Raw genomic sequence first — 144,179 nt, 5'->3', positions numbered from 1 at the left:
TCGCAGACCCAGACCAAAGCCTAATTATTTCTACCATGTTTGTTTTGCTGCAGAATGGTAACATTTACAAGGACATGGGTTTTTCCTCTATCCTATAATTTGGATTGTTTAGTTTTCCTTTTTGGACTTCTTTGATGCTGCTGAAGAAAGAAGTCCACAAAAATCTGGAGAAAGGAAGAGAGTGGGCTGCAGGGGGCAGAGTAGGTGGAAATGTTGTTTGCTTCTCTGTCTCCTCGGCCCCCCACCACCACTTCCCCTAGCTGGACTAAGCTATCTCCTTCCTATTTCTGCTTTTCTGCCTCTTACAGCTGGGCTGAAATATGTCAGCAGTATCACTGACTTACTATGAAACCTTGAGCGGGTCTCTTTCCCTCTCCAGGCCTTGCTTCCTATGTAAACAGTGAAGGTATACAACCAGACAATCTCTAAATTTAGTAACTTTCTTTAGCCCACTGGACTGTCGCTCATTCCTCTGTGACAGCCATGTGACTTGGGTCAACTTATTTGACCCATCTGATAGACCGTCAAGATGAGTCACAGCCTTCTCTTTTCTATCTCTGATGAATAAAAATAAGTTGCTTCTTTATACCCAAGGCATGAAAATAGTAACCAATCCATGTTCCCTCAGAAGTCCCTGAGTTCCAAAGATGAGACCATTACTGTATTAAATTCTCCAAAGAGTTTCCAAGGCTTTAAATCATCTATCACATCCCTGACACACCCACCACACCCATTACCACACCCACTAGCCCCAATGCAACCTTAAAACCTTCTTGGGTTAATTTCTGCCTCTCCTCTCCCCTTTATTTCTTGCTGGAGGTTTCTATGAGAAATGTAATTCCACTTCTAGGTATGTACTCTAGAAAAGCATTTCCAAATGTCCACAATAAGACATACAGAAGGATATTCACTGGGGCCTTATTTACCATAATGAATAATCAGGAAAAAAATGTCCATCAACTAAAATAATAATAAAACTCTGAGAAATCCATTTAACAGAATACTGTGCAGCACTTCAAAAGAATGAGGCAGATCCAAAAGTACTAATATGGGTAGACTGATAAGACATATTGTTGAGTAAAAGAAGCATGCCAAAGAATGGTATGCATAGTATAACTTTTATGGAAAACAAATAAACTGTACATATTCTAAGTGTGTGTGTGTGTGTGTGTGTGTGTGTGTATATATATGTACCTATACATACACATACATACACACACATATACATAGCAGACATCTGGAAGGATGTGTAACAAACTGGTAACATTGTTTACCTCCAAGGAAGGGATGGTCAAGGGGACTTTGTGTGAAATATTTTAATATTTTTACTCAAAGGTTATAATCATAAATTACTTAAGAAATTTAAATTAATTTGAAATAATACAGCCCCTAAGTATATAACAATAGCACAAGAAATGGGGGGAAGGAAAAGTTCTTACTCTATACATGAACTGGTATAACATAATTTGAAGATGACTGTTCAAAAATGTGATAAAGATGAATATTAAATAACATAAAGATAAAATTTTATTAGAAAAAAGAAATTTAACAAATAAGAGTGAAGAGAAAACAGAACCATAAAAAAATAATGCACATGCAGGTTAGCAAAGAGAAGGGAAAGGAAGAAAGAACTGATGGAACAAATATAAAATGACTAGCCAGATGGTAGATTTAAATATAACCATATCAATAGTAGAAATGTAAGTAATCTACACACCCCAATTAAAAGGCAGAGACTGTCAGACTGGATAAAAAACAAGACAACACATTATGCTGTCTACAGGAAACTCACCTTCAATATAAAGACATAAAAAAGTAAAAGGTTAAAATGATGCAAAAAGACAGACCATGCACACACTAATCAGAGAGCTGAGTGCCCTTATGAATACTAGACAAAGTAGACTTCAGGACAGGAATATTACCAGAGATAAAGAGAGTCGTTACATAATGATAAAGGGGACAATTCACCACCAAGACATAAGAATCCTAAATGTATATACACCTAAGATTGGAGCTTCAAAATGGCATGAAGCAAAAACTGCTAGAACTCAGAAGAGAAACAGACAATTCCATGATTATAGTCAGCCACATCAACAACCCTCTTAGTAATAAAAGAACACAAAAGAAATTAGTAAGGACACAGAAGACCTGAACAACACTGTAAACCAACTTGACCTAATTGATATTTATAGAGAATTCTAGTCAACAAACAGCAGAATACACATTCTTTTCAAGTACAGCTGACCACTGAAAAGCACGGGTTTGAACTGCACAGATCCACTCATAGGCAGATTTTTTTTCAAAAGTAAATACTAGAGTACTACACAATCCCTGATTCGTTGAATCCATGGATGTGGAACCTTGGATACAGAAGAACCTTGGATACGAAGGGCTGGCGATAAGTGAGTCATATGTAAATATGAAATAGTCACCAAGAGTATACTGGGTCATAAGTCAAATCTCGACAAAGTTTAAAAAACTGAAATTGTACAAAGTATGTTCTCAATACTTTGAATTAATACTTTGAATTCACAACATAATTAAATTAGAAATCAAAATAGAAAGATATTTGGAAAATTTCCCACACTTCTAAATCACTCAAAGTCAAATGATAAACAAGACCAAAAGACAACCCTCAGAATGGGAGAAAATATTTGCAAATGAAGCAACCGACAAAAGATTAATCTCCAAAATTTACAAGCAGCTCATGCAGCTCAATAACAAAAAAACAAACAACCCAATCCAAAAATGGGCAGAAGACCTAAATAGACATTTCTCCAAAGAAGATATACAGACTGCCAACAAACACATGAAAGAATGCTCAACATCATTAATCATTAGAGAAATGCAAATCAAAACTACAATGAGATATCATCTCACACCAGTCAGAATGGCCATCATCAAAAAATCTAGAAACAATAAGTGCTGGAGAGGGTGTGGAGAAAAGGGAACCCTCTTGCACTGCTGGTGGGAATGTGAATTGGTTCAGCCACTATGGAGAACAGTATGGAGGTTCCTTAAAAAACTACAAATAGAACTACCATATGACCCAGCAATCCCACTACTGGGCATATACCCTGAGAAAACCGAAATTCAAAAAGAGTCATGTACCAAAATGTTCATTGCAGCTCTATTTACAATAGCCCGGAGATGGAAACAACCTAAGTGTCCATCATCGGATGAATGGATAAAGAAGATGTGGCACATATATACAATGGAATATTACTCAGCCATAAAAAGAAACGAAATTGACCTATTTGTAATGAGGTGGATAGACCTAGAGTCTGTCATACACAGTGAAGTAAGTCAGAAAGAAAAAGACAAATACCGTATGCTAACACATATATATGGAATTTAAGAAAAAAAAATGTCATGAAGAACCTAGGGGTAAGGCAGGAATAAAGACGCAGACCTCCTAGAGAACGGACTTGAGGTTATGGGGAGGGGGAAGGGTGAGCTGTGACGGGGCGAGAGAGAGTCATGGACATATACACACTAACAAACGTAGTAAGGTAGATAGCCAGTGGGAAGCAGCCGCATGGCACAGGGATATTGGCTCGGTGCTTTGTGACAGCCTGGAGGGGTGGGATAGGGAGGGTGGGAGGGAGGGAGACGCAAGAGGGAAGAGATATGGGAACATATGTATATGTATAACTGATTCACTTTGTTATAAAGCAGAAACTAACACACCATTGTAAAGCAATTATACCCCAATAAAGATGTTAAAAAAAAAAAAGTCAAATGATAAATTATAAAAACTTGAATTGAAAATGAAAACACATGAAAAGTTGTGGGATATAGATAAATCAGTGTTTACACGGAAATTCAAAGCATTAAAAATTTATAGGGATAGTACCCCGGTAAACATGGTAAACATTCCTAAGACCCACTAGACTTTCTATAAGAAGTGTGACTAGCACAACCCAACAAAATGACATGGTACAAGAAGGGCAAGGATTCTGGCCTGTCCCAGGAAAGCAGTGTTACCACAGGAAGTAGAGTGGCTATGGTGAGCAGGCTAAGTGGATTTTCCGGCAAAGGCTAAAACTACAAAGAAAATTGTGCTAAGGCTTGAATGCTTAAGCCCTATTATACATCTAAAAGAATGCCAGCTATTGATAGATGCATGCATTATGAACTGGGAAGAGACAACAAGAGAAGAGGCCAAATCATCCCGTTCTGGGCTTCACCTTTTGTTTTATTATAAGGGAAATAAAATCTTGAGGTTATGTTAACTTCAAAAAAATAAGTTTACATTAAGAAGAAAAGAATGGTCTCAAATCAATGCTCTAACGAGAATTCACCTTAAGAAACTAGAAAAAGAAAGGCAATATAAACTCAGAGCAAAGAGAAGGACATAAAAACCTGAGCAGAAATCTATGAAATAAAGCCAGAAAAACAAAGAAAGAAAATCAATGAAACCAAAAGTTGTTTCTTTGGAAAAAAAATAGGCAATTGATAAACCTCTACTCAGACTGATCAAGAAAGTGAAGGCACAAATTACCAACACCAAAAATGAAAAAGGGGAAATCACCAGATCTACTAACATTAGAAGAATAAGAAAATATTATGAACTAAGCCACTAAATTCACCAACTTGGATGAAATGGACAAATTCCCTGAAAAAAAAAACACAGCCCTGACCTACTGTAGTAGACTGTGAGAACTCTAGTATTTATCTGCCTAAGGAACTCCAGGTAGAGAAATCAAAATGAGTAAGGAGAAAAAAGAACCCTCCTACACTGTTGTCAGGAATGTAAATTGGTGCGGGCACTATGGAAAACAGTACTGAGGTTCCTTTAAAAACTAAAAATAGAGTCGCCATGTGATCCAGCAATCCGAATCCTGGGCATATATCGAGAGAAAACTCTAATTGGAAATGATGCATGCACCCAAATTTTCATAACAGCACTATTTACAATAGCCAAGACCTGGAAGCAGCCTAAATGTCCACTGACAGATGAATGGATAAAGAAGAGGTGTGTGTGTGTGTGTGTGTGTGTGTGTGTGTGTGTGTGTGTGTATGTATGTAATATATATATATGTATATATATATATAAAATACAATATTAGCCATAAAAAAAGAATGAAATAATGCCACTTGAAGCAACATGGATGGACCTAGAGATTATCATACTAAGTGAAGTCAGACAGAGGAAGACAAATATTATATGATATCACTTATATGTGGAATCTAAAAAAATGATACAAATGAACTTACAAAACAGAAATAGACTCATGTAGAAAACAAACTTATGGTTAACAAAGGGGAAAGGCGGGGAAGGATAAATTAGGACTTTGGTATTAACAGATACACACTACTATATATAAAATACTGATATATAAACAACAAGGACCTACTGTACAGCACGGGGAATGACATTCAATATCTTGTGATAACCTATAGTGCAAAAGAATCTGAAAAAGAATGTGTGGGCATTATATATATATATATATATATATATATATATATATATATATACACACACACACACAAAATCTGAATCACTTTGCTGTACACCTGAAACTAACACAACAATGTAAATCAACTATACTTCAATTAAAAAAACAATGAGTAGGGACGTGGAAGCACTGAACAAAACAAGTGTTTCTACTGGAGTAGAAAAACAGAGTTTAGAATAGCAGAAGCTAAAGAAGTAGAAATCAGCAAGTAGAGGATTGGTTAAGATCAGAGATTAGTTAAGAAGCCATGGCATAATTCGGTGAATGATGATGAGGGTCTGAACTACCAAGGTAGTAGTAAGAATGAAGAGAAGATTAAAATTTGAGAAATAGGTAACCAATAAAATAAGCAGAATTGGTGACTGACTGACTATGGGAAGGATGAAGGAGGAGGAGGAACACAGAAGGGCTCTTATGCATTGGGCTTGGGGACCAGGTGCTACTAATTCATACTGGGACTAGGCAAGCAATGGTGGTTGATGGCAGAGGAAGATCATGGTCTACATTTATGGAAATCAAGTTTGGGAATGTTTACCAAGCATCCGGATTTATAAATGTGACGCAAACGGGAGAAGTCAGCAGTGAAATAACTTACTGCATGGGTGGATATCTTGCCTAAGAGACTTACAGAAAGAGAAGAGATGTGAATCAAGGGTAGAACCCTTGATGAGAAAATAAAGTTCAAGAAAAGCTTTATGATTGGGAATAAGGCAGTTCTAAGCAAGTGCAATCATGCACAAACATGTTAAGTAACGTCTTACAATATCAAAAAGTTGCAACAAACCTACATATCATAGAAAAACAGAATGGTTAAAAAGGAAGACACTAAAAATGATATTTAAGAAGAGCATACAATAATTCAGACATTGCATACGTGTTTTCCTACCTTTTAAAAACTATTATGGGGCTTCCCTGGTGGTGCAGTGGTTGAGAGTCTGCCTGCCGATGCAGGGGACATGGATTCCTGACCCGGTCCAGGAAGATCCCACATGCCGTGGAGTGGCTGGGCGCGTGAGCCATGGCCGCTGAGCCTGTGCATCCGGAGCCTGGGCTCCACAACGGGAGAGGCCACAACAGTGAGAGGCCCGCGTACCGCCAAAAAAAAAAAAAAAAAAATATATATATATATATATATATATATATATATATATAATGTATTTATATTATTTAAACACTGAAAACATGCACAGCAAAGCTGGGAAAAAATACATCATTACGAAAATTGAAATCATATCAGGTATCTTTTCCAACCACAATGAGACAAGATATCAATTACTGGAAAAAATCTAAAAAATACAAATACATGGAGGCTAAACAATATTTTATGTATTTATATTATTTAAACACTGAAAACATGCACAGCAAAGCTGGGAAAAAATACATCATTACGAAAATTGAAATCATATCAGGTACCTTTTCCAACCACAATGAGACAAGATATCAATTACTAGAAAAAATCTGTAAAAATTACAAATACATGGAGGCTAAACAATACCCTACTTAATTACCAAGAAATCACTGAAGAAATCAAAGAGGAAATAAAATATACCTAGAAAAAAATGACAATGAAAACACGATGACCCAAAACCCATGGGATTCAGCAAAAGCAGTTCTAAGAGGGAACTTTATAGCAATAAAATCCTACCTTAAGAAACAAGAAACATCTCAAATAAACAACCTAAGCTTACAGATAAAGCAATTAGAGAAAGAAGAACAAAAAAACCCCAAAGTCAGCAGAAGGAAAGATATCATAGAGATCAGAACAGAAATAAATGAAAAAGAAATGAAGGAAATGATAGCAAAGACCAATAAAACTAAAAGCTGGTTCTTTGAGAAGATAAATAAAATTGATGAACGGTTAGCCAGACTCAACGAGAACAAAAGGGGCAAGGCTCAAATCAATAGAATTAGAAATGAAAAAGGAGAAGTAACAACTGACACTGCAGAAATACAAAGGATCATGAGAGATTACTACAAGCAACTCTATGCCAATAAAATGGACAACCTGGAAAAAATGGACAAATTCTTAGAAATGCACAACTGTCTAAGACTGAACCAGGAAGGAACAGAAAATATTAACAGACCAATCAAAAGCGCTGAGATTGAAACAGTGATTGAAAATCTTCCAACACACAAAAGCCCAGGACCAGATGGCTTCACAGGCGAATTCTACCCAACATTTAGAGAAGAGCTAACACCTATCTTTCTCAAACTCTTCCAAAATATAGCAGAGGGAGGAACACTCACAAACCCATTCTATGAGGCCACCATCACCCTGATACCAAAACCAGACAAAGATGTCACAAAGAAAGAAAACTACAGGACAATATCACTGATGAACATAGATGTAAAAATCCTCAACAAAATGCTGGTAAACAGAATCCAACAGCACATTAAAAGGATCATACACCATAATCAAGCAGGTTTTATCCAAGGAATTCAAGGATTCTTCAATATAGGCAAATCAATCAATGTGATACTCCATATTAACAAATTGAAAGATCATCTCAATAGATGCAGAGAAAGCTTTTGACAAAATTCAACACCCATTTATGATAGAAACCCTCCAGAAAGTAGGCATAGAGGGAACCTTCCTTAACAAAATAAAGGCCATATACGACAAACCCACAGCCAACATCGTCCTCAATGGTGAAAAACTGAAACCATTTCCTCTAAGATCAGGAACAAGACAAGGTTGCCCACTCTCACCACTCTTATTCAACATAGTTTTGGAAGTTTTAGCCACAGCAATCAGAGAAGAAAAGGAAATAAAAGGAATCCAAATCGGAAAAGGAGAAGTAAAGCTGTCACTGTTTGCAGCTGACATGATACTATACATAGAGAATCCTAAAGATGCTACCAGAAAACTACTAGAGCTAATCAATGAATTTGGTAAAGTAGCAGGATACAAAATTAATGCACAGAAATCTCTTGCATTCCTATACACTAATGATGAAAAATCTGAATGTGAAATTAAGAAAACACTCCCATTTACCATTGCAACAAAAAGAATAAAATATATAGGAATGAACCTACTTAAGGAGACAAAATACCTGTATGCAGAGAGTTATAAGACACTGATGAAAGAAATTGAAGATGATACAAAGAGATGGAGAGATATACCCTGCTCTTGGATTGGAAGAATCAACATTGTGAAAATGTCTACATTACCCAAAGCAATCTACAGATTCATTGCAATCCCTATCAAACTACCACTGGCATTTTTCACAGAACTAGAACAAAAAATTTTGCAATTTGTATGGAAACACAAAAGACCCCGATAAGCCAAAGCAATCTTGAGAAAGAAAAATGGAGCTGGAGAAATCAGGCCCCCAGACTTCAGACTATACTACAAAGCTACAGTAATCAAGACAGTATGGTTCTAGCACAAAAACAGAAATGTCGATCAATGGAACAGGATAGAAAGCCCAGAGATAAACTCACACACATATGGTCACTTTATCTTTGATAAAGGAGGCAAGAATATACAGTGGAGAAAAGACAGCCTCTTCAATAAGTGGTGCTGGAAAAACTGGATAGCTACATGTAAAAGCATGAAATTAGAACACTCCCTAACACCATACAAAAAAATAAACTCAAAATCGCTGAAAGAACTAAATGTAAGGTGAGACACTATCAAACGCTTAGAGTAAAAGATAGGCAGAAATCTCTATGACATAAATCACAGCAAGATCCTTTTTGACCCACCTCCTAGAGAAGTGGAAATAAAAAGAAAAATTAACAAATGGGACCTCATGGAACTTCAAATCTTTTGCACAGCAAAGGAAACCATAAACAAGACGAAAAGACAACCCTCTGAATGGGAGAAAATATTTGCAAGTGAAGCAACTGACAAAGGATTAATCTGCAAAATTTACAAGCAGCTCATGCAGCTCAATATCAAAAAAACAAACAATCCAGTCCAAAAATGGGCAGAAGACATAAATAGACATTTCTCCGAGGAAGATATACAGATCACCAACAAACACATGAAAGAATGCTCAACATCACTGATCACTAGAGAAATGCAAATCAAAACTACAATGAGGGGCTTCCCTGGTGGCACAGTGGTTGAGAGTCCGCCTGCGGATGCAGGGGACACGGGTTCGTGCCCCGGTCCGGGAGGATCCCACATGCCGCGGAGCGGCTGGGCCTGTGAGCCATGGCTGCTGAGAATGCGCGTCCAGAGCCTGTGCTCCGCAACGGGAGAGGACACAACAGTGAGAGGCCCGCGTACCGCAAAAAAAAAAAAAAAAAAAAAAAAAACTACAATGAGATATCATCTCACACCGGTCAGAATGGCCATCATCAACAAAATCTACAAACAATAAATGCTGGAGACAGTTTGGAGAAAAGGGAACAATCTTGCATGCTTGGTGGGAATGTAAATTGATACAGCCACTATGGAGAACAGTATGGAGGTTCCTTAAACACTAAAAATAGAACTACCATACGACCCAGCCATCCCACTACTGGGCATATACCCTGAGAAAACCATAATTCAAAAAGAGTCATGTTCCACAATGTTCACTGCAGCTCTATTTACAATAGCCAATACATGGAAGCAACCTAAGTGTCCATCAACAGATGAATGGATAAAGAAGATATGGCTCATATATACAATGGAATATTACTCAGCCATAAAAAGAAACGAAATTGAGTTATTTGTAGTGAGGTGGATGGACCTAGAGTCTGTCATACAGAGTGAAGTACGTCAGAAAGAGAAAAACCAATACCGCATGCTAACACATATATATGGAATCTAAAAAACAAACAAAAAAATGGTCATGAAGAACCTAGGGGCAAGACGGGAATAAAGACGCAGACCAACTAGAGAATGGACTTGAGGATACAGAGAGGAGCAAGGGTAAGCTGGGACAAAGTGAGAGAGTGGCATGGACATATATACACTACAAAACTTAAAACAGATAGCTGGTGGGACGCAGCCGCATAGCACAGGCAGATCAGCTCGGTGGTTTGTGACCACCTAGAGGGGTGGGATAGGGAGGGTGGGAGGGAGGGAGACGCAAGAGGAAAGAGATATGGGTACGTATGTATATGTATAACTGATTCACTTTGTTGTAAAGCAGAAACTAAAACTCCATTGTAAAGCAATCATACTCCAGTAAAGATGTTACAAAAATACATCAAAATATTAGTATTAGATGTTTTGAGTTTAGGGGTCCATGGGGTACTGCCATCTACTATTCTGTATCTTGCAAATTCGCTATAAAACATTTATGCACGAGTAAGACAACCTGTCCCCCCAGAAAGAAGAACCATGATATTTCCTTCCATCTCTAGTGACCACCCCCACGCCACGCCAGAGTTCTTGTGTAACACAGGACCTGGCGCTGAGGGCCCGCAATGGCTGTGTCAGTACCTGTTGTGAAGGCAGCTGGGAGCCTCTGTGCCCTCGGCCCCACCACGTCACCTGGAGGCCTCAGCCCAGCCCAGGGAGGTGAGATCCCTGCATCCGTCTGTACAGGGTCCTGCGTGTGCCCCTCCGGCGTGGTCTCATCTCCGCAGTCATGCTGCCCTTCTCTGTCACGGGCCTTTCCCTCGGGGCCTCACCAGCCCTGCCTCCTGGCCTGGCTGGCAGGGCCTTCCCGGCAGCTCCTCAGAAAACAACTCCCAGTGGGAGGCAAGCACCCCGCACGGTGTGGATACTGGTCCTGCCGGGAGCGTGCCAGCTGCGACCTTGCCAGCCCAGGTGGCAACCGCAGCAGAGCCTCTGGGCCAGCCTTGGGCCCTGGTGCTGAACAAAGGCTCACGGTTCCTTCCACTCCTCTCGGCCACCTCACTAGGTCGGTGTACCGTCCTGTTCCTGGCCTGTGGCAGGGTGACATCTGGGCTGGGAGCCCAAGGACTTGCCCAGAGCCCACCAGACAGCAGTCGGCGTTACAGTGATGGTGACGAAGATGTTCTCTTTAAGTTCAGGCAGAGAGGGCAGGTCCCGTGCTCAGGGCCTCCGGGGCCTTTCAGGGTCTTGGGAGGCCGCAGCCTGGATGGTGTAGCCCCAGTGGGCTGAGGTGAAGCGATAGCGAGTGGAACGCCGCAGGCAGAAGTGGTGGAAGGGCCCCTCAGTCAGCCAGTAAGCCCCGTCACAACCTCATCCGTGAGGGGAATCCTGAGCTGTGACTTCTGGATTCAGGATTCCGAGGAGAAACTGTTGCCGCCTCTCAAAGCCGGCCATGCGCCCAGGTCTTGGCCCCTGTCCCGGATGTGGCCCCGCCCCAGATATGGCCCCACCCCCAGGGGTAGTCCCGCCGGATGTAGTCCCCCTCCAGGCCTCGGCCGGGCCCGCAAAGCACGCTGGGTGGGGCTCTCCCTGCGGAGGTTCTGCGCAAGGCTCGCTAGTTAGTTCGTCTAAAGGGTTATTGACTTACCGTTAACTAGATGCGATACACCAGGCCACTAGTGAGGGTGATAGAGAAGGTCCTGGTACTTTGGGGACCTAGAGAGTAGCCCAAAATTACAAATAGAGCTGTGATGGTGAAAGTGAGGTCACCATTCGTGTCTTGGGAGGGTCAAGGAAGGCCTCCCAGAAAGACCCCCGCTTTACATAGCAGTAAGGAAGAGGGAAAGGAGGGTGCTATGCAACCGTTTTTGAAGATCTGATGATGAAAAGTTCCCATCTGAAGGCTTATGGTTCCTTCAAAAGTGGGCCAAACAGCAAATCTGTTGAGGGGGAGGGAGGGGCAGGAGCTTGAGGAAAGTGAAGGAGGTTTGATATCATTTTGAGTATGATGAGAAGGAGCTGACTCAAGGACCAACACTGTAAGCTCCACAAGGGGAGGGAGTTTTGTTTTTCTTGCTCATGTGTCCCAAATGCTTGAAACAATGACTAGGATACTTCAGCCAAAGACTCCTCTGGTTTCAGCTGGATGTGGACCGTGCACAGTTGATGTAGTTTCTTGTAAGTGACCTCCTTGCCCTTAGCCTCGTGTCCTGGGACAAAGCCACTGAACAAGCAACTCATCCTTTTTCTCCAGGTGACTATTTGTCGAAGTCTATTTTACATCTGGGGCAAAAACTAGGGAGGGGTCTTGTTCACTAGAGTGTCAGCTGAATCTGGAAGGGGGTGACTGGCTTCGAAGATCCTTAATCCTACCTCCCCTCCTTGATGTATTTAAACTTTGGATCTCCTTAAGGTCCTCTCATCCTTTGGGGCTAAATTCTTTTTCTGGCTTTTCCTTGGGGCCTGAAGCTTAGGAACACAGGGCTTCTGCTGACCTAGGCTGCTTCAGAGCTGGGGAATTCCTTGGCCTTGACTATCTCCCTGGACTGTTTAATCTTTGAAAGAATACCTAAATTCACCTCCATCATCATATTCCTAAAGTGGAAACTCAACTTAGAGAAGATACTGTCCTTTGGTGAGCTCCTTCCCTCTAGAATTTTTCCCGAAGGACTGGGGCTAGGCTTTAAGGTGGGGGCAGGGTCTGGGGCTGAGGAAGCAATGGGGGATTGGTTAAGTGTATTTGGACTGGGGGAGGGGGACGCTAGAGATTGAATAAGAGAAAGGGAGACTAGTGTGGGACTGCTATCAAAGAACATAAGGGTAGCCAGCAGGGACTCACTGTGCGAAGAGGGGGACCTCTGAAGAGCTAGCTACATTTATGCTGCAGAGTCTCCCAAGATTTTGGAATTCGGAGACTCCTATGGGCTATGCAGTTACCATGGTTGGCCTTCACATCTCTAGAAGGGTTGGAGGGCTGTGGAGTAGTGCTCAACAGCAAGTGATGCTAAAGAAGGTGCAGAAGAACTGAGTTGGTAGTATGCCCTCCGTTGTTTTAGAATGATCCCTTCTTCTTTGTCCTCCCAAATCTGGAAATCCACACTCTTTGTGACATATCTTCAGGAGCTTCTGGACAGCAGAGCTAAGGAAAGAGTGTCTACTTGATTCCACATGCCTGATTGCAGGGTCTCCCCAGAGACAGAACTCGCTGGATGAAAGGAGAAAGCTCCTCCTGCTGGAAATCACAGTATGAGAAGGTAGGGAAAAGCAAGTCCTTAACAGACAGCTGCCCCCAGGAGGAAGTTGAAATGGACAAGGTTTTTGAGCAGTCAACGCCTACGTTTTTTGCAATAGAAGTCAGTCAAAGGGGGTTTTCTGAAGATGAGCTCTCTGGAACAGTGTTCAGTAGGATTTAAATCAAGCCAAATTGAGTCAGTATTAAAGGAGAGTCTGGCAGTGGTGGGGTAGAGACTGTTGGTGATGATGGGGTGACAGGCAAATGAATCAGTGGGATTCATGGAGTGAATGGGATGTTGTGAGTGATAAGAGGTTGAGTTCCTGACAACAAGGATAGGATCATGCAAGAGGAGGGATCTGGTTGGGGAAGAGAGTCTAGTATCTGAGTGTGTTCTAGGGGAAAGGAGGAAGGGTAGATGATGGGGGCAGAAGATGGTCCCTTAAGATTGTAGCTCCGGAGGCAGAAAGGGATCTGCAGTGTTGAGATTGAATAAGGGGACCTGGGGGGCAGAGTGGAGGCAGAGAGGACCTTCGTGGAAAAGATGAGAAAGCTGGTAATGGGGCGAAATAAGGATAAATGAAATGTTAGGAGAGATCAAGGCAAGGAGGACTCCCAGGGAGAGGGGAGAAAGCCATCATGGGAGTGGAAAAAAAGATGAGCGAGAATGTGGGAGCCAATGACAGAGCCTCTGGTGGCAGAGAGGCCAGTATAGAGATGAAAGGAGTGATGAGGGAGGGGGACCAATTATGAAGAACAGGGCAGAGAAGAAAACAGAGCAAGGCACGAGAAGAAAACAGATTATGCAGGAGCAGAGTCAGATACAAAATTGGGAGCAGCAGGGGAAGATGAGACTCTGTAGGGTCCTGGAAGGAAAGGCTGATAAATAGGCCAGAAGTGAAAGGGCTCAGACAGAGGGGCTGATAATTGATCTGCTGGAAGGTCTGGTGAAAGGGTGGAGGCCAGAGTTAAAGAAGGCTCAACAGAACAGAAGGGGACACAGAGGAAGCAGCATCTTTCACAGGATTCCCCAAAGCAGAAGGTCAGCCACCACAGTGTTGCTTTCCCAACCCTCCCTGCACAGATCTTGACCCAGCAGTTACCAAAACCGCAAGAGGCTGCAAGCTGCTGCCAGGAACAGAGTAGAAACAAGAGGGTCTGGCAAGAGTAAGGGCACCTGAAGCATGCTGCCCCTTCCCATGCCCCACATCTGAGACTTCATTATACTCCTTTATACCTCACCCCAAGGCTTGCTTTCTCATTCTGGTTTCTGCGGGTTCCTCCTTCAGGGGAAATGCCAGGCTGCACTGGGGCCCTAAAATTATATAGCCCATGCTAGGAAGTGGGAAACAGGAAAAAAGGAAAGAGATTAATGACTTCCAGAAAAGGTCCCATGCCACCACAGCTTCTTTCCGGCAAGTTCAACAAGCCACTAAAACAAGAGAAAAAGTGAAAGTTAATTTGACCTGAAAAAATGAAAATCTGCCACGCCATTCATCAAAATGGGAAAACAGACACAGATCACAGATAAAGCCAGGTGCAAAGTTAGCAGAAAATTATAGTTTTCCCAAGGAAACACTACAGCTATAAAGTGTCCGAATGACACTCAGTAGCATAACTATTACTTCATTACTGAGAAATCCTGTTTTCTAAAATCACAGTTTATCAGAAACTTTGCTTTTGAAGTAAGAACAAAACATCCCACTCTTGCCTGAAGGATCTAATTCACACTGACACAGAGCACCTGCCTTAATTTTCAACCCTGGTGCAGATTCAGATAAGGGGGTTTGGGATATTAACATTTCACATCTATCTTAATTTGTAGTTTCTAAGGAAAGGAAACCTAGTGTCCGCTTTGCCATCCAGACAAGATGTTGGCCCTTTATGCACAGCCCTGCTTTACTTTAACATATCAAAATTCTATTTCATATAAATTTCACCTAATGCCACCCTTCTCCAAAATCGTATCATAACTTTTCTCTTTCTTGGTGACACACCCCATGGTTCCTCCAATGTGTGACCTCCTTCGTTGCAATGAGCCAATAACCCTGACTTTGTCAGACTACAGATTTGCTCTGGGTGTCCTGATTAGCACATTTGGAGATTCTCTTGATAGTCGGTCAAATCCCCCCCCTACGAAGGATTGGCCTCCAAGATAGTAATAATGTGCATATCTGAGATTCCTTGAGTCTCAAGACGTTCAAGATTTGTTTGTCTTTGATTGCATGGTTTTACATTGAATTTAGATTCTGGTTGTCTTCTTTGGTCCTTCAATATCAGTTTATTTGTCTCCTGGAATTTTTGGTTTCCCATCAGACTCGTCTTCCCTGGTGAAATTTGGCTTTTAACACCCTGTCCTGCCTTCGGTTTATCTATTGTCTTCTATTTGTCTATGAGAACTTTCCCCAGTGTTTTCTGGGTATGAGAACTTGGCTTTGGCAAAGAGCTCGCCACACTTTCTGAGAGCCAGGTGGCTGCTGATTTCTCAGGTCAGTAAGTAGAGGCAGCTTAACCTTGGGGTTGAGGACTCACAACACAAGTGATGTTTTACCTTTGATCAACAGTCAAGCAATCTCTCATGGACTTGTCTGCTAACAAGCTTGTGCTACCTCCTGGCATAACTTCACTGAGGATAAATTAAAATTATAGTGGCCACTTGGGGAGCTTTGACATGAACAAGGATGTTCATTCGAGAAATGCCTGAGGCATAAAGGGAAAAGAAACTCTCAAGAGGAGATTGTATAACTGGTCTGCCTAAAAAAGAGAGAACACTGTGATTAGTGTAGATTTCCCTCTATTCCCATTCTTTAGGAATTAATAAGGACTGGCTTTTAATTGTATGGCTTCATAATATTGTCAGGGACTTGAGTTACTGTTTAAAGCAGCTATAATGACTTTCTCTTTTGTGTCTCTGTATATGTGAAAAAGGTTTTCCTGCATCTAAACTTTCTCCCTTCTCCTTACAGAAAAAAGACAAACTCTTACAGTGATAATTTCATATTTGTCTAAAGCTACCTCTCTCTCACTTTTTGTTTTGTTTTGTTTTGTTATTGTTCTATCCTTCTCTTTTCCCCTCACTTGGGACATTTTTTAAAGATTAATTACTCAGAGGACTTCCCTGGTGGCGCAATGGTTAAGAATTCACCTGCCAATGCAGGGAACGTGTGTTCGAGCCCTGGTCCAGGAAGATCCCACCCACATGCCACAGAGTAACTAAGCCCATGCACCACAACTGAGCCTGTGCTCTAGAGGACTCGAGCCACAGCTACTGAGCCCGTGTGCCACAGTTACTGAGCCTGCACTCTAAAGCCCTCGAGCCACAACTACTGAGCTTGTATGACACAACTACTGAAGCCCACATGCCTAAAGCCCGTGCTCTGCAACAAGAGAAGCCACCGCAATGAGAAGCCTGCTCACCACAACAAAGAGGATCCCCCTCATGCCGCAACTAGAGAAAGCCCACACGCAGCAATCAAGACCGAACGCAGCCAAAAAATAAATAAAATTACAAAAAGACATCTATCCTATGATTTCACTTAAAAACAATTTTATATTTTGTAATCTTAAAATATTTGTTTCAACAATGATCCTTTTCTTGCCCCATAAAATCAATATACAAAATTTAGAAATTTTAAGTCTTGAAGTTTTAATACTAGTCATGTGCACTAGAATATTGTCTTAGCATTAATTTTATATAGTAAAACCAGGGCAGTATAGACATAGGGTTGTCTTTCATCAATATGATTAACTCATTCCAATTTGTCCAAATTTAACAGAAATATTACAGGATACTTTAAAATATATACCTTATAAACTTGTATTCATGAGACAAAATTTAAAAAATGTTAAAATGTAAAAAGCCCTTATATTGAAAGTAAGATCTCTCATAGCTATAGTAATGAAGGCTATTCTTTAAATACATTTGTCTACATTTTATAATGCAAAATAAACAGTTTATTGGCATTTTTCTTGTCTCTTAGATATTTTTACTATTTAGTATGCAAAACAGTGACAGTTTTTTTCTGAGCAATTAATCTTTTTTAAATTAATTAATTAATTTTTGGCCTAGTTGCTCCACGGCATGTGGGATCTTCCCACACCAGGACTCGAACCCATGTCCCCTGCATTGGCAGGCAAATTCTTAACACTGCACCACCAGGGAATTCCTGGATAGATGTCTTTTAAAGGGTTTTGATTTTATAAAATTCTTAAATACTACAAATCATGAGGACTTAATGTTTTAGCTAAAATTGTAATTTCTAAATACTTAGTTAAAATGTTAAGACTAGAAAATGTTGAATTACTTGCTATATAATATGTGGATACCTGAACAGTTTCTAAGCTAAAATATATATATATATATATGTGTGTGTGTGTGTGTTTGTGTGTGTGTATATATATACATATATATATACACACACACACATACATATAGTTTTAATTTACCCATATTCATATACAGTATATAAGGGCCATAAATTAATAGAGTATGTAAGCACCTTTGGCTGATGTGTTTATTCTGTTTCCTGAAAATGTAAAAGGTAATCTAAAACGTGTACCCATAAAAATTTAGTTAAGCAGTTCTTGGTTTCTTGCCTTTTAGTTTTCCCTGTGTCTGGAGAAAACAAAAATTGGTTACCTTGGCTAAATGTGGTAATCAATAAAAATTATAAAGACTATACTTATATAATAATTACAGAAAATGTGAATATGTATGTAAGATAATGAATATAGTTTGTTAAGGAATTATTCGTTTATTAAATGATAATTCAGTGTAATATATACACTTGTTTTAATATGCAGAGATAAAGTATATATTAAAAACTAAAATTTCATTATATATGCATTATGTATTTATGTATATCTACATATACATACAAAGGCATATTAATTTAATTCTATAAATGACAAAAAGGAAAATTCAAAGATATATTCCATGTTAATAGATTTATTCATAGAAAAAGGCTTATAAATCTTTTACTGCAAATTGTAATATGCACAAAAAGAGTAATATTAGGGTTTTCTTTCCATAAAATGACCAAGTTATTTTGTGCCTAGATAAGAGTTTTCTTTTTTTTATTATTATTTATTTAATTTATTTTTGGCTGCATCAGGTCTTAGTTGCTGCCCTCGGGATCTTCGTTGAGGCACGCGGGATCTTTTAGTTGCAGCATGCCAGATCTTTTGTTGTGGCACACGGGCTTCTCTCTAGTTGTGGCGTGTGCGTTTTCTCTTCTCTACTTGTGGTGCGTGGGCTCCAGAGCATGTGGGCTCTGTAGTTTGCAGCATGCAGTCTCTCTAGTTGAGGTGGCAAGCTCAGTAGCTGTAGCACGCGGGCTTAGTTGCCCCATGGCATGTGGGATCTTAGTTCTCTGCCCAGGGATCGAACCCACGTCCCCTGCATTTTAAGGCAGATTCTTTACCACTGGACCACCAGGGAAGTCCCAAGAGTTTTCGTTTGAATTACCAAAATATCCTGTTAACTTTCTGTCCTTCTCTTGAATAACACAAATTTCTTCTTTTTTTAAGTTACTAGGTAAGATATCAGAGGAAGACTGTGGTCAAACTTCAATGAGAAAGACCTTACCAGGTACTGTAAACAAGTAACACAGCAGTAATTCCAGGCCTCCAAAGTCAACAGACACTGGAAGGCTGTCCTGGGACCTCAAACAGAGGAATCGGAGGAATCATTCCAAAGTAGAAAACTGCAGGAAGGGTCACCCTCCCCCAAAACCCACCAGACAAGACCACCAGAGCCACAAATTGCTATGCTTTAATCTGCATGTGTTTTTGCTCTTTTTCTTTACTCTTTCCTCTCTGCCAAGTTAAGGTTTAAATTATTGACACTTCTTATCTATGAACTATGATAACTCAAAGGTCTTTATCCTTAATACTATTTTATTTTTCACCTTAGTCACTCCTCGGTGTGAGTCCAATACGAGGCAGCATGCAATTACCCCGTCTGTTGGGTGCGTATGTACTTTCCTTTGGGTGCCACCCAACTTCCTTTGCTATCAATTTCATGGAATTAATCAGCTGATTTCATTCTTTGGTTGGTAAGACTCAACCAAAATTGATCTGGGGATAAAAATAGTGTTATAGTAGGCCAAACAACCAGAATTCTAAAACCCCCTATCACATCATACATAGAAAGGAAGGTTTCAGTCCTAAACAAAATAATGCTCAGAAACCGTTTGTGAAAATTCAGCTATTCCAAACAAATTTTCACTAAAGCCAGTGATGGAGATGAAAGGAGTGACAAGGGGGTGCTTTGAGAAAACAGAACACAGGGAATTCCCTGGCAGTTCAGTGGTTAGGACTCCATGCCTTCACTGCCAGGGGCCCAGATTCAATCCCTGGTCGGGGAATTAAGACCCAGAAGACCTGTGCAGTGCAGCCAAAAAGAAAAAAAAGAAAAGAAAAGAGAACACAATGAGAGGAAAGGAGAGAGTTAAGAGTTCAGTGAGGGTAGATGGGCCCCAAAGGATACTCAGGTAAAAAGACAACAGAAGTAAATATGCCTCTGCAGAGTCCCCAGAGAAGATGGAAGCCAGTGCTATGGAGCCTGTAAATGGTCTGGAACATGGGCCTCTGTGGAATCCAGTAAGAAGGTAGAAGCCACAGGTACAAGGGCTGAGAGAGGGCCTGGTTATAGGTCCTCTGAGGGTCACTGAGAGGTTGAAGGCAGAGACTGAACTGAACCCCTCAGAGGAATGGTGGGAGGGATGGGACTATGAGGTGGCAGCATCTTCCATAGACTCCCCAAACAGCAGAATGTCAGCTTCCATGACCACTCCTCCCCACTCACAGTGGGGATCTTGATGAAACAGTGGCCACAGACTTCCTGCAACAGGGAGCTTGGCCATGTGTCTGCAGAAGACAAGAGGAATAAGCTAAAATCAAGAGGGCTGGGATGGGGGCCTCACAGAGCTAGAAACACATTACATCCCCCCACATCCCAGACTTCACAATGCTTCTTTTATTCCTCATGCCAAGGCTTTCTTTCACATTCCCTTCCCTACAGGTTTTCCCTCCAACGTCAACCCTAGGCTGCACTGGGCCCTGGAACTGCATAAGTCATCCTAGGAAGAGGGATACAGGAGAGAGGGGGAGAGATTAATCTCCTGTTCATTAGGAAAGCTTGTTCTGTGCTACAGTGGATTCTTTTCAGTCAGCCTCTCCACTGTGAGAATCCAAAAATCTGGGTTACTTGTGGTGAAGAGAGGAGCAAAGTGTTATTTTAGGAGGCTGAGTGGAATGATCCTTTGGGGGAGACGTTTGGGAGACTAGGACTCTGAAAGCACCAAATTTAGTATACAGAATTGTCCATGACAATAATAGTAAGCCTTTCACGGACATTAACTCATGTGATCCTCATGTGTACCTACTAATACGAACTCATGGTTAATTTTTTTTTTAACTTTTTCTGTTCACTGAGAGGACCTAAAAGCAATGGTATCCCAGTAGCAATGTTAACTGAGAATCTATCCCTCATTCTTGGAAGATAGTTGTGCTGCCAGTTCCAGCAAAGCCTCATCATCTGGGTGGGAAAGGACTGAGTGCCCTGGGCTAGGACTGTTTCAGGGAAGGAAATAGTTCAGTGCTTAATTCAGCAGTTAGAAACTTTAAAGTTGTTTGCCAGGAGTGAGGTGTGCCTGTAGCACTCTTAATCAACCTCACAGTATCTTTTGTAAAGACTACATTGCTGGGGGACGAGGGGAAGATGGCGGAAGAGTAAGACTCGGAGATCACCTTCCTCCCCACAGATACACCAGAAATACATCTACACGTGGAACAACTCCTACTGAATGCTGGCAGAAGACCTCAGACCTCCCAAAAGGAAAGAAAGTCCCCACGTACCTGGGTAGAGCAAAAGAAATAAGAATAAACAGAGACAAGAGGATAGGGATGAGACCTGCACCAGTGGGAAGGAGCTGTGAAGGAGGAATGGTTTCCACACACTAGGAAGCCCCTTCGTGGGCGGAGACTGCGGGTGGCGGAGGGGGAAAGCTTTGGAGCCACGGAGGAGAGCACAGCAACAGGGGTGCGGAGGGCAAAGCAGAGAGATTCCCGCACAGAGGACGGGTGCCGACCGGCACTCACCAGCCCGAGAGGCTTGTCTGCTCACCCGCCGGGGCGGGCGGGGCTGGGAGCTGAGGCTCGGGCTTTAGTCGGAGCACAGGGAGAGGATTCGGGTTGGCAGCGTGAACACAGCCTGAAGGGGGTTACTGCACCACGGCTAGGCGGCAGGGAGTCGGGGGAAAAGTCTGGACCTGCCGAAGAGGCAAGAGACTTATTCTTCCCTCTTATTTTCCTGGTGCGCGAGGAGAGGGGATAAAGAGCGCTGCTTAAAGGAGCTCCAGAGACGGGCGCAAGCTGCGGCTATAATTGTGGACCACGGGGACAGGCATGAGATGCTAAGGCTGCTGCTGCCACCACCAAAAAGCCTGTGTGCGAGCACAGGTCACTATCCACACCACCCTTCCGGGGTGCCCGTGCAGCCCGCCACTGCCAGGGTCCCAGGATCCAGGGACAACTTCCCCGGGAGAACGCACGGTGCGCCTCAGGCTGGTACAACATCACGCCAGCCTCTGCCACCGCAGGCTCGCCCTGAACTCCGTACCCCTCCCTCCCCCCGGCCTGAGTGAGCCAGAGTCCCCAAAGCAGCTGCTCCTTTAACCCAGACCTGTCTGAGCGAAGAACAGACGCCCTCCAGCGACCTACACACAAAGGCGGGGTCAAATCCAAAGCTGAGTCCCAGGAGCTGTGAGAACAAAAAAGAAAAAGGGAAATCTCTCCCAGCAGCCTCAGAAGTAGCGGATTAAAGCTCCACAATCCACTTAATGTACCCTGCATCTGTGGAATGCATGGATAGACAACAAATCATCCCAAATTGAGGAGGTGGCCTTTGAGAGCAAGATATAATATTTTTTCCCCTTTTCCTCTTTTTCTGAGTGTGTATGTGTATGCTTCTGTGTGAGATTTTGTCTGATTAGCTTTGCTTCCACCATTTGTCCTAGGGTTCTATCCATCCATTTTTTGTCTTTTTCTTCTTTTTTGAAAAAAAATATTTTTTTCATAAAAATTATTTTTAATTTTAATAACTTTATTTTAGTTTGTCTTAGTTTCTATTATTTTACTTTATCTTTCTTTCTTTCCTTCCTTCCCTCCTTCCTTCCTCCCTGCTTCCCTCCATCCTTCCCTCCCTTCCTTCCTTCTTTCTTTCTTTCTTTCTTTCTTTCTTTCTTTTCTTTCTTTCTTTCTTTCTTTCTTTCTTTCTTTCTTTCTTTCTTTCTTTCTTTCTTTCTTTCTTTCTTTCTTTCTTTCTTTCTACCTTTTCTCCCTTTTATTCTGAGCCCTGTGGATGAAAGGCTCTTGGTGCTGCAGCCAGGAGTCAGTGCTGTGCCTCTACAGTGGGAGAGCCAACGTCAGGACACTGGTCCACAAGAGACCTCACAGCTCCACATAATATCAAACTGCAAAAAATTCCCAGAGACCTCCAACTCAAGAGCAGCACCCAGTTTCACTCAACGACCAGCAAGCTACAGTGCTGGACACCCTATGCCAAACAACTAGCAAGACAGGAACACAATCCCACCCATTAGCAGAGAGGCTGCCTAAAATCATAATAAGTGCACTGAAACCCCAAAACACACCACCAGACGTGGATCTGCCCACCAGAAAGACAAGATTCAGCCTCATCCACCAGAACACAGGCACTAATCCCCTCCACCAGGAAGCCTACACAACCCACTGAACCAACCTTAGCCACTGGGGACAGACACTAAAAACAACGGGAACTACGAACCTGCAGCCTGCAAAAAGGAGACCCCAAACACAGTAAGATAAGCAAAATGAGAAGACAGAAAAACACACAGAAGATGAAGGAGCAAGATAAAAAGCCACCAGACCTAACAAATGAAGAGGAAATAGGCAGTCTACCTGAAAAAGAATTCAGAATAATGATAGTAAAGATGATCCAAAATCTTGGAAAGACAATACAGAAAATAAAAGAAACATTTAACAAGGACCTAGAAGAACTAAAGATGAAACAAACAGTGATGAACAACACAATTAATGAAATGAAGAATACTCTAGATGGGATCAATAGCAGAATAACAGAGGCAGAAGAATGGGTAAGTGACCTGGAAGATAAAATAGTGGAAATAACTACTGCAGAGCAGAATGAAGAAAAAGAATGAAAAGAATTGAGGACAGTCTCAGACTTCTGGGACAGTATTAAGTAAACCAATAATCGAATTATAGGGGTTCCAGAAGAAGAAGAGAAAAAGAAAGGGACTGAGAAAATATTTAAACAGAGTATAGTTGAAAACTTCCCTAATATGGGAAAGGAAATAGTTAATCATGTCCAAGAAACACAGAGAGTCCCATACAGGATAAATCCAAGGAGAAATACGCCAAGACACATATTAATCAAACTGTCCAAAATTAAATACAAAGAAAACATATTAAAAGCAGCAAGGGAAAAACAACGAATAACACACAAGGGAATTCCCATAAGGTTAACAGCTAATCTTTCAGCAGAAACTCTGCAAGGCAGTAGGTACTGGCAGGACATATTTAAAGTGATGAACGAGAAAAACCTGCAAGCAAGATTACTCTACCCAGCAAGGATCTCATTCAGATTTGATAGAGAAATTAAAACCTTTACAGACAAGCAAAAGCTGAGAGAGTTCAGCACCACCAAACAAGCTTTGCAACAAATGATAAAGGAACTTCCGTAGGCAAGAGACACAAGAGAAGGAAAAGACGTACAATAACAAACCCTAAACAATTAAGAAAATGGGAATAGGAACATACATATCGATAATTACCTTAAATGAAAATATACTAAATACTCCCACCAAAAGACACAGATTGGCTGAATGGATACAAAAACAAGACCTTTATATATGCTGTCTACAAGAGACCCACTTCAGACCTAGAGAAACATACAGACTGAAAGTAAGGGGATGGAAAAAGATATTCCATGCAAATGGAAACCAAAGGAAAGCTGGAGTAGCAAAGCTCATATCAGACAACATAGACTTTAAAATAAAGACTATTAGAGGACACAAACAAGGACACTACATAATGATCAAGGGATCGATCCAAGAAGATATAACAATTGTAAATATTTATGCACCCAACATAGGAGCACCTCAATACATAAGGCAATTACTAACAGCCATAAATCTATAGGATGCAGTAAAAGCAGTTCTAAGACGGAAGTTTATAGCAATAAAATCCAACCTTAAGAAACAAGAAACATCTAGAATAAACAACCTAACCTTGAACCTAAAGCAATTAGAGAAAGAAGAACAAAAAAAAACCCAGAGTTAGCAGAAGGAAAGAAATCATAAAAATCAGATTAGAAATAAATGAAAAAGAAATGAAGGAAATGATAGCAAAGATCAATAAAATTAAAAGCTGGGTTCTTTGAGAAGATAAACAATATTGATAAACCATTAGCCAGATTCATCCAGAAAAAAAGGGAGAAGAATCAAATCAATAGAATTAGAAATGAAAAAGGAGAAGTAACAACTGACACTGCAGAAACACAAAAGATCATGAGAGATTACTACAAGCAACTGTATGCCAATAAAATGGACAATATGGAAGACATGGACAAATTCTTAGAAATGCACAACCTGCCAAGACTGAATCAGGAAGAAATAGAAAATATGAACAGACCAATCACAAGCACTGAAATTGAAACTGTGATTAAAATGCTTCCAACACACAAAAGCCCAGGACCAGATGCCTTCCAGGCGAATTCTATCAAACATTAGGGAAGAGCTAACACCTATCCTTCTCAAACTCTTCCAAGATATAGCAGAGGGAGGAACACTCCCAAACTGATTCTACGAGGCCAGCATCACCTTGATACCAAAACCAGACAAGGATGTCATAAAAAAGAAAACTACATGCCAATATCACTGATGAACATAGATGCAAATATCTTAAACAAAATACTAGCAAACAGAATCCAACAGCACATTAAAAGGATGATGCACCATGATCAAGTGGGGTTTACTCCAGGAGTGCAAGGATTCTTCAGTATATGCAAATCAATCAACGTGATACACAATAATAACAAATTGAAGGAGAAAAACCATATGATCATCTCAATAGATGCAGAGAAACCTTTCGACAAAACTCAACACCCATTTATGATAAAGTCCCTGCAGAAAGCAGGCATAGAGGGAACTTTCCTTAACATAATAAAGGCCATATATGACAAACCCACAGCAAACATCATCCTCAATGGTGAAAAACTGAAACCATTTCCACTAAGATCAGGAAGAAGACACTCTCACCACTCTTATTCAACACAGTATTGGAAGTTTTAGCCACAGCAATCAGAGAAGAAATGGAAATAAAAGGAATCCAAACTGCAAAAGAGGAAGTAAAGCTGTCACTGTTTGCAGATGTCATGATACTATACATAGAGGATCCTAAAGATGCTACCAGAAAACTACTAGAGCTAATCAATGAATTTGGTAAAGTAGCAGGATACAACATTAATCCAAAGAAATCTCTGGCATACCTATACACTAATGAAAAATCTAAAAGTGATATCAAGAAAACACTCACATTTACCACTGCAAAAAAAAGATGAAAATATCTAGGAATAAACCTACCTAAGGAGACAAAAGACCTGTTTCCAGAAAATTATAAGACACTGATGAAAGAAATTAAAGATGATACAAATAGATGGAGAGATATACCATGTTATTGTATTGGAAAAATCAACATTGTGAAAATGACTCTACTACCCCAAGCAATCAACAGATTCAATGCAATCCCTATCAAACTACCACTGGCATTTTTCACAGAACTAGAGCCAAAAATTTCACAATTTGTATGGAAACACAAAAGACCCTGAATAGCCAAAGCAATCTTGATAACGAAAAACAGAGCTGGAGGAATCAGGCTCCCTGACTTCAGACTATACTTCAAAGCTACAGTAATGTAGACAGTATGGTACTATCACAAAAACAGAAAGATAGATCAATGGAACAGGATAGAAAGCCCACAGATAAACCCATGCACATATGGTCACCTTATCTTTTTTTTTTTTTTAACATCTTTATTGGGGTATAATTGCTTTACAATGGTGTGTTAGTTTCTGCTTTACAACAAAGTGAATCAGTCATACATAAACATAAGTTCCCATATGTCTTCCCTCTTGCGTCTCCCTCCCTCCCACCCTCCCTATCCCACCCCTCCAGGATGTAACAAAGCACCGAGCCAATATCCCTGTGCCATGCGGCTGCTTCCCACTAGCTATCTACCTTACTACGTTTGTTAGTGTATATATGTCCATGACTCTCTCTCGCCCTGTCACAGCTCACACTTCCCCCTCCCCATAACCTCAAGTCCGTTCTCTAGGAGGTCTGTGTCTTTATTCCTGCCTTACCCCTTGGTTCTTCATGACATTTTTTTTCTTAAATTCCATATATATGTGTTAGCATACGGTATTTGTCTTTCTATTTCTGACTTACTTCACTCTGTATGATAGACTCTAGGTCTATCCACCTCATTACAAATAGCTCAATTTCGTTTCCTTTTATGGCTGAGTAATATTCCATTGTACATATGTGCCACATCTTCTTTACCCATTCATCCGATGATGGGCACTCAGGTTGTTTCCATCTCCAGGATATTGTAAATAGAGCTGCAATGAACATTTTGGTACATGAATCTTTTTGAATTTTGGTTTTCTCAGGGTATATGCCCAGTAGTGGGACTGCTGGGTCATATGGTAGTTCTATTTGTAGTTTTTTAAGGAACCTCCATACTGTTCTCCATAGTGGCTGAACCAATTCACATTCCCACCAGCAGTGCAAGAGTGTTCCCTTTTCTCCACACCCTCTCCAGCATTCATTGTTTCTAGATTTTTTGATGATGGCCATTCTGACTGGTGTGAGATGATATCTCATGGTAGTTTTGATTTGCATTTCTCTAATGATTAATGATGTTGAGCATTCTTTCATGTGTTTGTTGGCAGTCTGTATATCTTCTTTGGAGAAATGTCTATTTAGGTCTTCTGCCCATTTTTGGATTGGGTTTTTTTTTTTTTTTATTGAGCTGCATGAGCTGCTTATAAATTTTGGAGATTAATCCTTTGTCGGTTGCTTCATTTGCAAATATTTTCTCCCATTCTGAGGGTTGTCTTTTGGTCTTGTTTATGGTTTCCTTTGCTGTACAAAAGCTTTGAAGTTTCATTAGGTCCCATTTGTTTATTTTTGTTTTTATTTCCATTACTCTAGGAGGTGGGTCAGAAAGGATCTTGCTGTGATTTATGTCATAGAGTGTTCTGCTTATGTTTTCCTCTAAGAGTTTGATAGTTTCTGGCCTTACATTTAGGTTTTAATCCATTTTGAGCTTATATTTGTGTATGGTGTTAGGGAGTGATCTAATCTCATACTTTTACATGTACCTGTCCAGTTTTCCGAGCACCACTTACTGAAGAGGCTATCCTTTCTCCACGGTACATTCCTGCCACCTTTATCAAAGATAAGGTGTCCATATATGTGTGAGTTTATCTCTGGGCTTTCTATCCTGTTCCATTGATCTATCTTTCTGCTTTTGTGCCAGTACCATACTGTCTTGATAATTGTAGCTTTGTAGTATAGTCTGAAGTCAGGGAGCCTGATTCCTCCAGTTCCTTTTATCGTTCTCAAGATTGTTTTGGCTGTTCGGGGTCTTTTGTGTTTCCATACAAATTGCAAAATTTTTTGTTCTGGTTCTGTGAAAAATGCCAGTGGTAGTTTGATAGGGATTGCATTGAATCTATACATTGCTTTGGGTAGTAGAGTCATTTTCACAATGTTGATTCTTCCAATCCAAGAACATGGTATATCTCTCCATCTATTTGTATCATCTTTAATTTCTTTCATCAGTGTCTTATAATTTTCTGGAAACAGGCCTTTTGTCTCCTTACGTAGGTTTATTCCTAGATATTTTATTCTTTTTGTTGCAATGGTAAATGGGAGTGTTTTCTTGATTTCACTTTCAGATTTTTCATCATTAGTATATAGGAATGCCAGAGATTTCTGTGCATTAATTTTGTATCCTGCCACTTTACCAAATTCATCGATTAGCTCTACTAGTTTTCTGGTAGCATCTTTACAATTCTCTATGTATAGTATCATGTCATCTGCAAACAGTGACAGCTTTACTTCTTCTTTTCTGATTTGGATTCCTTTTATTTCCTTTTCTTCTCTGATTGCTGTGGCTAAAACTTCCAAAACTATGTTGAATAAGAGTGGTGAGAGTGGGCAACCTTGTCTTGTTCCTGATCTTAGTGGAAATGCTTTCAGTTTTTCACCATTGAGGATGATGTTGGCTGTGGGCTTGTCATATATGGCCTTTATTATGTTGAGGAAAGTTCCCTCTATGCCTACTTTCTGGAGGGTTTTTATCATAAATGGGTGTTGAATTTTGTCAAAAGATTTCTCTGCATCTATTGAGATGATCATATGGTTTTTCTCCTTCAATTTGTTAATATGGTTTATCACATTGATAGATTTGCGTATATTGAAGAATCCTTGCATTCCTGGAATAAACCCCACTTGATCATGGTGTATGATCCTTTTAGTGTGCTGTTGGATTCTGTTTACTAGTATTTTGTTGAGGATTTTTGCATCTATGTTCATCAGTGATATTGGCATGCAGTTTTCTTTCTTTGTGACATCCTTGTCTGGTTTTGGTATCAAAGTGATAGTGGCCTCGTAGAAGGAATTTGGGAGTGTTCCTCCCTCTACTATATTTTTGAAGAGTTTGAGAAGGATAGGTGTTAGCTCTTCTCCAAATGTTTGATAGAATTCGCCTGTGAAGCCATCTGGTCCTGGGCTTTTGTTTGTTGGAAGATTTTTAATCACAGTTTCAATTTCAGTGCTTGTGATTGGTCTGTTCATATTTTCTATTTCTTCCTGATTCAGTCTTGGCAGGTTGTGCATTTCTAAGAATTTGTCCATTTCTTCCAGATTGTCCATTTTATTGGCATAGAGTTGCTTGTAGTAATCTCTCATGATCTCTTTTATTTCTGCAGTGTCAGTTGTTACCTCTCCTTTTTCATTTCTAATTCTATTGATTTGAGTCTTCTCCCTTTTTTTCTTGATGAGTCTGGCTAGTGGTTTATCTATTTTGTTTATCTTCTCAAAGAACCAGCTTTTAGTTTTATTGATCTTTGTTATTGTTTCCTTCATTTCTATTTCATTTATTTCTGATCTGATTTTTATGATTTCTTTCCTTCTGCTAGCTTTCGGGTTTTTTTGTTCTTCTTTCTCTAATTGCTTGAGGTGCAAGGTTAGGTTGTTTATTCAAGATGTTTCCTGCTTCTTAAGGTGGGCTTTTATTGCTATAAACTTCCCCCTTAAAACTGCTTTTGCCGCATCCCATAGGTTTTGGGTCGTTGTGTCTCCATTGTCATTTGTTTCTAGGTATTTTTTGATTTCCTCTTTGATTTCTTCAGTGATCACTTCATTATTAAGTAGTGTATTGTTTAGCCTCCATGTGTTTGTATTTTTTACAGATCTTTTCCTGTAATTGATATCTAGTCTCATGGCGTTGTGGTCAGAAAAGATACTTGATACAATTTCAATTTTCTTAAATTTACCAAGGGTTGATTTGTGACCCAAGATATGATCTATCCTGGAGAATTTTCCATGAGCACTTGAGAAAAATGTCTATTCTGTTGTTTTTGGATGGAGTGTCCTATAAATATCAATTAAGTCCATCTTGTTTAATGTATCATTTAAAGCTTGTGTTTTCCTATTTATTTTCATTTTGGATGATCTGTCCATGGGTGAAAGTGAGGTGTTTAAGCCCCTACTATGAATGTGTTACTGTCGATTTCCCCTTTTATGGCTGTTAGTATTTGCCTTATGTATTGAGGTGCTCCTATTTGGGGTGCATATTTACAATTGTTATATCTTCTTCTTGGATCGATCCCTTGATCATTATGTAGCGTCCTTGTCTCTTTTAATAGTCCTTATTTTAAAGTCTATTTTGTCTGATATGAGAATTGCTACTCCAGCTTTCTTTTGGTTTCCATTTGCATGGAATATCTTTTTCCATCCCCTTACTTTCAGTCTGTATGTGTCTCTAGGTCTGAAGTGGGTCTCTTCTAGACAGCATATATAAGGGTCTTGTTTTTGTATCCATTCAGCTAATCTGTGTCTTTTGGTGGGAGCATTTAGTCCATTTACATTTAAGGTAATTATCGATATGTATGTTCCTATTCCCATTTTGTAAATTGTTTTGGGTTCGTTATTATAGGTCTTTTCCTTCTCTTGTGTTTCTTGCCTAGAGAAGATCCTTTAGCATTTGTTGTAAAGCTCGTTTGGTGGTGCTGAACTCTCTCAGCTTTTGCTTGTCTGTAAAGGTTTTAATTTCTCCATCAAATCTGAATGAGATCCTTGCTGGGTAGAGTAGTCTTGGCTGCAGGTTTTTCTCCTTCATCACTTTCAGTATGTCCTGCCACTCCCTTCTGGCTTGTAGGGTTTCTGCTGAGAGATCAGCTGTTAACCTTATGGGGATTCCCTTGTGTGTTATTTGTTGGTTTTCCCTTGCTGCTTTTAATATGCTTTCTTTGTATTTAATTTTTGACAGTTCGATTAATATGTGTCTTTGCATATTTCTCCTTGGATTTATCCTGTATGGGACTGTCTGTGCTTCCTGGACTTGATTAACTATTTCCTTTCCCATATTAGGGAAGTTTTCAACTATAAACTCTTCAAATATTTTCTAAGTCCCTTTCTTTTCCTCTTCTTCTTCTGGAACCCCTATAATTCGAATGTTGGTGTGTTTAATGTTGTCCCAGAGGTCTCTCAGACTGTCCTCATTGCTTTTCATTCTTTTTTCTTTATTCTGCTCTGCAGTAGTTATTTCCACTATTTTATCTTCCAGGTCACTTATCCGTTCTTCTGCCTCAGTTATTCTGCTATTGATCCCATCTAGAGTACTTTTAATTTCCTTTATTGTGTTGTTCATCGTTGCCTGTTTCATCTTTATTTCTTCTAGGTCCTTGTTAACTGTTTCTTGCATTTTGTCCATTCTATTTCCAAGGTTTCAGATCATCCTTACTATCATTATTCTGAATTCTTTTTCAGGTAGACTGCCTATTTCCTCTTCATTTGTTAGGTCTGGTGCATTTTTATCTTGCTCCTTTATCTGCTGTGTGTTTTTCTGTCTTCTCATTTTGCTTATCTTACTGTGTTTGGGGTCTCCTTTTTGCAGACTGCAGGTTCGTAGTTCCTGCTGTTTTTGATGTCTGTCTCCAGTGGCTAAGGTTGGTTCAGTGGGTTGTGTAGGTTTCCTGGTGGAGGGGACTAGTGCCTGTGTTGTAGTGGAAGAGGCTGGATCTTGTCTCTCTAGTGGGCAGGTTCACGTCTGGTGGTGTGTTTTGCAGTGTCTGTGGCCTTATTATAATTTTAGGCAGCCTCTCTGCTAATGGGTGGGGTTGTGTTCCTGTTTTGATAGTTGTTTGGCATAGGTTGTCCAGCACCGTGGCTTGCTGGTCGTTGAGTGAAGCTGGGTTCTGGTGTTAAGATGGAGGTCTCTGGGAGATTTTTGCCGTTTGATATTATGTGGAGCTGGGAGGTCTCTTGTTGACCAGTGTCCTGAAGTTGGCTCTCCTACCTCAGAGGCAGAGCCCTGACTCCTGGCTGGAGCACCAAGAGCCTTTCATCCACACGGCTCAGAATAAAAGGGAGAAAAAGTAGAGGGAATTAGTAGAAGTATGAGGAAAGAAAGAAGGAAAGGAGGGAAGGAAGGAAGGAAGGAAGGTAGAAAGAAAGAAGCAAAGAAGGAAAGAAGGCAAGAAGGAAAGAAAGGAGGGAGGGAAGGAGGGAGGAAGGAAGGAGGGAAAGATGGAAAAAAGACAGAAAGAAAGAAGATACAGTAAAAAGAAAATAAAATATAATAAAGTTATTGAATTAAAAAATTCTTATGTAGAAAAAAAAGGGACAGATAGAACCTTAGGATAAATGTTGGAAGCAAAGCTATACAGACAAAATCTTACACAGAAGCATACACATACACCCTCACTAAAAGAGGTAAAGGGGGAAACATCATAAATTTTGCTGTCAGTTACCACCTCCTTAATTTCGGATGATTTGTTGTCTAAAGGAGGGAAGGAAGGAAAGAAAGGAAGAAAGAAAGAACGAAGGTAAAGTATAATAACATTATTAAAATTAAAATTGATTATTAAGAAAAAAAATTTTTTAAAAAAACCATGGACGGATAGAACCCTAGGACAAATGGTGGAAGCAAGACTATACAGACAAGATCTCACACAGAAGCATACACATACACATTCACAAAAAGTTGAATAGGGAAAAAAAATCATAGATCTTGCTCCTAAAGTCCACTTCCTTAATTTGGGATGATTGGTTGTCTATTCAGGTATTCCACAGATGCAGGGTATATCAAGTTGATTGTGGAGCTTTAATCCGCTGCTTCTGAGGCTGCTGGGAGAGATTTCCCTTTCTCTTCTTTGTTCTCACAGCTCACAGGGGCTCAGCTTTGGATTTGGCCCTGCCTCTGCGTGTAGGTCGCTGGAGGGTGTCTGTTTTTTGCTCAGACAGGACGGGGTTAAAGGAGCCGCTGATTCGGGGGCTCTGGCGCACTCAGGCCGGCTGGGAGGGAGGGGCACGGAGTGCGGGGCGGGCCTGCGGCGGCAAAGTCCTGCGTGACTTTGCACCAGCCTGAGGCCCGCCGTGCGTTCTCCCGGGGAAGTTGTCCCTGGATCCCGGGAACCTGGCAGTGGCGGGCTGCACAGGCTCCACGGGTCCGTGTTTTTAGCCGCGGCTCGCGCCTGTCTCTGGAGTTCCTTTAAGCAGCGTTCTTAAACCCCTCTCCTCACGCACCAGGAAACAAAGAGGGAAGAAAAAGTCTCTTGCCTCTTCAGCAGGTGCAGACTTTTCCCCGGATTCCCTCCCGGCTAGCCGTGGTACACTAACTCCTTCAGGCTATGTTCAAGCTGCCAACCCCAGTCCTCTCCCTGAGCTCCGTCCGAAACCGAAACCCGAGCCTCAGAGCCTCAGCTCCCAGCCCTGCCCGCCCCGGCGGGTGAGCAGACAAGCCTCTCGGGCTGGTGAGTGTCGGTCGACACCGATCCTCTGTGCGGGAATCTCCATGCTTTGTCCTCCGCACCCGTTGCTGTGCACTCCTCCACGGCTTCGAAGCTCCCCCCTCCGCCTCCCGCAGTCTCTGCCTGCGAAGGGGCTTCCTAGTGTGTGGAAACTTTTCCTCCTTCACAGCTCCCTCCCACTGGTGCAGGTGCTGTCCCTATTCTTTTGTCTCTGTTTTTTCTTTTCTTTTGCCCTACCCAGGTACATGCGGACTTTCTTTCCTTTTGGGAGGTCTGAGGTCTTCTGCCAGCCTTCAGTAGGTGTTCTGTAGGAGTTGTTCCACGTGTAGATGTATTTCTGGTGTATCTGTGGGGAGGAAGGTGATCTCCGCGTCTTACTCTTCCACCATCTTCAAGGTCCCCCCGGTCATCTTATCTTTGATAAAGGAGGCAGGAAAGTACAGAGGAGAAAGGACAGCCTCTTCAATAAGTGGTGCTGGGAAACTGGACAGGTACATGTAAAAGTATGAGATTAGATCACTCCCTAACACCATACACAAAAATAAGCTCAAAACCGATTAAAGACCTAAATATAAGGCCAGAAACTATCAAACTCTTAGAGGAAAACATAGGCAGAACACTCTATGACATAAATCACAGCAAGATCCTTTTTGACCCACCTCCTAGAGAAATGGAAATAAAAACAAAAATAAACAAATGGGACCTAATGAAACTTCAAAGCTTTTGCACAGCAAAGGAAACCATAAACAAGACCAAAAGACAACCCTCAGAATGGGAGAACATATTTGTAAATGAAGCAACTGACAAAAGGTTAATCTCCAAAATTTTTCAGCAGCTCATGCAGCTCAAGAACAAAAAAGCAAAAAACCCAATCCAAAAATGGGCAGAAGACCTAAATAGACATTTCTCCAAAGAAGATATACAGACTGCCAACAAACACATGAAAGAATGCTCAACATCATTAATCATTAGAGAAATGCAAATCAAAACTACAATGAGAAATCATCTCACACCAGTCAGAATGGCCATCATCAAAAAGTCTAGAAACAATAAATGCTGGAGAGGGTGTGGAGAAAAGGGAACACTCTTGCATTGCTGGTTGGAATGTGAGTTGTCACAGCCACTATGGAGAACAGTATGGAGGTTCCTTAAGATCTACAAATAGAACTACCATATGACCCAGCAGTCCCACTACTGGGCATATACCCTGAGATTATCAAAATTCAAAAAGAGTCATGTACGAAAATGTTCATTGCAGCTCTATTTACAATAGCCCAGAGACGGAAACAACCTAAGTGTCCATCATCAGATGAATGGATAAAGAAGATGTGGCACATATATACAATGGAATATTACTCAGGCATAAAAATAAACGAGGGCTTCCCTGGTGGCGCAGTGGTTGAGGGTCCGCCTGCCGATGCAGGGGACACGGGTTCATGCCCCAGTCTGGGAAGATCCCACATACCGCAGAGCGGCTGGGCCCGTGAGCCATGGCCGCCCCTGCACATCCGGAGCCTGTGCTCCGCAACGGGAGAGGCCACAGCAGTGAGAGGCCCGCGTACCGCAAAAAATCAAAACAAAACAAAAACAAACAAACAAACAAAAAATAAACGAAATTGAGCTATTTTTAATGAGGTGGATAGACCTAGAGTCTCTCATACAGAGTGAAGTAAGTCAGAAAGAGAAAAACAAATACCGTATGCTAACACATATACATGGAATTTAAGAAATAAAAAAAAATGTCATGAAGAACCTAGGGGTAAGTCAGGAATAAAGGAACAGACCTACAAGAGAATGGACTTGAGGATATGGGGAGGGTGAAGGGTAAGCTGTGACAAAGCGAGAGAGTGGCATGAACATATATACACTACCAATCGTAAAATAGATCGCTAGTGGATAGCAGCCGCATAGCATAGGGAGATCAGCTCGGTACTTTGTGACACCTAGAGGGGTGGGATGGGGAGGGTGGAGGGCGGGAGATGCAAGAGGGAAGAGATATGGGAACATATGTATATGTATAACTGATTCACTTTGTTATAAAGCAGAAATTAACACACCATTATAAAGCAATTATACTCCAATAAAGATGTAAAAAAATAAAGTATTTAAAAAACATAAAGGGGGAAGGAGTGTAGCCCAGGGTCAAAAAAAAAATAAAACTACATTGCTCACTAACGCTTTTATGTGAAAGTGAACTCTCCTGCGTGAACGTGAAGGTGGAGTCATGTCCTGTGTCTAGGTTGATGTGAGGTGGGAAGCTGGAGATGAGAGCACAGGAAACCCTGAGAATGCAAATATCTAGGAGTTAGCAAAAATTTCTGGAAGAACTCCAGATTTTCAAAGCCTATATAATTGGTAGGATTGAAGCGCAGGTGACCAAGGGGGTAATGGACAACCCAGCTACTATCTGTGTTATAGGAGGAATAATAGAAAATAACACCACAGTGTATCTATGATATGATAAAATGATGGAATTGGAAAAATACTATGGTTCAGAGAAGGATGGAGGGATCTAGAAGACCCAGGAAAGACTGGAGGGATCTACCAGGCTGGATGCTGTGAAGAGGAATTGTGAGTTCATCTTCCTCTTTAAGGGCCCTCTCCCACCCTCAAGAACACTGTCACTGTTCCATAGCTCCATGAAGGGGTCATATTCTCAGTGCTTAGTTGTTTGAGCCTGAGGTGCACTTCAGATAAACTCTGCTTTCAGATGCATCTCAGTGTGTCTTGGGGCACTAGTTGCATTTCATACTTTCTGTATAGTATGGGGTTCATTTTTCCATTCCTGTACTATTTACAGAGAAAACAAAAACTTACTAACATTTAGGAAAAATAGACACATCAATTTGGCAAAGGAACCCTAAGGTCAGCCACCAGTAGAGAATAACCTTTTCCTCCTCCTCTTCCTACTTTTCTAAATCAATTATGTTGGCTTAGAGAGCCACCTAAGACGGAAACTCTCAGGGAGGGTTAGAATGTGGGGAACAGGGGAGGGCTTGAAGCTCACAGACCATCTATCTGTGTGTGATAGAGGGCTCCATGGTAAAACCCTGAACACAGTGAGTCACTGGCCAGGGATTGGATTGTTAATAGAGTTCAGGATTCTTATAGGAGGACCGAGTCCCTCAACTCTTATTCACCAGTCATGGTTCCACCTCAGGTATCTCTGGGCCATGGCTTCCCTTTGTGTTAGGGCTGATGTGGGGAACAATGCTCTGAGCCTTTGAAAGCCGTGAATCAGATGCTGAGCCCAAGCTCTGTTAGCAGGGGAAAGTCCTATGTGAAGGCATACACATGGGCCTGCAGTTCTGGAAATTAGTGCCCTTTATCTGCAGAGGATAAGGACTGAAAAAAATCAATTGAGCATGACATACGGAAAATCCTTCTTGAAATTTTCAAAGAAGGAAAAATAGAACATATTTTTATCCACTTTAACGTGACTAACAGGGATGGATCACAGAGCTCTATTAATTTAATATGGAAAATCAGATTATTCTATGAATAAATGAATGTCTATGGCTTGCCCAGAGAGAAAAAAGTGAAACTTCAATCCTAGCCTCTCACTCTAGTCTTTCAAGATCAGTGCAGAGTCAAAAAGAGGAACAAAGGTATAGAATTAAAAGGTAAGGCTTTGTCTAGTCAACCCTGGGCTACTCAAAGTTTAACCTTAATCTCACCTTTCCATGAGGGCCCAGTCCACAATCTCTGAGGATGTGCTCAGTTGTTTGAGCCTGAGTTGCACTTCAGAGCACGTCTCTACTAGGAAACAGAGCTCTCAGAGAGGAGGCTCACAAGAAGGATTCATATTCCCTGTTCTGCCCACCCACCCAAATGAAAGAATGATGGAGCTGGGCCATGGGTCTTGGCCACTGGTGGTGGTGTGATATATATTGGAACCACTGGTTGGTTTTGGAGACAGAACTCCTGGATCCTGATTTTGGACAAGCTATTTCACTTCCCCAAGTTTCAAGTTCCTCCTCAGAGGTAATACCTGGCCTCCATACCTCAGAGCATTGCTGTGAGGATCACATGAGTTCTGTGAACTAAGCACCGAACTATTTCCTTCCCTGAAACAGTCCTAGGCCAGGGCACTCAGTCCTTTCCCACCCAGATGATGAGGCTTTGCTGGAACTGGCAGCACAAGTATCTTCCAAGAATGAGGGATAGATTCTCAGTTAACATTGCTACTGGGATATCATTGCTTTTAGGTTCTCTCAGTGAACAGAAAAAGTTAAAAAAAATTAACCATGAGTTCATATTGGTATGTACAATTCAAATTTAACACCAGTTTTTTTGTTGTTTTTTTTTTAAACCTGTTTATTGGAGTATAATTGCTTTACATTGTTGTGTTAGTTGCTGCTGTATAGCAAAGTGAATCAGCTATACGTTTACATATATCCCCATATCCCCTCCGTCTTGCGTTTCCCTCCCACCCTCCCTATCCCACCTCTCTAGGTGGACACAAAACACTGAACTGATCTCCCTGTGTTATGTGGCTGCTTCCCACTAGCTATCTATTTTACATTTGGTAGTGTATATATGTCCATGCCACTCTCTCACTTCGTCCCAGCTTACCTTTTGCCCTCCCCGTGTCCTCAAGTCCATTCTCTACATCTGCGTCTTTATTCCTGTCCTGCCCCTAGGTTCTTCAGAACCTTTTTTTTCTTTTTTTAGATTCCATTTATATGTGTTAGCATACAGTATTTGTTCTTCTCTTTCTGACTTACTTCACTCTGTATGCCAGACTTCTTTTCATGGCTGAGTAATATTCCATATAACACTGGGTTTTTACTTTATATCTCATTTATCTAGCAATGAAAATTTTGGATCTTAGTAACATTATTGCTCTTATCCATTCTATCCACACACACACACACACACACACACACACACACACATATATGATGTAATCTTAAAATTATAATACAAATAGTATTCCTAATAATAAAACTACTGAGTGAAGTTTCAAGTTGTTTGCAATTCTTTTTTCCTTAGAATACACCCCACCAAGAAGATATATCAGAAGAGCATGTTCCAAAATCACTTGAAATAATTCTTTTCTCTGTGTCATTATAGAACCCATTTTATAAAGACTTAAGGTTGTTTGAATTCATTCTCAATTTTAGGATTAGCTTTATTTTCCCTGTATTGTTTTACAAAAACTGTAAAACATTTGCATGGGTCAAAGTTGAAAATAAGTAAATTATACTCAGAGAAGTCTCACTCCCAACTCTTTCATTTGATTCATAACTAGCTTTTACTTATTCTCTCAAGATGTAGAAGGAATGTGAGGAGAAAGGAAGAACAGGAACTTTGTAGAAAGAGACTATGGTTTAAATCCATTTACTGTTTGTATTTGGGCATTTCCTACTTGTTGAGACTTGATTTCTTCAGGTGAAAATGAGAGTAATAATACCCATCTCCTAGAAATATCCTACAGATTAAATTAGATAACATATGTGAATTGCCCGGTCCATAATAAGTACTCAAAATATAACAGCTATTTAGTATATTCTATCTGAAGAGCTTAAAGTAACTTAGAAATCTTAGACCACCTTGTCACCCAATTTTGGTGCCCTTTTAAAAATCCTTTTACATAATGTAGAAATAATAATAATATATGATAATACTTTCGGACAGAACTCCGAAGATATAAACAAAAACCTATATCTGAAGAGATATAAAAGTAACTGTGTTATTTAGTAGAACCCAAAATACCAGATTTGTTTGGTTGGCAGTAGTGAGGTAGACTACCAAGAAAGATATGAAAAGGAAGGAAGCTCAAAAGAGACTATGTTATGGACTGAATGTTTGTGTTCCCCCAAAATTCCTGTGTTGAAACTCTAGCCCACAATGTGATAGTGTTAGGAGGTGGAACCTTTAGGAGGTGATTAGGATTAGATGAGGTTATAAGGGTGGCACCCTTGTGAATGGCATTAGGGCCCTCATAAGAGTCCCTAGAAAGATTGCTTCCTGTCTCTCTTTTCTGTCATGTGAAGACACAGCAAGAAGATGGCTATCTATGAACCAGGAAACAGGTTCTCACCAGACACCAAATCTGCTGGCACCTTGATCTTGGACTTCACAGCCTGTGAAATAAATGTTTGTTGTTTAAGCCACCCGGGCTAAGGCATTTTTGTTATAGCAGCCCAAACAGACTAAGACAGTCTGTTTGAAATAAGTATATAGAAGCAGAAAAAAACATCTGCTATATAACTAAATGAAAGTGGGAAAAATTCCTTAGCAAATGAGATCTATTTACAATAGCCAGGACATGGAAGCAACCTAAGTGTCCATTGACAGATGAATGGATAAGGAAGATGTGGCACATATATACAATGGAATATTACTCAGCCATAAAAAGAAATGAAACTGAGTTATTTGTAGTGAGGTGGATGGACGTACATACATACAGAGTGAAGTAAGTCAGAAAGAGAAAAACAAATACCGTATGCTAACACATATATATGGAATCTAAAAAAAAAATGGTTCTGATGAACCTAGGGGCAGGACAGGAATAAAGACACAGACGCAGAGAATGGACTTGAGGACACAGGGAGGGGGAAGAGTAAGCTGGGACGAAGTGAGAGAGTAGGATTGACATGTATACACTATCAAATGTAAAGCAGATAGCTAGTGGGAAGCAGCTGCATAGCACAGAGAGGTCAGCTTGGTGCTTTATGACCACCTAGAGGGGTGGGATAGGGAGGGTGGGAGGGAGATACAAGAGGGAGGAGATATGGGGATATATGTATACATATAGCTGATTCACTTTGTGATACAGCAGAAACCAACACACCATTGTAAAGCAATTATACTCTAATAAAGGTGATAAGAAAATTTAAAACAAAATAATTACCTTTGTGTAAAGTTTTAGAGGGGTTGAAAGTCAAATATGTAATGGAAAAATATGTACCATGCAAACGGTACACATAAGAAAACTGAGCCAGCAAATTCATACTGTAAAAAATTGACTTCATGACAAGGATTATAACCAGAGAAAAGAAGAGCACATAACAAAAAAATGGCCAGTTCATTTGGGAATATATAACAATTAAAACATTATAAATGTATATGCTCCTAATAACAAGGTTTCGAAAACATGAAGCAAAAACTGACAGTGAACTACAGTGACAGAACTACAGTGAAAACAGACAAATCCATAATCATAGCTGGAGATTTTAACACCTATCTCTCAGTAAGTGATAGAACAACCAGAGAAGATAGTAAGGGTATAAAAGACCTGATAGAATTATCAACCACCTTGAACCAGTTGACATTTAAAGAACACCACACAGTATATGTATAGCTGATTCACTTTGTTATAAAGCAGAAACTAACACACCATTGTATAAAGATGTTAAAAAAAATAAAAAATAAAATAAAAGTACTTGTACTTGGGGAAAAAAATAGTAATGATAAAAATAAAGAACACCACACATAAGAATGGCAGAAACACATTCTTTCCAAGTGTACCTGGAAGCCTAACAGGCCGACCATATGCTTGAAAATAAAAAATGTTTCAATAAATTTAAAAGGATTGACATCTTACAGAGTCCATTCTCTGATCACAAAATTATTAAATTAGAAGTCAGTAACTCTAAGATATTTAGAAATTTAACTACTCAGTTCTAAAGAAACCATGGATAAAAGAAGAAATCACAAGGACGATTAGAAAATACATTGACTTATGCTCATAATGATATATCAAATTTTGTGGGATGTAGCTAAGGAGGTTCTTGGAGGGAAATTTATGGTTTTAAATATTCAGATTAGAAAAGAAAAAAGGTTTACAATCAATCTAAGGTTCTACTTTAAGAATCTAGAAGAAGATGAGCAAATTAAACCCAAAGTAAATAGATGGTAGGTAATTATAAAGGTAAGAACAGATATAAATGAAACAGAAAACAGACAATAGCTTAAATTAACAAGGCAAAAATTTGGTTTTCTGAAAAAAATTAAAAATATTGATAAATCCCTAGCAAGACTGACTAAGAAAATTGCCAGTATCTACAATAAATGACCTTATGGATGTTACATGAATAATGACAGAATATTATGAACTAATTTATGACAATATATCCAATAACTTAAATGAAATAGAACAAATTCTTGAAAAACGAAACTTACCCAAACTGGCATAAGACGAAATAAAAAATAAGAGTAGTTCTATATCTTTTGAAGACATTGAGTTTGATATCATAATCTTTTCCTCAAATAGAACTCCAGAAACAAATAATTAGCTGGTGAATTCTATCAAACGTTTATTAAATAAACAATACCAACCCTACCAAACCTCCTCAAGAAAACAGATGAACAGACAACTCCCATCTTGTTTTTATGAGGTCAGGAGAATCCTGAAACCAAAACCTGACAGAGACGTACCCATCCCACCCCCCAAAAAAAAATCAGTAACCAATAACCCTCATTAACATAGATGTAAGTTTTTTCACAAAATATCTGTAATCCAAATCCAACAATATATGAAAAGGACAATGCATTTTGACCAAATGAGGATTATCTCAGAAATGTAACTTTTAGCATTCAATTATCAATCAATGTAACACGTCATATCAACAGAATAAAGGAGAAAAGGAATCATCTCAATAGGTGCAGAAAGAACATCTTACAAAATTCAACATCCATATATATATGAACTCTCAGCAAACCAGAAGTAGAGGGAAAACCCCTCAACCTGATAAAGGCATCTATAAAAATCCTAATGTTAACATCATACTTAATGATGACATAGTTGTTGCTTTCCCCCAACACTGGGAACACACAAGGATGTGCACGCTACTTTATTTCTAAAATAAAAAAAAGAACTGTAAATAAGTATTTAACTCTAGTTTGTTGGTTTGCTTTTCATTGTGGCACAGGTTAGCAGTTCCAAAACCATTTTTTGTATTGAAGACTTGAAGAAAAGAATAAATACATTGAGAATAATGGGAAGAAGGAGCTACAAATACAGAAAGTGAGAAGCATGCATTACATACAGCCTGTAGTTTTTGACTGGAAGTGCATGTATCAGTTTTAAAACATGGTTTTTAACACTGACAAAAATAAATATCCGTGTCTATGTTTTAACAGAGATAGAAATAGAGATATACAAGCACACATGTGTTTTCCACTAAAAGGAACTAAGACCCCTTGGAGAAATGAAAGATTGCAGGGCTGGGACAGGAAAAGTACAGGGGGAACCTGGAACATCTGATTCAATCAGCTAGGCAAGCAAGTGCTCAGGGAGTGACTGGGTCAGGCCAAATTACACAGGAGTTATGATGAAGGGGCTCAGGCTAGACAAACCTGGAACAATTTGAATGTGAAAATAACTTCAGATATTATAGTTACAGTCAGTGTTTATAACTAAACAATATATCATATTGCATTGAATAATAAAAGTATGTATGAGGCCATACTGACATAAATAAACCAGTGAACAGATAAATAAAAGGGGAGGAAAAGAAAGGCCTTTTTAACCATAATATGCAAAGAAAAGGGGTAGGTGAGAAGGAGAGAGAGAGAGAGGGAGAGAGAGAAAGAAAAAGGAAGGAAGGAAGGAAGGAGGGAATGAAGGAGGGAAAGAAGGAAGGAAGGAAAGGAAAGAAGGAAAGAAAATAGAATTAAGAAATCAATTGATAATAAATTAGTAGGTGAGGGGACAAGGGGAAGATGGCAGAAGAGTAAGACGCGGAGATCACCTTCCTCCCCACAGATACACCAGAAATACATCTACACGTGGAACAACTCCTACAGAACACCTACTGAACGCTGGCAGAACACCTCAGACCTCCCAAAAGGCAAGAAACTCCCCACGTACCAGGGTAGGGCAAAAGAAAAAAGAATAAACAGAGACAAAAGGATAGGGACGGGACCTGCACCAGTGGGAGGGAGCTGTGAAGGAGGAAAGGTTTCCACACACTAGGAAGCCCTTCACGGGCGGAGACTGCAGGTGGCAGAGGGGGAAAGATTCGGAGCAACGGAGGAGAGCACATCAACAGGGATGCGGAGGGCAAAGTGGAGAGATTCCCGCACAGAGGATCGGTGCCGACCGGCACTCACCAGCCGGAGAGGCTTGTCTGCTCCCCCGCCGGGGCGGGTGGGGCTGGGAGCTGAGGCTCGGGCTTCCGGGCTTCCGGTCAGAGCACAGGGAGAGGACTGGGGTTTGCGGCGTGAACACAGCCTGCAGGGGGTTAGTGCACCATGGTTAGCCGGGGTGGAGTCCAGGGAAAAGTCTGGACCTGCCGAAGAGGCAAGAGACTTTTTCTTCCCTCTTTGCTCCTGGTGCGCAAGGAGAGGGGATTAAGAGCACTGCTTAAAGGAGCTCTAGAGACGGGTGTGAGCTGTGGCTAAAAGCGCGGACCCCAGAGACAGGCATAAGATGCTAAGGCTGCTGCTGCCGCAACTAAGAAGCCTGTGTGCGAGCACAGGTCACTATCCACAGCCCCCTTCCAGGGACCCTGTTCAGCCTGCCACTGCCAGGGTCCCGGGATCCAGGGACAACTTCCCCGGGAGAACTCACAGAGTGCCTCAGGCTGGTGCAGCGTCACGCCGGCCTCTGCCGCTGCAGGCTCGCCCAGCACTCCATAGCCCTCCCTCCCCCCTGCCTGAGTGAGCCAGAGTCCCCGAAGCAGCTGCTCCTTTAACCCCGTCCTATCTGAGCGAAGAACAGACGTCCTCTGGCGACCTACATGCAGAGGCGGAGCCAACTCCAAAGCTGAGACCTGGGAACTGAGAGACAAAGAGAAAGGGAAATCTCTCCCAGCAGTCTAAGATGCAGTGGATTAAAGCTCCACAATCAACTTGATGTACCCTGCATCTGTGGAATACATGAATAGACAAGAAATCCCAAATTGAGGTGGTGGACTTTGAGAGCAAGATTTAATATTTTTCCCTTTTTCCTCTTTTTGTGAGTGTGTATGTGTATGCTTCTGTGCGAGATTTTGTCTGTATAGCTTTGCTTTCACCATTTGTCCTAGGGTTCTATCCATCCGTTTTTTCTGTTTGTTTTAGTGTTTTAAAATTTTTTTCTTAATAATTATTTCTCATTTTAACAACATTATTTTATCTTACATTATTTTATTTTACTTTACCTACTTTCTTTCTTTCTTTCCTTCCCTCCTTTAGACAACGAATCACCCGAAATTGAGGAGGTGGACTTTGAGAGCAAGATTTATGATATTTCCCCCTTTTCCTCTTTTTGTGAGTGTGTATGCATATGCTGCTGTGTGAGAATTTGTCTTTATAGCTTGGCTTCCACCATTTATCCTAGGGTTATATCCGTACATTAAAAAAAATTTTTTTTTCTTAATAATTATTTTTTATTTAAATAATTGTATTTTACCTTACTTTATTTTACTTTATCTTCTTTCTTTCTTTTTTTCCTTCCTTCCTTCCTTCCTTCCTCCCTCCCTCTCTCCTTTCTTTCTTTCTTCCTTTCTACTTCTACTAATTCTTTCTACTTTTTCTCCCTTTTATTCTGAGCTGTTTGGATGAACGCCTCTTGACACTGCAGCCAGGAGTCACTGCTGTGCCTCTGAGGTGGGAGAGCCAACTTCAGGACACTAGTCCACAAGAGACCTCCCAGCTCCACATAATATCAAATGGCAAAAGTCTCCCAGAGATCTCAATCTCAACAGCAGCACCCAGCTTCACTCAACGACCAGCAAGCTAGAGTGATGGACACCCTATGACAGAAAACTAGCAAGACAGGAACACAAAACCACCCATTATCAGAGAGGCTGCCTAAAATCATAAAAAGTCCACAGACACACCAAAACACACCACCAGATGTGGATCTGCCCACCAGAAAGACAAGATCCAGCCTCACCCAACAGAACACAGGCACAGTACCCTCCACCAGGAAGCCTACACAACTCACTAAATGAACGTTAGCCACTGGGGACAGACACCAAAAACAACGGGAACAAGGAACCTGCATCCTGCAAAAAGGAGACCCCTAACACAGTAAGATAAGCAAAATGAGAAGACAGAAAAACACACAGCAGATGAAGGAGCAAGATAAAAACCCAGCAGACCAACAAATGAAGAGGAAATAGGCAGTCTAACTGAAAAAGAATTCAGAATAATGATAGTCAAGATTATCCAAAATCTTGGAAATAAAATAGACAAAATGCAAGAAACTTTTAACAAGGACCTAGAAGAACTAAAGATGAAACAAGCAATGATGAACAACACAATAAATGAAATGAAAAATACTCTAGATGGGATCAATAGCAGAATAACAGAGGGAGAAGAACAGATAAGTGATCCGGAAGATAAAATAGTTGAAATAACTACTGCAGAGCAGAATAAAGAAAAAAGAATGAAAAGAAATGAGGACAGTCTGAGAGACCTCTGGGACAACATTAAAAGCACCACCATTCGAATTACAGGGGTCCCAGAAGTAGAAGACAAAAAGAAAGGGACTGAGAAAATATTTGAAGAGATTATAGTTGAAAACTTAAAGGAAATAGTTAATCAAGTCCAGGAAGCACAGAGAGTCCCATAAAGGAAAAATGCAAGGAGAAACACTCAAGACACATATTAATCAAACTGTCAAAAATTAAATACAAAGAAAACATATTAAAAGCAGCAAGGGAAAGACAACAAATAATACACAAGGGAATCCCCATAAGGTTAACAGCTGATTTTTTAGCAGAAATTCTGCAAGGCAGAAGGGAGTGGCAGGACATATTTAACGTGATGAAGGAGAAAAACCTGCAAGCAAGATTACTCTACCCAGCAAGGATCTCATTCAGATTTGATGGAGAAATTAAAACCTTTACAGACAAGCAAAAGCTGAGACAGTGCAGCACCACCAAACCAGCTTTACAACAAATGCTAAAGGAACTTCTCTAGGCAAGAAACACAAAACAAGGAAAAGACCTACAATAACGAGCCCAAAATAATTAAGAAAATGGGAATAGGAACATACATATTGATAATTACCGTAAATATAAATGGACTAAATGCTACCAACAAAAGACACAGATTGGCTGGATGGATAGAAAAACAAGGCCTATATATATGCTGTCTACAAGACACCCACTTCAGTCCTAGAGACACATACAGACTGAAAGTAAGGGGATGCAAAAAGATATTTCATGCAAATGGAAACCAAAAGAAAGCTGGAATAGCAATTCTCATATCAGACAAAATAGACTTTAAAATAAAGACTATTAGAAGAGACAAAGAAGGACTCTACATAATGATCAAGGGGTCGATCCAAGAAGAAGATATAACAATTGTAAATATTTATGCACCCAACATAGGAGCACCTCAATACATAAGGCAGATACTAATAGCCATAAAAGGGGAAATTGACAGTAACACATACATAGTAGGGGACTTTAACACCCCACTTTCACCAATGGACAGATCATCCAAAATAAGAATAAATAAGAAAACACAAGCTTTAAATGATACATTAAACAAGATGGACTTAATATGTATAGGACATTCCATCAAAAAACAACAGATTACAAATTTTTCTCAAGTGCTCATGGAACATTCTCCAGGATAGATCATATCTTGAGTCACAAATCAAACCTCGGTAAATTTAAGAAAACTGAAAGTGTATCAAGTATCTTTTCCGAACACAACGCTATGAGACTAGATATCAATTACAGGAAAAGATCTGTAAAAAATACAAACACATGGAGGCTAAACAATACACTACTTAATAGTGAAGTGACCACTGAAGAAATCAAAAAATATCTAGAAACAAATGACAATGGAGACACGACGACCCAAAACCTATGGGACCCAGCAAAAGCAGTTCTAAGAGGGAAGTTTATAGCAATACAATCCTACCTTAAGAAACAACAAACATCTCGAAGAAACAACCTAACCTTGCACCTCAAGCAATTACAGAAAGAAGAACAAAAAACCCCCAAAGTTAGCAGAAGGAAAGAAATCATAAAAATCAGATCAGAAATAAATGAAAAAGAAGTGAAGGAAACAACAGCAAAGATCAATAAAACTAGAGCTTGGTTCTTTAAGAAGATAAACAAACCTGATAAACCATTAGCCAGACTCATCAGGAAAAATAGGGAGAAGACTCAAATCAATAGAATTAGAAATGAAAAAGGAGAAGTAACAACTGACACTTCAGAAATACAAAAGATCATGAGAGATTACGACAAGCAACTCTATGCCAATGAAATGGAAAACCTGGAAGAAATGGACAAATTCCTAGAAATGCACAACCTGCCAAGACTGAATCAGGAAGAAATAGAAAATATGAACAGACCAATCACAAGCACTGAAATTGAAACTGTGATTAAAAATCTTCCGACAACCAAAAAGCCCAGGACCAGATGTCTTCACAGGCGAATTCTATCAAGCATTTAGAGAAGAGCTAACACTTATCCTTCTCAAATTCTTCCAAATATAGCAGAGGGAGGAACACTCTCAAACTCATTCTTTGAGGCCACCATGACCTTCATACCAATACCAGACAAGGATGCCACAAAAAACAAAACAAAAGGCCAATATTACTGATGAACACAGATGCAAAAATCCTCAACAAAATACTAGCAAACAGAATGCAACAGCACATTAAAAGGATCATACACCATGATCAAGTGGGGTTTATTCCAGGAATGCAAGGATTCTTCAATATACGCAAATCTATCAACACGATACACCATATTAACAATTTGAAGGAGAAAAACCATATGGTCATCTCAACAGATGCAGAGAAATCTTTTGACAAAATTCAACACGCATTTATGATAAAAACCCTGCAGAAAGTAGGCAAAGAGGGAACATTCCTCAACATAATAAAGGCCATATATGACAAACCCACAGCCAACATCGTCCTCAATGGTGAAAAACTGAAAGCATGTCCAATAAAATCAGGAACAAGACAAGGTTGCCCACTCTAACCACTATTATTCAACATAGTTCTGGAAGTTTTAGCCACAGCAATCAGAGAAGAAAAGGAAATAAAAGGAATCCAAATCAGAAAAAAAGAAGTAATGCTGTAACTGTTTGCAGATGACATAATACTGTACAGAGAGAATCCTAAAGTTGCTACCAGAAAACTACTAGATCTAATCAATGAACTTGGTAAAGTAGTAGGTTAAAAAATTAATGCACAGAAATCTCTGGCATTCCTATACAGAAATGACAAAAAATCTGCAAGTGAAATCAAGAAAACACTCACATTTACCATTGCAAAAAAAAGAACAAATTATCTAGGAATAAACCTACCTAAGGAGACAAAAGACCTGTATGCAGAAAATTATAAGACACTGATGAAAGAAATTAAAGATGATACAAATAGATGGAGAGATATACCATGTTCTTGGATTGGAAGAATCAACATTGTGAAAATGATTGTGCTACCCAAAGCAATCTAAAGATTCAATGCAATCCCTAACAAAATACCACTGGCATTTTTCACAGAACTAGAACGAACAATTTCACAATTTGTATGGAAACACAAAAGACCCCGAAAAGTCAAAGCAATGTTGAGAATGAAAAACGGAGTTGGAGGAATCAGGCTCCCTGACTTCAGACTATAATACAAAGCTACAGTAATCAAGACAGTATGGTACTGGCACAAAAACAGAAAGATAGATCAATGGAACAGGATAAAAAGCCCAGAAATAAACCCACGCACATATGGTCACCTTATCTTTGAAAAAGGAAGCAGGAATGTACAATGCAGAAAGAACAGCCTCTTCAATAATTGTTGCTGGGAAAACTGGAAATGTACATGTAAAAGTGTGAGATCAGATCATTACCTAACACCATACAAAAAAAAATCTCAAAACGGATTAAAGACCTAAATATAAGGCCAGAAACTACCAAACTGTTAGAGGAAAACATAGGCAGAACACTCTATCACATAAATCACAGCAAATCCTTTTTGACCCATCACCTAGAGAAATGGAAATAAAAACGAAAATAAACAAATGGGACCTAATGAAACTTCAAAGCTTTTGCACAGCAAAGGAAACCATAAACAAGACCAAAAGACAACCCTCAGAATGGGAGAAAATACTTGCAAATGAAGCAACTGACCAAGGATTAATCTCCAAAATTTATAAGCAGCTCATTCAGCTCAATAACAAAAAAACAAACAACCCAATCTAAAAATGGGCAGAAGACCTAAATAGACATTTCTCCAAAGAAGATATACAGACTGCCAACAAACACATGAAAGAATGCTCAACATCATTAATCATTAGAGAAATGCAAATCAAAACTACAATGAGATATCATCTCACACCAGTCAGAATGGCCATCATCAAAAAACCTAGAAACAGTAAATGCTGGAGAGGGTGTGGAGAAAAGGGAACACTCTTGCACTGCTGGTGGGAATGTGAATTGGTACAGCCACTATGGAGAACAGAATGTAGGTTCCTTAAAAAACAACAAATAGAATTGCCATATGACCCAGCAATCCCACTACTCAGGGCATATACCTATGTGTCCAACATCAGATGAATGGATAAAGAAGATGTGGCACATATATACAGTGGAATATTACTCAGCCATAAAAAGAAATGAAATTGAGCTAGGTGGATAGACCTAGAGTCTGTCATACAATGTGAAGTAAGTCAGAAAGAGAAAGAAAAATACCGTATGCTCACACATATATATGGAATTTAAGAAAAAATAATGTCATGAAGAACATAGGGGTAAGACAGGAATAAAGACACAGACCTACTAGAGAACGGACTTGAGGATATGGGGAGGGGGAAAGGTAAACTGTGACAAAGCGTGGACATATATACACTATCAAACATAAGGTAGATAGCTAGTGGGAAGCAGCCACAAAGCACAGGGAGATCAGCTCAGTGCTTTGTGACCACCTGGAGGGGGTGGGATAGTGAGGGTGGGAGGGACGGAGATGCAAGAGGGAAGAGATATGGGAACATATGTATGTGTATAACTCATTCCCTTTGTTATAAAGCAGAAACTAACACACCATTGTAAAGCAATTATACTCCAATAAAGATATTAAAATATCTACAAACAATAAATGCTGGAGAGGGTGTGGAGAAAAGGGTACACTCTTGCAGTTTTGGTGGGAATGTAAACTGATACAGCCACTACAGAGAACAGTATGGAGGTTCCTTAAAAATCTACAAATAGAACTAACACATGACCCAGCAATCCCTCTACTGGTCATTTCCCTTGTGCAAACCATAATTCAAAAAGAGTCATGTACCAAAATGTTCATTGGAGCTCTATTTACAATAGCCAGGACATGGAAACAACCTATGCGTCCATCAACAGATGAATGGATAAAGAACATGGTATATCTCTCCATCTATTTGTATCATCTTTAATTTCTATCATCAGTGTCTTATAATTTTCTGCATACAGGTCATTTGTCTCTTAGGTAGGTTTATTCCTAGATATTTTTTTCTTTTTGTTTCAATGATAAATGAGAGTGTTTTCTTGATTCCACTTTCAGATTCTTCATCATTTCTGTATAGGAATGCCAGAGATTTCTGTGCATTAATTTTGTATCCTGCTACTTTACCAAATTCATTGATTAGCTCTAGTAGTTTTCTGGTAGCATCTTTAGGATTCTCTATGTATAGTATCATGTCACCTGCAAACAGTGACAGTTTTACTTCTCCTTTTCCGATTTGGATTCCTTTTATTTCCTTTTCTTCTCTGATTGCTGTGGCTAAAACTTCCAAAACTATGTTGAATAAGAGTGGTGAGAGTGGGCAACCTTGTCTTGTTCCTGGTCTTAGTGGAAATGGTTTCAGTTTTTCCCCATTGAGGATGATGTTGGCTGTGGGTTTGTCATATATGGCCTTTATTATGTTGAGGAAAGTTCCCTCTATGCCTACTTTCTGGAGGGTTTTTATCAAGAATGGGTGTTGAATTTTGTCGAAAGTTTTCTCTGCATCTATTGAGATGATCATATGGTTCCTCCTTCAATTTGTTAATATGGTGTATCATGTTGATTGATTTGCATATACTGAAGAATCCTTGCATTCCTGGAATAAACCCCACTTGATCATGGTGTATGATCCATTTAATGTGTTGTTGGATTCTGTTTGCTAGTATTTTGTTGAGAATTTTTGCATCTATGTTCATCAGTGATATTGTTCTGTAGCTTTCTTTCTTTGTGACATCCTTGTCTGGTTTTGGTATCAGGGTTATGTTGGCCTCGTAGAATGAGTTTGGGAGTGTTCCTCCCTCTGCTATATTTGGAAGAGTTTGAGAAGGATAGGTGTTAGCTCTTCTCTAAATGTTTTATAGAATTCACCTGTGAAGACATCTGGTCCTGGGCTTTTGTTTGTTGGAAGATTTTTAATCACAATTTCAATTTCAGTGCTTTTGATTGGTCTGTTCATATTTTCTATGTCTTCCTGATTCAGTCTTGGCAGGTTGTGCATTTCTAAGAATTCGTCCATTTCTTCCAGGTTGTCCATTTTATTCGCATAGATTTGCTTGTAGTAATCTCTCATGATTCTTTGTATTTCTGCAGTGTCCGTTGTTACTTCTCCTTTTTCATTTCTAATTCTATTGATTTGAGTCTTCTCCCTTTTTCTCTTGTTGAGTCTGGCTAATGGTTTATCAAGTTTGTTTATCTTCTCAGAGAACCAGCTTTTAGTTTTATTGATCTTTGCTATCGTTTGCTTCATTTCTTTTTCATTTATTTCTGATCTGATTTTTATGATCTCTTTCCTTCTGCTAACTTGGGGTTTTCTTGTTCTTCTTTCTCTAATTGCTTTAGGTGCAATGTTAGGCTGTTTATTCGAGATGTTTCCTGTTTCTTAAGGTAGGATTGTATTGCTATAAACTTCCCTCATAGAACTGCTTTGGCTGCATCACATAGATTTTGGGTCGTCATGTCTCCATTGTCATGTGTTTCTATGTATTTTTTGATTTCCTCTTTGATTTCTTCAGTGATCACTTCGTTATTAAGTAGTGTATTGTTTAGCCTCCATGTGCATGTATTTTTTTTTTACAGATCTTTTCCTGTAATTGATATCTAGTCTCATAGTGTTGTTGTCGGAAGAGATACTTGATATAATTTCAATTTTCTTAGATTTACCAAGGGTTGATTTGTGACCCAAGATATGATCTATCCTGGAGAATGTTCCATGAGCACTTGAGAAAAATGTGTATCTGTTGTTTTTGGATGGAATGTCCTATAAATATCAATTAAGTCCATCTTGTTTAATGTATCATTTAAAGTTTGTGTTTCCTTATTTATTTTCATTTTGGATGATCTGTCCATGGGTGAAAATGGGGTGTTAAAGTCCCCTACTATGAATGTGTTACTGTCGATTTCCCCTTTTATGGCTGTTTGTATCTGCCTTATGTATGGAGGTGCTCCTATGTTTGGTGCATAAATATTTACAATTGTTATATCTTCTTCTTGGATCGATCCCTTGATCATTATGTAGTGTCCTTCTTTGTCTCTTCTAATAGTCTCTATTTTTAAGTCTATTTTGTCTGATATGAGATTTGCTACTACTTTTGGTTTGCATTTGCATGAAATATCTTTTTCCATCCCCTTAATTTCAGTCTGCATGTGTCTCTAGGTCTGAAGTGGGTCTCTTGTAGACAGCAAATACATGGTCTTGTTTCTGTATCCATCCAGCCAATCTGTGTCTTTTGGTGGGAGCATTTAGTCCATTTACATTTAAGGTAATTATCGATATGTATGTTCCTATTCCTATTGTCTTAATTGTTTTGGGTTCGTTATTGTAGGTATTTTCCTTGTCTTGTGTTTCTTGCCTAGAGTAGTTCCTTTAGCAGTTGTTGCAGAGCTGATTTTGTGGTGCTGAACTCTCTCAGCATTTGCTTGTCTGTAAAGATTTTAATTTCTCTATCAAATCTGAATGAGATCCTTGCTGGCTAGAGTATTCTTGGTTGCAGGTTTTTCTCCTTCATCGCGTTAAATATGTCCTGCCAGTCCCTTCTGGCTTGCAGAGTTTCTGCTGAAAGATCAGCTGTTAACCTTACGGGGATTTCCTTGTGTGTTTTTCGTTGTTTTTCCCTTGCTGCTTTTAATATGTTTTATTTGTATTTAATTTTTGACAGTTTGATTAGTATGTGTCTTGGCGTATTTCTCCTTGGATTTATCCTGTATGGGACTGTCTGTGCTTCCTGGACTTGATTAACTATTTCCTTTCCCATATTAGGGAAGTTTTCAACTATAATCTCTTCAAATATTTTCTCAGTACCTTTGTTTTCCTCTTCTTCTTCTTGAACCCCTATAATTCGAATGTTGGTGCGTTTAACGTTGTCCCAGAGGTCTCTGAGACTGTCCTCCATTCTTTTCATTCTTTTTTTTTTTCTGCTGTGCAGTAGTTATTTCCACTATTTTATATTCCAGGTCACTTATCCATTCTTCTGTCTCAGTTATTCTGCTATTGATCCCATCTAGAGTACTTTTAATTTCATTTATTGTGTTGTTCATCGTTGTTTGCTTCATCTTTAGTTCTTCTACGTCCTTGTTAAATGTTTCTTGCATTTTGTCTATTCTATTCCAAGGTTTTGTGTCATCTTTACTATGATTATTCTGAATTCTTTTTCAGGTAGACTGCCTATTTCCTCTTCATTTGTTAGGTCTGATGGGCTTTTATCTTGCTCCTTCATCTGCTGTGTGTTTTTCTGCCTTCTCATTTTTCTTATCTTACTGTGTTTGGGGTCTCCTTTTTGCAGGCTGCAGGTTCGTAGTTCCCTTTGCTTTTGGTGTCTGTCTCCAGTGGGTAAGGTTGGTTCAGTGGGCTGTGTAGGCTTCCTGATGGAGGGGATTAGTGACTGTGTGCTGGCAGATGAGGCTGGATCTTGTCTTTCTGGTGGGTAGTTCCACGTCTGGTGGTGTGTTTTAGGGTGTCTGTGGAATTATGATGATTTTAGGCAGCCTCTCTGGTAATGGGTGGGGTTGTGTTCCTGTCTTGCTAGTTGTTTGGCGTAGGATGTCCAGCACTGTAGCTTGCTGGTCATTGAGTGAAGCTGGGTGCTGGTGTTTAGATGTAGATCTCTGGGAGATTTTTGCCATTTGATATTATGTGGAGCTGGGAGGTCTCTTGTGGACCAGTGTCCTGAAGTTGGCTCCCCCACCTCAGAGGCACAGCACTGACTCCTGGTTTCAGCACCAAGATCCTTTCATCCACACAGCTTGTAATAAAAGGCAGAAAATGTAGAAAGAAAGCATTAGTAGAAGAAGAAAGAAAGAAAGAAAGAAAGGAGAGAGGGAGGGAGGGAGGAAGGAAGGGAAAAAAAGAAAGAAAGAAGATAAAGTAAAATAAAATAAAGAAAGATAAAATATAATAAAGTTATTAAAATAAAAAAATAATGACTAAGAGAAAAAAAAATGGACAGATAGAACCCTAGGACAAATGGTGGAAGCAAAGCTATACAGACAAAATCTCACACAAAAGCATACAAATACACACTCACAAAAAGAGGAAAAGGGAAAAAATCATAAATCTTGCTCTCAAAGTCCACCTCGTCAATGTGGGATGATTCTAGGAGGGAAGGAAGGAAAGAAAGAACGAAGATAAAGTAAAATAAAATAAAGTTAATAAAATAAAAAGTAATTATTAAGAAAAAAATTCAAAAAAAAAAAAAACCGGATGGATAGAACCCTCGGACAAATGGTGGAAGCAAAGCTATGCAGACAAAATCTCACACAGAAGCATACACATACACACTCACAAAAAAGAGGAAAAGGGGAAAAAATCATAAATCTTGCTCTCAACGTCCACCTCCTCAATTTGGGATGATTCATTTTCTATTCATGTATTCCACAGATGCAGGGTACATCAAGTTGATTGTGGAGCTTTAATCCGCTACTTGTGAGGCTGCTGGGAGAGATTTCCCTTTCTCTTCTTTGTTCTCACAGCTCACAGAGGCTCAGCTTTGGATTTGGCCCCGCCTCTGCTTGTTGGTCACCGGAGGGCATCTGTTCTTCACTCAGACAGGATGGGGTTAAAGGAGCTGCTGATTCGGGGGCTCTGGCTCACTCAGGCCTGGGGGAGGGAGGGGTACAGATGCAGGGTGAGCCTGCGGCGGCAGAGGCTGACGTGACATTGCACCAGCCTGAGGCACTCTGTGAGTTTCCCGGGGGAGTTGTCCCTGGATCCCGGGACCCTGGCAGTGGCCGGCTGCACAGGCTCCCCGGAAGAGGGGTGTGGATAGTGACCTGTGCTCGCACACAGGCTTCTTAGTTGCGGCAGCAGCAGCCTTAGCGTCTCATGCCTGTCTCTGGTGTCCACGCTTTTGGCTTCAGCTCGCGCCCATCTCTGGAGCTCCTTTAAGCAGCGTTCTTAATCCCCTCTCCTCGCGCACCAGGAAACAAAGAGGGAAGAAACAGTCTCTTGCCTCTTTGGCAGGTCCAGACTTTTCCCCGGACGCCCTCCCAAACAGCCGTGGTGCACTAACCCCCTGCAGGCTGTGTTCACGCCACCAACCCCAGTCCTCTCCCTGCGCTCCAACCGAAGCCCGAGCCTCAGCTCCCAGCCCCGCCCGCCCCGGCGGGGGAGCTGACAAGCCTCTCAGGCTGGTGAGTGCCTGTGGGCACCGATCCTCTGTGCGGGAATCTCTCCGCTTTGCCCCCCCCCACCCCTCTTGCTGTGCTCTCCTCCACGGCTCTGAAGCTACCCCCCTCCGCCACCCACAGTCTCTGCCCGCGAAGGGGCTTCCTAGTGTGTGGAAACCTTTCCTCCTTCACAGCTCCCTACCGCTGGTGCAGGTCCCATCCCTATCCTTTTGTCTCTGTTTATTCTTTTTTCTTTTGCCCTACCCAGGTACGTGGGGGGTTTCTTGCCTTTTGGGAGGTCTGAGGTCTTCTGCCAGCGTTCAGTAGGTGTTCTGTAGGAGTTGTTCCATGTGTAGATGTCTAGTTTCTTTTTTAACAAAATATTGGTAAACATCTTTCCAGTATAAAGTTTCCCCCAAATTCAGAGATTCAAACAATGGATCATTTCCTTCACAACAGTGGCTCAGGCATTTTTGAGTCACAGGCCTTTTTATAAGTCTGCTGAAAGCCTTGTGTCTTCTGCCCGGACAAATACACAGAGACACAGGATGGTGTAAAATTTCCCTGGGTTCACAGGCCATCTAAAGCCCATATGGTTCCCCTTAGGCTAGGAAGCCCTGTTTCATACAATGAGCCTCATGATTCCTTCTGCTAGGAATGTCTATTACACCATACGATATAAGAAGCAAAGTGTGACAAAAAGTGAACCTCTGAGAATCTGATTGAAGACATATGTAATAAAAGATTTAAAGACTTTTAAGTTTTAAAAATCTTAATGGAATACTTGCTGTCTTCACACATAAGTCATAACAATAAGCTAACTAATCATATACATGGTACTTACTTGCCCAACCACTTCTGAATTTGAGCTAAAATCAGGGCTCGATGATGAATAACTTCTAAGTTTCCCCTTGGCATCTTAAAATAAATAAATCAAATCAATAACATTTTTAATTAAATAGAAAAAAATTAAATACCCAGGATATACAACTTTACCTAACTCTTCTTAGAGAACTAATACAACACTGTCAAATGAGCATACTTTTGGCAAAATTTAGTTGTGTTCAAAATTTATTTTGACTTTTAAGAGAAGTTTCCCTCTTAGCCTTACTGGGCAGAGCCTGTATTAACATTCCTTTGTATAAAGCTAACAGAGAACTTAGCAAGGAAAGGCTTATAATAAATTAATACAAATGGTAAGAGAGCCTAAAATATAATCCACAAGAATTCTGTTTGGTATTTACTGCCAAATGACTATCAGAAATATAGCCTGAAAAATCAGCTTACCTGTAATATAAGCTTTGTGTCCTGGGGCACAACAGTGACAATGCATGAACCCCTCTCCACCTTCCGCAGAGATTCCCCATTAGACACAGGACAAGCCACTCTCCATTAACTGCAGCTGAAACTGCACATTATCCAAAGTAGAAGGAAGCAATTAACAACTAAGCCACACTGCTCTCTCACTCAGCCTCAAGACCATTAGCCCCTCTGATAAACAACCTTATCCCAGAATCTTGTGCTCTCTCACAGAGCCCTCATGCACATGCCCATACACAACTTCTCAACTGATATGGAAAACACAGGGAGGATTGGGTAGCTTCTCTCTGTCTTCTTGTACGGATAAAGCTATGATCGTATCAGTGAAAGATTCCCTGTTTCCAAGTTATCAATAGAAGCAAAGCAAATAAGTGGGCTATTTTTATTTTCATAAGAAAATTGTGTGCATGCACACACATACACACTGGGTGGGGTGGGCATGGAACACAGAAAAAAGTGCAGCCGATTTCCTACAAACCATGAGATGGAGTCCTTCAGATATACAATAGAGGGTTGCCACAGTGAGAAAAGAAAGATTACAAAGAAGATTGAGCATATTGCCAGTTTGGTGCCTACATGGTAATTCAAAGTAAAATATTAGTTATATTAAAAAATTTCCTGAAAATTTTTGTTTACCTTAGGATGTGCTGCTTAAGGAAGGACCTCCTTCTCTGTGCTAACTGGTGTGGAGTGATTCAACTGAGATATTATGTTGAGATTAGGGGCTAAGTAAATGAACTTGAAAAGTTTTCTCCAGTCTAGGACTCCATGATAAACAGCAACAAATTGTATGCAACAATCTTAAGTCATCAAGACTTCAAAGGACAAATGATATTACAGCAGGGACTATTTTCTATTTCATACACTGAAAACTTACTTTTCAATGAAGCATCTCTCAGGCAAAAACAGTGTTAAGTATGGGAATGAGTCGTTAACAATAAAAACTCACCATATACTGCAAATGATGTGATATTTGAAGCAACCTACAAAAGGTCGGGGAGGCAAAGGGGAGAGTTAGCTATATTACCTGGAGCCAAGACTGAGAAAGATCCAGTGTCAGAACAAGCCTTGATACCTCAGTGTCACTGATGAAAAAGCGACATCTGTCAGTCAGGCCAAGGACACATTCCTTCAAAGAAATAAAATATGAAATTACAAACAATTCTAACCAAACTAGTTAAACCAAACTCTTCTATTACATGGCTCCATTGCCCTATGATTTCACATCTAGGTCCTTGCAATGGGGACTTAAGATGCCTAAGATGTGGTTGGTCTAGTGCAAAGTGGACTATGGCGCATCCAGTGCATCAGCAAGCCCTGCCATTTCTATCTCCTACGCATGTCTCAAACATATCACCTTTCGGCCCTCACTGCCTCCACTCACAGCCACTTCAACTCTCGTCCCTTTCAACCTACTCAACCTACTCTCTACTGGGCAGCCAGAATAACCTTTCAAACCATGAAGCACATCACACTACTCCCTGATTAAAATCATCAGTTTCCCAATCTATGTTAAATGAGCAAAGCCACACTCCTTCCCATGGCCTATCACTAAGGTCTAGCCATGGCTTCCATTAGGTTCCTGGAATAAGCTGAGCTCTTTCTAAGCTCACAGTAGGTACAGTTCCTCCTCCCTGGAACACTCTCCCTTTCTCAGAGATAGAGCTTTCTTTTTCTTCACACTCAGCACATACACCACCACCTCCTAGAGGCTTTCCCAGACCACCAAAAGTTGGTCTCCCCATCCTCACAGCTACCATCCTCTAACTAGCCTCAAACACTTCTCTATTCTCTACCATTACACCCTGCTCATTTACTTCATTCTCCTATCAGAAGGGACAGCCATACCCGTATTGATAGATTAAAAATTCCAGAAGGGCAGGAATTAGTCAGCTGTTTGGTTTTGTAACCACTGTGTCCTACCACCTGCCACAATTATAGGCATTCTAATATTTGATGAATGATAACCTACTGAATACTAGTTTCAAGATTACATTTCTGTTGTCCCCAAAAGTTACTTATAAAACTAACTTTGAATGTTGTGTACAACTGGAGATAAATGTCTGCCAGTTGCATTTTTCTATTTTTGAATTTATACTTCCAAGGAAAGGAATCAACTAACTACTACATGCCAGGCAATCTCTTAATCCCATTTCAGAGATTGAGAGGCTGAGACTCAGGAAACTTCTCATTGTTGACAGTGAGTAACTTCTCATTGTTGCCTTGAGATTTAGTGGACACTCAGGTCCACCTCCAAAGCACACACTCTTTCTACTTAATGCTATCACTTTCTGGGTCACTGCTCTAAGTGGTAAGTTTTTCTGCCTTGTGTTTACTTACCTCTCCTCCAATCATGGCCAATTCGGTCTGTGCGCACAGATAAAGAAATCGAACAAGAAATTCACCAGGGTTCTTCCATGGTTCAACAGCCAGAGAGGGTGATTCTGCAGGATTGGCAGATGAGGTTTACCAAGAGCTGATCTTCTCTTTGTAAAAAACAAAAAAAAACAAAAAACTGTTACACTAATACTTGCTAAAATGCTTAACATGCAATTTAAATCATTTTCCAAATGTGTTTCAGAAACTCATTAAAGTACTCCAGTTCATTACAAGAGAAAATACAGGGAGAACACACCTGCTAATTCCACTCTATAGATTAGGGATAGTTTTTCAGGGTAGTTAAAAGACCTAATAACCACCGCAGCACTGATAAGATACAAGTATATGTGCTCAAGAATTAAATATCTACGTAAGCCATAAACATGCTTTCCTAACATTTTGATACTCATCCCAAAGGTACTTAATTATCTGACCACCAGCCACCTGCAGTGCTACTGACTTGGTCTTGGAGTTGCAGCACAGACGGATTATGACCCCATCCACTGTCACAGATGAACTGACAAGAGTAAAAAAAAAAAAAAAAAAAGGGAAATGAGGAAGGCTTGAACAGACTATTTTTCTCAAAAGTACTGACATTTCATTGATTTTGCAAAACAGAAAAAGATATAATTTTCCTTTGGTGCTGCACTGCCTATTTCAATATAACATAAATATAATAAATGCACACCCATATGTATATACACACTAATAGATAAACTATTGCAAGTGCAAGCCCAAGTAAAGCAATTACCTGTCACATGACATTATTTTCCACAATGTCAATAAACTAGGTGTCTACATTGTGAGGTCATCACTCCTATTCTGGCAGAAACTTTATATAACTTATTGCAACTTATTTCAATTTACTGCATTAAATAAAGCAGTGAATCTGTAGGAAAGTGAGCACACTTAATACCTCTATTGCTATTATATTCATTCATAGAAATCTGTGGGTCTCCCTTAATGGGAAGAGGGGAATCTGTTATTGCCATTTTAGTTTTTCCTGAGTCAACGAACCAAGAGTAGACATGTCTTAAAGGAAGTGGAAGAGGTACGATAAAAGCAAATGGTGCCAATGCTAACATTTATTCAAAGAGTTCTTAACAAATCTACAAAAAACCCCAAAATGCCACAAATTTGGGGAGGATAAATTATCTGACAAGTTAAGGGAATAGACTCTGGAGGTGCAATGGCTAGAGTTGGATTCTGGCTCCACCTGCGTTATCTCAGGCAAGTTACTTAAACTGCTCTGTGCCTCAGCTGCCTCAGCTGTACAATGAGGGCGCCAAACAGTACATACTTCAGAGAGGTATTGTGAGAAATAAGTGAGTTAATATAGGAAATGCACTTAAAAGAGTACCTTTTACAAAGCACAAGCTATAGTAAATGTAAGCTATAAGCTGATTGGGGGACTACATATTCATCAGAGACATTAACATTTTGCATGAACAAAACAGTCTTCTTTGAGAAACAAAAGTCAAAGCAGCAGAAATATATTTTAAATGACTTCTCACTTCCTTTACAGCAAATGAGATGACGGCATCTACCTTTTACAAGATAATGATAAAAAAACTTCAAATTTGGAGTAGTAGAAACATGCATAATTTAGGCATTGCTAATGTAAATTGCTCTGTTTTCCAAAGGAAGCCCTGTTAAGTCTGCATGCAGCTAGCACATATTCTGCATCCAGACATATTCACAAAACCTTCTTAAAAATATGAAGCATTATTGGGATTTCCCTCGTGGTCCAGTGGTTAAGACTCCACACTCCCAATGCAGGGATCCCGGGTTCAATCCCTGGTTGGGGAACTAGATACCGCATGCCACAACTAGAAAAGATCCTGTGTGCCGCAACTAAGACCTGGCGCAGCCAAAATAAATCAAAAATAAATAAATACTTTTTAAAAACATGAAGCATTATCATTCAAAGATTAGAAGTTAATGACTGCATTTGGAATATGCTTTATGTATACAATAAAGACAGGTTCCTAATTTTGCAACAACGGTTTTCAAAACTTCAAGCTAACCAGTAGACCTTTAATTACATGTGAATCTGGGGATTACTATCAATGTATGCCTAAGGGGCCGAGTTTTGACACTAGAAACCTGAGGATTTCTCGGAGCTGTCCAGACAATGCTATCTGCTGCACAACAGGGCTTGCAATACAGAAAACAGCATCCATTAATGAAACCTGTTACGTGACAAAGATGCAGTCAGGAATCAAAATGAAACTCAGGGCCAGGGAGCTATGAAATTTTAGCAAAGAAAAATAGAAGAGGCTTTCTAGTAATAAATGCAATCAAGTGCCAAACAAAATGTATAGGAGGCCGGAAGAAGTATTTTGAAGTCACTAAATCAAAATGAAGTGCATATATATAGATCTCATAATTGATTTTAATAACTAACAAGGGTAATTAGAGTGGCTAATTCTCATAGGCTAATAATTACTCTGCTGGAATGTAAGTATAAGCTGAATTAAAATTCTTAACACACCTTAAAAATGTTTTGCCTCATCTATTGGTATTTGTGCTATTTTTCACCAATTCTTGATGCATTTTAATCTATATTTTGACATGACTAAAAACTAGACTTAACCCTCTTGCTAAGTATGTCTAAAAAGGAAGCCACTGCCCCTCAACTCTGCTCAGTGGAAGTAAAAAAATAAATAAATAAAGTCCTAGGCTCATAAAAGACAGAAGCCTAACTCTATCCATATATTAACACATGGAATACAGGGAATTGTTGGAATGCCTAATATTGAGCTGTCCCTGCTTGTTATCCATCTCAGAAGGGGCCACAGTCAGATGGTGAATGACAGACCTTGGGGTGGACTGACTGTGGCTCATAGCCAGGAAAACGTCTTCCTGAACCCAGGTGAGAAGGCTGAGCTTCAGTTGGTTTACTTCTTCATCTTCACTCTTCTCAAACTGAATTCTGTTTTAAATATTGAAGAATTTTCAAAACATGACTAAGACTTCAACATCACCGAGATTTTCCTGAATGAAGAATGAACCACTTTATATACAGTCAACTCCTTATTTGGAAGGACAAAACCTGAGGTAATGCCCAATACTAGAAAATCCAAAAATAATGTTTGCCTTGCTTAAGAATATGTTTTTCTAGTATTTAAAATTAAGTACCTTATAATCTGAGATCTTTAGATTTGAAGAGAACATTTCAAGAAACTGACTACAGAAGAAAAACTGACTGCCCCAGGTCCTACACTAATAAACCCCAGGAGTGTTTCATTGTTACCACTTACCAGCATTCAAACCAGGCTCCAGCAGATATTTAGGCCTCAGTTGAATGGATCCTTTCCTAAGCATCTCATATCAAAATGAGTAATTAGTTTGGGAGATGATTTCTTTGCTGCTAATGCCTTCCTCCTGTAGCATTCAGACACTGGAGGAGGGCTACTTCACGCGGCAACTCACAATGGCTACTTCCTGCCTTTCAGCTCAAGCAGCAGATCCTCAGCGGGCACTGAAGAAGCTGAGGCACTAGTCTGATCTTCCTATTCAACCAGCTCTCCCTGGACTCAGTCTCTCCACTGCATTCAGCCCCACACAGGAGCACTCCTGCCTCGGGTTCTCACTGACACTCTTCTGCCCACCACACCCAACATTCTCAATCCTTCTCTGGCAATCCTAAACCTCTCTCTTTTTCAAAGTTCAAGGTAATTTATTTATGCCCTTCATGAAATCTTCTCTAAATGACTTAGAGCTATCCTTCTCACAATCTTTTAAAACATGAAACTACATTCTCAGTTGCCTCACGCTTTCTAGTTTGCCTTAAATCTGTCCTCTAAACTTTCAAGTCTGTGAAGTGAAATAATCCATGTACATGCTCTTTGAAAAATTACTAAGCATTATACAGACAGCTCCCAAATCATACACAGGTAGGAAATATATTCATTTATTAAATATATTGCATATAATGACATTTAAGAAACATATTATTTGTTATATTCAGTTATTGGCTCATTATTCCCATTAATTTAGAAATAAATGTTCCCAGGAGACAAAGTAGTGCAGTAATTAAGAACATGGGCTTGGAGGGGGGAAGCTTCAGAGCCACGGAGGACAGCGCAGCAACAGGGGTGCGGAGGGCAAAGTGGAGAGATTCCCTCATGGAGGATGGGTGCCGGCCAGCACTCACCAGCCTGCGAGGCTTGTCTGCTCACCCACCAGGGTAGGTGGGGGCTGGGAGCTGAGGCTCCAGCTTCGGAGGTCGGATCTCAGGGAGAGGACTGGGGTTGGCTGCATGAACACAGCCTGAAGGGGGCTAGTGCACCACAGCTAGGCGGGAGTGTGTCCGGGGACAAGGTCTGGAGCTGCCGAAGAGGCAAGAGACTTTTTCTTGCGTCTTTATTTCACGGTGCACGAGGAGAGGGGATTATGAGCGCCACCTAAAGGAGCTCCAGAGATGGGCACAAGCCACAGCTATCAGCGAGGAACCCAGAGATGCGCATGAAATGCTAAGGCTGCTCCTGCAGCCACCAAGAAGCCTGTGTGCAAGCACAGGTCACTATCCACACCTCTCCTCCCAGGAGCCTGTGTAGCCCACCACTGTCAGGGTCCCGTGATCCAGGGACAACTTCCCGGGAGAACACACAGCATGTCTCAGGCTGGTGCAATGTCATGACGGCCTCTGCCGCCACAGGCTCGGACTGCATTCCGCACCCCGCCCTCCCTCCCTGCCCACCAGCCCCCACTCCCCAGCTTGAGTGAGCCATAGCCCCCTAATAAGCTACTCCTTTAACCCCATCTGGTCTGAGCGGGAACAGATGACCTCAGGCGACCTACATGCAGAGGTGGGGCCAAATCCAAAGCTGAACCCCAGGGGCTGTGCGAATAAAGAAGAGAAAGGGAAACCTCTCCCAGCAGCCTCAGGAGTAGCAGATTAAATCTCCACACTCAAATCGATGTACCCTGCATCTGTGGAATACCTGAATAGACAATGAATCATCCCAAATTGCGGTGGTGGACTTTCAGAGCAAGGATATATATATATTTTTTGCCTTATTCTCATTTTGTGAGTGTGCATGTGTATGCTTCTGTGTGTGATTTTGTCTGTATAGCTTTGCTTTTACCATCTGTCCTAGGGTTCTGTCTGTCCATTTTTTTAGTATAGTTTTTAGCACTTGTTACCATTGGTGGATTTGTTTTATGCTTTGGTTGCGCTCTTCTTTCTTTCTTTCCTTTTTTTAAATTAATTTTTAATAATTATTTTTTGTTTTTATCTTAACAACTTTATTATATTTTTCTTTCTTTCTTTCTTTTCTTTCTTTCTTTGTTTCTGTCTTTGCTTCTCTCTCTCTCTCTCCCTCCCTCCCCCCCTCTCTCTTTCTTTCTTTCTTTTCTTCTCCCTTTTCTTCTTAGCCGTGTGGATGACAGGGTCTAGGTGCTCCGGCCAGGTGGCAGGCCTGTGGCTCTGATGTGGGAAATCTGAGTTCAGGACATTGGTCCACCAGAGACCTCCCAGATCCACGTAATATCAAACAGTGAAAATCTCCCAGAGATCTCCATCTCAAGGCCAAGACCCAGCTCCACTCAATGACCAGCAACCTACAGTGCTGGACACCCCATGACAAACAACTAGCAAGACAGGAACAAAATACCACCCAAAAGCAGAGAGGCTGCCTAAAGTCATAATCAGATCACAGACCCCCCAAAAAACACCACCAGAGGCGGAACTGCCCACCAGAAAGACAAGATCCAGCCTCATCCACCAGAACACAGGTACTAGTCCCCTCCACCAGGATGCCTACACAACCCACTGAACCAATCTTAACCACTGGGGGAAGACACCACGGACAATGGAAACTACGAACCGGTAGCCTGTGAAAAGGAGACCCCAAACACAGTAATTTAAACAAAATGAGAAGACAAAGAACCACACAGCAGATGAAGGAGCAAGATAAAAACTCATCAAACCAAACAAATGAAGAGGAAATAGGAAGTCTACCTGAAAAAGAATTCAGAGTAATGATAGTAAATATGATCAAAAATCTTGGAAATAGAAAGGAGAAAACAGAAGAAACGTTTGACAAGGAACTAGAAGAACTAAAGAGCAAACAAGCAATGATGAAAACACAATAAATGAAATTAAAAATTCTCTATAAGGGATCAATAGCAGAATAAATGAGGCAGAAGAACAGATAAGTGACATGGAAGACAAAATGGTGGAAATAAGACTGCAGAACAGAATAAAGAAAAAAGAATGAAAAGAATTGAGGACAGTCTCAGAGACCTCTGGGACAACATTAAACACACCAACATTCGAATTATAGGGGTCCCAGAAGAAGAAGAGAGAAAGAAAGGGACTGAGAAAATACTTGAAGAGATTACAGTTGAAAATTTCCCTAATATGGGAAAGGAAATAGTAAATCAAGTCCAGGAAGCACAGAGATTCCCATAAAGGATAAATCCAAGGAGAAACACGCCACAACACATATTAATCAAACAATCAACAATTAAATAGAAAGAAAAAATATTGAAGGCAGCAAGGGAAAAACAACAAATAGCACACAAAGGAATCCCTATAAGGTTAACAGCTGATCTTTCAGCAGAAACTCGGCAAGCCAGAAGGGAGTGGCAGGACATATTTAAAGTGATGAAAGGGAAAATCCTACAACCAAGATTACTCTACCCAGCAAGGATTTCATTCATATTTGATGGAGAAATTAAAACCTTTACAGACAAGCAAAAGCTGACAGAGTTCAGCACCACCAAACCAGCTTTACAACAAATGCTAAAGGAACTTCTCTGGGCAGGAAACACAAGAGAAGGAAAAGACCTACAATGACAAACCCAAAACAATCAAGAAAATGGGAATAGGAACATACATATCGATAATTACCTTAAATGTAAATGGACTAAACGCTCTCACCAAAAGACATAGACTGGCTGAATGGATACAAAAACAAGACCAGTATATATGCTGTCTACAAGAGACCACTTCAGACCTAGGGACACATACAGACTGAAAGCGAGGGGATGGAAAAAGATATTCCATGCAAATGGAAACCAAAAGAAAGCTGGAGTAGCAATTCTCATATCAGACAAAATAGACTTTAAAACAAAGACTATTACAAGGGACAAAGAAGGACACTACCTAATGATCAAGGGATCGATCCAAGAAGAAGATATAACAATTGTAAATATTCATGCACCCAACATAGGAGAACCTCAATACATAAGGCAAATACTAACAGCCATAAAAGGGGAAATCGACAGTAACACGATCATAGTAGGGGACGTTAACAACCCACTTTCACCAATGGAAAGAACATCCAAAATGAAAATAAATAAGGAAACACAAGCTTTAAATAACGCATTAAACAAGATGGACTTAATTGATATTTATTGGACATTCCATCTAAAAACAACAGATTACACTTCCTTGTCAACTCCTCATGGAACATTCTCCCAGACAGATCATATGTTGTGTCACAAAACAAGCCTTGGTAAATTTAAGAAAACTGAAATTGTATCAAGTATCTTATCCGACCACAATGCTATGAGACTGGATATCAATTACAGGAGAAAATCTGTAAGAAATGCAAACACAGGGAGGCGAAACAACACACTACTTAATAACCAAGAGATCACTGAAGAAATCAAAGTGGAAATCAAAAACTACCTAGAAACAAATGACAACGAAAGCAAAACGACCCAAAACCTATGGGATGCAGCAAAAGCAGTTCTAAGAGGGAAGATTATAGCACAACAATCCTACCTTAAGAAACAAGAAACATCTCAAACAAACAACCTAACCTTACACCTAAAGCAATTAGAGAAAGAAGAATAAAAAACCCCAAAGCTAGCAGAAGGAAAGAAATCATAAAGATCAGATCAGAAATAAATGGAAAAAAATGAAGAAAACGATAGCAAAGATCAATGAAACTAAAAGCTGATTCTTTGAGAAGATAAACAAAATTGATAAAACGTTATCCAGACTCATCACGAAAAAAAGGGAGAAGACTCAAATCAATAGAATTAGAAATGAAAAAGGAGAAGTAACAACTAACACTGCAGAAACACAAAAGATCATGAGAGATTACTACAAGCAACTCTATGCCAATAAAATGGACAACCTGGAAGAAATGGACAAATACTTAGAAGTGCACAACCTGCCAAGACTGAATCAGGAAGAATTAGAAAATATGAACAGACCAATCACAAGCACTGAAATTGAAACTGTGATTAAAAATCTTCTGACAAACAAAAGCCCAGGACCAGATGGCTTCGCAGGCAAATTCTATCAAACATTTAGAGAAGAGGTAACACCTATCCTTCTCAAACTCTTCCAAAATATAGCAGAGGGAGGAACACTCCCAAATTCCTTCTACGAGGCCACCATCACCTTGATACCAAAACCAGACAAGGATGTCACAAAGAAAGAAAACTACATGCCAATATCACTGATGAACATAGATGCAAAAATCCTCAACAAAATGCTAGCAAACAGAATCCAACAACACATTAAAAGGCTCATACACCATGATCAAGTGGGGTTTATTCCAGGAATGCAAGGATTCTTCAATATATGCAAATCTATCAATGTGATAAACCATATTAACAAATTGAAGGAGAAAAACCATATGATCATCTCAATAGATGCAGAGAAAGCTTTTGACAAAATTCAACACCCATTTATGATAAAAAACCCTGCAGAAAGTAGGCATAGAGGGAACTTTCCTCAACATAATAAAGGCCATATATGACAAGCCCACAGCAAACATCATCCTCAATGGTGAAAAACTGAAAGCATTTCCACTAAAATCAGGAACAAGACAAGGTTGCCCACTCTCACCACTCTTATTCAACATAGTTTTGGAAGTTTTAGCCACAGCAATCAGAGAAGAAAAGGAAATAAAAGGAATCCAAATCGGAAAAGAAGAAGTAAAGCTGTCACTGTTTGCAGATGACATGATCCTATACATAGAGAATTGTAAAGATGCTACCAGAAAACTAGTAGAGCTAATCAATGAATTTGGTAAAGTGGCAGGATACAAAATTAATGCACAGAAATCTCTGGCATTCCTATATACTAATGATGAAAAATCTGAAAGTGAAATCAAGAAAACACTCCCATTTACCATTGCAACAAAAAGAAAAAATATCTAGGAATAAACCTACCTAAGGAGACAAAAGACCTGTATGCAGAAAATTATAAGACGCTGATGAAAGAAATTAAAGATGATACAAATAGATGGAGAGATATACCATGTTCTTGGATTGGAAGAATCAACATTGTGAAAATGACTCTACTACCCAAAGCAATCTATAGATTCAATGCAATCCCTATCAAACTACCACTGGCATTTTTCACAGAACCAGAACAAAAAATTTCGCAATTTGTATGGAAACACAAAAGACCCCGAATAGCCAAAGCAAACTTGAGAACGAAAAAAGGAGCTGGAGGAATCAGGCCCCCTGACTTCAGACTATACTACAAAGCTACAGTAATCAAGACAGTATGGTACTGGCACAAAAACAGAAAGATAGATCAATGGAACAGGATAGAAAGCCCAGATATAAACCCACGCACATATGGACACCTTATCTTTGATAAAGGTGGCAGGAATGTACCGTGGAGAAAGGACAGCCTCTTCAATAAGTGGTGCTGGGAAAACTGGACAGGTACATGTAAAAGTATGAGATTAGATCCCTCCCTAACACCATACACAAAAGTAAGCTCAAAATGGATTAAAGACCTAAATGTAAGGCCAGAAACTATCAAACTCTTAGAGGAAAACATAGGCAGAAATCTCTATGACATAAATCACAGCAAGATCTTTTCTGACCCACCTCCTAGAGTAATGGAAATAAAAACAAAAATAAACAAATGGGACCTAATGAAACTTCAAAGCTTTTGTACAGCAAAGGAAACCATAAACAAGACCAAAAGACAAGCCTCAGAATGGGAGAAAATATTTGCAAATGAAGCAACTGACCAAGGATTAATCTCCAAAATTTACAAGCAGCTCATGCAGCTCAATAACAAAAAAACAAACAACCCAATCCAAAAATGGACAGGAGACCTAAATAGACATTTCTCCAAAGAAGATATACAGACTGCCAACAAACACATGAAAGAATGCTCAACATCATTAATCATTAGAGAAATGCAAATCAAAACTACAATGAGATATCATCTCACACCAGTCAGAATGGCCATCATCAAAAAATCTAGAAACAATAAATGCTGGAGAGGGTGTGGAGAAAAGGGAACACTCTTGCACTGCTGGTGGGAATGTGAATTGGTTCAGCCACTATGGAGAACAGTATGGAGGTTCCTTAAAAAACTACAAATAGAACTACCATATGACCCAGCAATCCCACTACTGGGCATATACCCTGAGAAAACCAAAATTCAAAAAGAGTCATGTACCAAAATGTTCATTGCAGCTCTATTTACAATAGCCCGGAGATGGAAACAACCTAAAGTGCCCATCATCAGATGGATGCATAAAGAAGATGTGGCACATATATACAATGGAATATTACTCAGCCATAATAAGAAACGAAATTGAGCTATTTGTAATGAGGTGGATAGACCTAGAGTCTGTGATACAGAGTGAAGTAAGTCAGAAATAGAAAGACAAATACCGTATGCTAACACATATATATGGAATTTAAGAAAGAAAAATGTCATGAAGAACCTAGGGGTAAGACAGGAATAAAGACGTAGACCTACTGGAGAACGGACTTGAGGATATGGGGAGGGCGAAGGGTGAGCTGCGACAGGGCGAGAGAGAGTCATGGACATATACACACTAACAAACGTATTAAGGTAGATAGTTAGTGGGAAGCAGCCGCATGGCACAGGGATATTGGCTCGGTGCTTTGTGACAGCCTGGAGGGGTGGGATAGGGAGGGTGGGAGGGAGGGAGATGCAAGAGAGAAGACCTATGGGAACATATGTATATGTATAACTGATTCACCTTGTTAATAAGCAGAAACTAACACACCATTGTAAAGCAATTATACCCCAATAAAGATGTTAAAAAAAAGAAATGGAAAAGGAGAAGTAACAACTGACACTGCAGGTATACAAAGGATCATGAGAGATTACTACAAGCAACTCTATGCCAATAAAATGGACAACCTGGAAGAAATGGACAAATTCGTAGAAATGCACAACCTTCCAAAACTGAACCAGGAAGAAATAGATTATATGAACAGTCCCATCATAAGCACTCAAATTAAAACTGTGATTAAAAATCTTCCAAGAAACAAAAGCCCAGGACCAGATGGCTTCACAGGCGAATCCTATCAACCGGTTAGAGAAGAGCTAACACCTATCCTTCTCAAACTCTTCCAAAATATAGCAGAGGGAGGAACACTCTGAAACTCTTTCTACGAGGCCACCATCACCCTTATATCAAAACCAGACAAATATGTCACAAAGAAAGAAAACTACAGGCCAATAACCCTGATGAACATAGATTCAAAAATCCTCAACAAAATACTAACAAACAGAATCCAACAGCACATTAAAATGATCATGCAATATGATCAAGTGGGGTTTACTCCAGGAATGCAAGGATTCTTCAATATACGCAAATCAATCAGTGGGATACACCATATTAACAAACTGAAGGAGAAACACCATATGATCATCTCATAGATGCAGAGACAGCTTTTGACAAAATTCAACACCCACTTATGATACAAAACCTCCAGAAATCAGGCACAGAGGGAACTCACCTCAAGATAATAAAGGCCATATATGACAAGCCCACAGCCAACATCGTCCTCAATGGTGAAAAACTGAAATCTTTTCCGCTAAGATCAACAACAAGATAATGTTGCCCACACTCACCAGGATTATTCAAAATAGTTTTGGAAGTTTTAGCCACAGCAATTGGAGAAGAAAAAGAAATAAAAGGAATCCAAGTTGGGAAAGAAGAAGTAAAGCTGTCTCTGTTTGCAGATGACATGATACTATACAGAGAGAATCCTAAAGATGCTACCAGAAAACTACTAGAGCTAATCAATGAATTTGGTAAATGAGAAAGATACAAAATTAATGCACAGATATCTCTTGCATTCCTATACACTGAGGATGAATAATCTGAAAGTGAAATTAAGAAAACACTCCCATTTACCATTGCAACAAAAACAATAAAATATCCAGGAATAAACCTACCTAAGGAGACAAAAGACCTGTATGTAGAAAATTATAAGACACTGATGAAAAAAATTAAAGATGGTACAAATAGATGGAGAGATATACCATGTTCTTGGATTGGAAGAACCAACATTGTGAAATGACTATACCACTCAAAGCAATCTACAGATTCAATGTAATCCCCATCAAACTACCAATGGCATTTTTCACAGCACTAGAACAAAAAATTTCACAATTTGTATGGAAACACAAAAAACCCCGAACAGCCAAAGCAATCTTGAGAATGATAAACGGAGCTGGAGGAATCAGGCTCCCAGTTTTCAGACTATACTACAAAGCTACAGTAATCAAGAGAGTATGGTACTGGCACAAAAACAGAAATATAGACAATGGAACAGGATAGAAAGTCCAGAGATAAACCCACGCACATATGGTCACCTTATCTTTGATAAAGGAGGCAACAATATATAGAGGAGAAAAGAGAGCCTCTTCAATAAGTGCTGCTGGGAAAACTGGACAGCTACATGTAAAAGAATGAAATTAGAACACTCCCTAACACCATACGTACAAAAAAACTCAAAATGGATTAAAGACCTAAATGGAAGGCCAGACACTATCAAACTCTTAGAGGAAAACATAAGCAGAACACACTATGACCTAAATCACAGCAAGATCCTTTTTGACCCACCTCGTAGAGGAGTGGAAATAAAAACAAAAATAAATAAATGGGACCTAATGGAACTTAAAAACTTTTGCACAGCAAAGGAAACCATAAACAAGAGCAAAAGACAACCCTCAGAATGGGAGAAAGTATTTGCAAATGAAGCAACTGACATAGGATTAATCTCCAAAATTTACAAGCAGCTCATGCAGCTCAATAACAAGAAAAAAACAACCCAATCCAAAAATGGGCAGAAGACCTACATAGACATATTTCCAAAGAAGATACACAGATTGCCAACAAATACATGAAAGAATGCTCAACATCATTAATCATTAGAGAAATGCAAATCAAAACCACAATGAGGTATCGCCTCACACCAGTCAGAATGGCCATCATCAAAAAATCTACGAACAATAAATGCTGGAGAGGGTGTGGAGAAAATGGAACCCTCTTGCACTGTTGGTGGGAATATAAATTGATACAGCCACTATGGACAACAGTATGGACGTCCTTTCAAAAACTAAAGATAGAACTGCCATACGACCCAGCAATGCCACTACTGGGCATATACCCTGAGAAAACCATAATTCAAGAAGAGTCATGTACCATAATGTTCATTGCAGCTGTATTTACAATAGCCAGGACAGAAATGGAAGCAATCTAAGTGTCCATCGACAGATGAATGGATAGAGAAGATGTGGCACATATATACAATGGAATATTACTCAGCCATAAAAAGGAACGAAATTGTGTTATACGTAGTGAGGTGGATGGACCTAGAGTCTGTCATACAGAGTGAAGTAAGTCATAAAGAAAAAAGCAAGTACCGAATGCTAACACATATATATGGAATCTAAAAAAAATGATCATGAAGAACCTAGGGGCAGGACGGGAATAAAGATGCAGACCTACTAGCAAATGGACTTGAGGACACAGGGAGGCGGAATGGTAAGCTGGGACAAAGTGAGAGAGTTGCATGTACATATATACAGTACCAAATGTAAAATCAGTAGCTAGTGGGAAGCAGTCGCACAGAACAGGGAGATCAGCTCGGTGCTTTGTGACCACCTAGATGGGTGGGATAGGGAGGGTGGGAGGGATGGAGACGCAAGAGGGAAGAGATATGGGGATATATGTATATGTATAGCTGGTTCACTTTGTTATAAAGTGGAAAGTAAAAAAAAAAAAAAAGAACATGGGCTCATTAAACAGAACAGAATCAAATTCTGGATTCTCACAGAAATGGACTTATAATTAATAATTTGGCTTCTGGGTCATTTTACAATGCCTATAATGTACCTGAGGTATTCAATTATATCCAACTGTTCATACTATCGTTTCCATAGGAAAATGAATTCTGATTTCCAACCTGAGAGCCTCGAAACACAGCAGCCAAAAGTTCTGCACTGTAGGATGAGACAAACTAGAGACTGCATTAGGTCAGCCGCACATTAACAATGTACGTATCCTCATCTGTGTAGGCAAATGCACTGTGCTCTATCATCTGCATCTCCATCTTTCCCACGGGATATTCCCTGTTGAAAACTCCCCAGGGATGGTGGGGGAATGGGTTCTAAGTCAGCTTAAGACTTATGCTCCATTGCCACCCATCAGCATATATGACATTCAGATATATAGGTAACTGACTTCCCCAACCAGGCTGAAAAACCAGGGCCCAGGTGTTGTATCTACTTCTTGTTCCACTGAGCAACAGGCACAGGATAAGATAATAACAGTTGGCTGAATTTAGGACTAAATGCTGGCTGCTTCTGTGCCCAGAGTTCCAAGGCAACTAAGAACAACCTACGTGTATCTCTTGTCCTGATGAAGTGTTCTAAGAGAAATGTTAAATCCATTTCCACCCACAGCTCCCAGTTTCACCGTAGAGTCTACACTTGGACTATCACCTAGGGGGAAAAAATGCAAATACTATCATAGTAAGCTACAAACATTTTTCCTGATACCACGGATATGGGGTCCTGCATTTAATGGGTTCTAGAAGGTAATCCACTTTACAAATAAAGCAATCTAGAAAATAACCACATCTCAACCTCTTTCTTAAATTTCTGCCTACCTTTCAGGCTGAGAATTCAAAACTTATTTGAAAACAAGGCTACCACTGCCATGTGCCAGTATAACTTACGATACAACCATAGAATTCACAAATTACAGGTTCTCCAAGTACATCAGGAAAGCAACTAGAAACTGCGAGCAACAGGACTGTGGAAGGACAACTAGATTAGACGCTAAAACACCTAAGTAGAGGTCCTTGTCCTTTCTTGCTCAAGCAGACTGCAAACCCTCTGGCATTCTGTTTCCTCATCTATAAAACAGAAAAACTCCACCTCTGACATAGCTCCTAGGAAAGCTGTGAGATCAACTGAAAATATGTGCAATGGCAATGAAAACTGTAAAACATGTTAAGGATGTAATGAGATACTACGTTCTTTCTAGGATTGAGAATTATTCTTAAATAACTAACCCTTCAAGTTCAACAAAGCAAAAAGAATTGTTCTTATTAGCCAGAGTAGGATTGAAGCCCCCCACACAAACACACAAAAAACCCTACAAGTCAATTAAACATCACAGTAATAATGATATTAATTATAAACTTCAAAATTTTTCGAAGCCCTAGAGCCAACGCAACACCAAACTATAGTTTGCTTTTGTGTAGGAGAGATTTGATTCAGAACATCCTGATAACAGTTTTTGAACATACCACATTTATAAACAAAAATCTGGTTACTGGCATTTAGGACACCAAGGTCGTTACTCTTTTTAGGGTGTGTGGAGAACATGATTTGAGCTACAGGGTGTGGGAGCAGCAGTCGGTAGGTGCACATGGGAGGTGGAACCACACTCTGCCAGAAGACTGTCACCAATATCCTGTCTGCATGCGAGAGAGAAAGAGGATTAGACACATGGATGTTCAATTTGTAAAACAAGGCAACTGAACAGCACAGTACCACTAACTAATAATGGTGGGCGAAAATATACAGCGATTCTTAAAAGTAATTGTTGGTGTTTTTATCATGAATAAGCTTAAATACAGTGTAGAGGAGGAAAGTTAGTGTCAGAGATCTGTCTATATCTGGCTACTGTCACCTCCAGGCCTATAGCAGTCCATCACGGGGCTTGGAGTTTCAGGTGCCAGGGACTACGGCAAGCAGGCCAAAAGGTCAGAGTTCTAGCTTTAAACCTGGGCCTGCAACCAAGCCAGAATAAACCAAAATCCTTAAAGCACTTCCCTGTACATGGATCTGGTAATAAGGCATATGTGCTTAAGTCCTCTATACAGAACATATGATTGTAAAATCAGTATCATGATCACTACATAGAACATAAATTAGTACACCAACTCACATTACAATCTTAGAAGCAAGTTTTCCTTTATGTCATCAGCAATAAATAAACTGTCTATTCAGGAAAGACTGACTTTCCCTAGTTTCTTTCCCCTCACTAAACAAAAGCCCTCAACCTAATTAAAAAACACCAATCCAATCCGAGTACTAGGCAGATGTCTGTGACTTGAACTGAAGATACTGGAAAGGTACATAATTAGCAAGCATTATATCAAAAAACAAAGCAACACAATGGAGTGGTGTGAGAGTCAACGGAACGCTTTGTCAGGGCACAAAGACAAGGCTGACACACCAATGCCACAAGCCTACTGTTGTCTTCCTCTCCACCCAGGGTCAGAAATGTCAATGTCTTCAAAGCCCAGACAAGTAAATATGTAAAGGCCATGGTTGTAGTAGAAAAGGGAGTTGAGGGATGTGGAGGGGGGGAGGAGAGACTATGGTCCTCAGGGGAGTACACGCCTCACCTAAGGGTGTTCCCATCCAATCGAAACCAAAGCAAGTAAAAACAAACCAAACAACCAGAATAATCAATCAAATAAAAATCCTGCACTGTTTAAGTCAAACTACCACATCTGCAGGCTCCTGGCTCAGGCCCCTTGCAGGCCCATGGACACACTTTTCAGCTCCTTATTTCCATCAACAACAGCCACATTTGCCATGTCACTTAAATTATCTCCTGAGCTCCGGTCAGTCGTCCAGTGCCAGTCATAGCAGAGGTAATGCCAGCCTTGACAGAGAACATACAGCCGGTATGGGGTCACTGGGCCCCACATCAGGGACACAATCTCGCTCTTCCCACAGGTGCCGAAGGGCAGGCTTTGCTTGAGATACCAGTGATAGTTTCCAACAGTCCAGAGCTGAACTGCAGGGGAAAATGAAAAGGAGGCCATCAGAGGCAGGGGCCAGAGGACCAGACTTCGTACCACTTGCTAGAGAGGGATGAGGACACCTTTTTCTTTTTCAAATGACCCTTTCTGCTCAGCCTCTTCATTAAGATAATAATATTAACAATAATTGTTAAAGTATAGCTTTTCATGAGGACAAAATATTAAGCATCAACAAGGTCAGAAGCACACGTGTTCATTTCTGCCTCTACCTTCAAACCTTCATGATCATGATGATGGAAGGCTCCTACCATAGGACAGTGCTTTAGTGAGTTGTTTTTTTTCCCATAAAGACTTAGAAAGAAGAAAACTTGGCAATTAGATTAAAAGTATTAAAACACCCAATCCAAGAGCACTAGACTAGCATCACTATGTTGTATTACGCTTAAGATGCTTATTATTTTCTTCCAGGTGTTTTGCATGCAGTTATGTCCAAGGGAGATCAGCATGCAATTACCCTTAAAAGAACAAGACCAAGACCTGTAGAGTGCAGGAAACAGAAAGAAGTTGGTCAAAGAGTACAAACCTTCAGTTACAAGTTCCAGAGATCTAATGTATAGCGTGGTGACTACAGTTAACAATACTGTATTGTATACTTGAAAGTTGCTACGAGAGTAGATTTAAAATGTTCTCACCGGGCTTCCCTGGTGGTGCAATGGTTAAGAATCCGCCTGCCAATGCAGGGGACATGGGTTCGAGCCCTGGTCCGGGAAGATCCCACATGCCACGGAGCAACTAAGCCCGTGTGCCACAACTACTGAGCCTGTGCTCTAGAGCCCAAAAGCCACAACTACTGAGCCCGTGTGCCACAACTACCAAAGCCTGCATGCCTAGAGCCCATGCTCCACAACAAGAGAAGCCACTGCAATGAGAAGCCCGCGCACGGCAAGGAAGAATAGCCCCCGCTCGCCGCAACTAGAGAAAGCCCACACGCAACAACGAAGACCAACGCAGCCAAAATAAAGTTCTCACCATAACAACAAAAATGGTAATTATGTGAAGTGAAGGATGAGTTAATCAACCTTACTGTGGCAAACATTTCACAGTATATGCATGTATCAAATCATCACATTGTACCTCCTGAATGTACACGTTGCATGTCAATTATATCTCAATAAACCTGGGAAAAAAAGACCTAATCATGTCAAAGCCAACCTTTGTTAAACAGGTGACACACATAAATGAAGATTTTAATTATATTAAGGAATTTCTTTTCTTTAAACATCTCCCTGATCACTAATTCTTAACTCAGCAGTCACAGCAAATCCAACCTAGTTCTAGAACAAGGCTACTACAATACTTTGACCTAGCTTTGGGTTAAGTTAGACTACATGCTCATGCTCTGTGAAGACAGATGTTGTGGCTGTTCTTGCAGCAACACTTTTATCCTGAGCACATCACAGGGCCAGCCATTAATACCTGGTTAGTCAGTGGTTCTCAACTCTGGCTACACATTTAAAAAATCACCTGGGGACTTTCCTGGTGGCGCAGTGGTTAAGAATCTGCCTGCCAATTCAGGGGACATGGGTTCGAACCCTGGTCTGGGAAGATCCCACACATCGTGGAGCAACTAAGCCTGTACGCCACAACTACTGAGCCTGTGCTCTAGAGCCTGCGAGCCACAACTACTGAAGCCTGTGCACCTAAAGCCCGTGCTCCACAAGAGAAGCCAACCCAATGAGAAGCCCGCGCACCGCAACGAAGAGTAGCCCTCGCTCGCCGCAACTAGAGACAGTCCGCACACAGCAACGAAGACCCAATGCAGCCATAAATAAATAAATAAATAAAATTATAAATAAATAAATAAATGTCAGTGTTTACAAAAAAAAATCACCTGGAAGCTTTTTTTTTTTTTAATTAATACTGATGTATAGTCCCCATTATAACGCACTGAGAGCAACTCTGAGATAAGACATGGATAGCATTTTTTTTTTCTAAAGTTGCAGCCAGGGTTGAGAACTATTGTGTTGAATGAATAAATGAATGAATGAGCTTCTTAATAACATTTCAGTTAGTTCTATTGATTAAAACGTTTGAAAGCCACTCAGAAAATAATCAAGTAAATGAAAAGATTTATGAAAAAAATGTTCAGTGCACTATTGATGACAGTGAAAAATTACAAAACTTTAAACGTCTAACAACATAAGATTTAATAAACTGTAGCATAAATGAATATACAGTAAGTTAAAATGATACAGATAGATATCTGAAATGGAAATAGTTTGTGACACACTGTAAAAGCAAGTTACAAAACTGCAGGTATCATACCTACATATTTAACAAAAATGAGATCACAGCTATACTGAGATGTATACATAAAATCAGGAAGACAAGAAAATTTAAATAGTGATTATTACTGAGTGACAGAATTACGGAAGAACTTTTTTTCTTCCCATCTTTATTTTCTAATGCTTTCACATATTACATATACACTGAAAAATACTTATTTACAATTTGATTTACCATTTAAAAGCTACAGAAGATTCTTACTTATATCTAATCTCATTTCTCTTTCACTTCCACAGTATTCCTTTGGCTAGCATTTTGATTTGCTACACTGGTACCATCCATGAAGAGAAAGCACTGATGACTTGTGATGGTTAATTTACATGTCAACTTGGCTAGGCTATGGTGTCTAGTTGTTTGGTCAAACACCAGTCTAGATGTTGCTGGGAAGGAATTCTGCAGATGTGATTAACCTTTATAATCAGGTGACTTTAAGTACAGCAGACTATCCTCCATAATGTGGATAGATCTCATCCAAAGAGTTTATAGAGTCTTAAGAGCAAAAACTAAGGCTTCCCAGAGAAAAAGGAATTTTGTCTCAAGACTGTAACACAGAATCTTGTCCAAGTTTCCAGACTGTGGGCCTGTCCCACAGATTTTGGACTCAAGATTGCAACATCAACTCTTCACTGAATTTCCAACCAGCCAGCTTACCCTGATTCTATTTCTCTAGATACCCTGCCTGATACATAACTGAAATCCCTCCCATCAAAAGCTAACCACTCCCTCATCTCTACCTACCCCCCTCAGTTATCTTTGATTCCATTATAGGACTAAGTGAAAGGGATAAAGGAAACTCCACGGCCTACTACTTTCAATTACATTTTATGGGGCAGAAGGCTGAGATACTAGAGCTGTCTTACCATAGGTTTTTAGAGTGGAATTTTCTTCCCTCTGAAGGTCTTCCAGCCATACTGCAAGCACGGTGGAATCTGCATTCCAGAGAAGGTCATTAACCTAGTAGGGAAAAAAGACCTGTCACTGGCCTTTACGTATTTACCTCAAAATCCTTATGATAGCTAAATTCCCTGCTCTCACAAGTCAAATAATCCCACACTTGAGTTGATTCCTAGCTGTAAATTACTAACCTATGGAGTTATTAAACAAATCTCTGTCATCATATGTAGAGGACTTCAAAAAAAATGCATTATGTTTAAATACTTAACCAAATGAAGGTGACATTTTTAGACAATCAGGGAAATTTGAATATGGACGAGGTATTAGGTAATATTAAGGAATTATTACTAATTTTATAAGGTGTGATAATGGAATTGTGCTTATATAAAGAAAAATGTTCTCAACTGTTAGAGAAATGAATATTGAAAATATGATTTTTAAAATTGAAACCCTAGGAAATTTTTACAAAGAGTGTGTGTGTGTGTGTGTGTGTGTGTGTGTGTGTGTGTGTGTGTGCGTGTGTGGGTGCGCCAGAGAGTGAAGAATAGATGAAAATAATTTTGCAAAATGCTGGTATATATCTGTTGAAAGTAAGTAATAGGTACATGGGAGTTCATTAAGCTCTTCTCTCAACTTTTAATATATTTAAATTTTCACACAATTAAAAATTACCATGATTTGTTTCTGCTCCAGCAAAGATCCAAATGGTACACAACCTCCTTAAGGTTTAAATGTTAAAAATGACAAGTATCTTTATCACTGGAAGAATTATGCTTTTCTCAAAATGAACAATAAAAACTGACATTTTTATTTCCTTTCTGTGTTTTATCTAGGGTGAGGAAGGAATGCTATTTCTTCCCTGCAAAATCTCTTTAATAAAAACAATTTGGTGTGTAAAAAAAAATTCAGTCATAGGAAGCCACTATTTTTATTACTGTCTACTCTGGGGCTTCTATTTACATAGCCATATCAAATACAAATCTTCTCTATAGCTGTGGAAAGTCCTCTAAATGTGATGGTAAAACAACTCAGGCACCTACCTTAACCTCATCTTTGAGGAAAGGAAGTGTAAAATGTCCATGGAGAAGTCCATTTTTCTCAAAAAACACAACATCCTGCTGATTGGGTTTATCTTGCATAGATGCAATCAAACTGCCTGAGGGCCTTAAAGCAAACCCAGAGTGTCAGAGCATCCAAAAGCTCATCCAGCTGGCTAAGCACAAGATGAAATTCAGAGAAACAATTCTTTCAGCAAAAACAAAAAGCCTCCATCCAAGGAAGTTTTAAATCCCATGTTTCCTGGCAAGCAGTCACCCTAGTGTGGGACTGTATCTGCCCAGAGGACGTAGTGCCTTTTCCTGATTTGCACAAGGGCTCTATCTGCCCACAAAGACTCACAGATTTAGACTGCACTTGGGTGACTTTTTAAAAGAACCAATAAATTATTTAAACCATTCCCAGTATAATGTCCTATAAAACCATGAACTATTTCTTCAATTATATGACTTCAGCAACTCAGGTAGGTATTTTTAAAGACTTCTCAATCTACTGAAAACACCTTGATCGCCCCATATTGTTTACATTTGTCTCTAGTTTTAATTCAAATACATTTCTCTCTTTGCTCTGTCATCCAATTGCCACTCAAATATTGGTGGGAAACAGATGTCTAAAACCTAGAGACCTAGGTTTTGCCTGTAACAGATGCTACTGAGGCAGGAAATATTTCTTCTATCTATAATCAGGACAGCCATATATCACAAGCAGGTTGTGACCTGCACAATGGTACTAGGCCAACAGGTGAATCGGGCCCAAATCCAGCCCGCGTGTTCCTCAGCAAACAGGTCCCCTTAGTGTGGGAGTTTGTGCAGAGAAAGGAAGCCCTTTCCTAATTTTCACCAAAGCTCTGCTGCCCCACAGAAATTCACAGACTGCAACTTTCCTTCTAAGCACCACTTTCTGTTTTACACAGTGGCTTCATGTAGGCCCTGCCAATAACCTACAAAACGTGTGGGCCTTGGAATGATGAGGTCTGTGAAGCTCAGAATCTACTATTCAAACCACATTCAGACTTCATGGAACTAAAAAAGAAAGATACAGGCTTACAGCCAAATGAGAAAAAGTAATTATCTCTTTGTGTTTTATAAACACCTACATTCAATAGGTACCACCACTCCCACCCTAGTACCAAGAAATTCTCTGGGAAGAAGTTACAAGGTTTCTTCTCCCACTCACTTCCGAGCCAGAGCAGGTCCCACTCCTGCCACAGGCTCACTGGCTGACTGTAAAGCAAACTCCCGGCCTCACACTCTGAACTTTCGAGCTCCTGTGTAGTAGATAGAGGGAGAAAAACAACAATGGCAAAACTTAAAGCATTGTGATAAATGTTGTCAAGTCCGAACTTCCAAACACCTTCCTTATTAATAAAAACTGTCATGGTTTCACAAAGCCAATTAGATGAATCTTGTTAAAAATTCGTATCCAACAGGTAGGAGGCTGGGCCAAATAGCCTCAAAGAACTCTTCTGATTCTTAGCTCTATATTCATTTAACACCTAAACCAGCACATCGTTACCTCATGGGTGTAATGAAAGAAAACTCTCAAAGCAAAAGGAAGAAAAATTTATTTCCATACCTGTCTCTGGGCAAACGACTCATAGCAAAAAACTCTCCATCACCACGCCAGGTAACTTGTGGTCTATGGTCATCCCAGGGCAAAGCAGACTCGTGCTAAAGAGAGGAAAAAACACAAATGTTACTGGGGGCCTTAAATGGCCCAGAACCAAACAAGCCTCAGGCTATTAAAGTTAAACCTTTTATATAAGGTTTAAGCTATCTAGAAATCGAGTTTCACAGAATCTTCAGGTACCCTTCCAGAAGGGCCCTTAGACCCAGAAGTCGAGAGAAAAGAACTTAACAAAGCAAAACAAAATCTTTCTCTGGGCGTTAAAAAGTGGCCTCCAAGCATAGCAACGGGGAAAAAGAGCTACAGATCTAGATATTAAAAATAACGAGCTGAGGGCTTCCCTGGTGGCGCAGCGGTTGCAAGTCCACCTGCCGATGCAGGGGACACGGGTTCGTGCCCCGGTCAGGGAAGATCCCACGTGCTGCGGAGCAGCTAGGCCCGTAAGCCATGGCCGCTGAGCCTGCGCGTCCGGAGTCTGTGCTCCGCAAACGGGAGAAGCCACAACAGTGAAAGGTCCACGTACCGCAAAAAATAAATAAATAAAATGACGAGCTGAGGAATCTATCAGGTAACTATACAAGGAAATTTATGTTTGTCTAAATTTAAGCGGGTAGAGTTTCATTCACTGAGTAAACTTCGCAACGCTGCACAGAGGAGTTAAGAAGATGAGAGGAAGGTGGGCAGGGAAGAGCCAGAGGAGATAAAGCCAGCAGCAGTGATGAAAACACGGACAAGCTCCGCATTCTGCAGCACAGAAAGAAGAAAGGTTTCCAGTGCCACTTGCACCTCCGTCCCGAAAGCCTTGAAGACAGAAGCCAATTCTGTGGGGTTGGGGACAAATGACCACCTGAACATCCATCATCACATTACAGTGATAGGCTAAGTCGGAATGGTGCTAGTGCCACAAGCTGCACAGTAGGGAATACACAGCAGCCTAACAAGATTTATTCTCAATGAAATCGCCCTGTGGTATACACAAACTTCCTCCAGTGAAGGGTTAGGAGACAATATGAGTTACACGGAATGTAGCCAGAAATAAAGTAAGGATGGAAAATGTAACGGCAGGCAGTATATGATTTCATCTATCCTAGAAGGTCAGCTCAGGGAAATTTCCACATATAATATAGACAAAATGCTTCCATTTGCTCTGGCCTGCATCTGGGGATTATCCTCAATTCCTCTCTCTCTCTCTTACCCTACATCTGATCTATTATCAATAAATCCTCTAGCTCTATCTTCAAAATGTATCCAGAAAGAAGGAAAACATAGTTTCATCCAGGAAGGGAAATCAGAAAAAGAAAGACTAATATATACATATGTAGGAAAAGTATAAAAACATGCATGTGAATGATCAACAGTGAATGCAGGGCAGCAGCTCCTTCTGGGGAGGAAGGGGAAGGGTATCAGGAAGGGATACAGAGTGTTTCATTTCTGTCTGTGATGACTTATTTTTTAAAATGAATATTGGTGGTAATTATTCTCTATGTGAAAAAAAAGAATAACAAAACAACTTGGCAATAGAAAGGAAAAAAGGATCTTTCTAGGATGACTCATTCCCTAAGGTCTCTAAACAACTTCAGTTTTACTAGAGCAGAAGAGATCTGTCCATTAACACGCTTTACCTGTGAAACAGAGCAGGACCCTATGGTCCCTCTCCACCCCATGTCCTCAGCCTGCCTTTTTTTTTTTTTTTTTTTTTTTTTTTTTGCTGTACGAGGGCCTCTCACCGTTGTGGCCTCTCCCGTTGCGGAGCACAGGCTCCAGACGCGCAGGACCAGCGGCCATGGCCCACGGACCTAGCAGCTCCACGGCATGTGGGATCCTCCCGGACTGGGGCACGAACCCGTGTCCCCTGCATCGGCAGGCGGACTCCCAACCACTGCGCCACCAGGGAAGCCCTCAGCCTGCCTTTTGTCTGCAGAAAACCTTTAGCCAAACAATAAGTTTAATCAGAGAAGTGAGAAAATGCAGAAACAAAGGAAAACAGTCCAACATGACTACATAATAATAGTTTAGTCATTAAGCACAGTCAAGGACTTTTTTAGTTCCTCCTCAAGGGGTATAGATAATATTCTGAGCCATATCCTTTGAACTGTCTTATAGATACTGAAACCCCCACTGGGTGGAAGAAGTTAACTACATGATGACCAGACTGTGGCCATGACATAAGCTGCCACAAATCCAAGAATTGGCCTCAAAGAAATGGGAACAAGCCGACCCTGGAAGTAAAGACTAACTGTACTTAATAATCAAGATGATGCTGGTCAGACCCCCACATCACCAATTTCAAGATGACTCTCAGAGCTGCCTGTACTGTTTCTGCATATAGCCCCCTCCCTCGGCCTATAAAAGCTCTTGCCCACTGGTTGTCAGGGAGGGGAGTCGGCCTTTGCACAAAAATCCGCCCCCAACACTCCCACCCCCCGGTTGCTGGCATCCAGCGGAATAAAGCAAACTTTCCTTTCCACCAACCTTGCCTCTTTATTGGCTTTAGAGTGGCGAGCAGCTGGACCCCACTTTTGGTAACACCTGGACACCTAAGAGCTCCTGGTGTGTAAGCAGAACTTCCATTTGTTCCAAAGAAAGTTCTTTATCCATCATACCAAGCTTACCATTTGCAGCTGAAAGGCGGCTTGCCTGCCTTCTGATCCATGGAACTGCGTCTCCTTCCTGCCCCAGCCAACAGTGATGAACTTGCCTAGAGAACAATTGAGTGAGAATATGCAAGATAACCAATAAGCTAAATAAAATAAAAGCAGTTTCATAGCTATTCTTCATGAAGTTGGGTCCTCTGAGACCTCTCAATAAATTGACCAGCAGTCAATATTTTAAAAACCTATGTTCCATATTATATGCTGAAGTGATTTTGAAGACGTTGAAATGCCCTTAGTTTGGAAAGAGCTCTACTGCCATCGTATATAAATTCCCTTGATGACAGTCAGCAATCCATCCCCACTTTACAAGGAGAATGAAACATGAAGAATCTATGCAATACGTCCACAGATGACAAAACATAAAACTCAAGAAGACAAGAGCTGGGAACAAAATTCCGATTGTAAGTGTTCAATCCACTAAATGTATCCAACCTCCCTGCTAGTGTTGGAAGAGACCATGATTATGGAATTCAACCACTCACAGAGACAGAGACCGAGACCCCCTAGTGACAGAGGCCAAAATTAGAACACAGGGCTTCTGCCTTCCAGGCTGGGCTTCTTTCTAAATTATAATGCTGATCTTACCTGAAATATAAAGTCAGAGTTGCTTGAAATAATGCAGCCTTCTGTTGCTGAAGGTAGGACTTAACATCCACCTATAAGACGTACTACAGAGATGCCCCTGAAAGCATTGGCCAGATCCAGGACCCAATATTTCCCTCCTATAACTGATGCTGATTCTGACGATGCAGGGCTGTTTATAATTCCTATAAATTATGGGTCAGCATGACCATTTCCTGTCTGCTCTGCTTGGGCACATCCAAGTATTGTAGTACCCCAAAGCATACCTTGCTGCTGTATACAAACAGTAGTGCCTATCCTGGTGCAGACCCCTGGGCTTCTATCCGAAAGTTTCCACAGAGAGATAAAGGGTCAAGGAGCAAAGCAAGACAACTTTTCCAGTGGGATCAGATAATAAGTGGTGGAGTTACAGCAGGAATCAGTAAACTACAGCTTGCATCTGCTTTTACAAATAAACTTGTATTGGAACACACTTCTTTAGGTACTGTCTTTTGAGTGTTTTCATACTACATCAGCAAAGTTGAGTAGCTGCGGCTTCCCTGGTGGCGCAGTGGTTGAGAGTCCGCCTGCTGACGCAGGGGACACAGGTTTGTGCCCCGGTCCGGGAAGATCCCACATGCCGCGGAGCGGCTAGGCCCATGAGCCATGGCCGCTGAGCCTGCGCATCCGGAGCCTATGCTCCGCAACGGGAGAGGCCACAAGAGTGAGAGGCCCGCGTGCGGCAAAAAAAAAAAAAAAAAAAAAAAAAAAAAAAAGTTGAGTAGCTGCAACACAGACCATATGGCCTGAAAGCGGAAAACAGTTACTATCCAGTTCTTTACAGAACAAGTTTGTCGACACCCTGGTTAGAAGAAAAATATCTATTCACCACTCCACAGAGTGACTTTTTGTACTGACAAATACATTTCTGAGACCTAAGACCCTGACTTGGACTCCCTCTCCTTTGATTTACTCTATTAGACTTCTTATGGAAAAGTCGGTGGAATGAGCCAGGTCCAGAGCACTTTCCCATGCAAAGATGTGTTGGTTACTACCTCTATGACTACCCTCAAAGCTGGATGCCCCAGAGTCCCACCCTGGGCCCTAGATCCAGCACCATACCTGCTCCCTGAGCAGGCACATCTAATCCCAAGACTATAAAGATTCCCCACATGCCAATGACACCCAGTCCACAGCTCTGGCCTCTTCTGAGCTTCAGCCCCTTCTACTCACCTGCTTTACTTGGTGATCCCATACAGCCCTTAAACAAATCCAAAAAGGAACTCAACACCCACCCTTTACAGACCAGCACTTCCCCCACCTTCCCTCTCAGATATTTACATCTTTATTTCCACCACCTGAGCTTCTGGCTAGAGTCCTACTAAACTTTCTTCTTCACCTTACATACCCAAAGCCTATTTATTTCACTTTCTAAACTGGTACTTCTCAAACTAGCTAGGGCAGGAGGGGAACCATGCACATATATTCAAAAAAAGTTTCCCATAATTCCAAAAAATGTACTCCTATCCTCATTGAGAATCAAAATTTTCCTGCATTTTTCCCTTTTCTAGTCCCACACCCACCTTCTTTATCTCTCACCTGGATTCCTGTAGCAACCTCCTACCAGATAACCCTGTCTCGTCTCTTCCCTCTCCACCAATCAATCAATCTTGCATCATCAGAACCTTTAATGACTGATCTCCTATAACTTAATGTCCAAATTCCCTATCAAACTTAATCAAAATCCCTCCCCTTTATTTCATTCCACATCCATGTCCTGTCACTAGGTAATGCTGAAGTACTCATAGTTGCCTGAATAGGCCATGCTGTGTCAAAGGCTTCTATGAAACATCCCTGCCTTGGAATGAACTAATTCACTTGCTTGGACCACTCCCCCACCCTCAACCCTCATTTACCCAACACCAAATCAGCCAAAACTCAGCTCAAGTCGGCCTCTTCTGGGAAGTCTTCCATCCCCATTACTCCCTTTCTCTCCTTATGCTACCCTAATTCCTGCACATCCTGTTATTATTGACTCCTTAAGGGAAAAGATGAATTAGCCACAGCACCAAACACACTGCTGGGTTCATACTACCTACTCAAACATTATTTCTGAACAAACAAATTATTTTTGAATGAATAAATGAGTAGCACCTTTCTAAATGATTTCTTACTTAGTAGAACGAGAAGTCATGAGGTTAGACCTCAGCAAAAGTTAAAATACCATCTCCCCTATCCTTCTCCTCAATCAGGCCAGCTTCCTGGTGCCCTCAAGTTGGCCAGAGCTTCTTATACTCAATAAGCATCTCCCCTTCAATAGTTCCACAGCCTAATGCCCATATCACCTCAGCTAGATCTTAGCAAGAAAACAATATGATGGTTCCCATGAAAATTCAGGTCTAATCAGCAGGAACAAAAATCAGCTCTCTATCCTGCCTCTCTTGTCTTCTCCCCAAAACTGTACCTCAGAAATGCTCTCCTTATTCTAGCTAGTACAGTCCTTTCCATTAAACACCCCGGCTAAGCCTGTCCTGAGGTTTGGGCAACAACTACCCAGATGATTCTAAGCACAGATCCCTATTCCCCAAGTTATTGACCAAGCCAACTCTGAGACTTGGAGAGGCACCAGAGGTATGCCTTTTAAAATCTGGAATGAACTAAAGGAATTGGGCTATCAGACAGTGAATTAAGTAAGGGTTTAAGTTCTTTGGGCTTATGATGTGCCTATTAGTGTGCAAGACAAGTCACAAAATGTTTCAAACAAAGCTACACTTACTTTCACCAAAATCATCCTGGTGGATTTGCTGTTCCATGATTGGTTCAAACTCTTTTGTCACCATAATTAGGGTCTGTTGACCTTGGAGGAGCACAAACAAGAATGATTTTGTTCTCATTTAGCAAATCTGCCATTCCGTAAGTATCTATAGCACTGGAAGCTACTGAGCTGGAGTGGAGGAGCTTATAGTCAAAACAGGGAAGACAGAATTTATTCAAAATGTTCTGACTCTCATTTTTATAAAGAAGTTTTGACTGGGTACGTCACCTAGTGCTTATTCTCAGCTATTTATGTATGTCAAGCTAACATTAAAGTCCACATAGCCCTCCTCCACTAACTTCAACGATTTAGTCAGCAAGATATCTCTTCAAGTGTATACCTCATCAGGGTGCTAGTTTGCAGAAACTCATCTGGAATGAAAAGACTTAAGGGAAAAAAATAGGACTGGGAGAGCAGTTCTTAGAATCAGTTTATTTTATGTAGCAACTCTTCCTCTTAGAGTAGATTAAATATTGCTGACTTTTAAACCATAACTATGGACCTTAGCAGCAACTTTTAAAAACAATATATTAAGAAGTAAAACTAAACTCAAAACCACCACATTCCCTATAGATTATCATGCTGGTATCCTTGTTCCAAGAAATGTTTTTTTTTTGAAACCTAAGCACCCTAAAACTTAAGCCTGTGAGATATTAGGAGTCATGTTTTATAAAAGTCAAGAATTAGGGACCAGTGACATGCTTACCTGTGGCAAGAAGCACCAGTTCTTGGTCAGGACTCCAACTCATGACAGAGATACCACTGGCTACACTCCCGACACATTCCAGCTGAGAGAGACATTTCAAAATGTTAAGGGAGATATGAAAATATAAGCATCTCAGTAAATATTTACTATGACCTTAATCAAAACAATTAACAAAACACACAAAGGTGAAATTATTCAGTGAACACTTATTCAGTAACAGGTATTAAAAGACCAGGCATGATACAGACCATAGGGATTGGAGGTGACTACGGCCACTCCATTCCTCCCGTTAAGGAGATAAAAGAGAGATAAAAGATGCCTCTACAGCAGGGTTAGGGATGTAACCGAGGTCTCTGGGAATTAAGTGGGGGCCCAGAGCAGAGACTGACAAACGGCCCCGGAGAGTCCAGGAAAGCTTCTCTGAGGAGGTGCTTTGAAGGGTAGGAATAGGGCTAGGAGGAAGAGACTGGGGGGGGGGGGAAATGTGCAGTTAAAAAGAGCTGTTAAAAATCAGCTGCAACTAGAGCATAAGGTATATATACACACAGGAATGATGGGGGTGGGAGGTGAGGCTAAAAAGGAATTTGGGGAACAGATAGTGAAAGGTCTTATAAGGCACAATAAGGAACATGGATTCTGTCTTGCAGACACTGTGATGCCACAAGCATGGAGGATCAGCACCATCTGGTGGAGACCAATGGATTGGAGGAGCTCAGTAATTAGGAAAAAGTTCTACAAAATGTTTTGAAAGTAAAAGCATACCTTTTAAATGTGAGAAATACTAATTAAGTTATACTTGATGGCTTTGATATTTATCACCATGAACTGAGAACAAGATTTATTGTTTGACTAAATGGAACCGTTAAAAGCAAAGGTGCCAGAGTTAGACTGGCAGGGTTTAAATCCCACCTGATAACTGTTTGACCTTGGCCTAGTCATTTAAGCCCTCTGTGCCTCAATTTCCTCTTCTGAAGAATGGAAAAACAACAATCTACCTCATAAGGTTGTAGTGAAGATTAAATACAATTTTGCGTGAAAAACACTTGAAAAAGTGCCTGGCACATTGTAAACATTTAATAAATGTCAGCTGCTATTATTGTCCTATGATTAGTAATATGACTTGTGATACATCCATGTTAAAGAGATCACAACTAAGGGAGTAATCAACAAAGTTTAAAAAGCTGTCAAGAAGGTGAGGATAGAAATCCAGAAACTCAGCCTTATGCTAAGTAGAGAAGGAGGCAAATGGTTGAAATCTATCTTCTCTGGTAGTCACAAGATGTGCACATAATGATAGCATTATCACCTTAGCACCTGTAGTTCAGGGACTCTTAAAAGTTAGCCATCAAGGAGAGGCTTACTCGGCATTCATAAAAGAAAACATAAGCCATATAAACACTTCAAAGACTTCATAAATCGAGAAATAAAGGTTACAACTCAGGATCAGATTCTAGTAAGAGGTGAGCTATACCATACAAGAATGGCCAGGTTTGAGTTTTTGTTAAGTTCTTATTTGGAATGTTCTGATTGTTCTAATTAATAAATGCACTAGACAAAACTGACTTTTAGAAGAATCCTGAAATATAGCTAAAGCCATGCCAACAATTTTCTGTAAAGACTTATATAATGCAAAGACTTTAACTTGCAAAATGCTTAAATATTATGGCTCCTGACATTTTAAACTTCTACGAAAAACTAGTGACATGAAACAAAAAAAGGCATTTGAGGATGCCTAAGATTTCCTCCTCACTGGTCTCTTCCACTTACCTGGTGTGTGTTGAGATTGCAAAGTAGGACATCTCCAGAGGCTGTGGCCACACACACAGACTCGTGATCCAGCAACTCCTGAATACCAACAGTGCAGCCACTTCCATCCTCTGGAAGAAAGACTTCTGCCACCAAAGGAGTGTCATTTTTCATTTTTCACCTTTCACCAAAACAAACAAATATGCAAATTAAGTCAATCTACTTTCAAAAACAATTCACAACACTTCCAGAAATACTTTTTAATGTTTCTTTTATAATATAAAAGCTTTCTAAAATGTTTTTTCCTAGATTAAAACCCAAACTTTCATTTGAGAAATATCACAACACTACCACCTTTAACACAAAACACAGTTAATATGACCTTTGTGGCACGCAAACATAAAAGCCTGGTATCTTTGAAAATATCCAATAAAACATGAAGCTGATAACTATGATTTCCTAAAATGGACACGGTATGGGGAAAGGGGACTAATAATGTAATCACCTAAAATACATTAGTAGCAAACTATAATTAAGGGAAGATATCAGAATCAACCTAAAGAGCTTTTAAATATACATAAGCTCAAGCTCCAGAAGTGAAGATTCTGATTTAGTTGGCATGAGATGGTGACTGAAACAGTTTAAAAAGCCCTACAGGAAATTTTCATCTGCATTCCCACTTAAGAACTGTTAATAGATAGTATTTACATGGTAGAAAGGGTAAAAAGTAGGGCACCCCCACAAAATACAATGTCAGAGTTTTGCCAACGTAGATTAAAACAGAAGCAGACTAAAAGATAGGGTACTAGTTAAGTTATGCCTAATATGACATCAGTATAAAGCGAAGGGAGTATTCATTTGGCAGGACATAAATTCAGAAAGATTTAAAGGACATAGTATTTGGGGAAGCAAGTTTGGAAAAAGACAAGTCAAGAGTCATGCCAAGTGCTAGCATCCTCCATCAGTAACTTACCTCTCTTGTGACAGTGTCTACTTCTATCAGTCCATGTTCTGAGCCAAGGAGCACTGTGTCTTGTTCAGTTCGGAGAGAGAAGCACTGAGGTTTCCTTGGAGCCTGAATATCCCTGAACTCCAAGCTCCGAAATAACTTTAGATTTCTCATGATGAAGCGACTCCTGAAAGAAAAGTACAAATATCTCTCTTTTTAAACATCTTTATTGGAGTATAATTGCTTTACAATGGTGTGTCATTTTCTGCTTTATAACAAAGTAAATCAGTTATAAATATACATATGTTCCCATATCTCTTCCCTCTTGCATCTCCCTCCCTCCCACCCTCCCTATCCCACCCCTCTAGGTGGTCACAAAACACCGAGTTGATCTTCCTGTGCTATGTGGCTGCTTCCCACTAGCTATTTTACGTTTGGTAGTGTATATATGTCCATGCCACTCTCTCACTTTTTCACAGCTTACCCTTCTCCCTTCCCATATCCTCAAGTCCATTCTCTAGTAGGTCTGTGTCTTTATTCCCATCTTACCCCTAGGTTCTTCATGACCTTTTTTTTCCCTTAGATTCCATATATATGTGTTAACATATGGTATTTGTTTTTCTCTTTCTGACTTACTTCACTCTGTATGACAGACTCTATGTCCATCCACCTCACTACAGATATCTCAATTTTGTTTCTTTTTATGGCTGAGTAATATTCCATTGTATATATGTGGCAAATATATACAAATATCTCTGGATGAAGCTTTTATTTTTCTGAGAAATAGAAACAGTTTAGTAGCAATAAATGACACTCCAATATAAGCAAAATGATTCAGGGAGCAGAGAAATTAGAATAACCAAGAAAAAAAAGGAAAAATAAATGATCTAATCTGAACCCACACAGAGATGAGTGGTAGCAACATAGTCAATTGTGTAAATCTATGGTCTACAAATTGAGGCTGTGAAATCTATTTTACGGTCTCACTCTTTGAAAGAGGCAAGATTCTCAACTTCAGAGTTTTCTCTTCAAAAAAGATTTAAGATCAATTATTCTGCAGGAAAGTTGAGAAGAATGCAATGAATGAGAAAACACTTTATTTTTGCACATGAGGATGTTTTCATAACTTGACAGATTTACAAAATAATATAAAAATCCACATATATATCCTGGCAGTTGAAGAAAATAAAATTACTTTAATACCACCAACTACATTTATTTATAATCTGGCTCTATATCTTCATTAAAAAATTAAAATTGAAATCAAACATAGAAATAAAGAAAAGCATTTATGGGACCTCCCCGGTGGCGTAGTGGTTAAGACTCTGCACTCCCAATGCAGGGAGCCCGGGTTCGATCCCTGGTCAGGGAACTAGATCCCACATGCATGCCACAAGTAAGAGTTTGCATGCTGCAACTAAGGAGCCCACCTGCTGCAACTAAGTAGCCTGAGTGCCACAACTAAGACCCAGCACAACCAAATAAATAAATAAATATTTGTTTTTAAAAAAAGAAAAGGAAAGCTTTTATTGCTCTCAGGGAGAAAAGAAGACACTATGAAATTACAACAGTATACTTCAAAATGATGACCAACAAGTCGAGGAGCTTGATAACCAGATATAACTACTTCACATTACTCCACTTTCCCGGCCTGATTTTCACCAGGGCAGTAGAAAAGCTGAGAAAAGAACGATCAATAGGAAATCTACTTTGGTCTGGCAAAATCAGACTTGTTTTAACATATAAATTATCTAAGAGGGAAAGAGAAAAGTTAACGTGCTGTATATTTATATCCAGACCCCTTTAAGGTTTATACTATAATTGGAAGTCCCTAACTTATGGTAGGGGTGACAATTACACCGTCCACACTGGCCTTCTTGTCACCTTAATCCAAGGTGAATTCTCTCATCTTGCATTTCATACTTATGACAATGAAAGTATAAACATGAGTTAACCCTTATACTACATAGCAGATAAAATGTTAAGTGTAGTATGAGTGAGACAACATAAAATGTGGGTTAAGAGGAAGGCAAGCCCACACATGGTGGAAGCGAGGAAGAGAATCAAGGCAAACAATGGTCTTGTAAGCTTTCATGACACTTATATTCAAGAACTTCTAGAAATTATTCGAACCTGTATTACACCATGAAGACTTTTTATTTAGATCTAATTCTATATAGAAAGCTTGGGTTTTTGAAAGCATATAAAAATTACATTATCTTTCATCTTGAAATAGCATAAAGATGACCACTGACATAGATCTGAGAGGATGGGTAGATTTGAGATGAGAGGATGTCTGACTAGAGGGGAGTAAACACGGGACAGAGTAGCAAGAGATGAAAACAGGCGAGAGAAGACCAGGTGTATTTCATCCTGGTTTAACTAATAATAATTATGCTGTTATTGTTGCCATGATCAGAGCATCAAAATGTCTCCCTGTGAACTTGGATTCTATTCACCAACAATCTGTGGAGCTCTGGGGTCCGTGGACCCCAGCATAAGAATTTGGAAGGCAAAGGCAGAAGGAGCTGAGGAGGACTCCCTTTTTCCTGTTACCTTGCTGTTTCAGTCAATATCGCCCCAGCAATGGGCCTTCATCCTTCCAGGGGCCCTTGGTCCCAGCCTCTAGCACTCCCATGACCAGCATGATAACAAGCACCCCAGAGGTACCAGCACTAACCAGGCAGGTGCTCCCCTCCAGGTGCCTGAAATCTAGTAACATGGAGCTACTCCTCTGAATTCCAGAGTTATCAACATCAGCTTTATAATGCCTCTCCTCCAAGGTTAGGTCATGATAGCCCCAATGGCTTCCCTTGTTTTGATCCTCAGACCTAGCTAAGTGTTGTAACTTCTTCCATCAGTTTACTTTTTTAGTTACTTCACTGCTCCCTTTTGCTCTTTGTTCCTCCAGCAGCTATTTAACCAATTCTTCGTTTTAAATTCTGTTGAAATATTGTGTGGTTTCTGCTTTCCTGACTGGACCCTGACTGACAAACATATCAAACAACCTGAGTTTTCAAATCACTGAGCTTTCAAAATCCCCGGCCAAGTGTAATAGGGAAGAACCTTTTGTATTCCATTACAAGTTAATCACTAAAGGGATGCAGCCTATAAGCTTAAATTATACATAATCACCCAACTCTCAGAACCCTGACTCCCAGGTAATGAGCATTAAGCTAAAATACTTTTGTTTAGCTCACAAGAAACATCCTGACCAGGCCCACCTGTGAATGACTGCAGGGAGGAAGAAATTAACACATAACCCTCTGGAGGCTGATGGGAACCAGGAAATGTTTGACTTTACTCACTCCACTTTTAGTATAAAAGAAGCCTGAATCCTAACTCAGGCAAGATGGTTCTTTGGGGGCACGAGCCCACCGTCTTGGTTTGCTGGTTTTCCGAATAAAGTCGTTATTCCTTGCCCCAGCAACTCGTCTCTCGATTATTGGCCTCTCGCGTGGTGAGCAGTACAAGCTTAGACTTGGTGACACAAGGGCAGCTCATCATTCATCTCCTTCCTCCCCAACCCTTCCAGCCTCAAAATGAACTTCTCTAAAATTTCACACCTATCATCCTTATTCCCTTACCTTCTCAGAAGTGTCCTACTCTTTTTCAAGACCAGCAAAGGAGAACCCTCCAAACTCCCCCAGGACCTTGGCTTATCAGTACCCTTTCTTTTACATCTGCAATCTCCAAACTCCCCTGCCCTCAAATGAATCATCCTTTCTCAGCCCTTAAATGCGCTAAAGATCTCTCCACTCCATAGATCAATTCTGGATCCTCTCTGAAATTTCTGACAACGCCTCTATTTTCTTCCCTTGCTCCTTCATCCATCCACCTCTTGGCTAATTATCATGCCCATGACCACAAGTACCAAACAGATCACTAATATGCTTAGTAGATCTAAATGTCTAGCCCTGACCCTCCCTAAACTGAACACTAAGCTCACATTCTCAACCTCCTGCTGTTACCACAGGGATTTCTCAAAAGCACATCAAATGCAACCTGTTAAATGAAGTACCTGCTATTCTCCACCAAACTAATTTCCCCTCTGGGGACATGGCATTCCTACTTTCTCTGTCCTCCAAGCTGAAACTGTGTGTCTGCTTCCCTTTTGCCCACACTTTCACAGTAAACTATTCACTGGTTACTGCCCTGCCTGTCAGTGTACAGTTTGAATCCTTTACATAGTACGTAATCCTACGATCCGGTTTGTGGCCTACATCAAATACCGACTGAGCACTTGCTAAGTGCTAGTCTGGACAAGAGATGACTGACAGTCACTGCCTCCTCAGAGGTCACAGCTTAACGGGGGAGAGGGCCACATAAGATACCACGTTACATGGAAATGCACGGGGACAACATCTCCAAGGAAAAGTTGCAGATGCGAGAAGGGACTCGCAGCACAGTACCTAAACTTCTCTCTACTACCGTCACCTTCTATCATGCATTGTTGCGCTTTAATTGGTGCATATCTTGGTTCGGCGGTATGGTCTGCAACTGCAAGGAATCCGGAGACTGGGTAAGTGTGCAGCTGGGGGAGCAGCATGTCATTCCCCCTCCTGCCGCGCCGCGCAGAGCGCACTGATGGCCGCGGGTGCAGCAGGCGCCAAGTCTGCAGAAAGAGGACTCAAGGAGGGCAGAGGTGGTCAAGCCGCACTTCACTCCCAGACCAGCAGCAGGCAGCGGTTGGGCGCTAAAGGGTCCCCTTCATCAGGACACCCTCTGGCGGACAGGGCCCGTTTCCGTGCCCCCACCCCAGCTAGGTCGCTCGAACGCTCACCTACGCCGCGCTCTGAGGACCCCCAAACAGCGGTGCGTCCGCCCAGGGCTGCGCACGGGCCTCTCCCTGTCCGCTGCTTCTGAGCTCTCGCGACGCGCACTGGGTCTCCGAGCCGCCGGGCCGCTCGACCCCCTCAGGTAGTGGCTGAAGCCGGGCGAAGGGGCGACCGGCGAAACACTTACTCGCAAGCGAAGATACCCCGACACGCGCCGAGCGGCGCGGGAGTGACGCCGCGAGGCAGGGGGGCTGTAGCCTGCCTTCTTCGTCGCCCCGCAAAGATTTGTGAGGAGCGGCGCTGGCCGCTGCCCCCTATCCCTACATCCTACTGACTAGCCTATTGTGTTTGAACCCCGCTTTGACGTCAGACCCCAAAGCTCAGTAAGTGGCACCGGTAGGTGGAGCCTGCAGAGCCAGGGGAGCAGCAGGCGTGCGCACAGCGCGTGTCCCGGGCTACACGCCGGAAAGACACCTTCCTCCGTGGCAAGCGGGAGGAAGAGTACAGGCCCCCAGGGGGCGGGGTTTGCAGCACCTGAGGTCGCCATGGCTACCGAGCCCGAGACCCCTGAGGCCGCCTTGGCTGCGGAGCCCGCGGTGCCATCGCTTGTGGATCGTTACTTCACTCGCTGGTACAAAGCGGGTAAGTGGAGAATAATAGTCTCCTCTGGGCCCAATTTGTCTGACAGTATAGGGACTATGATGACAGATCATAAGCCACACGCGCCCTCCCCAGCGCTTCCTCCCTACGTCAGAAGGAACTGGATCTCTCTGTTCCCCTGTAGGCCAAGGGAATGGCATTTGCAAAGACGTGGAAAACAGCGGGGTGCATGCTGGGTAGGGCGAGCGCAGTGCGAGTTCATGAGGTTGGGTTGCTTGCGGGAAGATGGTAGACTAAGGTGAGATCCCCGAGGGAGGCAGGAGCTGGGTTGCAATCTCCATGAGTGCCTAAAGGGATTTGAGGGGCTCAGCCCTCCAAGAAGAGGCGATACATAAACTGATTTAAATGGTAGCGGTCTAAACTAAGGTAGAGGCATAGGGATGGAGAGAAGAGGGTGGATTAGAGTAGAGTCATTTAGAAAGCAGAATCTAACAGTTTTACTTAAAGGAAGTCGCTGGTATTACACATTTGCCACTTAGAAGTAGGTATCCTGTTGTATAGCTTTGTGTACCCAGCAAATATCAGTGATGAGAGCATCGTTGGGGACCCTCCTGTAACCCAACTTCCTCCCATTCATTTAGGAATAATATGAGGTGTACTCATCTTTTACAATATTGAAATATTTTACAATAGCATACGTTTTATTAGCCAGACTTAGTGTAACCGACCGTCTGGTTTACCCTGGATTGAGGTGTTTTCCGGAATCCATTACTTTCAGCGCTAAGATCAGGACAGTCCTGGGCGAACCAGGATAAGTTCGTCTCTCTAAAATCGACCAACAAAACATGCTACTAACTTAAATAAAGAATACATTACTAATCACTTTTTTTCTAATAGAAATAATGATTGTACTCATTTTAAAGTGAGGATAAAAAAAGGTGGAGCAAAGAGTTAATCATCATTTTAACATTGAATGAAGGATTCCATCTGGACCAGATATCTTTAAATACTTTATGGTAAGCCTTTAGGTATATCGTTTTGAGTAATGAAGGGATACCAGTGTTGTATGTGTCAAACCTTCATAATTAACTACCTCTATGAACCAAAGAAAGTACTAGGCAGTGGTAGTAAATATTGATTCAACAGCCATCAGACTCATTCATTTCTTCTAGATGTCAAAGGAAAACCCTGTGAGGACCACTGTATACTACAACACTCTAACTGGTAAGAAAATTGGGAATTTTAAATTATCAAAAAATATTTTTTCTGGCATTGTAGCCTGGTACGGTCTTGTATTGAATAAATATTCATTAAATGATTATCTTCCACTGTACTGAGATGGTATTATTTATACTAGGAGTTTGGTTGACAAGAATGAGTCTTGCAGTGCCTACGCTAAACAAATAAACTTGGTTACCCAAACATCCAAATGGAGGACCACACCCTCAGTCGGCTACTACCTCAAGTAAGCAGCCTGTGCCTAACCACTGAATTGCCTAAGCCCATGGAGAGGGCTAGGGTAGAAGCACAGATGGTATCCTGTACATACCAGCATGCCTTACTTTTCTCTCTTCCTCCTCAGTGCTGTCTAAACACCTCTGGTACTCTTCCCTTTGGGGGAAGGAAATTCAGTCCCATTTTCTCCATTTTTATTACTGCATTCTTTTCTTCAGTTAAGCTACAATAGTAGCCAGAGGAAAATGGGGGGAAATGATAGGCTGACTAAACAAATGTCAGCTCAGCTATTCTTGTGCCAGTAGGAATACGGTGTTATAGGAGGAAGAATCATACCAAGCAATAATACAGGATCAATTTTTGCTCCTCTTAGAATATGTGTCATCACACTGGCAGGATCCCATCTAGTTCTTCAAAGTGGAAAAGCAATTAAAAGCATTTTCTATCAAATCAGTACCAACTGTAGCAGACTTCAGAACAAAGTCTCTGGGAAATTTAAGCGGGTATGTTCCTGTATTTCTCTATTTAAATCCTCTATTATCATAATAATGATAGAGCCAGCCAGTCTTAGAACCCAGTAATGTATGCTCAGCATACTTCCCTGGCAGTTAGAGATGACTTTAAGAGTATGTAAAGTCTAAAGAAATTCTCAGGCCCCCAAAATGAAGTATTTCAGAAGGTATATTATCTGTCATATTAGCTTCTGGGCCACCATCCCTATCATCTCCAGGATGAAGGATGGAGAAGCTGGGCCTTTGAAAGAACAACTCTAATACCAATATAACAAGATATTTTGTCCTTTCTAGCTTTGTTAAGCCAGTATTTCGAATTCTATAAAATTTAGGTGATCAATACTTCTTTATCGTATATTTTCACATGTGAACTTAAAAGTAAAAAAAGTCCTGAGGTAGTGAAAAAAAATCAATCTGAGAAAATATACAGTATTTGCTTCGTATCATTTCCCATTCCTAAATCACTGCCAATTTAATACACATCTAGCTACACCCTCCTCCTCCACGTAGTATTTAGTTATAGAAAATGTTACCTCTGCCCTCTACACCTTTAGGCAGGATGGACATTTTATTGTTAAAGGAGGGTATCACACCAAGGACAACTCATTACCATACTAAACTATCCTGACAAACCCCCCTGGATAGGAAAGTTTCAGTTGGTGATTTAGGTCCCTCATTTACTGAGTACATACTAAGAGTTTCTGCTAATTACCCTCAGTGTTCTGGAAGACCCTTGTTTATACTCCCCTTTGTAGTCCTGAAGGCCCCTAATAACCTGCCTTATAATTATTGATTTTTCCTCACTCAAGAAGCAAGTGGACTTTAAAAAGCATAGACCATTCTTAAAAGTCTACAAATTGCAAGTAAAACAGTTAGTGCTTGTGATGTTCCTGTGATAAATCTTTGTCCAAAATAGTAACACTGTTGTTACTTCTGAGGAACAGAGAGAGACCTGCATATGGAACCCACTGTAGATAAGCTTTGATCACATCTCAGCACTGCCCATCATTTATTCTCCCATGGGAGGTGACAAAAAGGGGTTAAAACACTTCTTTCTGACACAGAGCCAGTGGTAGACAAAACATCTGGGACAAGTCCCCAGCCCCTCCTCCTAAAAGTGGGGAGTCACACTGACTAGTATTTTGAAACGAAGTACCCACAGGCAGAGGAGTGAAGTGCATGCAGTAACACCTGAATGCTGTCTAATAATGTTGTGAGTGGGAAAGAGGCCATAAAGAACAGCATCTTGACCTCAGATGTTCACTGCAGTAAAAATTCCTGGGAAAAAAAGGGCAACACATCAGACATGCTTGCATCCATTTCCCATGAGCCTCCTTGTATTGGGTTGGCCAAAAAGTTCGCTCGGGTTTTTCACATTAGGGAAAAACCTGAATGAACTTTTTGGCCGACTCAATAGATATTTGTCAGAACCTCCCCAGATGTATCCATACAGTGGAGTACATGAAAGTATAACCGTGCCACAACATTTAAACAGACATATGTCAAAATGTAGTATTTGCTAGCGGGTTATAGGATAATGGGTAAGTTACTCTTATCTGCTACTTAAAACTTTTCTGTTTTCCAAATATTCCTCAAATTGCATTTTTTTAAATTAGAAAAATATCCCTTCTTCAGAAAGTCTTAGTGATTGACCTAATAAAGAAGTTCCTTTCTCTGTTAAGTTCTAATATAAGAATAAGGTAGGAATCTTAATGAAACTAACTTTGTACAATATTGCTGTCATTCTCTATAATGTTGAATTTTATATTACTGCTTATTGGTAAGATTTTCCTACCCTTTTGAAATCTTTACACTGGGCTATGTGCAGCTTTCTCATGTACAGTTAAATATAAAGTATAATAAGTTAAGATAAAATATATTCTTAATATGTACTAAACTACCTATTATCACATTTGTCTTAGCCTGCTTTTTCCTCTAGAGCCTAGGGTGGTGCCTAGCCCATAGAGGCATTTAGTATATAAGTATTTGAATAAATCAATGGTTTTTCTGTACTTAAGTCATTTTTATTTAAAATGCTAATTCCAGGAATATATCCTATTGTGACTCTGAGGGCTGCCTCACAAAGAAAAGTGAAAATGTACATCAATTAACTTTTTCTTCCCTTTTATTATCAGGGGGCACAGTTTCTAACAGAACTTGCACCTCTGTGTAAGATTTACTGCTCTGATGGAGAAGAATACATCATGTCTAGGTGAGTTACTTTTTAACCACAATTTTGGGGAAACAAAGAAGGTAATATTTTTCTTCAAAGCAATTTTTTCTTTAAATAGCTGTGTTAGAGGATGGTTGATGGAAGTGAATGAAAGCATTCTCCATAAGCCATCTATTCTTCAAGAGAAGGTAAAAGGGTCTGGGGAAGTAAGATCCCATCCACATACTTTTTATCTGGTTTTTTTTTACCGTTTGACCGTATTAAGTATTCTATTTCCCTTCTAGCCATCCACCGAAGGCTACACTGCAGTTGTGTTGCCCAAGTTTGAGGAAAGTAAAAGCATAACAGAAGGGTTACTGACACAAAAACAGTATGAAGTCGTGGTGAAAAGCATCAATGCCACAACAGCTACCTCATGAGGATTAAGATTGAGTAAAAACAACAGGGCATTCTTATCCTTACCTGGCCTACGAGTTAGTGCACTAAGGAAGAACCAGAGGCGCTGAAGCATCCTTCACACCGGGCTATCTGCAGGGAGGCCTGATCTTAAAACCTGACCTAGTTTTCCTTCTTTATCTTGCATAACAAGCCTTGATTCCATTTTGTCTCCAACCTCCCAGATCTGCCTGCCCATGTACTCACTCTGCTCTTCTTTTGCTTTTCTCTTTCTAACAACTGGCAAGTGAGAGGCATTTTTCTGATTAAAAACCAACAAACAAAGCACTTTGAGGACAATTTGAAAAGACAGAAAAGTAAAAATAATTTACCCATCATCCTGTAACCCATTAGTAACTACTAGGTTTTGATATAATTCTGTTTGAATATTATGTCATGGTTATTGTTTTTGCCTCAATTTTCCATCACTTTGAAGTTGAAAAACAACAACTGGCCTTTCTTACCCAGTCTGCTTCAGTGTGACACGACTGAAACGTCTGGTCCCACCCCTTTTGCCCCAACTGCCTCCCTCAGGTTGCCGGGAAGAGGCAGGGTGTAGAGTGTACCTTCTCTAAGTCTATGGGTTGGCCTTCAGCTCTGAACAATGTAGCACTGTAACACTGGCTTCTTAATGAAGGACACATGAAAAGGCTTTGAAAGGGGCTTTGCTAACATGGAAGTATCAATATTATAATGTGGTATGAAGTAACACGTGCATTTGTGGTCACTCAGTCTCACACTCCAGTTACAGGGTCACCAGCGAAGAAGTTCCCTAGAAGTTCCTGGAATTCAAAGACACAGGTGCTTTTGAACAGAACAAAAGCTTTCACATCATTTAAACAATAAACAAAAAACTCTGAATTCATGGTTTAAGATTGTATACTTGTTTACATTGAATTTCAAATAAAAGGACTTCTTTTAAAATTGTTATTTTTCCTTAAGGGCTGCAATATATACATACATATAAACATTTCTGTTTTTAAATAAAACCATTATCCTTGAATTTAAATTCTTTTAGTTCTCCATCGTCTTTTGCTGTTCAAGTCAAAAGTTATCCCTTCCCCACCCCTACTTGCATTTAAATTAGAGAATATTCTCATTTGAGGTATGTAAAATATTTTGTAAATAAAAATTTTAAATTATTTTTGACTCACAAGGAAACTTCTTTTAACCCTAACTCTCCCCTAAGTAAACCCACTAGACATGATACAGGTAGTAACTATAGAAATATCTACTCTGATAGTGTTGTGAGCTGAAAGTGTAAGCACAAACCAGCAAATCCCCATTTCAGGTAGCACAAAGGGTTCCCAAAGGTTTCATAAAACAAAAATACTAAAGATAATAAAAGAATTATATATCTATTTTACATATAACATTACCTCACATCATTCTCCCATTATTTCCATTGTAATTTAAAAGAATATTTTGGTTTCAGGGAATAAAAATCATGTTTGATGATTTTTATAAAGAAATATTTTATAAAGGTCATAACCAAGCTGAGTGCACCCCATTTTCTCTCCGAGGCCTACAGTAAATTCAAGTTTCCTTCAATAAAATATTGACTAGCTAATTCGTAGCACTGTGGTTCTTCAGGATCTTGTGAATATTGACTGTGATGGCTGACTCAGATAATGATCATCAGACGAGCTTATAGAACTACTGCCATTTGGCAACTGACATGTCCCGTTAGATTTCAAAATACATTTCAAAGCATTGGGATACAAGCCCCAAAAACCAAAGTTAACTATACTACATCATAAGGACAGAACTTATAACCAGATCCTTCAATCAAAACCCACCCGACAAAAACAAAAGCTTTAAACCCTAAAATTAAAAAGACTAAAGTCATTTATTTAATGAATATTCCAAAGGCACATATGTATACTTACTCAGAAATTATTTTGAACAGCTTAGTTCAAGTGTTCTCTGTCTTCTATCTTCTGCTCCATCAATTACTACTGAGAAGTACAAAAACTGCTTTTCAAGCCAGTAAGATAGGCTTAGGATTCCAGCTAATATCAAGGGCAGACAGGCCAGCTATGCTAGAACAAGAACAAAAACCATCTCCTAGTGAGTTCCTCCAGGATTCCATGGAGTGAGCTCCATGACCCTGTTTTTGGGTGGGGGAGGGACATGCATCACAACAGATTTCCTGTGCTCTGTGAAACACTTACTAGAGAACAAACGTGTGCTCCTGGCATGCATGATCTATGACAGAGGAGACAGCAGAGGCCCAGTCATACTCAGTGGACAGAGGGATTGAAGAAGAGTCCACAGGTTTAAGGAAAACCCTGCATCACCCAGACTACTGTGTCTCTTCTGCTGCAAATTAGTGTCCCAGATGATAAGCTTAAATTTAAAAAAATAGGAAGTTAGGGTCAAATGTGCCAAAGGTGAGCATATTTTCAAAATAGCTTCTTTGGATTAAATTGTCATTAAGGCAGTAAGGATATTCGGTTTGCCTTTTAAAGAACACTATTCATGGCAATGTCCCATTTAAAATCACACTTCAATTAGAAATATAGCAACCACCATGGCATTTATAGTTGTCAGAAAGCTTCACAATCAGTTTCATGATCAGAAAATAAAGCAAGATTTCAGTTTGTTTTCTTTACAAAATTGTTGTATTTCTGAAATATACAGGATCGTTTGCTTTCTAAAAATGTCAGCTTTGCCACATGGTGTTCCAGAGATCTGACCGCAGGAGCTTCTCAAGTTTTACCGTCCACAGAATCTTTATTTGTAACTGAGATCCATCGGTTGTTTTCCATTTGAAGCTGGAAAGAATTAAGACAATTGGTTTCTGCTTTACTCTTGAAATAAAAATTGCAAAATTAAATAGTATCTATTTTCTTCTGCATTTTCCTTTAGACTAATTTGGCCTCTCCCGTTGCGGAGCACAGGCTCCGGACGCGCAGGCTCAGCGGCCATGGCTCATGGGCCCAGCCTCTCCGCGGCATGTGGGATCTTCCCGGACCGGAGCACGAACCCGTGTTCCCTGCATCGGCAGACGGACTCTCAACCACTGCGCCAACAGGGAAGCCCTAGACTAAGTTTTTAAATGTGAGTTTAAGATAGAGAAATTATCTTACCTTCTTCAACAGTTTATAGCAAAATGAGAGAAGTTGGATCAAAATAGCCATTATGCCTCTTGTCTTTGTAATACTCTTATCAACCATAGTGACAGAAAGCAAGCAAATCAAATTCTTATAAGGAGGCCCTCAAAAGACTTTATCATTTATTTAGTTTGAAAATGGTAAACATTTCTTCTAAGGGATCTCAAAGGGTATGTAGATTAAGGCATCTGAGCTGACTTGATGACCTAAGGTCCCAGAACTCAGAAGCAGGGACTGTTGCCCAAGTCTCATGCCAATTTCATGGAACCCCAGGAAAAATGGATGGAAAATCAACCTGTTCTATTTCAGATGGTTTAGGGGCCTCTTAAAGGGCACCAAATAGTGGCAGTGAACCCCCTTCTTTGCAATTCCTTGCACTCTTTTTTGCACTGAGACTCCCTAAAACAAACAATAGAAGCCCTTCACTCTGAGGGGTCTGTGCCCTAGTTAGTCAGGTGATGATGTTGGGATTTAAGGGTAGCTGCTCTGTGCTATGGTATTAATCACGTCCAAAAAGCTAATTTATTTGGTGAACCTACTGCTTCCTGGGGTCAGTTGTAACTGCAGATGATAAATGGTTCTTGCAGTCAAGGCAGGAAAAATGGAAATAAATTGTTCTTCTGTGGGTATTAACACTTTATTTGAAGAAAAAGGGACTGGAAGCTAACCTAATAAAAAAAGCAGTGTGAAAGTTTCTCAAGTGCTTTCCTGAATGTCCCACCCTCCCTTTTACCTTTAGAAACACTTGATTCTGCAAGGGTGTCAGTTACTGTCTGGAGCTGGTGGCATAGAAGAACAAGCTTGTTTATTTCCAGGAGAAGCATAAGCTTATCATCATCTTTCAGCTGAAATGTAAATAAGGAAGTTATAACAACTCCAATGAAGTTCCATCTTTTAAACCTTAAGTACCTTTATACCTCAATAATATACCCTCAAAGTGGGTATTTACGACATCACCACCAGCACCAGGCAGGGATACGTGCATTACCTGTTTTGAGAAAACTTGCACACTTGAAGCAAGCTTCAAACCCTCTTCAGCAAAAACTGGGTAGAAAGGAAAAACATCACTACGTTAGGTGTATGTCGTCTAGATAGTTGGTAAGAAATACACTCATGGATAATTTTCATACAGAATGTAAAAAATAAAACCTAAACATAAAAAGTCTGTCATGGAACTTCTGTGGTTTTTTCTTGTATCCCTGAAAACACAAGAGTTTAACTGTATTCAGAAGCAGTTTTCCCAGACCTGGTGCAGAATCAGTCCCTGCAGTGGCTCCCCTACACCAGGACACCTCCAATTACCATGCAGGATTGCAAGACATTTGATGCTTAGCCATAAAAATTATGCCTGGGCTTTTGGATGGATCCGAAGCTCATCTCATAATATCCCCAATTATAAGAGGGTGCTGAATCTTGGAACATGGGGTCAAAAGGGTTAGATGAGGTCAAAAGTGTTAGAACATTGCTGCTTCCAGCTCAGCAAGATAGAATTTGTCACCTATACACATTCTTCAACCAGCCGTTTGAGGGGATTATTTTTTCACTATTCACCATACATTATACAATTTAGCAAGGAGAAGAGGATGATGGGAAAGAATACTGAAAAATACTTTAGAATATTCGGGATGATTACTTTTAAATGGTACACAGAATGTTTTAGGGTGAGAGATACCAGGGAAGTGAAGACTGAGCTTTAGGTGGCAGCAGGAAGAATGAAAAGAACAGGGCAAATCTGAGAGTGATTTGTGAAGAAAAATAATAGATCTTGGTAATAAATTAGATAAAACATATGAAGAAGAAGGAGGCAATAATGTCAAGGTTAACTTTAATTCCCTTTCCAACAGCCTTGCTATAATTGGATAACCTGATCTCAAGGTCAAATAGTCCTTCGCATCCTTCCCTATCCTTTAAAAGGGAAAACAATGCGGGCCCGTCAATGCGGTGGCTTCTCTTGTTGCGGAGCATGGGCTCTAGGCACGCGGGCTTCAGTAGTTGTGGTGCGCGGGCTTCAGTAGTTGTGGCACACGGGCTCAGTAGTTGTGGCTCGTGGGCTCTAGAGTTGCGGTGCACGGGCTTAGTTGCTCCACGGCATGTGGGACCTTCCTGGACCAGGGCTCGAACCCATGTCCCCTGCATTGGCAGGCAGATTCTTAACCACTGCACCACCAGGGAAGCCCCTATTCCAACTTTTTAAAAAGGGAAAAACTCACTTATAGTCAAATTTACAGAAAATTCCACATGAAGTATTTTCTATAATTCTTCTGACTCTGTTGACAATCATCCTCTCAAGCTGAAATCCCTTTCCTGAAGAGGCTCAGGTGAAAGCACATGGGAATGCCAAAGGAAAATACATAAAGTTGATAAAGTGATAGAAATTTCAAATTTCAAATGCCAGAATGCCCTTGGTTCTAGAGAGGCAAACAGACTAACAAGAGAGTCAGGGGAAGTAAGAAAGGACTCTTGTAATCCACTTATCAATCTAAACCTCCAGGTAAGTGAGGAGAATTAGAGCAAGGCCTATGTGGAGTTTCATGAGACACGTAGGGCAGAAGGGTGAGTGTCAGTACATGGTCTCTCCCTGAATGCCCTAAATCATTAGGAATATGGAAGAAGAAAAGGAAACTAACATGTACTGAGAACTGTAATGGTCTCAACCCTATGACAGATGCTTTCTTATGTGTTATCTCATTTCATCAATGTCATTCATCCAATTCAATAATGAAGAAGCCAAAAACCTTTCCTCGCATTCAGGGCAGTATAAGAGATACTCATTTGCTGATAGGATATTTTCACCTACTTGGGAAAAACTTAAACTTAATATTGCATCTAGTAACTATCAAAGCCCATTCTACTTTATCCCTATAATATTTAAGTTTTTTTTCCAATAAGATACCCAAAAGGCTCCACAAAATGCTACTGCAAGTCCTCTAGTTTTCTACCACCATCTATAGTATACATGTGTTGTGTGCACAGGTAAACATAAAATTACATTAAATCATTTAGAAAACTAGCTATTACCAACTTTTAGCCCAACTTTTATTCTACAGTATTAGCATGAAATGGAAATTAAATCTACATCTAGTTGATGAATTAAATCCTGCGAAGTTTTTAGTGGCCTCTCTCCCCTGAAATAAAATGAATTATTAACGAGGTAAGAAAAAATTATTGCCTGGGAATTGATTTTATATTAAAGTTTTAGAGCATTTCATGCATTAACATATCCCAAGTTTTGAAGAATAATATTGAATAGACTAAAAATATTTTGAGTATTCTTTTTTTTTAACATCATTATTGGAGTATAATTGCCTTACAATGGTGTGTTAGTTTCTGCTTTATAACAAAGTGAATCAGTTATACATATACATATGTTCCCATATCTCTTCCCTCTTGCGTCTCCCTCCCTCCCACCCTCCCTATCCCACCCCTCTAGGTGGTCACAAAGCACTGAGCTGATCTCCCTGTGCTATGCGGCTGCTTCCCACTAGCTATCTATTTTACGTTTGGTAGTGTATATATGTCCATGCCACTCTCTCACTTTTTCACAGCTTACCCTTCTCCCTCCCCATATCCTCAAGTCCATTCTCTAGTAGATCTGTGTCTTTATTCCCATCTTACCCCTAGGTTCTTCATGACCTTTTTTTTCATTTTCTTAGATTCCATATATATGTGTTAGCATACGGTATTTGTGTTTCTCTTTTTGCCATACTTCATTCTGTATGACAGACTCTAGGTCCAACCACCTCACTACAAATAACTCAATTTTGTTTCTTTTTATGGCTGAGTAATATTCCATTGTATATATGTGCCACATCTTCTTTGTCCATTCATCTGATGATGGACACTTAGGTTGCTTCCATCTGCTGGCTATTGTAAATAGAGCTGCAATGAACATTTTGGTACATGACGCTTTTTGAATTTTGGTTTTCTCAGGGTATATGCTCAGTAGTGGGATTGCTGGGTCGTATGGTAGTTCTATTTGTAGTTTTTTAAGGAACCTCCATACTGTTCTCCATAATGGCTGTATCAATTTACATTCCCACCAGCAGTGCAAGAGTGTTCCCTTTTCTCCACACCCTCTCCAGCATTTATTGTTTCTAGATTTTTTGATGATGAAACAACTTTAATATTTAACTATTACTTCTTAAGGCACTTCAAAAAATTTCAGGTAAACATTATATATGTTCATTTTATAATGTAAGAAACTTAAAAGTGACAAGTTATAGTTGTTTTATTTTTCCTTTTTAAACTTTTTTATTTTGCTTCATAAATTAAAGATATAAGGTCTGATAATATGTCTTAACTGAAAGAGCTTTGTTCCACAATGGAAAAAAGATCTGACCAAAAATCAGTAAATTCTCACTTTTTATTCTAATTTCAACTCTGGCAGGAATTCAGTTGTTTTTGAGGAGGCATGTCAGTTAAGTTTCAATTCTGAGTCTATAAAATAATCTTAATAATATTTGTGCTACCACTCTCATCAGAAGATTAGGGAATATCACATTGACAACTACTAAGAAGAATTAAGTTCTGCCCCTTAATAGCTATGAGACGTGAACAAAATATTCTTTTTCTCAGATAAACTTCAAATGAAATATGAAGCAGAAACCACTTTAAAAACTCTAAGGCACTGGTAAGTGTGAAATATTTTAAAACTATAATGCACTAAAAAATCTAAAATATATAAATTATAAAGAAATATGAGTAACTGCATATAAATGATAAAGAAATTATATAAATTGTTAAGACAACCTTAAACACTAGCCTGAAGAAAAGCTATAGAATTGCCCAGGAAAACTACAAAACTAGATCCAGTGAAAACTAACAGATGAGTCTCAGAAAGAAGCAATTAGATGAGGCTGGGAAACCATCGTCTTAAGAGAAAACAGAAAAATTGTTTGGGAAAAAACAGGTATACTGACAGGGTGGGTAGAAAGCAAAGCCAGCTTGAGATTTTACCCCAATCATATTACCAAGACTTACCAAATTGGCACAAGGTGTTATCTATTACCATTATTCCATTAGTGAATGGCTGAGTCCTAACCACTGAACTGCCAGGGAATTCCCTAAAAAACTTTTGACAGATCAGTTTGGTGCCACAGTATTCACCCTTCATGTGGATCAATCAAGCATAGCAACTTCTTTTTAGCTTTGAAAAGGTGGCAATTTTTACGGCTGCTATTTGCATTCCTGGCATGTGAGAGGCAACGTTCTGAAATTTTTTCATTTAAATGCTATACTCTGGTAGCATTTTTTTTTTTTTTTTTTTTTGCGGTACGCGGGCCTCTCCCTGTTGTGGCCTCCCGCTATTGTGGCCTCTCGCGTTGCGGAGCACAGGCTCCGGACGCGCAGGCTCAGCGGCCGTGGCCCACGGGCCCACCGGCCCAGTCGCTCCGCGGCATGTGGGATCTTCCCAGACCGGGGCACGAACCCGTGTCCCCTGCATCGGCAGGCGGACTCTCAATCACTGCGCCACCAGGGAAGCCCACTCTGGTAGCATTTTGATGGCATTTGAAGTAGACTTTGTGGGAGCCATGTCAAGTTTAACTTTCATGGCTTATGTTGCTACCAGGAATAAATGAACCACCTTCCATTCCAGCTAAGCTCAAATAGCCAGACAGTTAACTGCTGTATCCCTAGATCCCCTTCTTCCTGGAGGCTGGCAAGCTGCCTTTGGTATCAGCCCCAAAACGTACACTTATTTCTGAGATGCTAACAATTCATCTCAGACCAGAGGCAGTTTGGTAATTGTTTAGTTTGTAATGTGTCTAATCCAGTTGTGATTTCTGTCCCCTGTTTTCCTTACTGCTGGCTTGATGTTGACCTTCAGGTCAAGTTCAGTCACAGCTTTCTCTAGGGTGGTCTAGTTGGCTTTATCAAAGAGCACTTCCATTTCCCAGCTGAGCCTTAAAGACTTTAAAATTTTGAGCCTTCTCATTATCAGAGTATGTATTATCAGTGTCCCTGTGTAGGAACTCTAGTGTAGATTGTGTAGGAAAGGAGAAGTTCTCATAATCCTAAAAGAGGCAGATGAGCTACTCACAAAATTAGTTCCTCTCAAATATTCCTCACCTGCCCCTTCCCAGATAACAGTAGTAGGGGGATCAGTGACTTGATGGGGCATTTTCTGATTGCTTCACGTTAAGATGCAACGTAGTACCATGCAGGTTGATTGCAAGTCTTGCAAAAATGTAATCCATTTCATAAAATGGATTAACGTTTTACCAAAGTAGCGCTTAAATCATGGCCGAATTAGACTTGTTATAACTGATAACAAAATTACTTCAAATGAGTATGATTTGACTATCAAAGGATTAAGAGAAGTCTTTGGAAAAACTGATAAAACCCTCAAAATATTTTTGTGAAACGACTCCGTCTGTGCTGTGAAATTCAAATATGGAAATGTGAAAGATGTCATGTCCTGCTGTCATACAGTTTGTCAGAATAATTTCTTTCCTGCCAATAAGTCAGTACTTGGTATTTATACATAGTTAAGTCTAAGAATCAAATATAATTGTACTTATGCCTAATTTTTAAAAATAAGATACACTATTTTCAAAACTTGTTTCTTTTTTAAAAAGCAGATAAGGTGTCATGGAAAGTTTAGTTACTATTTAACATGAAGTTATGGGGCTTGTTAACCATGAATTTAAGTAGCCTTTTCCAATATTGTTAAATAAGCAAAACCTCTTGTAGTCTTTTTGTCTATATACAATAGATTTTTGTTTGGGAGTGTAGGGAGTAGTAATTGTATGTGAAATTATAATACTGTTATGATTAGTAGAGAAAATCTGGATTGTACAGAAAAGTATGTCAAAGAAAATTAAGACTTGATAATTTGTAGTCATACGTGTGTACATGCATGTGTATATGTATAATGAAAATCATGTTTTTAAAACATTTTATCTGGAGCATTTTTCTCACATTTTAAAATATTCTCGTAAAAGAATTTTTCATGTCTGTATGGATCATATGTATAGGTGTACCATGAATAATACTGAGAAAGAATGTCTCTCTATATACATATTTTCTTATGTCTCTACTTCCTGTGTATGATTTCTACTTAAGTAAGAGACTCCATAAATCTAACTGAAAGAGGGCCTGGGAGTGTTATCTAACAGTGACAAATTTCCCCCAACCATCGCCCTCCTCTTCCAGTTATTTATTTATTTTTTAAGTAAGGACATTTTTATTGATCAGTGTGTTTGTAGAAATTTTTATTATAAGTGTTTTCTGTCCATTAACTTTACTTACTGAATACACGCCACTCTTATAATTGAGGTAAATTTTACATACAGTGAAATGTACAGCTCTTTGGTGTATAGTTTGGTGAAATTTAATACATGTATACGGCCTCGTAAGCACCACAACCACCACCCCCTCCCATTTGAAATACAGAACATTATTCCACTTTGAATCACTCAGTGGGCATTTTTTTCTTCAACCCTCCCACATGCCTAAAGTTGAAGTGGGATTCCTCTTCTCGGGGCAGGGCCTCCAGGCTGTGTTTGCTCTGACCAGGAGGTTGTTAGGGTGACAGAAACATTAACTCTGGTTCTGATGGTCGTCTTGTAGGTGCAAAGTCCAGTCGCCTAGCTTTAGCTTAGAGTTACTGCCTCAGCTCCCACCAACATGAAGGAGTGTGTCTGTCACATTTTCTCTTTCCTTTCAGATGCTGAGCTTTTTATACCACCAAAGATCAACAAAAGAACCCAGTGGAAACTGAGCCTTCTAGAGTGACTCTGACCCCAGTTAGGAGGGCTCTGGCAGAGAAGGCTGTTTTCCTTCCACTCCTCACTCCTCGAGGCCTGGCTGTTGGGAAGTGGGAAGAGTAAGACCATCTACCTTAGCATTACGGAGAGCTGCTCTGTACAGCAGACCTCAGCAGACACCAATTCTATTTTATTTTGCATATAATTTTAATCATTAAGCAAGACTTTAAGCTTTAACCCATATAGCACCATTTTGTAAAAATTACTGTTCTTTTACTTAGTGCTTATTGAGAGCATATTTCTGGTATTTATGGTAATCAGGACATTGGGTTTCATTCCCAGCTACAGGTTGGAATCATACTGGAACTGTAGACAAATCACAGAATTGATTTGTGCCTCAGTTAATTGGGAATGTTTCGTGGCTGCTACCTCAAAAGTGTGAAGAAAAGTAAAGTAATGTTTTTAAACTGTTTTATGTTCCTTGAGGAAAGCATTATATATAAACAACATGGCTATTAGTGCTCCTAACATTTGGTCAAATTTCATCATTTAAATGATTTCACCTTGAACTAAAGCAGAATGAAAAGCGAAATCTATCCTTTGATATTCTAAGCCTTCCTATGCTGACAGCGGTTATTTTGTAGTATCTTGCCAGGTCATGTGCTTCCAGTTATAACTGGTTTGAGCCTCCTATCACTACAGGGTCCATACGGACTATTTTCATTGCCTGTGAATGTTCTGCTAGAGTTAGCAGTGTTAGAGCTGGAACAGATTAGAATTTCTGAAACAGTATTGCGTACATTTGGGATGGTGAGCAGTGTGCATCATAGGCATGAACAGTAGTAAGTTACTCCTTTTTCTCCAAATGTTGCTTCTTTTAACATAGTGTTTTTGTCAGTATCTAGGCCATTTCACTTATTTTTCTTTATGGTGCTTAATTGACCTATGTCTTTTAGTTATTTTCTTTGAAGCAAATGAGAATTTATCTCTTTTTGGTGAGTCCAGAAAAAGCTCAGTTTGTTTTGACAACAGTTTTGTGGCTGACTCTTGGGTAAGGTTAACAATCTCTTTCATGCTTTTAATACCAGAACCAGACCTTTATTACTCTATGTAGACTAACAGGAAGTCAGAGTATAGGTATACCCAGAATTGTGTAACTAAAGAAGCCTTTCCCTAATATAGCAAAATGTAAACTATAGAATCTAGGTGTGTTCACTGTATAATTCAACTTTTCTGTGTGTCTGAAAATTTTCACAAAATAATAGAAAAAGAAGATCTATAATTAAGTGCCCAACATTGAAAGGTTGCAAGTGCTTTTTGACTACTCTTTGGTGTGGATTAATGAACATGGTAACTTATATGACATTTTAATATATTATAGTACTCTTGCTATGGATAATAGTAAAGGGACCCATGCTGATGGGTTGGAAATAGAAGTAAATGTGCCTGTTTATAATGGTGTGACTTTGCGTGGATGTTCACTTTCCTTGAAATTCTGTATGGAAACAGCAAGAAAGAATTTGTGTGAATACAAATTACTATCAATTACTCTCTCCTCTGAGCGAGATAGAATTTTATTCATTTGGAGAAGGAGCAGGTGGGAGCAGACCATCCAAATTGAAGGCAGAAGGCAAAGTCAAGGGTGAATTTATGGGGGGAAATGCTGTGTATAGGCAAAGGAGAAACTCCTGGGAGTGATGAATGCTTAATTTTGGGGAAAGAGTCTATCAAGTTCTAAAGAGGAGTATATAATTCTTCCCCCAAATTTGGGCTCTTCCCAAATTCATGTTGCAGGAAGCTAAAAGCCTCAGTTATTTAGTTTGTTCCATGGAATCAGCTTTGTTCAGATGCTCCAGACATCAAGAGGAAACTTGCAGAGGATTGTCTCCTGTAATCAAAGTGTATTTTATATTTAGACTTTTTGAAAAACTGAGGCAGAAGCTAATGTTTTTATTATGCCTTTATGAATACAGCTTGGTGTTATTTCTTAGCACTGTTGCATATTTTAAAATAAATTTATTTTTCACATATATCTACATATATACACACATATTTATGTGTGTATATACATACATGTGCACACATCTGAGGGATTTTTCATAGCCATAATTGAGAGGATGTTTTTAAAAATAAACAAAACTGACGACTCTTAGTAATTTAAGGTGACTACAAGTTTGGGAAGCAAAATTAGCTTTTTTTCCTCCTCCTGTGCTGGCCCATAACCTTCTTTGCTTCACTAGAAGCACCACCTGGACAAGTCCTTGGGAGTCTTTGGCTGTCCTTCTTTTTCTGTCATATTTAGTAGTAACTGAGTTGAGGATGAACATCTTAGAAGCTAGGTAACCATAAATATCCGAGATCTGTAGACAAGCCAAAGTTTATATTGGTGATGTTTGGCAACCCTGAAGGCCTGCTCTTGATTCCTATTTTCTCTGTGCTCCCTAAGCCCTTGCCTATGCTTCATGCCTACAGTGGGCTGTTCCACCATTATTCTTACTAGCTTTGAAGTCCCAGGAACTTCAAGACCAACAGATGTCCTCTTGGTATACGGAAAGAACAAAGTCATGGGTCCACTCATCTTAGTGTCCTTGAACAAAGTCATTTAATCTCACTGAATCTTGCTTTTCTACAACCTTGTGTGCCCACTGGGATAACCTGGGTTTCTCAGCCTTGGCACTGTTGATAGTTTTGGTTACGTCATTCTTTGCTGTCCTGTGCCTATAGGATGTTTAGCAATATCCCTGGCCTCTACACATTTGATGCCAGTACTACGTACCCTCTACTCCTGTTATGATAACCACCAATATCTTTAGACATTGTCAAATGTCCCTTGGGGTTCAAAATTGTCCTCAGTTGAGAACCATTGGGCTAAGATGACTTCCAAATACTTACTAAAAACTATTCATCTTTTTTAATGTGTGAGGAGGATTCTTTTTTTCTGCAAGGGTGATTTATATGGATCAAGTGAGAGAATTCATAAATGTGCTTTGAAAGAGATTACACAGTTGTTTACCCTTATATTGGTATTTTTCATTTTAAAATGCCGTATAGCATTTGGTCCTAGGATGGCCTGGGAGTTCCCATTCTCCAGAACCACCTCTCATGCCTCCCCTTCATCAAGACCCTCACCTTTTTCGGGGTAATAGACTGGGGGTTCATAGACCCTTAAGGGATCTAAAATAGAATATTTCTGTAATCCTATGTATTTTATTTGATACAGTTAAAAATAGTATTCTATTATTCTGAGGGGTCCATAGGCTTTACCACCCTGCCAAAGAGGTCCAAAGGTTAAGAATTAACTAAACTTCAACCTACCCATCAGTGAATGCTCATAGAGTGTTGACAGTAGTGGTTTGGGCAGAAACTGAGGTGAACAAGGCATACCTCTCTCAAGTCAATGTACCCAACTCTTAGCTGATTCCCTGATCCTCCAGGGTAAGGCTTAGTCCTTGCTGACTAAGCTCTTCTGTGGCTATTTTTGCTTCCCTACTCTAGCTTGCTGGTGCCAGCCAGCTGTGCTTACTTACCAGGCCTCCAGGGTGGAGCATTTAGGTCTTTCAAGGCTGTCTAGGCAAACCTGGAGGCTATGAGGGTGGTTCTGTAGGGCTTCTCCCTGGGAATGGTAGAGATGCCATCGCTCTCCTATGAGTGACTGAATGTGTGTGTCTTTGGGTGTACGTGTGGCTCAGGATCATAGTAAGGCATTTGGACTCCTTATAAGAGGTAGAATTCTACAAGATAATACTAGCTAACAACCCTTGGGATCACCTCCTGGAGGCCACACACTGGTATTCAGGTGTTTACCTCTGATATTTACATCAGCTGTGTGAGGTAGGCATTTGAATTCAATTTTACAGGTGAGCAGACTCAGGTCACACAGCTAGTTGGTAGCAAAACAGTTTCAAATCACAGAGTCTAAAGCCCATGTTCTTTCCACTATTTTATGCTGCCTGCCAGTGTTGGAGACAGGGCAGAGAATGTACTGGGGACTCCTCTAAAAAACGGAAGGTCCAATTATAAACTGCCCCGCAGGAAATGCCACAGAACATGCTGGGCTCTGGAAACGCTTCCCGGACCATGAAGATCTTTATGTTCCTTCAGTTCCTTAGTTGGGTTAGAATGACCAGCATGGACCAGCCTCCCATAAACCCACACTGCAGAACTGGCAGCCTTTATCCCGCACCCATTCCAGACTCCAGTTGTATACCCTGCAGGTTGATGGAGAATCCAGTCTGGTTGGAGAGGAGCATCTGCTGCTTGAAGTGTCTGGAGAATGGCTGTGGGTTGCATCCTCATGACCTTAGTGCTGATAACCCAAGACAAATCTGCCCCCAATTTTTTAAAGGGGGAAATCTATATAGCATCTATTCCCTGAAGAGTTTTTCCCTTAAGATACACATATCTTGCTCATAATACACCAGGCTTCAGCAGCCAGTCACCATGATGGCTTGGTAAGAACTGGTATCGAGACATAAATGACTACTGGAACTAAAAGAAAGTACAGTTAAAGCAGGCATCAGACATCTTCATCAGCTCTTTCCAAGTCTTCAGAGTCACTGATCAAGTGTGAAATGCACTCTGCTGCTTTGTGGGCGACTGAACCATTACAGCATACTTCCTGTTGGTGTTTATTGAAAGGGATCGTCTTATAGGCCACAACAGCATTTGCTCTATCTACCTAATCTATCTTTATCACACTCCCCCTTCCAAGCAGAGTTTAACAATACTGTAGTACCTAAAGTGGGGAATATACAAAATAAGGGACAGAATAATTTTAGAGGTAGTTTCTCCCCCCAATACTTAAGCAATTAAACTATAAGCTACGTCTTTTTGGTCCATAATCACTCCCCCCTTCTCCCCCCCCACCCCCCGCACTGCCCATCTCCTTCACCCAGCCCCCGCTGTTGTTTTGGCAAATGGACATTTTAAGGCAGATGCTGCATGTATGAAGTTCTCATTGCATGAGGAAATAGAGAAATACATTGTGGAGGGAAACGCAAGGATTGTTTAATACTGCAGGAGTGAACTGGCTGGCTCAGCTCCCTATGTATGGGATGGGTGCTCACCCAGCAAAGCTGACGCATGGCCACCACAGCAACCATGCTTCATCGGAGTTCAGAAGCACCTTCTGTAGAGGAAGAAAGGCCCATGTTCCTCATACTCAAAGCGGTGGACCCACAGTGGTTGGAAGCCCTGAAGCGATGGTAGGAGGGAGCCACCCGTCCACACTGCAGTGTCTCTTTCGGGCAACACGTTTACCTGGGGGGTGTCATTAGGACACATGCTTCTCAGCTCCTTCTGCAGATGGTTAGGGAAACCGCTGAGCATGGTGCTCCCCCCACAGAGTAGGATATACCCCATGAGGTCTCGTTTGAGGGTGATGTCACACTTGTTAAGGCAGGACACTGTCTGGGTGTGGAGGCCCAGCTGCATGGACTTGATCAGAGAAGGCTTGAAGAACATCTCTGAGCAGAGGAACCTTTCCTGGCACAGGTATATCTCCTGCCCATCCAGCAGGGTGTACTGGATTGTATGCTCAGTAGCTGGGACTTTCTTCTCTTCAGTGGGGACCAGGGCCACAAAGCAGCATTTCTTCTTGATGTCCTCCACAATGCCCAGCTGGTCCTCAGTGAAGTGTTTCCCCAAATTGTTCATCAGGCCCATTAAGTAGGTTGTCAGGTCAGAACCCGCGTAGTCCAGCCGTCCAGTGATGCTGGGCAAAGGATAGCCCTCGTAGATGGGAACTACATAGGACACACCGTGGCCGACCTCCACAACCAGGCCAGAGGTCCTTCCGTAGGAGTACATGGACAGGCGGGACTGGTAGGCGATATGCATTGCGGGAGTTTTGAAGGTCTCAAACAGCATTTCAGCATACTTCTCTCTATTTGTGTGTGGTCTCAGGGGTGGGTCTGAAACCAAGGCGGCGTGCTCCTCTGGGGCAATCTTCATCTCTTGATGGAAAAGATATTCCCAGATATCCTGCACTGTATCCCAGTCCATGATGATGCCATGTCGCAGAAGATTAATTAGCTTGAGACAAACTTCTGGGTTGATAAGCTCGTGCCACACAAATGTCTCCTTGTGATTGTCCCCGGTTTTGGCCGTCTCCATGTAGGGTTTGCCCACTGTGGGTGAGATCATGTGGGTGGGCTTTGGCAGCCCGGCAAAGCCACATTTACAGTAGCCCGTGCCAAGGTCCACGACCACTGCTTTGGTCAACTCTAGCTTGGGCTTCTTATTGACCACAGGTGATTTTGTAGGTTCTTCTGGCTCTGAACGGTTGCGGCGAACCCACACTGCCTGCTTCGCTGGGCCGTCCTTTAACGAGGCAGTCTGGAGGACCTGTGTCTGCAGGGAGTCCTGTTCACCCGTTCTCTCGGAAGGCCAATCCCCTATGATTGCCGCCTGTGGAGCCCACACGCTCTCAAGAGCTGTTTTGCTCTCAGAAAGTTCCTCAATCCCACTGGCCTCAAGGCCTGAAAGGCTTAAGTCAGAGGGCAACTTGAGAATTTCCCCAGTGATGACACCACTGATTATGACATAATCCAGTGTCCCAGGGCTTTCTAGATACTGGGAACCTTTGTGTGGGTTTGTGTGGGAACCTAACCTCCTGTGTTAGGGTAGATTTGAAATAGTGTTTCTGAAGGGACTTACTTTTTACTAAATTTTGTAGTAAACCTGGTTTATCCAATCAATTAATATTCATTGAGTGCTTACTATGTGCAAGGCAGGCAGCAGTGAAAAAAAAAAGACAAAAATCTCTGCCCTTGTAGAGTTTACATTCTAATCAGTGGGGGTTGGGGAGAGGCAGACAATAAACAAAATAAATATATGTTAGAAGATGTTAATGGCAAAAGAGAAAAGGAAGCAGGGAAGGCTGGGGAGAGGGTGGCTGTGTTAATGTGCCATGTAGTTTTCTCCCTGAGACAGTGACACTTGAGTGAGGACCTGAAGGAAGTGAGGGAGAGTGCCATGTGTATATCGGGGAGCAGCAGGTGCAGACGACTGTGGGTTAGAGCAGGGTCTGTAAACTCAGGCCTGCAGCCTGTTTTTCTTAATAACGTTTTATTGGATCACAGCCATGCTCATTCGTTTACATGTTGTCTATGTCTGCTTTTGTGCTACAACATCAGAGTTGAGTCATTGCAATAAGTACTGTATGGCCTGCAAAGCTGAAAATGAGTATCGACTATCTGGCCCTTTGCAGAAAAAGTTTGCCTATTCCCAAGTTAGAGGATTCCAAGAAGACCAGTGTGGCTGCAGTGGAGACAGCAAGGAAAAGTAGAGATGGGAGAAGGGGTGGGGGATGGAGAGCAGCTCACGTTAGGTCTCATAGGCCTTTGCTAGGACTTTGGCTCTAACTCTGTGTGAAGTCAGAAAGCACTAGAGAATTTTGAGCAGAGAGTTGACACCATTTGATTTAGATTTTAGCAGGACCAATGGCTGCTATGGTGACCATGCCAAGCACTTCTGTCCCGCCTATTTCTTAGGGCAACCTGCAGAGGAATTATTTTTGGACACATATTTGCACACATACTCCTCCTTTGTCCAGGTCATTGGGTTGACAATGAAATTAGACCCTACAGTCCCACTGATGAGAACACTGAGGCTCTCAGGTACATAGCTCACCCAGGGATATCCAGCCAGCAGTGCCAAGTTCTGCTGACTGCGACTTCTTCCCAGGGGTGTCCCTTGATGGGACCCAACATGTGTCTCTGAGGCTGCTTGGCCACTGTATCACATGCCATCTCTGAAGCTGGGCCTGTTGGTGCTGACACCTGCTGCTCTCAAGGCGCCCAGGATCCATCCTTATGTTATGCAGCACTGTGCTCTTAATAAGGAGGCAGTCACTACAATGGTGGGCTTTCTCCTTTAAGGAAGTTACTGGGGATGCTCTTTACTCCTTTTGGGGTATGAGAGAAGAAAAGGACCAAGTCTAGTTTCATGAGCCTTGTGACTATGTGATAGGGGCAGCTTCTTGGTTCAATGGGTAGAGGAGGAGATGGTATTGAACTTTGAAAGAAGAATAGGAAAGTACTTTTCTCTATGCCTGGCTGCCTGAGAAATAGCTTACTTACCTCTGCTTTTCAGGGGTTTGCATGGCCAACTTGGATTGTCTGACTTTATTTCAAGAGAACTTGTATGACAACCAAAGGTGTATTTAGTTTAGAATCATCCATTTTCCTTCTCCTCAACCCACCTCTTGATTTCTGAGAAATATGCAGCTGCTTGGTACATTTTTACTGCCCTGGAGTCCTGTAAGAGGCTCTACTAGTTTCCTATTGAGGCTGTGACAAATTACCACAAATTTAATCGCTTAAAACACAAATTTATTATCCTGCAATTCTGGAGGTTAGAAGTCCACAGTCAGTCTTAGTGGGCTAAAATCAAGGTCTCAGCAGGGCCTCGTTCCTTCTGGAGGCTCTAAGGGATAATCCTTTTCCAGCTCCTAGATGCTGCCTACCTTCCTTGGCTTGTGGCCCCTTCCTTCATCTTCAAAGACCTCTCAGACTTCTGCTTCCATTGTCATATCTCCTTATCTGAACTTGACCCTCCTGTCTCCCTCTTCTTAAGATAATTCTGATTACTTTGGGCCCACCTGGATAATCAAGGGTTGTTAATCTCCCCATTGCAAACTTCTTAGCTCACATCTGCAAAGTCCCTTTTACCATGAAAGGTAACATATTCACAGGTTCCAGGGATTCAGATGTGGACATCTTTGGGGGACCATTATTCACCCTCTGTCACTCGACCTGTGCATCCCACTTCACTAAGACACTCAGAGCATGACATGCTCTGTTTCACAGGTTCCTCCCCCACTGCTCATGCTTGCTGTCCTTAGTGCTTTCTGTCATCATAGGTGGGAGAAGTGATGTGCTAGCTTAAGGCCAATTGCTCCATCTGTAAGGTCCATGGGCACAGGGACTGTCAGGGTCCATCCCCACATCCTTCAGGCTAAAGCCAATGGACCCATTTCACTCCTTTTACTTCACCTCTCAGGATTATGCATACTTGGATGCTGTCTCCTGATGGAAACCCTTTTCCCCTTAGCTTTCACGTCACCCTTTGTGACCCTTCTCTCTGGGTCAGCACACAGTGGTATCAATGACGGAAAGATATAAAGACTGTTGGCACACTGAACCCAAAACCTCCACTGCCTGGCACATGCAACCCTGCACACTTGTCACCAGCCATCTAAGGCGTATGTGGGCTCCTGGGGTCTCTGGTGAGGTCCCTCTAGGTAGAGACACTCTATGTTGCTCATACTTTCTTGGGCCGTATTTTCTCATGGGATAACACCTACTTTTGCTCCTCTGGCCCAAGACCAAAAAAAACATGAGATGATCCTTCTGGAAAGCAACGCTGAGGCTCTCCCTTATCGTGGAGAAAGAAAACGTGAAAAAATTAGACCAAGAAACACATTTCTCCCTGAGGTGGTATCCTTGCTCCTAGTTTTCTTTTTTGGGACACCACCCACCCTTGACCTTTGGAGGAAAGGTGAACCAGGCCCTGTAGCTTTAGCAGCTATGGAGGGAAGAAAGAGAATCTAGTAAGGAAAAGGCCAGTGTACAACATTTCTTTTCACGAATGCAGATTCCTAGATCCCACCCCCACCTTACTGAATCTGAATGTTTCGAGCCTAGGACTGTTGAGACCTAGGAATCCAACTCTTCAATATGTTGACATTTGGGAAACTGAGTCAAGCTCCCAGCAAAGAAAAGAATTCCTTGTCAGACAGACAGTGAGCCTCATTCCCAAAGCTCAGCCCTCAGTGTGATAACCCCAATTCTAAGACTAACCAGTTCCCTCGAGGTGGAAGGGAAAGGAGCTGTCTTCAGAAGGTGGAGATACTCTGTTGTTTCTCTTTCCCGAGCTCCATAATCCACAGCCTAGTGGCCTCTGGACATCTCTAAGTCAGCATGCCCCAAATGGAACTCATTGCCTTCCCCTGTATAACCGCTCTTGCCCCTGTATCCTCTGTCTATATACGAGGAGCCCTACCATCCACCTAGATGCTCAAGCCTGAAACCTGGAGGCAGTGGATAGGGATCAAGCTGATGAGGGGATATAGCACTATCAAAATCAGATTCGACTAACATTGAGTAGTTTGCCCAAGCTCAGATTATAATAATGAAGCTATATTTGAACTCGGGTCTTCTGAGTCCAATTCCTTACTCCTCTTTCTATTCTGTACTGCCTTTCCATAAGGAGTGGAAGAAGAGGAGGCTTAGGGGGGTCCACAAGCATCGCCTTTAAATAGCTTAAGTGTTGTCACATGGAAGAATTAGCTTGCCTTGCACAACCTCAAAAGTAGACCCAAGACCAATTAATGGCTTCTTCAGAGAGGTACAGATGTCAATCCAATGTGAGGAAAAGTTTGTCCCTCACAGCTTTCCGTGCCAGATCAAGTGTTTAATCCTCAGGTTCTGTGATTTTGAGACACCACCAATGGAACTTGGTGGTGCTCATAACTGTAATCCTTATAAAGTTGTTGCCCACATAATCCAGTTCCAAGAAACAATTCAGCAAACAGAAATCCCCACGAGTTATTTATTAATGTTCCACAGCAGTATTTCTTATGTCTTAACAATCCCTCTTTTCTTTCCTATCCACGTCACCTAATCCTTCAACTACTTCTGCGCTTATTAATTTTCCCAGAAAACTTCCTTAGCCCCAATTGTTTCTCTTCCCCTCTTCCTCCTGTTTCTTTACCAAAGCCCTAATCTGTCTTTTTTTTAGAGCGGTGACAGTTTGGTACAGAGGACCCTATGGGAACCTAATGAATTTGTTTGTTCTGGATGACAGACCATCTTTGCTTGGGCAGAGGAAAGGGATTCATCCTTCCCTCTTCCTCACTCCCCACATCTAATCATCTAATGTAAACGCAATGCTAGAGGCTAGAGATGTCACAGGAGCCTATGTGAAAGGGTCTCAAATGTTAGACTAAAAGCTTGGATTGAATTGAGGACAGTTGAGAACCAACAAATTAGATTAGATTCTACCTTCTGAATTTCTTTAGAACCTGCCCCTTCCTTTTTTTTCCACACTATCACAGCCCTAGCTTAGGCCACCTTCAAGCCTTACAAGAATTTATTCAACATCCTCCTTTTAGATCTCAGAGACTTGTCCCTCCATATTACAGCTAAACATGAATCATTCTAAGATTTTGTCCTGGAAACCAAATCTGACCACTCACCTGCTTAAAGGCTTCATTGGCTCCCCAGCTGTTGTCAGTTTAATCCAAGCCCTAACCTCTAGCATTTGAGGTCCTCCCTAGTTGCTCCCATGACTGTCTTATCCTGATCTATTTTTCCAAACACTTCAACTACTGGAAGCTCTCCACCATGCCTCCCTCGAGTGTTTGCTCAGGCTGTGCTCTCTGCTCTGGATGGCTTTCCCTCCCCTTAGCTACCTGACAAATATCCACCTATCTTGCAGTACTCTACATAGGCAGCACCTTTCGGAAGAACCTTCTGACTCCCTCCCTCCGTTGTGCGCCTCTGTTCTCCCAATAGACGTACACCTGCAAACTCCTCTGCATCCATTCATCTTCTTCCCAACTAGACTGGGCACTGCTTGTGGCCAGGTTTCTTTCATCAGGGCCTACACACTCTCTTTTTTTTTTTTTAACATCTTTATTGGAGTATAATTGCTTTACAATTGTGTGTTAGTTTCTGTTTCACAACAAAATGAATCAGTTATACATATACATATGTTCCCATATCTCTTCCCGCGTCTGTCTCCCTCCCTCCCACCCTCCCTATCCCACCTCTCCAGGTGGTCACAAAGCACCGAGCTGATCTTCCTGTGCTATGCGGCTGCTTCCCACTAGCTACCTCCCTTACGTTTGGTAGTGTATAAATGTCCATGCCTCTCTCTCGCTTTGTCACAGCTTACCTTTGCCCCTCCCCATATCCTCAAATCCATTCTCTCGTAGGTCTGTGTCTTTATTCCTGTCTTACCCCTAGATTCTTCATGACATTCTTTTTTCTTAAATTTCATATATATGTGTTAGCATACGGTATTTGTCTCTCTCTTTCTGACTTACTTCACTCTGTATGACAGACTCTAGGTCTATCCACCTCATTACAAATAGCTCAATTTCGTTTCTTTTTATGGCTGAGTAATATTCCATTGTATATATGTGCCACATCTTCTTTATCCATTCATCTGATGATGGGCATTTAGGTTGTTTCCATCTCCGGGCTATTGTAAATAGAGCCGGAATGAACATTTTGGTACATGACTCTTTTTGAATTTTGGTTTTCTCAGGGTATATGCCCAGTAGTGGGATTGGTGGGTCATATAGTAGTTCTATTTGTAGTTTTTTAAGGAACCTCCATACTGTTCTCCATAGTGGCTGTATCAATTTACATTCCCACTAACGGTGCAAGAGGGTTCCCTTTTCTCCACACCCTCTCCGGCATTAATTGTTTCTAGATTTCTTGATGATGGCCTTTCTGACCGGTGTGAGATGATATCTCATTGTAGTTTTGATTTGCATTTTTCTAATGATTAGTGATGTTGAGCATACTTTCATGTGTTTGTTGGCAGTCTGTATATCTTCTTTGGAGAAATGTCTATGTAGGTCTTCTGCCTATTTTTGGATTGGGTTTTTTGTTTTTTTGTTATTAAGCTGCATGAGCTGCTTATAAATCTTGGAGATTAATCCTTTGTCAGTTGCTTCATTTGGAAATATTTTCTCCCATTCTGAGGGTTGTCTTTTGGTCTTGTTTATGGTTTCTTTTGCTGTGCAAAAGCTTTGAAGTTTCATTAGGTCCCATTTGTTTATTTTTGTTTTTATTTCCATTTCCCTAGGAGGTGGTTCAAAAAGAATCCTGCTGTGATTTATGTCATAGAGATTTCTGCCTATGTTTTCCTCTAAGAGTTTGATAGTTTCTGGCCTTACATTTAGGTCTTTAATCCATTTTGAACTTATTTTTGTGTATGGTGTTAGGGAGTGATCTAATCTCAGACTTTTACATGTAGCTGTCCAGTTTCCCCAGCACCACTTATTGAAGAGGCTGTCCTTTCTCCACTGTATATTCCGGCCTCCTTTATCAAAAAGATAAGGTAACCATATGTGCCTGGGTTTATCTCTGGGCTTTCTATCCTGTTCCATTGATCTATATATCTGGTTTTGTGCCAGTACAATACTGTGTTGATTACTGTATCTTTGTAGTATAGTCTGAAGTCAGGGAGCCTGATTCCTCCAGCTCCATTTTTCGTTCTCAACATTGCTTTGGCTATTCAGGGTCTTCTGTGTTTCCATACAAATTGCGAAATTTTTTGTTCTAGTTCTGTGAAAAATGCCAGTGGTAGTTTGATAGGGATTGCATTGAATCTATAGATTGCTTTGGGTAGTAGAGTTATTTTCACAATGTTGTTTCCTCCAATCCAAGAACAGGGTATATCTCTCCGTCTATTTGTATCATCTTTAATTTCTTTCATCAGTGTCTTATAATTTTCTGCATACAGGTCTTTTGTCTCCTTAGGTAGGTTTATTCCTAGATATTTTATTCTTTTTGTTGCAATGGTAAATGGGAGTGTTTTCTTGATTTCACTTTCAGATTTTTCATCATTAGTGTATAGGAATGCCAGAGATATCTGTGCATTAATTTTGTATCCTGCTACTTTACCAAATTCATTGATTAGCTCTAGTAGTTTTCTGGTAGCATCTTTAGGATTCTCTAAGTATAGTATCATGTCATCTGCAAATAGTGACAGCTTTACTTCTTGTTTTCCGATTTGGATTCCTTTTATTTCCTTTTCTTCTCTGATTGCTGTGGCTAAAACTTCCAAAACTATGTTGAATAAGAGTGGTGAGATTGGGCAGCCTTGTCTTGTTCCTGGTCTTAGTGGAAATGCTTTCAGTTTTCCACCATTGAGGACGATGTTGGCTGTGGGTTTGTCATATATGGCCTTTGTTATGTTGAGGAAAGTTCCCTCTATGCCTACTTTCTGCAGGGTTTTTATCATAAATAGGTGTTGAATTTTGTCAAAAGCTTTCTCTGCATCTATTGAGATGATCATATAGTTTTTCTCCTTCAATTTGTTAATATGATGTATCACGTTGATTGATTTGCGTATATTGATGAATCCTTGCATTCCTGGAATTAACCCCACTTGATCATGGTGTATGATCCGTTTAATGTGCTGTTGGATTCTGTTTGCTAGTATTTTGTTGAGGATTTTTGCATCTATGTTCATCAGTGATATTGGCCTGTAGTTTTCTTTCTTTGTGACATCCTTCTCTGGTTTTGGTATCAGGTTCATGGTGGCCTCGTAGAATGAGTTTGGGAGTGTTCCTCCTCTGCTATATTTTGGAAGAGCTTGAGAAGGATAGGTGTTAGCTCTTCTCTAAATGTTTGATATAATTCGCCTGTGAAGCCATCTGGTCCTGGGCTTTTGTTTGTCAGAAGATTTTTAATCACAGTTTCAATTTCAGTGCTTGTGATTGGTCTGTTCATATTTTCTATTTCTTCCTGATTCAGTCTTGGCAGGTTGTGCCTTTCTAAGAATTCGTCCATTTCTTCCAGGTTGTCCACTTTATTGGCATAGAGTTGCTTGTAGTAATCTCTCATGATCCTTTGTATTTCTGCAGTGTCAGTTGTTACTTCTCCTTTTTCATTTCTAATTCTATTGATTTGAGTCTTCTCCCTTTTTCTCTTGTTGAGTCTGGCTAATGGTTTATCAAGTTTGTTTATCTTCTCAGAGAACCAGCTTTTAGTTTTATTGATCTTTGCTATCGTTTCCTTCATTTCTTTTTCATTTATTTCTGATCTGATTTTTATGATTTCTTTCCTTCTGCTAACTTTGGGGTTTTTTTTGTTCTTCTTTCTCTAGTTGCTTTAGGTGCAAGGTTAGGTTGTTTATTCGAGATATTTCCTGTTTCTTAAGGTAGGATTGTATTGCTATAAACTTCCCTCTTAGAACTGCTTTTGGTGTATCCCATAGATTTTGTGTCGTCGTGTCTCCATTGTCATGTGTTTCTAGGTATTTTTTGATTTCCTCTTTGATTTCTTCAGTGATCACTTCGTTATTAAGTAGTGTATTGTTTAGCCTCCATGTGTTTGTATTTCTTACAGATCTTTTCCTGTGATTGATATCTAGTCTCATAGCGTTGTGGTCGGAAAAGATACTTGATACAATTTCAATTTTCTTAAATTTACCAAGGCATCATTTGTGATTCAAGATATGATCTATCGTGGAGAATGTTCCATGAGCACTTGAGAAAAAAGTGTATTCTGTTGTTTTTGGATGGAGTGTCCTATAAATATCAATTAAGTCCATCTTGTTTAATGTATCATTTAAAGCTTGGGTTTCCTTATTTATTTTCATTTTGGATGATTTGTCCATTGGTGAAAGTGGGGTGTTAAAGTCCCCTACTATGAATGTGTTACTGTCGATTTCCCCTTTTACGGTGTTAGTATTTGCCTTATGTATTGAGATGCTCCTATGTTTTGTCCATAAATATTTACAATTGTTATATCTTCTTCTTGGATCGATCCCTTGATCATTATGTAGTGTCCTTCTTTGTCTCTTCTAATAGTCTTTATTTTAAAGTCTATTTTGTCTGATATGAGAATTGCTACTCCAGCTTTCTTTTGGTTTCCATTTGCATGAAATATCTTTTTGCATCTCCTTACTTTCAGTCTGTATGTGTCTCTAGGTCTGAAGTGGGTCTCTTGTAGACAGCAAATATATGGGTCCTGTTTTTGTATCCATCCAGCCAATCTGTGTCTTTTGGTGGGAGCATTTAGTCCATTTACATTTAAGTAATTATCGATCTGTATGTTCCTATTCCCATTTTCTTAATTGTTTTGGGGTTGTTATTGTAGGTCGTTTTCTTCTCTTGTGTTTCATGCCTAGAGAATTTCCTTTAGCAGTTGTTTTAGAGCTGGTTTGGTGGTGCTGAACTGTCTCAGCTTTTGCTTGTCTGTAAAGGTTTTAATTTCTCCATCAAATCTGAATGAGATCCTTGCTGGGTAGAGTAATCTTGCTTGCAGATTTTCCTCCTTCATCACTTTCAATATGTCCTGCTGTTCCCTTCTGCCTTGCAGAGTTTCTGCTGAAAGATCAGCTGTTAACCTTATGGGGGTTCCCTTGTGTGTTATTTGTTGTTTTTCCCTTGCTGCTTTTAATATGCTTTCTTTGTATTTAATTTTTGACAGTTTGATTAATATGTGTCTTGGCGTATTTCTCCTTGGATTTATCCTGTATGGGACTGTCTGTGCTTCCTGGACTTGATTAACTATTTCCTTTCCCATATTAGGGAAGTTTTCAACTATAATCTCTTCAAATATTTTCTCAGTCCCTTTCTTTTTCCCTTCTTCTTCTGGAACCCCTATAATTCGAATGTTGGTGCGTTTAATGTTGTCCCAGAGGTCTCTGAGACTTGTCCTCAGTTCTTTTCATTCTTTTTTCTTTTTTCTGCACTGTAGTAGTTATTTCCACTACTTTATCTTCCAGGTCACTTATCCGTTCTTCTGCCTCAGTTATTCTGCTATTGATCCCATCTAGAGTATCTTTCATTTCATTTATTGTGTTGTTCATCATTGTTTGTTTCATCTTTAGGTCTTCTAGGTCCTTGTGAAATGTTTCTTGCATTTTGCCTTTTCTGTTTTCAAGATTTTGGATCATCTTTACTATGATTGTTCTGAATTCTTTTTCAGGTAGACTGCCTATTTCCTCTTCATTTGTTAGGTCTGGTGGGTTTTTATCTTGCTCCTTCATCTGCTGTGTGTTCTTCTGTCTTCTCATTTTGCTTATCTTACTGTGTTTGGGATCTCCTTTTTGCAGGCTGCATGTTTGTAGTTCCATTTGTTTTTGGTGTCTGTCCCCAGTGGCTAAGATTGGTTCAGTGGGTTGTGTAGGCTTCCTGGTGGAGGGGACTAGTGCCTGTTTTCTGGTGGATGAGGCTGGATCTTGTCTTTCTGGTGGGCAGTTCCACATCTGGTGGTGTGTTTTCGGGTGTCTGTCGACTTATTATGATTTGGGGCAGCCTCTCTACTAATGGATGGGGTTGTGTTCCTGTCTTGTTAGTTTTTCGGCATAGGATGTCCAGCACTGTAGCTTGCTGGTCGTTGAGTGAAGCTGGGTGCTGGTGTTGATATGGAGATCTCTGGGAGATTTTCTCCGTTTGATATTATGTGCAGCTGGGAGGTCTCTTGTGGACCAATGTCCTGATGTTGGCTCTCCCACCTCAGAAGCACAGCACTAACTCCTGGCTGCAGCACCAAGAGTCTTTCATCCACATGGCTCAGAAGAAAAGGGAGAAAAAGTAGAAAGTGACAATTAGTAGAAGTAGAAAGAAAGAAAGAAAGAAAGAAAGAAGGGAGGGAGGATGGGAGGGAGGAAGGAAGGAGGGAAGGAAGGAAAAAAAGAAAGAAAGAAGATAAAGTAAAAAAAATAAAGTAAGATAAAATATAATAAAGTTATTAAAATAAAAAATAATTATTAAGAGGAAAAAAAAACCAAAAAACATAAAAACGGATGGTTAGAACCCTGGGACAAATGGTGGAAGCAAAGTTCTACAGACAAAATCTCACACAGAAGCATACACATACACACTCACAAAAAGAGGAAATGGGGAAAAAATCATAAATCTTGCTCTCAAAGTCCACCTCCTCAATTTGGGATGATTCGTTTTCTAAAGGAGGGAAGGAAGGAAAGAAAGAACGAAGATAAAGTAAAATAAAATAATTAAAATAAAAATAATTATTAAGAAAAAAAAAAAAAAACGGACGGATGGAACCCTTGGACAAATGGTGGAAGCAAAGCTATACAGACAAAATCTCACCCAGAAGCATACACATACACACTCAGAAAAAAAGGAAAAATTATAAATCTTGCTCTCAAAGTCCACCTCCTTAATTTGGGATGATTCATTGTCTATTCATGTATTCCACAGATGCAGGGTACATCAAGTTGATTGTGGAGCTTTAATCCACTGCTTCTGAGCCTGCTGGGAGAGATTTCCCTTTCTCTTCTTTGTTCTCACAGCTCCCAGGGGCTCAGCTTTGGATTTGGCCCCGCCTCTGCGTGTAGGTCGCCGCAGGACGTCTGTTCTTCATTCAGACAGGACGGGGTTAAAGGAGCCACTGATGCGGGGGCTCTGGCTCACTCAGGCCGGGGGGAGGGGAGATCACGGAGTGCAGGGCGAGCCTGCGGCGGCAGAGGCCAGCGTGATGTTGCACCAGCCTGAGGCGTGCCATGCGTTCTCCTGTGGAAGTTGTCCCTGGATCCCGGGACCCTGGCAGTGGCGGGCTGCACAGGCTCTCCTGAAGGGGGGTGTGGATAGTGACCTGTGTTCGCACACAGGCTTCTTGGTGGCGGCGGCAGCAGCCTTAGCGTCTCTCATGCCTGTCTCTGGGGTTCGCGCTTTTATCCGTGGCTCACGCCCATCTCTGGAGCTCCTTTATGCAGCGTTCTTAAACCCCTCTCCTCACGCACCAGGAAACAAAGAGGGAAGAAAAAGCCTCTTGCTTCTTCGGCAGGTCCAGACTTTTCCCCGGACTCCCTCCCAACTAGCCGTGGCGCACTAACCCCCTGCAGGCTGTGTTCACGCCGCCAACCCCAGTCCTCTCCCTGCGCCCCGACCGAAGCCCGGGCCTCAGCTCCCAGCCCCGCCCGCTCTGGCAGGTGAGCGACAAGCCTCTCGGGCTGGTTAGTGCCAGTCGGCACCGATCTTCTGTGCGGGAATCTCCGCTTTGCCCTCTGCACCCCTGTTGCTGTGCTCTCCTCTGCGGCTCCAAAGCTCCTCCCCTCTGCCACCCGCAGTCTCCGCCCGGGAAGGGGCTTTCTAGTGTGTGGAAACCTTTCTTCCTTCACAGCTCCCTCCCACTGGTGCAGGTCCCGTCCGTATCCTTTTGTCTCTGTTTATTCTTTTTTCTTTTGCCCTACCCAGGTACATGGGGGGTTTCTTGCCTTTTGGGAGGTCTGAGGTCTTCTGCCAGCGTTCAGTAAGTGTTCTGTAGTAGTTGTTCCACGTGTAGATGTATTTCTGGTGTATCTGTGGAGAGGAAGGTGATCTCCGCGTCTTACTCTTCTACCATCTTCCCCTCTAGCTGTAGTTACCACCTACACACTCTTTAAGGTGACCTGGTACATTGGATTTGGAGGAACTTGGGTTAAAGTACAAACAAACACTCCAAGAGCTGTTTTCTCTTGGGCAAGTCATTTGCATTCTGAGCCTTGATTTCCTTAGCTCTGCCTACCTCCCAAGATTCTGTGAAGTGTCATGTGAGGTGCCTGCTACAGTGTTTGGCTGTAGTATTTATCAATACTGCTCAAGTATTTATCACCCTCTTGGCCAAGAAGCTGAGGAGGAAGAGGTGTTCAGCTAGTGAACGAGGGATTAGGAGTGAGGATATAAGGAGAGGGAGCAGAAACCTCTGAGACCCAAGTGTGGTTGGACTTCTAAAACTGTGCTGGCCACCTGCTCTGTCTGGGAGCAAAGTCGAGTTATGCCAATGGAGGTGGGGGTGATAGATCAAGGGTCTGCCAAGGCCAAGCCCTCCCTGGGCTGCCAGAATGGACTAGCCCGTGGTGACATCACAATCCTGAGGGGTTGCCAAGGCACTGCTGGAGGTGGACCTCTTATTTCTCCCCACGGAGCTCTAGGATGTGGATGTGAGAAAAGTGAGCAAGGAAGGCAAATGGAGACAAGGAACAGCCCTAGCCACAAGACCATGGGCACGGCTCAGGGGGACCCTGGAGAGGCAGGCACGCTGCCAGGTCCTGAGGCTGGCATCCGGGACACAAGTTCATCCACTCAGCTGAAGATGAAGCCCAAGAAGGTGAGTAAGATCAAGGCACTCATCATTGACCTGGGCTCCCAGTACTGTAAGTGTGGCTATGTGGGCGAGCCGAGCCCGACCTACTTCATCTCCTCCACTGTGAGCAAGCTCTGCTCTGAGGCAGCTGACGCCTGTGACACCCACAAGCAGACCTACATGGGCCACGAGCTGCTCAACATGGAGGTGCCTCTGAAGCTGATTTATCCGCTAAAATACGGCATCGTGGTGGACTGGGACTGTGTCCAGAACATCTGGGAGTACATCTTCCACACGGCCATGAAGATCCTCCCCGAGGAGCATGCTGTGCTGGTCTCTGACCCCCTGCTCAGCTCCACCAGCAACTGTGAGAAGTATGCAGAGCTCATGTTCGAGACCTTTGGCATCCCTGCCATGCACGTGACCTCCCAGTCGTTGCTGTCCATCTACTCCTATGGCAAGACCTCTGGGCTGGTGGTGGAGAGTGGGCACGGTGTCTCACATGTGGTGCCCATCTCCAAGGGCGACGTGCTGCCAGGCCTGACAAGTCGTGCCGACTATGCCGGCAGTGACCTCACCAACTACCTGCTGCAGCTGCTCAATGAGGCCGGCCACAAGTTCACGGACGACCACCTGCACATCATCGAGCACATCAAGAAGAAGTTCTGCTACTCGGCACTCAAGCCAGTGGAGGAGCTTGGCCTGTGCCTGGAGGATCTGCGTGTGGATTATGAGCTCCCCAACGGCAAGCTCATCACCATCGGTCAGTAGCGCTTTCTGTTCACCGAGATGCTCTTCAAGCCCACCTTGGTTGGCAGCAACCAGCCTGGTCTCCCCAAGCTCATGGCCGCCTGCCTGAACCACTGCCAGGAGGCCGGCTTCAAGGAGGAGATGGCAGCCAACCTGCTGCTGTGTGGCAGCTGCACCATGCTGGACGGCTTCCCAGAGTGCTTCCAGAGGGAGCTGAGTTTCCCCTGCCCGGGGGACAGCCCCACAGTGGCTGCTGCTCCCGAGAGGAAGACCTCCGTGTGGACCGGCGGCTCCATCCTGGCCTCCCTGCAGGCCATCCAGCAGCTTTGGGTCAGCAAGGAAGAGTTTGAGGAGCGGGGCAGGGCAGCTATCTACAGCAAGGGCTGAGCAGTGGTGTCCCTACAGTCCAGGCCTGTGTGCAGACAGCCACAGGCCACTCTATACACATTTACAGAATTTCACATAAAATTTTAAGATGCAATGCCTCTTGTCTGGTCTGGATTTCTTGCTCTAGTGTGGTAGCAGAAGGTGGTGGTGAGTTGGGTTTAGGCATATCAGCACCTTCTGCTCTGCTGGGTGGGGAGCAGCAGGGGTTGGGGAGGCTCACTGGGCCCTCCCCCTCTGCTCTCCCCATGAGGGCAACATCATCATAGAGCCCAGAATGTAGCTTCCTGTTCTATTAGCTCTTCAGGGTTCAAAATTCAATCCAACAGACACTCATACTGCTTGCTCACCCATGGACCAAGGGGGAAACAAAGGCTCAGATTAAGGGACAAGCTTGGGTCACATAGTTAAGTGGTGGGTGGGAGACTCACAACTAGGTGTCTGATTTCCGTCACCTGTTTCTGCCCCTGATGGTCACTTGCCCCCAGCTTTATCACTGCTTGACTGCCTCACTAACCAACCCTCACTACCTGCCCCCTTCAAAGGAACAGTCCATGGGTGTCTCCTGAGTGGGAGGGGCCATTTCTACCCATCGGTGGCCCTCTCCCTTTAGACACCTGCCAAAGTTGCAGCTATTTTTACAGAGTCACAAATAACCACTGAATCAGGAGGGTGTTAGAGAAACCAGAAGGCCATTTAGAAATCATGTGTTCTCTCCCTCCTGTAGAGATGGGGAAACTGAGGGCCAGGACAGAGGGGGCCATGTCAGTGGTTGAGCCTAGGTCTCCTGACCCAGGTCATGATTATTTCTAGAAGGGCAAACATGGTTACTTTAGTTTGGAATGCTATAGCAAAATACCACAGACGGGGTGGCTTATAAACCACAGAAGTCTATTTCTTACAGTTCTGGAGGCTGGAAGGCCAAGATCAGGGTGCCAGCATGGCCAGGTTCTGGTGAAGGCCTTCTTCTGGGTTACAAACTCCTGACATCTGGCTGTGCTCTCACTTGGTGGATGAGATGAGGGGTATCTCTGGGGCCTCTTCTATAAAGACACTAAAGCCATTCATGAAGGCTCTGCCCTCCCAACGGTCACCTTCCAAAGGTCTCCCCTAATACCATTACTTTGGGCATTAGGTTTTCAACATATGAATTTGGAGGGAGGGGTGGGGGATTGGGAGGGTGGAAGCAAACGCTCAATCTATAGCAATGGTTCTTAATGGTTAGCAACCATTAAGCACTTACCAAGCATCTACTATGGGTGAGGCCCAGAGCTGGAGACAGAAATGGCCAGAATATGGCCCTTCCCTTGGGATTACACACAGCTAGTGGGGGATCCAGTGGACAGTCACGTTGGTGGCTGAGCTCAGAGTTCCTGGGGGTAGGAAGGCGGAGGCGGTGTATTGGAAAGCTGCAAATGGAGAAAGAAGTGCTAGGCGTGGTGACCACTTAGTAGCTTTAGGGCTGAGGGAGAAGTCATCGAGTCTTGTGAGATTTTAGCTGGTGAATGACTGACTGCCTAGAAGAAGGTGGTTCCTGCCTCTTCTCCTACCCCACCTCCTGATGCGGCCCATGACCAGGGGTCCATGAGCAGATGTCTGTGAAATCAGACATTGGTGAGCTGCGTAATCTGATGGGCTATCAAATATCTGTGAGCCAACTCTTACCTTAGACAAAGAGTCCGGATTTGGGGATAATCTGTGAGGCTGCCTCTGTCCCTGGCCTTGTGCGGGAGCTGCAGCTTTGGGAAAGAACCAGACATGGTCTTTATCACCTAACGCCTTGCCATCTAGGCCCTCCCTGTTGCCTAGAACTGGGTTTCTAGCCTGGAGTTTGAGTTCCTCTGGGGCTGACAGGGCCTTGGTGCTATGCAGGAACCTGGGCTCTTTCCTGTAGAGAGAGTTGCAGACTGGAGGACTGGAGGCTGATGGTGCCAGTAGACACATTTTATTCGGCCAGAAAAGTGTATAAATTTTTTTCTGGAATGTGAATTCTTTCAGTGGGGCCTATATTCTTGTGTTGCCAAAGTCTCTACCACTCTGATGTCTTCATATATACCTGCTGCTTCAACATAACTTTTGTTTTATTAGCCAGCATTCATTTCTGCTGCTTGCAACCCAAGAACATTTGTTTAATACTTATCCTAAATACCTGATGAGTTATAGAGAGGGAAATGGAGGCTTATAGAGGGGAAAGTGATGTGCCCCAAATCACACAGGCAGTAAATTAGTGCTGCATGTGCACGTTCTTCCACGTGCTCATCTTGACTATCTCTGAAAACCATGCCTATGTCTACCTCCCCGCCTCTACAATCTGTTCTTCCTTACTCCCCACATTCTCAGCAACTCCTCCTGTCTCCACAGTCACAGCTTCAGTGCCCTCATCTCCTGGTCCTCTCCTCTAAAAGCATCCCTGTGTGGCAGATGTTATAAAAACACTAATCACTTAATCTCTGGTGACTCTTATAATTGAAATATTAAGACCAACACTTCATTTATTTCCCAACAAAAAAGCTACTACACGTGAAGAATTTTTGTCACAGTATTAGAGAATGTCAGATAACACATTCACACTTTAGAGTGCTAACCTAAGCGTGTCAATTGGCCGTTGTTCTATATTCTCTTGTTTAGGTTTTTGTCCTCGAGGTTAAACTTGAGCTTCTTAAGGGCAGGAACTCGGACTTCCTCATCTTGTTTTTCTCTGGGCCCAGTGCAGAGAAATGGCATGGGGTGGGTGTTTAGTACATGCCAATGGAAGCGACTTACTCCCAGTCAGTGAGGTAGAAGTTACAAGTATCTTTCCATATTTTACAGGTGAGGACCCTGAAGCTAGTAGAAGTTAAGAATCTTGTCCAAGTTTACCCACCTGGTAAATCACAGTCTTGTGCTAAATCAAAGTTCTGTGATTCCAAAATGTGTCTCTGCCCTTATCTCCTTTCTGAAAATTTTCAGTCTCTTTTACAAGAAAAAAAATATGTGTAAAAGATTCCTTTCAAGTAATGAACAACAGGTATGATGTAATTTTCATAATCATCCCAAGGTATAAAAGTTAAGAATGCCAATCTTTTAGCAAAGGAGAGACAACTTGCCTGAGACTCCCAGAGACATAAATAAGCAAGTATTAGAGTGACATCATGTGGTAATGTCCTACTATTTAGACATGACAAGAGGCCTGTTATCCTCACTGCCTGTCTGGGCAGCCTGATCTCTCTCCCTCAAATGTATTACCAAGTTTGTCCTAAGAATTAGCTGCAAAAGGTGGGTTTCAGCAATTCACTTTATTATAATACAAACCATTAATGGTGTTTTATTTGATAAGTGTTTTTTTTAAAATCCTACATTTTCTTGTAATGTAGTGGTTCTTAACCAGTGAGGAGAGGGAATGTGGGGTATTGGTGATGCTGGAGCTAGCTCTTAATGGCTTGTGACAGTCCATTGTTAATGTCAGGAATTTAGCAAGCCAGTTAAACCATGTTGGTAGCTTGAAATAGGCCAAGGTAGAAGTATTGCCTTTTTTTTTTTTTTTTGCAAGTAGGCATTCCTGTGTCTTCTAAGGGGATTTAGTTCATGTATAATGCAGATGCACATTGCACACTAAAGAGGAGGGGGTAGTGGCTCAAACGGCAGATAAAAATTTCATGTTAATTTTTTCTTGTCCTGTCTTAAAAATAAAGTTTGCTTCCTCATAAAGACACAGCTCTATAAGGTCAGAACGCCTTTTACCACCTGTCCCAGTTCCACTTACCTTCAAGGCCCAGCCCAATGCCACTTCCCACCACTGTGGCCTACACACCAGCCTTGGCTTTATCACCCACCAAACTCAGCAGAAAGGACGGACTGTGCCTTTTCCATCTCTGTGTCATGGCTCAGAGTAGGTGCCCTGGGGAAAGTATGCTCTATGTATTGCTCAGAGGCTCCCTAATTTGTATTTGCTAGTCCTGGACCTTTTGCTCTTTCCTCCCAGAACTCTGCAGAATTTCTAGGGTTCTCAGCTTTCAACTGGCTGCCTGTCAGAATCATCTTGGGAGCTTTTAAGAAAGACCCACGCCCAACTTCAGTACCAATTAAATCAGAATGTGTGGGTGGAGTGGAAGCACCAGTGTGATCTCACAGGCCCCCAGTGATTCTGATGTGGGAACCACTGCCCTAGGGAAGCCTCAGGCCCCACCTAGTCTTTCATTTTCATGAGCAGAAATGCCAAACATTTCAGGCAGCACTCGGTCTAGAAAAATGTTCTTTTCCTGAGATGGAACCTGAGAATCTGCCAATTTTCTGAGCCTTTAACATTCCGGAGACCACTGCATGGCTTCTGAAAGGAGTTTCACCCCTCCCGGCTTCTGCATTTGCATAAATATGTAGAATAATAATTAGGATCTAAATGAGTCATAGAAGAAGCAATAGGACTATGCTTAGTGAGTTCTTGGAAAGTCAGGCCAGAAAGCAGTGCTTTACGGATGACCCTTGAGCAATTGCAGAGACTGAGAGCCACTTCCGTGGTCTCAGGAAGGAAGCGTCCAGCAGGGAAAACCGTGAGGATAGGAACTGTATCAGCAAGAGCTAGCATGAATGTAACCCCTCAACCACAGCCTTGAGAAGCACCCCTCCCTCATTTTTATGGCCAAATAAATGGATATGGGGTTGAATTCTTCCAGGATCCCTTTCTCCCCCATCGCTAAAATGAAGGCAGCTTGGTACATTTCCATAGCTCTAAGCACTTTTTTCATCTTCTTGTGGTTTGAGAGGACCAGGCCTCTTCTCCACCTCTCACCCTGGTGTGTGCATGCATACCTGCATATACACAAACCGTTATACATACATGTACAGACATGTACACAGGGCATGCAGTCTCCTTAGAGGAATTTATTTCTTTTTGAAGGGGGGCATTAAAATGGAGGGCAAAGTTCTTGTCATGGTCTTGTGGTTCTCAAATTTTTTTGCTTATTAGAGTCACCTGAGGAGCTTTCAAAACCTAATGCTGAGAACTTCTGGCTCATGGCGTCACCTTATTCTCTCAGGTCCTCCCTCTTACAACTAAAGCCCCCTGGACACTGACAGAGATTCTCTCCTTGACCAAACTCTAGCCAGGGTCCCCTGAGCCCTTTCTTAACTAAACCTCAACCTTGGCCTATAAAGACTGGAAAAAACACTAAAATAGTTTCTAACAGCTCAAGGCTGCATCCATAGGATGACCCCATACCCCCGTAGAATGTTTGTCTGAGAAAACTCAAGGATGCCCAAAGAATTTACTGTTTGCTCAAGCCAACACCCGAAGGAAGATAGGTTCCCTGTCTCCCAGCCTCTGTGAGAGGGTAGGAGCCTAATTTCAATAAGTGCCAGTTGGCAAACCCAGATGGGTTTCACAGAGACCAGCCCCTGCTTCCTGCATTTTTGTATTTTTTCACTTCTCTGACTCTCCTAAGCCCCTGCTTGACTCCCTCCCTATGCCTTCATTCTCCCTTTAAAATGCAGTCACCTTGGGACTTCTCTGGTGGTGCAGTGGCTAAGAATCCATCGCCCAATGCAGGGGACACAGGTTCAAGCCTTGGTCTGGGAAGATCCCACATGCTGCGGAGCAACTAAGCCCATGCACCACAACTCCTGAGCCTGAGCTCTAGAGCCCACGAGCCACAACTACTGAGCCCACGTGCTGCAACTACTGAAGCCTGCGCTCCTAGAGCCCGTGCTCCACAACAAGAGAAGCCACCGCAATGAGAAGCCCACGCACCACAACAAAGAGTAGCCCCCACTCGCCGCAACCAGAGAAAGCCCACGCGCAGCAACAAAGACCCAACACAGCCAAAAATAAATAAATAAATATATTTTTTTTAAAAAGAGCAATAGGAGCATCTTTAAAAAAAAATGCAGTCACCTCTATGTAAATCAAAGTGGAACTCTTTTCTCTCCTGTAATAGTATTTTATTGGTTAAAATCTGTTCTTACCACTTAAACTAATGTCTACCTTTGTTTAACTTTGATAATATGACACACCAAATAAACATAGGAAGACTCCAAAAAGTGAAAGAAGTACTTGTAGGCAAGTTGTTATTATCTTTAGAAATTACTTATATTAACTATATTTTCTTATTTTTTGTAACGCCCCCAAATGCCAGAGCAACACAAATTTTAAAAAATAAGAAAATATCTTTAATATAATTGGCCCAGTGATGAATGGATACCAAACAGACAAACACAGACTCTAAGAAAGCACAGTTAGGACTTCCCTGGTTGTCCAGTGGTTAAGACTCACTGCTCCCAGTGCAGGGGGCAAGGGTTCTATCCCTGGTCAGGGAACACAAATCTTGTATGCCGCATGGCATAGCCAGAAAAAAAAAAGAAAACAACTCTGTTTGGGACTCCCCTGGCTGTCCAGTGGCTGAGATGCTGTGCTTCCACTCCAGGGGGTGTGGGTTCGATCCCTGGTCAGGGAACTAAGATCCCACATGCCAAGCAGCGTGACCAAAAAAATAGAGCAAAAGAAAAGAAAAGAAAACACAGAGTGGGTTTCAATGGGGCTGAATGCAGACTTGATCTCCCACTCCATCTTCCTGTGGCATGTAAGTGGGTGCCATGCAGTGGGGTAGTGTCAGTGGGTCCAGCATTGCTGTACCTCCAACCTCATGCAGCAACAATGAGGCAGAAAAAGGTGATTAGAGGTGAGGCTAGTTGGCACTTACCTCTCTCCTCTTCGTTCTCTGGTGACAAGGGGGCCCAGTGGGAAGCTGATTTTACACCCCCACTTGGAGGCAAGTAATTTGTGGATATCAAGAAACTGATTATAAAGTTTATATGGAAAGGAAAAAGACCCAGAATAGCCAATACCACACTGAGGAAGAAGAAAAAATTTGGAAGACTAACACTATCTGACTTAAAAACTTACTTAAGGTACAATAATTAAGACAGTGTGGGATTGGTGAAAGAATAGACAAGTAGATCAATGAACAGTATAGAGAGCTCCAAGATAGACCCACACAAATATAATCAATTGATTGTTGACAATGGAGTAAAGACAATTCAATAAAGAAAAGATAATTTTTAATAGAGTAGAACAATTGGAAATCCTTTTGCAAAAAAATAAACCTAGACACAGATTTTACACCCTTCACAAAAATCAACTCAAAATGGATCATAGACCTAAACACAAACCTATAAAACTTCCAGAAGACAACATAGAAAATCTAGATGACCTTGGGATTGGTGATGAAATTTCAGCTGCAACACCAGAAGCACAATCCATGAATGAAAAAATTGAACTAATAAGTTGAACTCTATTAACAGGAAAAACTGCCCTGTGAAAGACACTAAGAGAATGAAAAAACAAGCCACAGAACGGGAGAAAATATTTGCAAAACAAATAATCTGATAAATGATTGGTATCCAAAGAACTCTTAAAATGCAACAGTAAGTAAATGAACAATCCAATTAAAAAATGGGCAAAAGAGGGCTTCCCTGGTGACGCAGTGGTTGAGAGTCCGCCTGCCGTTGCAGGGGACACGGGTTCGTGCCCCGGTCCAGGAGGATCCCACATGCCGCGGAGTGGCTAGGCCCGTGAGCCATGGCCGCTGAGCCTGCACGTCCGGAGCCTATGCTCCACAATGGGAGAGGCCATGGCAGTGAGAAGCCCGCGTACCGCAAAAAAAAAAAAAAAAAAAAGGCAAAAGATCTAAACAGACATTTCAACAAAGAAGACATACAGGTGGCAAATACACATATGAAGAGATGCTCATCCTATATAAAATATGCAAAATTGTACATCCACTTTAAAAGGCAAGTTTTTAAAAACCAAGCTATATGTATTCTTACCATATGATCTAACAATCACACTCCTAGATATTTACTCAATTGAACTGAAAACTTATGTCCACAGAAAAACCTACACATGAATGTTTATAGCATCTCTACTCTAGTTGCGAAAAACTGGAAGCAACTAAGATATCCTTAAATAGGTTAATGGATAAATGGTGGTACATCTGTACAATGAAACATTATTCAGGAATAAAAACTATGGACTTCAGTTAATAATCATATGTCAGTATTGGTTAACTAATTATTACAAATGTGCTACAGTACTGCAAGATGTCAGTAATAGGGAAAATGTGTATGGGTGGGGGGGTGGTACATGGAAACTTTCTATGCTATCTGCTCAATTTTTCTCTAAATTTAAAACTGTTTAAAAATAAAATCTTTTAAACAAACAAACAAAAGGCAATCTATAGCCTGGGAGAAAATATTTGCAACCCATATATCCAGCAAAGGACTAGTATCTAGAATATGTAAAGAATTCTCAAAACTTAACAGTTAAAAACAATCTAATTAAAAAATGGATGTAAGACGTGAACAGACATTTCACTAAAAAGGATGTATATGTCTTCTTTGGAGAAATGTCTATTTAGATCTTCCACCCATTTTTTGATTGGGTTGTTTGCTTTTTTGATTTTGAGTTGCATGAACTGTTTGTATATTTTGGAGATTAATCCCTTGTCAGTTACTTCATCTGCAAATATTTTTTCCCATTCTGAGGGTTGTCTTTTTGTTTTGTATATGGTTTCTTTTGCTGTGCAAAAGTTTTGAAGTTTCATTAGGTCCCATTTGTTTATTTTTTTTCCTTTTTAAATAAAAATTAGCTTTGTCTTTTTTATTATATAATTAAAGTGCGCTCATTGTAAAAACAGATTCAAACCATAATGAAAAGTATAAGGAAATCCATGGGAAACCACCTAAAATCCCACCATCCAAAGGTAACACACAAAGTGTGTGAATTTTTTCCATTCTTATCAGTGAAAAATGCTACCTCATTTCTACTATTTCTTTTTTTTATTTTCATGACTACTAGCAGGGGTGTGTTTACTGGCTTTTTGGATTGCTTCCTCTGTTACTCATTTTTATCAGTGGCCCATTTTTCTGGGATTGTTTGCCTTTTTCTTAGGAATTTCTGGGAGCTATTATCTTTATGTGTTGCAGCTATTTTTCCCAAGCTGTCATTTGTCATTTTTTTTAACATCTTTATTGGGGTATAATTGCTTTACAATGGTGTGTTAGTTTCTGCTTTATAACAAAGTGAATCAGTTATACATATACATATGTTCCCATATCTCTTCCCTCTTGCGTCTCCCTCCCTCACACCCTCCCTATCCCACCCCTCCAGGCGGTCACAAAACACCGAGCCAATATCCCTGTGCCATGCAGCTGCTTCCCACTAACTATCTACCTTACTAAGTTTATTAGTGTGTATATGTCCATGACTCTCTCTCGCCCTGTCACAGCTCACCCTTCCCCCTCCCCATATCCTCAAGTCCGTTCTCCAGTAGGTCTGCGTCTTTATTCCTGACTTACCCCTAGGTTCTTCATGACATTCTTTTTTCTTAAATTCCATATATATGTGTTAGCATACGGTATTTGTCTTTTTCTTTCTGACTTACTTCACTCTGTATGACAGACTCTAGGTCTATCCACCTCATTAAAAATAGGTCAATTTCGTTTCTTTTTATGGCTGAGTAATATTCCATTGTATATATGTGCCACATCTTCTTTATCCATTCATCCGACGATGGACACTTAGGTTGTTTCCATCCCTGGGCTATTGCAAATAGAGCTGCAATGAACATTTTGGTACATGACTCTTTTTGAATTTTGGTTTTCTCAGGGTATATGTCCAGTAGTGGGATTGCTGGGTCATATGGTAGTCCTATTTGTAGTTTTTAAAGGAACCTCCATACTGTTCTCCATAGTGGCTGAACCAATTCACAATCCCACCAGCAGTGCAAGAGTGTTCCCTTTTCTCCACACCCTCTCCAGCATTAATTGTTTCTAGATTTTTTGATGATGGCCATTCTGACTGGTGTGAGATGATATCTCATTGTAGTTCTGATTTGCATTTCTCTAATGATTAATGATGTTGAGCATTCTTTCATGTGTTTGTTGGCAGTCTGTATATCTTCTTTGGAGAAATGTCTATTTAGGTCCTCTGCTCATTGTTGGATTGGGTTGTTTGTTTTTTTGTTATTGAGCTGCATGAGCTTCTTGTAAATTTTGGAGATTAATCCTTTGTCAGTTGCTTCATTTGCAAATATTTTCTCCCATTCTGAGGGTTGTCTTTTGGTCTTGTTTATGGTTTCCTTTGCTGTGCAAAAGCTTTGAAGTTTCATTAGGTCCCATTTGTTTATTTTTGTTTTTATTTCCATTACTCTAGGAGGTGGGTCAGAAAGGATCTTGCTGTGATTTATGTCATAGAGATTTCTGCCTATGTTTTCCTCTAAGAGTTTGATAGTATCTGGCCTTACATTTAGGTCTTTAGTCCATTTTGAATTTATTTTTGTGTACGGTGTTAGGGAGTGTTGTAATGTTATTCGTTTACATGCAGCTGTCCAGTTTTCCCAGCACCACATATTGAAGAGACTGTCTTTTCTCCATTGTATATTCTTGCCTC

General features: G+C 40.9%; 4 protein-coding genes and 1 pseudogene across 8 annotated transcripts; 3 read left to right on the top strand and 2 right to left on the bottom strand.

The window, feature by feature from the left end:
• Nucleotides 1–3,866: 3,866 nt before the first annotated feature.
• Nucleotides 3,867–4,207, top strand: LOC132594468 (large ribosomal subunit protein eL42-like; annotated as a pseudogene).
• Nucleotides 4,208–51,333: 47,126 nt separating this feature from the next.
• LOC115850221 (elongator complex protein 1-like) lies at nucleotides 51,334–97,124 on the bottom strand. Its single transcript, XM_060292286.1, is given in 23 exon segments — nucleotides 51,334–54,656; nucleotides 56,864–56,937; nucleotides 57,307–57,406; nucleotides 57,604–57,619; nucleotides 58,217–58,322; nucleotides 58,415–58,468; nucleotides 59,680–59,784; nucleotides 60,130–60,235; nucleotides 62,471–62,653; nucleotides 74,332–74,431; nucleotides 75,244–75,414; nucleotides 76,503–76,748; nucleotides 79,920–80,013; nucleotides 80,994–81,117; nucleotides 82,186–82,276; nucleotides 82,585–82,604; nucleotides 82,606–82,679; nucleotides 85,248–85,333; nucleotides 88,627–88,707; nucleotides 89,372–89,453; nucleotides 91,139–91,290; nucleotides 92,090–92,253; nucleotides 96,850–97,124. Coding segments are annotated over 22 exon segments (2,367 nt in total). The 5' UTR covers nucleotides 92,241–92,253; nucleotides 96,850–97,124; the 3' UTR covers nucleotides 51,334–54,505.
• A 144-nt stretch (nucleotides 97,125–97,268) lies between these two features.
• LOC115850652 (protein Abitram-like) lies at nucleotides 97,269–114,415 on the top strand. 5 transcript variants are annotated; one of them, XM_060292941.1, is made up of 7 exons: nucleotides 97,269–97,486; nucleotides 98,617–98,668; nucleotides 98,802–98,909; nucleotides 99,273–99,402; nucleotides 101,547–101,623; nucleotides 104,891–105,082; nucleotides 112,805–114,415. In XM_060292941.1, the coding sequence occupies exons 1-6, from the start codon at nucleotides 97,390–97,392 to the stop codon at nucleotides 105,078–105,080; spliced, it is 654 nt and encodes a 217-aa protein (XP_060148924.1). In that variant the 5' UTR covers nucleotides 97,269–97,389; the 3' UTR covers nucleotides 105,081–105,082; nucleotides 112,805–114,415. The 5 variants fall into 5 exon arrangements, with proteins under 5 accessions (XP_060148924.1, XP_060148925.1, XP_060148923.1 ...); XM_060292942.1 differs by lacking the exon at nucleotides 112,805–114,415 and adding an exon at nucleotides 109,711–110,332; XM_060292940.1 differs by lacking the exon at nucleotides 112,805–114,415 and adding an exon at nucleotides 105,875–106,300.
• Nucleotides 114,416–117,959: 3,544 nt separating this feature from the next.
• Nucleotides 117,960–120,654, bottom strand: LOC115850336 (actin-like protein 7A). The gene is made up of 2 exons (XM_030852094.2): nucleotides 120,477–120,654; nucleotides 117,960–119,323 (listed from the first exon to the last, which is right to left on the bottom strand). Exons 1-2 carry the CDS (start codon nucleotides 120,652–120,654, stop codon nucleotides 117,960–117,962), a joined length of 1,542 nt encoding a protein of 513 aa, XP_030707954.2.
• An 11,854-nt stretch (nucleotides 120,655–132,508) lies between these two features.
• LOC115849995 (actin-like protein 7B) lies at nucleotides 132,509–133,762 on the top strand. The gene is given in 1 exon segment (XM_030851719.1): nucleotides 132,509–133,762. A coding segment is annotated over 1 exon segment (1,254 nt).
• Nucleotides 133,763–144,179: the final 10,417 nt, after the last annotated feature.

This window comes from Globicephala melas, chromosome X (assembly GCF_963455315.2).
Source record: "Globicephala melas chromosome X, mGloMel1.2, whole genome shotgun sequence".
NCBI lineage: Eukaryota > Metazoa > Chordata > Mammalia > Artiodactyla > Delphinidae > Globicephala > Globicephala melas.
This window is presented reverse-complemented; position numbering and strand designations above follow the sequence as displayed.

Excerpts from the sequence above, each read along its gene's own strand:
- LOC115850652 (XM_060292938.1), top strand. The coding sequence starts at position 97,390 with ATGGCTACCGAGCCCGAGACCCCTGAGGCCGCCTTGGCTGCGGAGCCC. Across the intron at positions 98,669-98,801 it reads ATACTACAACACTCTAACTG|GAGTTTGGTTGACAAGAATG; the intron begins GTAAGAAAATTG and ends TATTTATACTAG. Across the intron at positions 101,624-101,702 it reads GAAGAATACATCATGTCTAG|CTGTGTTAGAGGATGGTTGA; the intron begins GTGAGTTACTTT and ends TTCTTTAAATAG.
- LOC115850336 (XM_030852094.2), bottom strand. The coding sequence starts at position 120,654 with ATGGATCCTGGGCGCCTTGAGAGCAGCAGGTGTCAGCACCAACAGGCC. Across the intron at positions 119,324-120,476 it reads TGCTGGCTGGATATCCCTGG|GCCTTGAGGCCAGTGGGATT; the intron begins GTGAGCTATGTA and ends TAAGCCTTTCAG.